Here is a 144179-nt window from a genome sequence, read left to right on the forward strand (position 1 = left end):
AGCTGCTCAAAAGCACTTGCTCAGTCACAAAACATCTAAGTTTTGTCCGGTAGTGTTTTGTCCTGCTTTCAGAAGTGTAGGGACTTTAAATTGTAGCTGCTTCCTTGTAATTAACTAGGCACAAAAGCTGAACCCATGGAAATTGTACAGTAAACACTACTGCTTACTGGCATATGGGAAAGAACAATGAAGGCTCAGACTCCCATGCTACAACCTAAGAGCAGCACAATATGCTGTATTGGGGTGATTGCATTGTACTGGCATGTGATTTAGGGAGAAATAGTTGCTTTTGCCAACACAGAAACAAATTTTCTCCTACCATTATGTTAGGGCCCCTTTTCACCTCTCCTGTGCAGTGTTTGCTGAAGTCTGTCTGGCCAGTTAAGCAGGAGGTTGGCTGTGCTGCAGTAGACTTGTGGAAAGCAATTAAATGATTTATTACTTCTATTGAAAATGGGTTTTGGAAAGCAAACATTGTTCAGTGCAATATCACCACTAGTGACACACAGCAGCTTGCTTCTCTAATGTTTTCCTTTAGGACCTCACGAAACACAGCAGAATACCACTGGAGTAATACTTGGTCCCACAGGGTATGTAGTCCTGAGAAGAAAATGTGACTGAGCTAGGATAAAGGAGGTGCAGTCAACTTTTCTGCAGTATGAACACCAAAGAGAGCCTGAATTTGTGACAGTGAATTTCAAACGTGATTCATAAAATAGAGACAGTCTTAAAAGCCTCCACAAATCCCTGCCAGGCACAGCAAAAACATCCAGGTACTCGATTTAACTTCAGGCTTTGAGATTGTCACATTCATGGTGAAGAAAGAGTCACAGATTCAATAAGGGGACATTCAGCAACATTACTGTAATTATTATAGAGATTATAAAGCTAATGCTAAAAATCCAGTGTGGGAGCTGAGTAAGGAACACCAGTTCAGGACATGAGCTATGTTAAGTGCTCAGTCTGGCAAAGGTCCTGGACATGTCACTACCATCATGATTTATGTCAAATCTTGTACTGAAAGCAAGAGGACGAAGTTTAATTTGGCTCTTTGGACAGAAATACACCAACGGTCAGGAACATGTTGTTCAAACAGGCAATATGAACTTCAGTGTGCACTGAAAGTATCAAGGTGGCCTCTTGACTCATGCCACTAAAACTCATGCATCTGTTTATGCATGAAATTTAGTATGACTCCCCAAGTGGAAGAGAGTTCTGAGATCACCAGATTCCCTTCTGGTATCTAGAAAGAATCATATCAGGTAATCCCTCATTAATTTATTTATCTCTACCTTAAACCAAATAGGTTTTTTACCTTTGCCATTTCCTAAAAAAAAAAAAATGTTGCAGGGTCTTACACAATTGATGGCTTTAAAATATGTCTTATTTCAGATTAAGGAATATAAAGCAAATAGCTCTGTAAAACCTGTTGATTGTTCCACCCTTCTTGTGTTGACTTTCTGGATACAGATGATAGGTGCATAAAAATATGCAAATGGACTCTTTACCTTGCATCTGAGAAAGCTGTCAGCATCAGATCTATTTGGTTCTCTACAAACATTCATTTCTACAAGCACATAATAGAAGGACTATTGTTGTAAGTAGGAATTAGGAGCACTGTAATGCAAAACACATAAAATAACAGGATTGGTATACAATCAAACGGATGTTGTACTTACAAATCTAACACTTTACTATAAACAAAAGAATAACTCCCTTCCCACCATTTCTTTATTGTCTCACTAGAGTTCTGCTGACTTCAGTAAATTTTGATCTGCCTTATACTGGCCTAAGTAAAAGCAGTACCACCTGCAACAACAACACAGGATTGTTTCAAATAGACTGAAAGGGTAACACAGTCAGCAGTGCTTGATGGGTGATACTTTCTCACTATATGTATATGTTATGCTAAAACTGATGTGAAGTTATTATGCTCAATAACTGATAATGTAAATGTATTGACAGAATATCATAGCAACGGGAGGGCAACAGACTGATGCAAGCAAAAAAGGGGAAAATGGTTATTAAAATACATTTAGGAAATCATAAATTCTATCTACAGAAACAAAAGACAATTAAGAAGAGTAAGCATACCCATAACTATTATAAACAAAATTCTCATAATGCTAAATATTCTGATACTTAATGAAATTTAAGAGCATCATGTTATCTTCAGAACTGGCTTAAAAATAATTTTTTCCTAAATCCAAAAAAATTTCCAGTAAATCAAGAAAATATTAACCTATGATTGACATGAGGTCAAACTCTGGTGCTTTTTTTTTTTTTGGAATGCATTTTTTGTGGATGCAGTTTAGTCTAATACTCTATCAAAATATGGGAAAGCATTTCAGTGCTTTTACGTGCAACATAGACTTTTGACTTTTAATTTGTTCTGTTAATAGCTTCATTGTTTTAATTCTGATATTTAGATATTGTAAAGGAAAGATTAAGACCTACCAGAGCAAATGAACTGGCACTGTATAAATTTTCATTTCTGGAATGCCTACTACTGCTATTCTTCAAAAGCCAGAGCCCAAAAAATATTTTGAATACAGGAGCATAGCAATCTAAGTTAAAGAGCTTTAAAAAAAATCACTTTATGTGTTTTTACACCTTGCCGATTTCTCATATTTAAAAATACTGCAAAAATTTCAGACCAAGGTTATTTTCTAACATAAACCTATGCTCAAAGAAAACCAGGATTTATGTAAAAAAAGATGCTATGTTCAGTGTTTGTGTAAGCCCTGTAGGAACAACATCACTGAAGGGGAAAGACAGACTCGCAAAAGGGTTTCTGTTCCAGTGATGTAATTATGCACAAAAATTTATAACAGCAGAAATTACTATAACTTGCAGTTGTTTTGTTAATATTTTGTGGCACAAAAGCCAGGGGTATGGCAAAAAGGTTGAGACCAGCTGCAAGTTAAACATCTAGCAAGTCAGTCAGTGTGCCCTGGCAGGTTAGAACCACAAACCCAGAGAAAAGCAGGAGGGTTTTTTGGCAGTGGCAGAAGGTACTGGAGTAGCTTTCTCTGCCAAAAAGGAGTGCAGAACACTGCCATATTTTTCACTGGCCTTTGCATTCATTAAAAAAACCCAAAAAACCAAAAACAAAACCAAAACCAACCAACCAAACAAACAAAACCCAAAAAAACCCAAAAAAACAAACAAACAAAAAAAAAACCCTAATAAACAAAAAAAGCCCAAACAAACAACAAAAAACAAAAAACAAACAAACAAAAAAAACCACAAAAAACCCAAAGAAACTACTACAGATTTTCAGTTTGGTGCAAGTAACTGCTGTTGCATGTTCTGATAAAGAGTGTGTCTCTGGAGAGGAGAGCCATATAGAATCACACATGCTGGAAGGGGCCTTCAAAGATCATCTAGTCCAATACCTCTGTAAGGGCATCTTTCACTACACCAGGTTGCTCAAAGTGCTGTCTCACCTGACTTCGAACACTGCCAGTGATGGGGCATCCACAACTTCCTCAGGTAACTTGTTTCAATGTCTCACCACCGCTATTAAAACAAAAAAATCTTCTTTATCTACAGTTTAAACCTAACCTCTTTCAATTTATAACTGTTGTCCCTTGTCATGTCACTATAGTCCCTGGTAAAAAGTCTTCCTATACCTTTCATATCAGCCTCCTTTATATATTGAAAGGTTGCTGTAAGGTCTCCATGGTGCCTTCCCCAGGCTGAACAAACTCACCTTCAGCCTCTTTTCATAGGAGAGGTACTCCAGCCCTATGGAATTAACACGTCTGTGTCTTTCTTGTGCTGGGGACTCCAGAGCAGGATGCAGCACTCCAGGTGGGCTCTCACCGGAGGGGATGGAGTAGTGGGGAGAATCACCTCCCTCAGCCTGCTGGTCACAGCTCTTGTGATGCAGCCCAGGATGCAGTTGGCTGTCTGGGCTGCAAGGGCGCATTGCCAGCTCATTTCCAAGTTTACATCCCCCACTATCCTTCAGTCCATCTCTGCAGGATAACTCACCATTAATTAACCACACAGATTGCACAGAGACCAGGAACTGCCCAGTACTGGTTGCAGCCTGAAGTAATCCCTCTTCAGGGAGATGGCTCCTTTCCTGAGAGTAAATGCACAGGTTTATCTGGGGGAAGGTTTGGGAGGGCAAATGAATACAGAGAGGGTATGAAATACAGGAGCTGAGCCTGCAGCAGGAGTGTAGACTGGGAGAGGAGACGCAGGGGCTCCCTGCAGCTGAGGACAGACCCAAAGCCAAATTTGAGAGGTGAAGGACAGAAGAGGGTTTCCCAGGGACCCTGAAGACAGCTGGCAAATCAGAGGTGCTGGCAGGGGCTGGACTGGGGGAAAGCTCCTACTCTTCATAAACAGAGCTTACAGGAGAGCTGTTTAATGATATATTTTCAAACATATTCATTTCAGAGCTCTGCACTCCCTCTCAGGGTCATTCCAAATGCAGATTATTATTCTGCACTCTAATAAATCCAGTTGCAAAATTTCGGGGGGGGGGGGGTGTGATTTTTTTGCCTTTTTTTTTTTTTTTTTTTTTTTTTTTTTTTTTTTTTTTTTTTTTTTTGATAAGGGAGAGCCCTTTTTACTTCAAAAGCATTCCACTTCAGTGAACTGGCTGCCTAGGGATCCTGTCAGACATTTCTGTCACATTCTAATACCACTTTCCATGTCTTCTTGTATCAAATGACAGGTTGGGATTTTCAGAGAAAGCAAAGGCTTTTCTCACTTTTAGATTCTGCTGGTGTAAGCATATATTCCACTCTAAAGGACAGTGCTGACCCATCTCAGGGCATGAGCTGTACTGCAGACTGGATACATAACTAATTTTGTTTTCTTTCAAAGAAAGCTGCGTAGATGAAGCAGGATCTGCTAGTTCACACAGCATTCATTAGCAACAGATAACATGTTTCAATGTTTGCTCCCTTGTTTTGACTGCAGGAACAAGGAGAAACAGTTCTTAATTACTAATAATCCCTTGCATGCATTATTAACAGACTGTTTTGTTCAAATAGCTGAGCCTGCAGCATTTTACAAGCTCCATGTACAGAGTAATTCATCTTTGCTGATGATAATGAAAAACTTTGTTATTATTTTGTTAGAAGACTTTCTCAGGCAAGGCAGCCCACCTTATGAGGAAAATAAAAGCAAAGAATGTAGCTCAGTTTTAAAGCTGCAATAAAATCTGTGCTTGGAAAAATAAATCCTGAATTATCACATATTAATAAAATAGAAAGTACAAGAGAATCAGGCCCAAAGCTATTATAAAATAAGGAATTCAAAGTGATAAAGAAGCATTGAAATGGAACTGTATTATGGAATACCACAGTATCTACAAGCAACGATGATATTACACAATGTTGTAGAACTGTTCATCAGATAAAATAACAACTCATTTTTATAGAACAGACAATTTTGTTATCAGAAGTGCTAAGCCATCCCACAATATGCCCAGGGTGCAAAGAAGCTCCTTTCACTGAGTCATATTCTGCAGTGGAAAATCAACATCAAAAGCAAGTAGCTTAATTAATTAGCTATTAATAAAAACATGTCAGGAAAGTCGAGCACATTTGAGAGCATTGCACTGAAAGCAAAATATGAGACTGCTGGGAAACATTTGTTTGCTTTTTTCAACTTGATTGGGGTTTATTTTTCAGATGTTTTTCAAGTCATTGAGCTTGAGGGAAAGGTGAATTAATAGGCATAGCTTCTCCATCTGGCAGAAACCTTTGCATTGAATAATTATTCCATTAAGAAAGTGTAGATGTAGGATGACAATGTCTTTGAAACCGCTTTTCATTTTATAATGGCTGTAAGGGTCATTATTATGATTAACTGTGAACAGCAAAACATAGACACAAAAATGTCACCCAATCAACTACTCGCTCCTGGAAAGGCACAGGCATCTCTTGGAGGATGTCCAGTCCAATTTATTTGGTGATGGAGAAGATCAAAAATCCACAGGAGCTATGGGAGCTATTCTGGTTCTCAGTAAACAGACACCTACAAGAACTTCCCCATACAGATCAGCATTGCAGGCTGTAAAAATTCAAAGGATTTTCCAAACTACTTATTTAGGAACAGTGTGAATTATATGCTATATGAATTATAGCACTTCCTAAAAATTTTCCTGGAGCAACAGTGAAGAAAGATGGATTTATAGCATATATCTCATACCCAGGAAATTTATTCCATGCCTAACCTGAAGTCTGAAAAAACAGAAAACATCATAAAGAGCAAACGGAAAGTTCAAGTAGCCATGCTAGAACTAAATTGAGGTACTTGGGGATGTTAAATTTTGTGCATCGGTCCTTGAGAGAAATAGCCCTTGGTGAAAGGGTAATTCCAGGCCATAAAGTAGCAGCTGGTATGGCTACAGTGCACTTTAGTAACATTTTGTTTATAGAACAATGTGCACTGCAGGTCAGATTAAACTCTGGTTTTAAGCCAGGTTTTTATGGCATTACAGGAAATACATCAGTCAATATGGAATAATGTTGAGATACGTAAAGAACTGAAGTCAAGATGCTGTAAAGGAGTGGCAATGGACTTGCCTCAAGATTCTCTTTGAGCAGCAGCTTAGGGAGAGATGGTGACATGAAATAAACCATTTCAGAGCTGGAACATGAAAGAGTTTATGCACTTCTTCAGAGACCTTCATACATTGAAGCTGAATACAACTTATAAATAAAACACATAGGCATGGCACTACCTTCACTGCTAATGTAGCCCAATTTTAAGCTTCCTTTGATTTGCTGGAGTCATGCTAAGGGACATTAATGTAGGTCAAAATATGACTTATTCAGTGTCAGGGTTGAGAATGAGATCTGTTTCTAAGGACTACATTTAAAACTCAAAAAAAACCAGTGAAGGGAAAACTCAGAAGATGACTATAAATGTTAAAAGCAAGTGAGATTAAGCCCTTTACAAAGAAGCTATTACAAGCTATGAAACTGTTCTCAGCATTAGTCTTAGTAAAAATCAGGGTGAAAGTGTTTTTCACTGAAAGTGCTGCTGGCTGAGATGTTCAAAGCAGGATATAGGGTTGGCAGAATTTGTGGCGAATATCTGGTGCTTCCTGTCACAAATATATAATATTAGCATTTGGATCAAATCCTTACATTGCTTAAAGGATTTATATGAGGTAGGGCTGTACTTACCTCATACTAGGAAGTCAAATGAAGGAGAGGTAGGAACATTTCCAGAGAAGGGCTGGGCTGAGGTAAGATGCATAGCAATTTTCAGTAACTAAACCAAAAGAGTACAGTGCTTCAAGTCCTGATTAATACAGACTTTCTTTAGCTAAATGGGATGAACCACTGCCTACCTATTAGTATTTCTTGGTTTCTGGACTGGATGCTCTGGAGAATCTGTAGTTAAATAATTTTATTTCCAACAAGAAGAAAGATGGTTTAAAAATAGGCCTTTGGAGAAATCAAGCTCGAGTGAGATAGGGATATGTGTGACCCAAAGTGTCAATCCACAGGCACAGGAAGCCACGGGATAGATTGTATATGAATTTAAAAAAAAATAAAGCAAGGGAGCACCAATTAACTGCTTTACAGACTACTGATGGAAATTGAGCTTTCACCTTTTTTAGAGAAAAGTAAAGGGCTTTAAGAACTTACAACGTGTCTGTGGCTCCATGATCAAACTGTGGCCTACTCCTGACAGAAGGCCGATTAGGCAGGCAGGCCTCCAATGGGGCTGCTTTCCTGAGAGAGGCATTTCGATTGTCAGGGGTTTAAATGGCTGTGAGAATGGCCTTCTACAAGGTAAACTGAGCCTCTATTGTTGCCCTAAAGATACTGAATAACCAGATCCTTTGAAGTGTAAAAACAAGAAAGATTTTCACAACTGATACCTTTGTCTTGGTGTCTCTGGAAAATTGTCACAGTTTTTCTCCTAAAGGATGTTTTGGATGCCAGGTAAGTAGCAAATACCATGTTGTATATCACTGCATGAAGGCTTTATGAACTTAAATGTTACAATCATAGAAAAGAAACAATCCCATAAAAGAAACAAAGGCCTACCTCTGTCCTTATCTTAGATCAGGAGGGAAATATAAACAAGGCCAAGAACCTGTCTTTGAACACACGAATCTATAGAAGCATCAGGCACAGCTCTCAGACCACTCAATCTTTATTCTCCCCCTTACCTAAACGATGATCCATCGAATTTGCCAGATTTTTTTTTTCTGGTTAATTTCTAATCAGATAACTTTTCTTAGTGATATTTAGACAAATTTTTTCATGTTTACTTTGTAACTTTCCAATTGTTAAGCTGGTACACTGAAACAAAGTAGGTGCAGCATTCTTTTAAACAATCCCTTCTGTATCAGAGGGCATTTACAGTTCACAGTCTTTGTTCCTGGCTCGAGATTCTAGATATCAGAATAGATTGATATCGATAAAGCACATCACAGGTAACACTACAGGTCGGATTCCACAGCCAGGGGACCACTCATTAGAGAACTAGGTCAAAGAATAGCGGCTCTCCCCAAATAAAAATTCAGAGTACAACCCGAATTTTCTTCTCCTCCTTGCAAATGCCAATAACTGGTAACAAAAGAAAAAAAAAACCACCTAAACTACATGAAAGTAGTGTTGTGAACTGACCTTTCCAAACCTCAAACCAATAGGCAAGTCAGAGTTCATCTTATAAGAGCAATCCAGACTCAGAGCACACTAGTAAAATGATAAAGTGTCTTCGGAATTGTTCACCTGACATGAGGCAGTATCTCTGACAAATATTTATTTTAGCAATATGTGACAGTACTTCCTGGTGTGTTGGCTCAGAACTGTTCAGTGAGTTGGGAGTACCATCCTTGCATGATAAGGAAAGAATGGCTACAGGCTGAAACCAGCTGAGCCCTGGCCCAGCTGGCTCAGCTGAGCTCTGGTTCTCCTGGGGTTACCCTATTGAAGTTTTGCTGGTGTAAAGAATTCACGCAAAAGGAAGAAACAGTACTTGGAGTCATGCCACCGATTTTTCTTGAGTTACACCAGGGAAATGTTTGACTTGCATAGACCAGTCAGTAACCAGAAGAGATGGCCTTGGGCTACAGATGAAGGCTTGACCCTGCACACCTGAGAAGCAGCCACACAGCAACAGCAGCAGGATCATGGTCAAATCAAGCTCTTTCAGGCAAAGTCACCTGTGTTTAACTGTGCCTGTTCTGGTGGGGAGCTTGTGGCAACAGCCTAAAGAAAGACAGACTTTTGCTGCAGTCCAGCAGCAATGCTGCTGCTGCTGCATGCAGAGGCACAGGCTCTAACCAAGAAGGGCCACCATGTCAGCATCTTGATCAGTCTCCAGGCCAATTTTTGGTTTTGTGGTGGGTAGGGAGATGTTTGACCCATTGACTTGAGTATTGTGTGTAGTTTCAGTCACCACAATATATGATATTAAACTATTAGAGAGGGTCCAAAGGAGAGCAACAAAGATGGTGAAAGGCCTTGAGGGGAAGCTGTATGGGAAGGGGCTGAGGTCACTTGGTCTGTTTAGCCTGGAAAAGAGGAGACTGGGTGGACCTCATTGCATTAACAACCTCCTCGTGAGGGGAAGAGGAAGGGTAGGCACTGAATTTTTCTCTGACCAGTGACAGAACCCAAGGGAATGGCCTGAAGTTGTGTCAGGGAGGTTTAGGTTGGATATTAGCAAAAGGTTCTTCACCCAGAGGGTGGCTGAGCACTGGAACAGGATCCCCAAAGAAGTGGCTACAGCACAAGCCTGACAGAGCTCAAGAAACACTTCGACAATGCTCTCAGGCTCATGGTGTGACTCCATGGGATGTCCTGGACAGGGCCAGGAGCTGGATTCAATGATCCTTGTGGGTCTCTTCCAACTCAACATATTCTGTGATTCTGTAATATTTACTGACTGTCTTTATTTACTGTCTTTTAGCTGAAGAAGATGAAATTCTCATTAAGAAGGCTTTACCTTGCTGCCAGCTAAGTAAGAGCCTGCACCATCAAACAGAGAACCAGAGGGCTCTCTTTAAAACCTGGCCATCAGGCCTCTAAGTAGCATCACATAATCCAGTTAGATCCTGGACTGAGTGAGTAAATGGAGTGCCAGGTGCAACTGGGAACGAAGAAGGAGCATGTGAGATTTAGCATGATCAAAAGCATCCTGGAGATGGAAATATGCCTTTGGTTTGAGCGTTTCACTTGCCTGAAAAGCAAAATGCATGCCAAAAATGAGTAAGAAAGCATGCCTTTAAATCAATGCCATTCTCAGCTTCTGTGTAAAATCTCATCATCACTGAAACAGACAAGAGAATAGAAATCTAAAGACAGCTGGTATGATTAGATTGTGGCTTATTCCCTTCTCCCACCTGAAGATAATGCAGAAATGTGAAAGGTTTCTGATCCTGCTCCTGCTAAGTCATCTTGCTGACAATTATTGATTTGCAGGGTTAGTTGGCTGGTTGATTTGCATGAGTGTGCATATGGCTACTTACAGAGTCTACTTAATATTCTGATGACAAAAGCACTCAAGAATGACCTCCTCCCCCTCGGGAAAGGCAAGGAGGAAAGAAAGGGATGTATTTTTATTTTATTTTTTTTTTTGGTGCTGTTCTTCGCATTGCAAAAGCATTTGTGCTCTTGATTTGTATCACTAAAAACAGTTTTCTAGGCTAATGTGAAATTTGTACATAAGCCTCAGTCAAGCAATTGTGCCTTCCAAGGGAGGTGCATTGCACAGAGAGTTAAGTGAATTATTTGGATGTTCCTATAACTTATAATCAAGCAATGTCAAGGATCCCCATAATTATAAGATCAGTAACATGATGATGAAACGGTACACATCAAAGAAACCTGGCATCTGCTGAAAGGAATTATTATGAAAAATAAGAAAATTAAAGATTCCTTGGGGCATCAAGAGCTGCAACACTTTAAAAATGGAAAGCTAAAGTATAATGAATATCATATCTACTTGGTCAGTTCAAAAGCATTCCCTGCAAAACAATTCTCAAAAAGCCTCCACAGCAGGCTGCAGGACACTAAGAAAGCCACAGTCTTCAGTTCTCTTTTGGGTCACAAAAGACAAATTGCTCAAATAACAGAATCATCTGCCTTCCTTGTGCGCTCTCAAGGTATTGTTGGACCATCTTGATCCTTGTCCACATGAAATACTGTCACCAGTACCACTGGGCATGCTAGCTGGGAATCAATTATTTGTAATACAAATCATAGTCATGTAACCAGTAGTGAGACTGAACCAACAAACAGATCAGAGCTTGATGCTGACAAACAATAAAAACCTCCAGTGAGATAAGGACTCCCAATAAGGGTGCAAATATATTCGTTTTGCAGTGTATATGTAAGATCCATGTTTTTACACTCCTGATATAGGAGGAAGGCTCACTGTGAGGAAGGAAAAAAAACACCTTGACTTCCTCCAGTGACCCAGAGTCACAGCCAAAGTAGATTTGGGACCACTGGAGAGAAGAACAGAAATGTGGCCCTGAGCCAAGTCCTGCCTCTGCCTGAACTGCAGCTGTGGAAGTGATTGTTGTTTCACTTCTAAGGGAAATTAAATACATGTGGTTGTGTTTAAAAATGAGCACTTTCTTCAGGCAGGACTTTTGAAAGGCATCAGTTGTCTCTAGAGTGTCTTGTAATAACCTTGGTTTATACATCAGGGTGAGATTAAAGACATCAGCCACTTTTTCCCATTAGCAGCATCACTGAAACAGGAGAACAAGTCCTCTTTGAAATGCAGTTTATTCTACAAACATTTAGAGTAAAATCTTAGCTAATTTCCATAACTGCATATAATATCAGAAAGAAGAAGCACTACTATGGTCATTTGAAGGTTACTCACAGCTGTTTTCTAAACTACTCACTTGCTAGGGAAGGATTAAATGGGATATGAAATGTTTCCTTTAGTTTATACTCATGTTATCCTCTTTGGGCATTTTGTTTCCACACATCCACATTCATCTATGTACACATATGTGAACTGGACTGTTTTATGGTCCGAGCAAACCAGTTCCACCTTCACTTTGTGACTTCTTTTTTCATGGCAGCAAGTGCATTTGTGTTCCATTTCACTGGCTTCCAAAGAATACCTATAGAAATGAGATTTTTCATATCAGTCTGCTGCCTGTTATCTTCCTAAACTCATCTGTATTTGCTGCTCCAAATATGTGTACTACTAAGGAGCAAAATTTCCTATCTATTTTTCTGCTTATTCATAACAGCCTTTCCTCAGGATGCTATTGGCCATGCAGGGCCAGATCTTTTGACACCAGTGGGGAAAATCCCAGTAACTACAGTGGATTTTGGATTAGACCCATTCTAGCAAGACAGAAAGGAGCAATTCATGCAGAGAACAAAAGGCAGGAAAGTCTCCTAGAGCTGTTCAAAAACCATACAAGGACATGTTTAAGAGCATGTTTAATAAATGTAGCTGACGTCTTTCCCAGGGGATCTATTTTCCTGGCTAAGATAAGGCACTCTATCACACTGATGCCATTGCTAATGACTTGTCTTCTGCACAACCAGTTTCCCAACTGGGTCCTTTCAAACAGCAGGAAGGGGACAAACAGCAGCAGCCCAAGAACCCAGGATGACAAGCCACAGAGGAGGACAGAGAAAGATTCCTACTTACACAGAGTAGGTACTGCACATCCCTTCACAAAAGGGCACTGGGACAGGAGCAGCTGACTTGCAGTTGCCATGGACAATGTACTGCTCCTTCACATTACGTTTGCATTTGTGTGGTAGGTCAATACCTGGGCAGAAGAATACTTCTGTTAAGCTTCTTCAAACTGGGGAACAAATGTTTTGAAAGGTATCTGCTAGTAAACCAAGGACAATTCATCCTAGTAAAATTTCTCACAGTTCAAATGCACAACCAAAACCACAAATGAGAGTGCAAAAAGGCATAAATTCAGCAAAATTACTCCACATGGGTCAATGTCCTTTTCCATTTGTGGACTAGCTTTAGCATGTAAAGATACTGTTGAATCAAGACCTAAAAGAGACATGAAGGGTTTTGGTTTTTCTAATATGGCTATAAATTACACTTGTGGCTCTATAACAACATAGGATTTCTGAGTGGATGCTACAGAAAAAAACCCCAAAACTTTGTGTCTATGCAATTTGCAGATGCAAGAACACAGAGAATTTTTTCTGCAGGTTTTCCTATCAGGAGTATAGTTCAAGCTAACAGTATTTCAGTTACGTAAAAACACAAAAAAGGAGATAAAAAATTTTAGTGTTCTCATTGGAAGAATAAGGCAGATTTTTAGTCTTGTTTGTGAAGTATAAGACAGTTCTGCTGCTAGAAAACTGTCTTTCAGTTTGTGTAATGTGCAGGCTCTCAGTCCATGCAGAAACAGGGCGACAAGCAGGGAAGGACCAAACAGTATTGGAATAGAGAAGCAGTGATTTAATGCACTCACATGTCTTACAACAGCCATCTGAAGACACCTCAACTGTCCCCTGTATTGAAAGTAACCAGAACAGTCAGTTCAGATGCATGCAGTGCTAAGCAGACAGTAGCAATTACAAGAGTTCAGTTACAGTCCCTCATCTCTAATCCATACAAATTCCTCATCAGAACTATTTGTGTACTAATTATATATAAAGCTGCTTAAAAAACCCAAACCAAAACAAATTATCCAGCAAGGAAGTGAGATAATTTTCTTAGAACTTATATATCCCTCTCACAAGCCAGGTAAGATGCCCTGTAATACATGCTGATCTTATTTAGGTCCTATTGAAACCAGCATAAAAACCCCAGCCAGAGACAGAGATTGACAGCTTTCCTGGAATTGAACAGCCTGGCCTGGGCAGAGCCTACCACAGAGTTAATTCAAGTACTTGGCTGTCCTAGTCCCTGCTTTGATCTGCTGTGAAGTCCCAAAATGCTACTGAAAGTTACTGGAAATCACCAATAGCTGAAAGCCTGGGTATGAATATTATTCCTTGCTCATTCATGTTCCATTTCCTCACATAACGGGACACCACGTATCAGAAGACCCTTTGTTCATCAGTCCCCCAAGGATCCATGGTGAGTTACCACCTGTTCAATTGCGTTTTATAACACTGATATTTCTCAAGTGATGAAAAATCCTTCCTTGCTACTGCTCCAATACCATTTTCTTTCAAGTTCTAATGCTTATCCCACAACAATGTAAATGGTGTGGGCTTGTTTGCAAATATTTTTGGCTTATTTCCATGGGACTCAGGACTGGAAAAGCACATTTCCTTCAAACAAGGAAAGATCAGGAAATACTCATTCAAAACAGCAAATATAACTCCCAGGCCAGGATCAGGGATCATTACAGAAGTCTTTTTCTGGCTACAAAATACTTACTGGCACACAGTTTGCTTCTTCAAATGGTAGGCAGACCTTTATTGTACTAGTCAAGGAAAACTGGCCTGCTGATTCAGTGCAAGTGTACTGAGTACAGTTGTCATATGGATCTTTATAACTCTTTCCAACCTGATAAAAACAGAAAAAAAATAAATATAAATATAACAATATTATAAAATATAAATTAAATAGAAATAGAAAATATTTAAAAATTAAATATAAAAAACAAGCAAGCAAACAAAACCAAACAAACAAAAAACCAAGCCAATGGAGTATAGCAATAAATTAGAAAACTGAAACAGTAATAAAGTCAATGAACTGGTAGAGACTGGGTTGCTCATTTTACTTTGAAAGGGCTGACATGTCTGCAACTCACATCTACAAATTATGTACCAAGTTCGCCCACTACCAGTCTATGCAAAATCACTTCTGTGGCCTCCCAGGGGGAAAGAATGAAAAAATGCCAGAGCATAAAGGTATTAACAGAAATGCCAGAAGGTAGGTGTGCTAATGTTTGTGGGCTAAAATATACATAAAAGAAAAATAACTCTTTCAAATTATTTCAACAGTTTTCTTTTTTAATAGATGGAAGAAAATGAAAATAAGTGAAACAGAAAAAAATGTCCTTGCAATAGAGATTAATGGATAACTGCAAAGCCTCCTCATGCAGAGATAAAAACTATATATTGGAACAGAAAAATCTAGCTTGTAAGATAAATTATCAAGGAATAAAAGGATTAAATAGAAAATATGCAGAACACAAGAGCTGTCAGAGAAGCAACTGCATGTAAGACAAGCCACTGGCTGAAACAGCATCATTAACCATACACAGGAGTAGCAGGCTGTAATAAAACCAACAAAAGCTAGAATCATGGAATCACAGCATCATTAAGGGTGGAAAAGACCAAGCCATAGGGTGGGATCATCAAGCCCATCCTTTAAAGGCACAGCTCCTGCCTTCACAACACATTCACAATACATGATGTATTAGCTGGGTGTGTTACCAAGTCACACAACACTACAGCAGCTGTGTCACTTGATTTCTGCCTCAGCAAATTCAGAACCAGTGGCAGCACAGCTGTATCAGCTTGCTCACACTGCATCCCTGTATCTTCACGGCAAGGAAATGAAACTGCTTCAGATGGGAGCTGTGTGATGTGAAGCCAGCACATGTATCTCTGCAAGAGCAGTATTACACCATGTCACCATCCCTTCTAAATTCTTTCTTGCTATTTCATGTCAAGAGAACTGGAGGTAACATGATTTCCATTCCTGCCAGAGAATATAATTGGCAACATGGCAGTGCCTATGAGATGCACACAGCAGGGAACAGCTGTATAAACATCTACATTCACTTTGGAAACACAGACATTTGTACATCTCCTTGAGGTCCTCCCTTGAAATGCATGACACTGGTTGCAAAAATGCTGAGGTCTTTTTGATAGTTCAGCCTTGTGTGCAGAGCAAGGGAGTGCTCACCTCAATGGTCACATTGCCAAATGGAAAATTTGCCACACATGCCACTTGCTGGCACTGGCTGCAGCACTGACCCTTCTCTTCCACATAGCGAAAACCCTGTGGGAATAAAGTTTCCATTTATCCATGTTAATCTGTGTCTTGTTGCTGAAGCATCTTTGGATCAAAGCTACACTGAAGATGGCAGAGGAAATGAGCCAGCCTTCTGGTTTCAATTTTCAAATCTGCTGGAACCACATTAAGCCTGACAATCAAAGCTGGTAATTTTTCTGCCTTACTGAATAATGGCTTCTGGGTACTTCAGTTGCCATGAGGACTCTGTCATTGACTATTCTTCTTTTCAGACTAACACACAAAAGAGATCAAATAAATTAATTTAGCACATGATTACTTGCACAATCTGCCACCACTGCTTGGTCTGGTATTATTATGTACAAGAACTATTGCTGTCAGACATGTGAAGATTTTCTCCTCTTGTTTTAGGTAGGCATTGGTCTTCTGGTGGTTGTGGGTGTGGCTGGCTTCAGGAAAGAGCATTATGAAAGGTTTCATCCATTTTTAACATTGGTGGTGCATCTGTCCTTATCTGGGCATGAATGCAAAAGCAACCACCTTACTTATATTCAGTAACAGATTGAACAACTTGAGTGCTAATTCTCACAAGTATTGAGAAGGAATTGGGTATTCCCCATCCACAAGTGAAAGTGTCTGGAAACATAAACCACTGTGCAGTTTCCTCACAATCTTCATTTATGAGCTGACAATGGACAACATGAGCAGAATGACACAAACATCTTTCAGCAGTCAGACTTTAACAGGTTTGCAATCATTTCCCCTCAGGGCACTTTTTCAAGGGTGACCTCTTAAATTTGTAGGAGTGAAAATAACAGCACCCTAAAAGGGACTTTACAAAACAATAAATAGAAGATTCTATCCTGCAGCGTTGCACAGATAAAGCAGTTACACTGCCCTGTTTCAACTGAACAGCCATTGTGGTCAAGGAGGTGCTGACCTGCTGACAGGTGGTTTGGCATTGCACTGGAAGGCACTGGATGCGGTTGGTCTGTGTCACAGGATCCTGCTCATCCATGCACACACAGTTCTCACAAGAGCTTTTAGGCACCATTGCCCCTGGCTGGAAATATAGGGGAGAGAGAAAACCATGACAAGAATTCAGAGTGTTCTGGAATAAACATCCCCCTGGCCTATAGAAAAAACGAATGCTTATGAGGTTTATTTTTGCAAGTATTTCCCGAAATGAATACACATCCAGATCTCTAAAATTTCACCATTGGTATCACAAAATGAACACAAGGCTGACACTCCCAAGTGTATCAATGATGTTAAATGAGTTCTCATAAATTCCAAGCATCTATTTTTGGTCAGTTTGACCAGGCAATAATCTTACAACATTCAATGAGATTTAAAATGTGTGTTCAATCACAATTCTGACCCATTGACTCTAAAGCACAGGCAAGATCTCTTTTAGTAAGCAAGTTACTGGTCTCTAGCATTACCTATTGAATAACCTATCCCAGAATCACAGATTGCTTAGTGTTGGGAGGGAAACTACTGGCAGGAAGAATTACAAGCCATTCTAATCCTGCTTTCTGTATGAGTGTTGAAAACAAGAACTTCAGATAATTCTGACTCAGGCAACATTAACTTGTAGGAAGAAGTGTCTGGAAGAAGACCTACCTTAAATTCAACTCCTTCAGAAACACATACACCTTTTGGTACTGTAATGAAAAAAAAATGAAAAGGTTGTGCTAAGAATGATGCAGTTTCTGTACTCATCTCTGAATTGTGAGTGATTTAGAGAAGTCAAAAAGTAGAGCTGAACACAAGAGTGGGGGAAAAAAGCAACTATGGTTGCTATTTGGTATTCAGAAGCCCACATGTAGCATCTGCTTAGATGTTATGCATCAAGTGGGGATAATTCTATAGCCTGGTATTCTCCATAAGGTAAAATCTATTTGCCTTGTGTTTTGTTTACCCATACTTGTAATTACTTGACCTTTTCTTTATTGTTAACCACTGTACCGGTAACAAAGCTAATGGGCTTATGTGTGTGAAGCTGGAAATATAATTTGGCAGCAGAGCTTCTGGACAGGTTCAGTTTAGCCATCAGTCAGTATGTGGTCAATTGCTTACACTGCCTGAATACTCAATACAGAGAATCTGAACCAGTTACCAACTCAAAAAAAAAAAAAAGAAGGAAAAAAAAAGGGGGGAAATAAAAAGGAAAAAAAAATAGCCCAATTGTAAAGGCTGAGGGGGAAGGAAAGAGGCTTCTGCCACGATGTTAACTAATTTAGAAAAATCAAATACTTGAAAGAATAAATAAAACATCTTAAGGAAACAAGGTACTTACTACAGGAGAAGATAGGGCAACAACCACCCTCAGATATAGCAAGCACTGGCTGGAAACCTAAGTCGCATCCTGTTTTGTTGATAATGCAGGTTTTTATATCACATTCTGCAATAGACAGCAGAGACAAAGTAAGCCAAAGCATCCCATCCAGCAGTGTTACGTGCGGACAGAGCTTGAAAAAACCATCCTATTACCATTGCCAGGATTCTCTGTCCTGCATCTTGGTATAGATACTGGGAATAGCCACGTTTAGGAGCAGGCTGCTCCTGTGCTGTGGTGGACATTTGGGACTGGGAGGGTGCAAATGCAAAGCTGAGGGCAAACGTATGCCAGGAACCTCCACAGGAAGCCTTAGGGAAGCCTGGAAGATGAATACATTCTCTCTTACTGGATGAATCTCTGTGGAATGATCAAGTTCTCATCTCGGAAGGACAACAGCCAAAGGATCCTGTGGAGCACCTGCTAGTCCCAGTGATCCACAGGAGATTTTCCAGTGTAAATATCTGTCAGCTCATGGCACTAATTTAGAGTATAAGCTGGACTGGAGGAGTTTTTTCTGCTAGCAAGAGCACCTGGCATGTAGATGGAAGAAATGGCCACTCCAGTGTGCTTATTTGAACCTGCTACCTGTAGGGCACCACATCTCACTTTAGGACTACTGATGAAGGCAAATGTTGTCATATAATGGCAAGTGAAGGATCTACCCACCGCAGACTGTCTCTGTGCAGCAGGGGTCTTCCAGACGCGGTTTTATTTTGCGTACAAAGCCTTCTTTTGTGCAGTTGATAGGTGGCGATTTAGCACAAGGGCGGGGGAAGCAAGAGATGTTCAAGGTCGTTTCATCACAAGTACAGTATTGGCAGTCATGCTCCCAAGCCTCTCTAGGCTGTAAAAAGAAGAGGAATAGCAATTCAGAGAGCAAAACCTGGAAGCATTATATCAATGAATGCCTGCTGTAAGCCAGTGTAGGACTGAGTTGGCCTAATTTATTGTGTAGGAAAATTGCAATTCAAATCTCAGAGGGAGAAGAAGGGAAGACTAAGAAAAAATGCCATTATTTGCCACCTTTCTTTGCAGGTTTCTGTGTTTCCAGGAAGAAAGCCTGATAGTTCTACCAGGAAACTGATTTCCACAAACTGCTCTTTCTGTTTCTGTACCTCAAGTGATTAAACAAGTTCTGGAGTTAATAAAATCTTCTGATTTTCTCCCAACATCATTGCAGTTCACTGGTTTTTAAGCTTAGACTTAAAAGAAACAACTTATGCAGTCATTTTTGCAGAAGGTCACAGAACACAGATAAACTATAAAGACAGTATTTTCCTTTCTCTTACCTGTTTCACTGACCCATCTTGTGCAGTGCAACCTATAAAATGAATTAGATGTTACTTTAAAGGTAAGTAACTCCATCAGGGAAAACAACCGAAGCAGAAAAACAGGAACAGAAGGAAGGTATTGAAATTTGAGAAACAGCCACCAAGAGAAAGGAAAATTCAGAGTGCAAAGTCACAGGTTTTAAACACAAAAACATCTTAACCATGCTATTCTTTGCTCTTTTGAAAGTTGCATCTTTTGCATATAAGAGCAGGCAGAAACTCTTAATCTGGAATGCTTCCAGCTCCACCAGAACAGGTCAGTAAGAAGGTCTCCCCCATTTCCTCTGTATCCAAAACAACCCTCTTAATATGCATTTCTAGTCAGGCTCTTACCCCTCCTTCCCATGGTACCATTTATACCGTTTCTTACCACAAACAGACACACAAATGCCATCATGATCATTCAGCAGAATTTTTCCATCAGGACAGTAGCATCCTTCAACAAACACTGATGTGCTATTTTGGGAAGGAAGGGTGTCCATAACAACTCCTCTGCACAATCAGAATATAAATGAGAATGAATGAGAGGTAAAAACGCAGCCCAGGGCCATCAAGACACCTAAATCCCAAGGGCATGTGAATTTCAATTTTCCCCAGCAATCTTCACATTATGGACTTGAAAAAACGCCTTATGGGAAATTACCCACCTGCTGAAGCAAGTGTTTCTTTTTGGTTCCCCGCATGGCTTGTACACCTGATCCCCAGGACAGCTGGCCTCTGTGGAGCATTGCAACACACGAGTTAAAAACCCCAGACCCAGGTGTACCCTCCGATGCAGGGACACGAGGGGACAAAGCGCCCAGCTAGCGCAGCCACCTCCCGGGCAAGGGGCCCTGCAGCTCCAGCAGGAGGGGCCGGTGGGGCTGGCGAGGTGCAAGCGAGGGGAGCAGCGGCGCTCGCCCTGATTCAGCGAGGCCCGAGCGGGCAAAGCCGCAGAGACAAGCGGTGCGTTGCCACCTAGTGCCCGAGCTGCGGGGACACGCACAACTGCTGGGCTGAGCTACGCAGGAGGCACCGTGGGCCTGGTTCCCCCTTGCTTTGCTCCAGGTCTGGGCTGGAACAGCCTCTTTGGTTTGTTCCCGCTTTTTCTCAGGTGCAGAGCGGCAGGGGAGGACAGAGCGGAGCAGCCTTGCTTCCCGGCAGGGGGTGTTTTCCGCCCGAGCTGCCGGCCCGTTCCCAGGCTCACCGCAGCGCCCGCCCGCCAGCCTCCTCCAGTCCGCGCAGAGCCCGTGCAGCCCGCACAGCGCCGCGTACGTCTGCATGCTCTGGCACTCGCTGCTGGGCTGCTCCTCCGAGCACCCGCTGGCCACACACGCCTCGTAGTAGGGCTGGGGGGGCACCACGCCGTGGCACTCCGTCAGGGACCTTCACAAAGCAAGGAGAAAAACCTTGGGCTGCTTCCAAGGAAGAATGCAAATCGGAGCCAAACCATCCCCCCTGCTCCAGGCAAAGCCTCGAGGTACAACTACAAATTGTTCTCATAGGCAATACACCCCCACAGCTTAATAAAGAATGAGATTTACCTGCCATTCTTTACAATGCTTTGAAAGGAAACAATATTATGTTGGACTGCTACCTGCAAAGGCTCCTGCACAGCTCATAGCTATAAGTCTATACTGACGTTTTTATGCTAGCATGTTTGAAAAGCCTGCTTTAAACCACAAAATTATTTTAAAAACAGCCACATATATTTGCTTACTATATTCTGACTGTGTTTCATATCATTCAGAGCTTTCAGATACTGAATTATAGCTAGTTCCCACTTGGCCTCTTCAGAAGTGACAGGCAGAGGGAGTGCCAAGCAGCAGACTATTAAGAGAGGACTGATTTTGCTGATGCAGCTGAAAAATATCTGCCAACCTCAAGAACACACACATCAGTTCACTGCTCAGTTTCACAAGGTATGCAAGACTTTGTATTTTCTTCATATCCTAGAATCAGTTCACCCAAGCCATTTAGTGAAGAACGAAATTACCCTGTGGACTTATTATTCTGATACTTTTGGGAGTTGTCTTACCAGATGATTTTACACAGACTGGAAGGCACACAATGCTGATGATACTCAGCCTTTGATGGTTGTGAGACACCAGGGTTACAGTATCTGTTGGTAGGATATGGAACTTTCCAATCTAATGCCATCTCTTTGAAGGACTTGACAACCTTACCATTCCTCTTCATAGCATCATCAGACTTCTGGTTGGTGCAGGTACCTGGCAGCAATATAAAAATGACAGTTCAAGGACAGTTGATGCTGATGAAGCTGCTTTTAGATAAAATCTGGGGGGAAGTTGCCCTCCTTGTGTGAAGACAGCAGCATGTGGGGTCCTGGATATTTCTCACATTTGTGAGAAATAGTGAAGTTGCAAGCATTTAGAGATTTTACAAGAGAATGAAAGATAGAAGGAGGAAAATTCAGAGCACTAATTTTTTATCAGCTGATGAGGATACTCACCACAAAGTCCCATGGTATTGTTATGAAACTTGCTGAAAGGGAGTTTTATGTAAAATGCAAGTCGACTATAGGAGATGTACACCTCTAATTCGGGTATTTCAATTATGGCATAAAGGCCAGAACTGGTTATCCTGATACCATTCTTAAAAATGTCTGGAACAACTTTCTTATCATCAAACAAAATCTAAAAGAAAAGAAACAAAAGGTTTTTATGAACAGTCCTTCAGTGAGTAAGGAACATGATTAGTGCAGCTGGGAAGCAGAGCAGCACAAATTCAGACTTTAGGTGCACCAAATGATGTCTGTCAAAGGCAGTCATTTAAGCAGTTGTCTAATATTCCTTTTAAATATGTTGCAATTTATATTTGAATACTTGTATCAGGATGAAAACCATTATTTCCAATTATGTGATAATTTCCCAGATTTTTATATAAATATATATAGAATATAAAGATTCTATTGATACAAAGCAAAAAAGAGAGAGAAGCAAAGCAATTGCATTTCTTACCTATTCCATATTTTACAAGCTTAATCCTTTGTCATCACAGGACATTTGGCAGTGCAGTAATATAACTACAGCAAAATATTTTTGAGAATTCATTTAAACCCAATACTTTACCAAGTTTGTTTCTTTTCCATGTTCCATTGCTTGGGTCAGAATAACAACAGAGTTGGAGTAAAAAATGATGAGGGACATTGAACAAATTGCTCCACCAGTGGCAGCACAGTAGTAGTTGTCTATGTGAATCCAGAAGTTGTGAGAGTCAGGGTGAATTGATTTCACAAGGACATAGGTGCAGTTTTCTTTAAAATGGTAATATGCTCCATCAAAAGTCACATAATGCTCATTTCCCCATCCACTGCAAATACCTAGAAGACAGAATGACAGGCTTCAAGTTTGACTTCTGAGCTACCTGTAAGTACAAGCTGGTTTTAACCTTTTTACTCACTTCCAGTCAGAGACAAGATATCCAGTTTAATAAAGAAAAATTACTCTAGCAAGGACATCTGCTTTTAACAGCCAAGATTTCAGATGGGATTTCTGTTCCATTGTATCTTGCTGAATTGATATGAACATAATAAAGATGTTGACCAGACAGACTTTTCTTTTTTGAGGCCCTGCTGAACATAACATGAATTTCAGGAATTCTCCAGGCACTTACACTGGCACTCAGAGACTTCACAGCAACCAGTTTCATCGGAGTGTTTTGTGATCGGGAAACCATTGACACAGAGCTTCTGTTGCTGAGGTGGGCAAGTCATGACAGACAATTTGATATTGTTTCCTTCTCCTAGACAAGTGGCAGTATAGCAATTTCCAAAATTCCATGTTTCATTAAACTATTGATTAATTGAAAAAAAAAAGAAAAAAAAAAGAAGCAAATAACAAAGTAATGTCACAAAATCTTTAAAATCACACACAGCAATTATATTCCATTCAGTTAATTGTCTAGCATGGCAAAATTTGGTGTCTACTCTGGCTCTGGAAACCAGGCAATATGAACCATATAGGAACAAGGAGAGCCTTGATAGCTACTTTTTTGGTATATATGTTAGGGTCCTGATAACTTCTGGTAGTAGGACACTGCCAGATGTATCTTCCTAGTCTTTGTTCAGCTTAGGTAGCTCTGCTCATGTACAATAATTTAGGTGTTTCAGGTTAACAGAAGACTCTTCAAGTTATTCTTTCAGTGAGGGGTTTCTGGCCTGCTTCTAAATCATCTCATTCAGCCACACCTACAGTCCAGCTGTAGTGCTGGATACTAGCATCAGAGGAGAACACCAAACCTTGGCTGCAGGCAATGCATGAATGGTGGAGTGATGAAACGCATCTTCTTCAGAGTCTCTCACCTTTCTGGGAGGAGTGAGTGCAAGACAATCACTCACAGAAGTCTTTGTGGGAGCAGGAACTTGCTTTGTCACACCAGGAGCAGGTGTTGGTGGACAGTTTTCAGAACGTGGATCACAGACCTTAAGGCTCTCAGCATGACCAGTTTTACACTCTGCCCAAATGAATTCCATCTGACATGATTTATTGCAGACAGAGTAAGCACAACGACCTGAGACATTCACTGGCAGAGAAACATTTTCTCCTGCAAGGGCAAAACCCAGATGTTAGCCTGAGGCTGCATTCTCAGCCCTGCCTTTTACTATCTGTACCCAACAACCATGCTCAGGGGACTGTCAGTCTGCAGCTCCTGGGATTTAGTGGCTGAACTGGACAGCAATTCATCCAAATGGCAAAGACTGAGGGAGGGCCACAAGGCCTAATCTGAAATTCTGCTCTTAGGTACATTGGAAGGAATTGAAAATGAGTACAAGAAGAGCCAATACTGAGTGCATCACCAAGTGCAACTGCTCTTCACAAGCACCAGGATGTAAGTGAAGCAGGAGCTACTAACAGATGAAGAGTCTTTCCTCCCCTGCTTTTGGAATATTATTGTCAGTTACAAGCTCATGCTCAGCAGTTTGGGATTCAGGGCTCTGCTGACATCAACAACTGCTATAAGTTTCCTTACACCAGGGGTATTCAAACCAGAACAGAGTTATTGGATATGGGAGAGTTGTACTTCTGAAGGTGTTAGCTTCAGTTCAAAGATGTAACAACTTCTAACTGCGACAGGCAGAATGAGCACTTGCTGAAGTACTTTCATCTGTCAGTACATCTTTCCATGTCAGTGGTGCAAAAAAAAAAATTGCATGGTTTCTCACCCATTTTTATCAATTGTCCATTGTCATTGCAGAAGCAGGGAGTGGCTACCTCTGGTGAGGGAGGTGCAGATGTTACATATTGCATATGTGGTTCTGCAGGAAATCAAATAAATTAGTATTTCAATCCTCTACTACTCTACTTTCAAGTCCTATGACACCTCTTACATTCTTTACAACTACAAAAAAAATTTAAAAAAATCTTTTTTTACCACTACATTCTGTACACATCCACACAGAAACCATCCTCTGTATTTATAAACACTCCCTCTATTACACAGTATGGTGCTGTAATACTACACACACACCGTCCCACATGTAGTTATTTTTTTCCTGTACAGAATACACTAAACACCCCTTTTTCTGTCATTTATTCATTTCAATTTAATGTTTCTAGTCCTGCAGTACTTCACCTGACTTTGGAGTGGTGACTTCCAGTGGCACTCCATTTGGATTTGCAATGCTTTCATTCAAAGAAACTGTTGGTTTAAATAGAGACAGATCATGTAGATATTTTACTATGCTACCTACAGTCTGCTTTCAATAATCCTGCCTTTACTAGGTATTACTCCACTGTACTTATTCCATTTTTTAACATTTTCAATAAATACCAAACACATGGGTTCACCATCAAGTATTTAGCTCTTCCACTCACATGAGTAGAGAATCTAACATTTCATTTTCTTTGTTGCCCTTGTATAACTTGCTATAAGGATTATATATATATATATTGATTTTTATGAATAAAAATAAGTGGCTAAAAAAATGTGGCAAATTCCCCAATTTTCTTTATATCTTTTAAGAAAAAGAGATAAAGAAATTTTCTGATTTTTCACATTCCATTCATGCTGGAAAATGTCTTTTGAACAGGAGTTAACTGCCAGGAAGCTTTATTTTCATATTCCAGTGACCCATATAAGACTCACTTATTCCAATGCAGAACACAGTACAATAAAAACCAGAACGTGTTATGGGTGATAAGAAGGAGAAAAAAAAAGATTTAGAAGTATGATATATTGAGACTAATATATTGATATATTGACACCAGAGTGTCAACTGTGATATGCTCAAGCTTATTGTAAAGGTTGTATGAAAAATTGCTGAATCTTTCTATTCTCTCTTAATCTCACTGACAGTAAGGTCAGCAAGAATCTCTAAGATTGCACTTTTGGTCCTCACCACAAGCTCTGGTCCCTCAGTTTTGAAACTTCAACAGTCTTAAATTATGCTGTTATCCTAGACATGCTGCAGGAATCTTTTTCCAGGATGGATAAATCTTATTACTGTTGTGGATTTCCACAGAATCACCACCAAGCCCCTTATCAATCTAGTACCTTGTGCTGATGTAGGTGGAGTTCTGCAGGGGGTAAGGGTTTTAATGATCTGTCCATTAGGGCCACAGACAGCTTCACCACATGTTGTCCCATACACGTGGCTGTACACAGTTTCATTTAAGGTGTAGGTCTTGCCATTGTAGCAGCACAGGCAAACTGAGGCACCAAAAGAGAAAATGTCATGGCAACAGAGTACACTTGCAATATAAATACAAGTGAAAAGCAAACCAAACTCTGCATTTACCCTTCTGAAGTTCACAACATCAAACATGAATTACCTGGCTAAGAAACTTTCTTAGTTTCTATTTAAGAAGCTGCACTGCAACTCTATCTCATTTATTTAAAGTGTGTTGGATTTTTCTGGTTGCTGGTGTTTCTTGGAGTCAGCTGGCATAGAGGAATTACTGGTTGGTAAAAGCATGAGAACTGGTACTGGCCTAACTCAGCATGGAGCACAGGAGAACTCCCTCTGGGCAGGGAATGTGACTGCGGTTATTGCCTTTCTGAGTGACAAAACACTGGCTCAGGAGGTCTTGCACAGCCATTTCCATCCACAAATGAGGAGCATGCAGTGATACAAAATTTCATTTAAATATATGAGAAGCTCTCCAGATTTTGGAGACTGTACGTGTGAGAACCAAAGGAAGTGTATCTATTACTGTATCAAAATCAGCTAAACTGCAAATGTGTTATTTACTGGGTCACCCTCTGGTTTGGGATGTGCTTTCTCCCAGATATGGGAATGAACTGATACAGTACCTTAACCAAATTCATCCTTTAGGCACACAAGCATTTATCTGATAAAATAGCTATCTTAGATTATTTTATTAATTGAATGGTCAGGAAACAGCACTTCTACAAGATTTGCCCTGTTCTAAAAGTACTTATTAAAAGAGGTACCATGAATGGCCTGCTACAGACTACAATCTGTCTTCACTGGCTACCAAGGAAGTGTAAAAGTGGTATTAACCTGTATAAGATGAATCCTGCATATCACACCAGTCTCCTTCCTCCTCATGATTGTCCTTTACACAGTTCTTGAGGTCAAAGGCTGCATTTTGCTTATCAAAGTATATCTGTGATGCTTTGCACCCACATATTAAACTACCTGTCTGGCCTTCTATTACCAGTATGTTTGCAGTAATGTGTAATGTTGGGTTGTTGCAGTCCTGCCATCACTCAGTGCATGGTGAGAGAGGTGAAAAGTTACCTTTGGAGTCTTCAGCACATAGTTTCTCTTCAGGATCGCTGAGAGTAAAAAAGAGTAAAAAAGTATCGTTTTATTGAAATTAATTTGTATATGGAATAACAGTGTCTGTAACTGTACCTACATTTACAAAATCCTATCCTGGATTTAATGGTAATTTCCACTACCTATAAACATTAACAAAACATCTCCTAGTTTGTCCTTTCCAGTCCTATTCTACCTTTCTCACCATCAACTGACCTACCATGAAGTGCAGTTGGGGAGGGAGACACACTCCCTGCTCTCCTCATCAAAATATGGCTTGTCAGGACTACACTCTGGGTAACAGCCTGGAAAATTAAAGTATTCTTAGTCTGAGTTACATAGGCATAGGAAAGCACATAAATACCTCTACCAAATATAGATTTGATCCCCAATTGTATGTGATTCCAGTATGAATGTTCTTTTTACTACCAATTATTTTTCCAAGTCCTCTTTTTACCTCTCTCCCCAAAGTTTTAATTTACTACATTTGTCAACAGATAATTATTGCACACAATTTTATATTGAATGGTGTTTTATCACTTCATATATTTAAAGGCAGCAGGCAAATGATGCTATGAATGGCACCATCACACAGGGAATTAGCAAGGCATGGTCAATGAGCTTTTGGGACAGATGGGATAACCTTTCAGTCACCTTGATGCTTCAGACATTTGAAACCACACTAATAGCTGTGAATCCCATAAACTGCATTAAAGTCAAGGAAGAATTACCTTCTAAACTGTACAGCAAGTTCCCACATTTCCCTTGTGGGTTCCTGCAGGTCCTTAGACAAGGGGCTCCACAGGGTTTATAGAACCACTCATGTTTGTCAGGTGGATTGTAATAATCACAGAATACAGCTGGAACAGAAGAATAAAAACATTTAGGTCTCAGAAACTGGGCAGGGACTATTTTTAAATCTTGTTTAAAAGATTTTGATAAGATAAACTTGATGAAAAGGGCTTGTTCAGGCACACATGCATAGCAATGTAGGTGTTCTGCTCTTCTGTATCCCGTGTGCCTGAGCACAAGGGGCACTGCTTGCTGTGTCATTTCCCTGCAGTACTTACGGCAAATGGCAGGGGTTCTCCAGTTGATGCAGACACCAGCTCTGCTGCAGCTCCTCGAGTAAGCAGCCACTGAGGTACAAAAGCACTCACAGTCTCCCACACTGTCGCAGCCACAGAAGTCAGACACACAAGATTCATAATATGGAATTGGGTTCACCTGTCAAAACACCAACAGAGCTGTCACCACAGCTGTGTCTGCTGCACTGTGTTTTAATGAGGGAAAGGGCTCTGAATTTCTGTCATGCACATGGTTTGTGACAGTCTGGGATTGTCATGAAGGAGCCATGATATTTTACAACATGTAGTTTTCTATTTTCACCTGCCTGATAGAATTGGACTCTAAATCTTCCTATTCTCATATGTGTAATGCTGCCACTTACACTTAAAATGCCTTTCCAGGGTGATTTCTGCAGGACTGAACTACCCTGTTCTGTCTTAGCACAACTACACAGTGTGTGCGCTCTTCAACTGAGAGACAGTGATTGAGTATGGAAGGAAATCCTATTTCCACTAAACTTCATGACTTTTGTTTTTTAACCATTGCCAACATAAACTAAGAAAGGAAATTAAGCCAAGTTTGTTTTTAAAATTTTTATTAAAGTGCATTGAAGCTTTGTGTAGACATTCTAATAAAGAAGAGTAGCCTTGTTTCTGTTTAAATTAATCCAATTTGTGACTGAACTAAACTAAACAATTAGTCTCTTTAGATAACTTGAATGAAATTCCCAAGGATCACCATACAAACAGTCCTAGACTAACTTATATCTACATTCTACAGATACCTAACTTTCTACTTCTGGTGGCCAACTATTATTCTCTTTATCTTTAGTTGTTGAAAACAGGCCCTGCTTCTTCGTCAACACTGTGCAACAGATTTTAATTGCATAGCTGTGAAATGAGATTTTGAGAGAGGTAGCTGAGTACTACTGTGTAGTAGCTTCAATACTAAAAATATACCGCAAAAGTGCTGCAAACCGGCAACAAATATCTAGTGTGAAACTACTGAGGATGAGAGAACAGGATTACCTTGCTGTGACAGGCTTCAAAGATGTTACTCTTAATGATGCTGCAATGCTTCTGTCCCAGGGCAGACTTGAAAGGCTGATCTGCACACAGGTCTGTCATGTTTATATTTGAGCAGGTGCTTGTTATTTTCCAGCTGTTTCCAAACTCCTGGATGCTCATCTCCATGGACTGCCCTCTGGTTGTGAAGTCATTCCTTGAGCGGCCATCAAAGTCCCCACAAAGACCACAGACTTTTCCCTGTGTAATGTGTGTAGGCACAGTTAATGCTTTCGTTATTTTGAGTGCAGCCCACTCTTTGACAGAAATAAACTACAGAACCTGTAAAGGCAAAATAGGTGCAAGTTTCTAAACAGAAAGCAAAAAATGGCTTAGAAAAAGTTGGACTTCAAGTGACCTAAGCACTCCCAATGTGTTACCAGTACTTCTAGCCCCAAATATATACTGACTGAACAGTGTAATAAAACACAAGATATGGCCTGCTTGCTGTTTCTTCTTGTCCACTAAACCAAACTTTTTCCAAGCCTTTTTTTCCAAGCCCTGGAAAAACTGGGGCTCCAGTTCTGGATGCATAATTCTGACTTTGAAATCATAACTCCCATTCCACCCCCTACTTACCTGGAAAGATGGTGCCACATGAACAACAACAGTAGTCTTTTGGTCCCACATGAAGTTCATCCCTTGATTTGTTTCAATTACAATATAACCTCCTCTGAGGTCCACTTTGTAGTTTTTCTCAGCTCCTGGATCAGTGGCTATCTCCTGAATTCTTCCTTCCAAGAGCCTTATTTCACTGTTCTACAAAGGAACAGATACATTGAATGGAAGGAAAACAAATAGAAAACTTAGTGCAACAGCACTGGCACTCTGTCTCTCATTCTTTGTCTTATTTTTCTGTCATCTCCACACTCTATCTTGGTAGATAGAGTGAGCCATAGTCACAAATGCACAGAACCTACTGTCACAAATGCAAACACACACACAAACACACATTCATAGAATGTTGTTGACTCCTTGCATCTTTCCTCTTGTCCACAGAAGTGTTCAGTGCCTGTTAACATCAAATACCTAAGCCTTTCCCAACTTCCCTGCCTTAGCTTGCTGGCTGTTTGACTTCCATAGGTACTTTTAGCAGCAACTGAGATGGCATATAAGGGAATGATACAGTAATTACTACAAAATCAACACTACAGCTCCTTGGTTATAACTAGTTCTAGACAAACCTCAAAAATCAATGTGATCTTTAGAGAGCAGATGGAGCGTGACTTCCCACAGGCGTTGTTCTGAATCACAATCCGGAAGGTGCCAGCATCCATGTTATTAGGGCAAAAATCCTTAGAAAAACAGATAACATTCTGTTAGATCTTGTCAGGGAACTGGATCAGTGATAAGCATTTTCAGGAGCTCTAAATGAATGATACTCTGATCTGACTTCTTTATTCACTAAAACTACAGAATTTTGGAAGAATCTGATGGAAGATGACCTGGTGGCAGATGCATCTTTGACCAGGATTTTCAAAAATAAAAACTAAGGAGGGAAATGAACTTGTCATAGCAACAGTCCAAAAAGGTAAAACTATATTTTTCTTAAAATTAGCAAAACTAACTGTAATTTGGGGATGACAAAATGTCTCACTGAGTGCTGTCTCATTACCTGCAATTATTCCATATGAGGCTCGCACATTAATCTCTGCGTGCTTCCATCACAACAAAAATAATGTCAGTCTTGTATGGCCGGGGGAAATGCTTTTCAACACCACATTTTCCTTCCTTTTGAAAATGCTAGAATGCCTTCAGGAAAGGGCAGTCCAACCAAGGAGTTAATCATTTGGGATCACACAGTGCCCTCTTGTGTCACGTCTGAGAGTCAATTTGCTTTGTTTGGAAAATCTCGGTCTATCAGCTCTAGGTGTAAGAGGAGGGGAGTAGGCTCTGCTCATTAGTTTGGCTATTTTGTATGGGAATGCCTTTTAATTACCCAGACTGAAGCCTACACTGTGGGCTATGAAAAGCATATGGATGGGAAATTGAAAATAAATTGATACCTGAGCTAGGATATAGTCACAGTCTCCCAGGAAATCAAACTTCTCCCCATCAAAGCTCATATAATGCCCATTTCCATACACCGTGCAGGTTCCCTTGCAGGGATTGTCTGTGCAGTTCCACTGTCTTTTGTTGCAGGTGCTGGGAGGCAAAATGCAAAGAATAACAATGTTTGCATGAAACATGGGCTTTCCTTAACCCCAAACAGGGGCAGAATAATTAAAAGGTTTGTTGTTTGCAGTGCCCTCTCAACTGGTTTAAGATCATGCCATGAGATGCCATATCAATCAGAAAGTTCACGTTTACTACCCTGAAACATTTATTCTATTATTTCCTTCATATATATTTTAAATAATTGAGTCCTGGCAGCAGACTGTGGAGGTTTTGAAGACAAATTCAAGGAATTTGAACGGAATATTTCTACCATTTCTGAATTTTAACCTGTGAGGGATCATGCTGCAGTTCTGTTACAGTGGTGTGAACAAATATTATCTCTGGCTTTCCTTGGGTCTGGCTGAGATGGAGAGAATTTTTTTCCCTCAGCAGCCCTCACAGAACTGTGCTTTGCATTGGCAGCTGCAAAGGTGTTGGTAACACCTCAGTGTATTGGCTACTGCTGAGCAGCACTCCCACAGCATCAGTGCTGTCTCCTCAGCATTCTCCCCCTCACCAGTAAGCTGGGGCATGGATAAGGTTTTGGGAGGGGACAGAGACAGAACAGCTGTCCCAAGCTGGCCAAATGGATATTCCAAACCATGTGATGTCTGGTCAGCCATAAAAGCTAAGAGAATGGGAGATTGGGGTGGGAATAGAGTGCTATATGTTATGATGTTTGTTTTCTGAAGCCCTACACCTTTGAAACTGGGCTGGATATCACCTGCTGGTGGGAACTAGAGGATAAATATTTTGTTTGCTTTTTCTTCTGCACACAGCCTTTGCTTCTGCTTTATTTTGACCCATGACCATTTTATTTTGTCCCCAGCCCTGTCCTCTGAGGAGGGTAGTGACAGAGCAGCTAGGTGGCACCTAATGTCCAGCCAAAGCCAACCCACCACACCTTGACAAACCTCACTTCTAGTTCAGGAGGACTGTAGACAGAAAATTTAGTTGTTATAGCCATGACACAGAGACTGCATTTTCTTTCCCATGTGTGTCCTCTTCTCATAAGAAAACTAAGCCCTCACTGCAATAAAACTTCTTAATGAATCTGTGATAGCAACAACAGCTTATCAGGCTTTGACTTCACAGGTTAAACTTGACTGTACCAACGGTGATTAGACCAAAGTGTTTATAGCTCTTATTTTCTCTACATCTATTTGGCAGAACTATACAGTCTCATCCTTGCTAAATAATGAATAGGATTGAAAGCATTTTTCCCACCATGATCAGTAATAACAGTGAAATCTATGGCACTAGAAATTTGAGCAACTAGAGCACTAGTTTATCTTGAGAGCTATGCATCTGGAAGCACTGCATGTCTCAAGGGAGGACCATTGCAATTCCTCTTTGACTAAATTCAATAATTTTCCAGGGTTCAGCTGTGCCCAACACACACAGACTCAATTCCCCCTTATTGAATGAGCAACCACACACCAGCCAGGGTAAGGCTGATGTTTCTGAGGCTGGTAGGGAAACAGAAAAGGATGAAAATTGTTTAACAGAAGATATTGGTGCTCGTTCTCCCCAAGTGCAGGCTCATGCAGCATGATGCAGAGCAATACTTCCCATTTTATTTTTACTAGCAGCCCAATGGCTCTCATGATGAAGAGGAAGGCTTGAAACCACATCCTGTCCCATGGGTGCACTATGGACTGACAGTTCTAACAAACTCTGCTATAAAAAAAGGCTCTCTGGGATAACGTACCATGTGTTGCAGTCCACTTTGATGGTTTCCCCAGGTTTATAGAAATGTCCTCCATGAACACATGGACATTGATCTTTGGGAATACATCCTCCACTGCCATCCAATACCAGTCCATCGGGACACATGCAGCCAGAAACACATTCTGTGACATACTGCACATTAGAAGATATAGAAGAAGACAACTTGTTAGTGTACAGAAAGAACAGGGAACCAGCAGAAGTGTGCTAGCTCTGGATGCCAAAGTTTTGAATATTTAAAAAAACTCCTTAATTGCAAGCTAGTGGAAGTCATGCCACAAACATCACAGGTTGTTAGCTACAGCTGCTGTGTTATCTATCAGAGAAGCAGTTGGTGTGTGCCCAGCATGGCATGTTCCCATCAGTGCTTGATAAGGACAATGCTCCATGCAGAGCCCTGCTGTGCTGAGCCCCTGCTGGGAGGTGAACTCCTTACACAGTGCATGTCCTGCGTCTTGCAGCTTTTCTGGCACTCTGATCCAGTTGCTCCAGGACCTGCAGAGCTGCAGTTGAAGTAATACATAGGAGCTGGGCAATCTGCAGTAGGAGAAAACATTTCAGGAAGGTAATTTGGAGAGAGCAGTAAGGATGCCATCAGCAATTGCAAAACCAGCCAAAGGATTTCAGAGGGCTGCAGGTGTCTATAATTTAAAGTTTCTAATAGTTTTGCTTCTGCCCAATAACAGTGAAGGGAGAAGAAGGCAGATAACTTCTAAGCTTTGGGAAATATCCTCATCATCTAAAGAGTCTAGTAAGTCTGGTGACATTTTACAAAGACAAATGTTATCAATAACTAACACATTTCAGAGAGAATGGAAAATGTGCAGAATACTAAAATGTTACAGAAAGTGAGAGATAACACATAAAAACATTATAAATACGGCTGACACTATAATGCCATTATTTAACAAAATCTCACCTTTCACCAAGACAGTTTCTCCAATGCAGTCTAATCTTCCTTGAATGCATTTGCTAAAGAGATTGCATAAAACAAAACACATCAGCTCTTTGCACTTTTCTCCCTCACCAGGGAGAAAGGCACTGCAAAGCTTCACTTGTCACATGAATAACAAATTCCTATCAAAATGAATATTTGTTACAGCTATCAGTTTCACAGACATGCATTACCATCCCCAGAAGGAAGATTAAAAGACCCAGCTCTTAAAATACTCTTCCTTCATCTGGCACTGGTTTATTGTGTGTTTTCCCTAAATCAAGTTTTTCCTAAGCATCCATTTTCCACCCCATGAGATAAGACTAATACTTTCTTAAATAAGAGATCTCTTAAATTACTAAATGAATATGTGATTACGAAATAGTCTAGAAACCTCAATTGGAAGACAGCTAGAGAGAGAACATGTAAATATCTAAAGATGATAAAGAAGCCTTCCCCTGGTGGTTGTTTCCATTGATGCCCTAAGGTAATTGAAAATGAGAATAATGACAACTGTTTTTCAATGCAGATGCAAGTTAATTACACTATTTTTATTATTCCCCCCCAGTTTCTCTCTCTCTTTTCTAAAAAAAAAAAACAGTTTAAAAACTGAGAATTGGGTGGCTTTTTTCATGGACCATTTTTATTTTTTAAATAGTCTGCAGGATGGTGTGACGGTTTTCACTTTGCTTTTTCATTTCAAAGCCTGAAACTCCTCCAAGCCTTCTGTCTTCTAGAAAACTTGCTCCCACTGTTTGTGGACATTTTTTACACAACAATGAACTCTGCAAGAGATAGATTACAAATATTGTTCTACTTAACATATTTTCAGGTTCTTGTTTGCTAGCAGGAATATGGGATCTTAACATTTGCTGTGGCTGCACTTCCTGCCAGGGGAAGATACAAACTAGGAAAAATTTGCCATTATTCCTAACTGTAAAATGATGCTATTCATGGATTGGAGCAGAGACTTCCCCCATAAGCCCTGATGTCCCCAGGCACAGAGCAGCCTTTGCGTCATCAGAGCAACTCACCACATGAGTTTATCCTCTTGGAAGGAGTTGCCAGGCTGAACAATTTTGCCTTTGTAGTAGCAGGGGCAGTCATCTGGAGGCACACATTCCTCCTCATCGTTAAGGTAGGTGCCTTCAGGGCAAGCACAGCCCTCCATGGGTGCAATCTGGACCTTGCACAGTGGGTCAGGTTCATCCAGCGAGCGGCAAGACTGGTTACAGTACTTCACACTATAGTTATAAACCATAGTCTCAGGACACTCCTCTGAGGGATCTTTGCAAGAGAAATAAAAGGGATGTATGGCCTTCATTGTGCAATCATCTCTCATTACTTTAGCATGCTTTTCTGCACACTGGTAGCCATAAAAATGCTTTTATCCAACTACCAGATCTTGTCCCCCAGGACTCTGGGAGAATTTACTTGCATAGCCTAAACTGTATGACACTGAACACTGAAATACTCATCAGGGTGTATATTTTTCTAATTTCCACAATTTACATTTCTATCTTATGCTGGGAAATAAAACCAGTAACTTCTGACTTGTTAAAATTTTATTTTCTGACTTTTACTAATTATTTCTTTGGCTGGGGATAACTTAAGAAATTACCATATTTTGTAAGAGAGAAATTTTGACATTAAATGGCAGTGACAAGGAACTCTGCCAATCGACTGATGCTAACAAGAAAAGGGTGTTTCAGTTCTCACAGATATCTTGAGGAAAACTCTTGTTGTCATCCCCTGGGGAAATGAGAAACAACAATTTGTAAGATTTCTGGGTGAACCAAACAGGTAAATACCGAAATCTGAAGAGCTCAACTAACCCTGTAAGACAGTAAAAAGCTGGTCAATTTTCAGAGGCTGACAGTATACACCACCATCAAAGGTCTGCCATAGAATCTGCAGTACTGACCCATAGGGATGACACTAAATTTTGACAGGAGACATCACCCATATTAAGGCTGCAAGAAAGTCTGGCAGATTTCTTTGAAATTAAGTGAGAACTGGAGAGCTAGTCATCTTGGGCCCTTTCTAATTCTGCAGGTTAACTCTGCAGCAGTTTTTCAGATACACATGGGTGCACTAGGTACAGGGGTGTTGATCATGGGCACCTGTGCTAATCAGCTTTGCAGCAATGCTAAGAACTTATCAGCAATAGGTTCCATGCTTAAATAAAGCTCTGTATGTTTTTCCAGTCCATGACCATGGCACACTTTTTTTTAGATTAATTAGTGTGCTAGGCTTGTGTACACATTCAAAACCAGCACCTCTACCACCATAAACTATTTGGTTTTCTGGTCCTAGCTGGAGCAAACACAATATCCCCTCTGTAAGTCAGGCAAAGCATATTCTCCTACATTTTATTCTTTGAAGATACAGCAAGTGGTATTTGTAAGTCAAAATATGTCAAATAAAAAATATTAATAAAGATGTTGAATATTAATTTATATCTGTCTCAATTGTTAGCTATTAATACAATAAAATAACTTTCTTAAAATTTTCATAGAGGAATAAGATCACTTTTGATAGAGTGAGACTGGTAAGAGAAAGGTTATTTGATTGTAGTGCTCATGGTCACAGGAGTGACACACATCTAAGATGACAAATCACAACTGGAGGCATGGCTGCAGAGAGCATGAACATCCCAAAGATACCTTTAAGCTAGCTTGCACAGGGAACACTCCAGTAATGGCTCATGCTTCTGCTAAAGAGTGTGCAACAGGCATGCACATGGTTTAACTAGCAGGATTTGCTTGTTTCACACAGTCTGCTGACTGCAGTGCAGACATCTTCTTGGGATACCACCTGCCTTGGATGCTGCCTGCAGCTTGGCAGAGTGGATGCAGCTTCAGGAGCTGGAAGAGTTTTTCCAACCCCCACAATGGGACAGAACACAGAGTGAAGGTTGTGGCCCATTTAGTCTTTCACTCATGAACAGTGAGTCATAAACAACCATACTCTTATCACAGCTGTGTTCCCAAAAGATTATTTCTTCTTAAATAAGGCCTAAAATTATTGTTCTGATTAAAACATTAGTATTTTTTCTCAAGGTTACTGCACTGTTTGAGGCACTATTACCTACTATGCCTTAAGAACACAGATTTCAGCCAAACCCATGCTGCGAACCAGTCTTGATTTGCCATTAAAAATGTCAGTAATTCTATGCTGGGAACAAAGCTTTCAATAAACAGTGTCTGAGTCTAGTGCATAACTCTGCAGGATTCTAGGACAATTTACTGTGGACTACACTGTGTTCCTTTTAATTATTTCAGCACAGGTTTGTGAAATTGTTCTTATCACAGTCTTAAATGCCTCTGGCAATGCGTCACACCAGTCACACTGTTTGCCTTTGTTAAGTATCCCAGCTGGCCCCTAAGTCAGGCAATTAAATAGATCATAGCTGAATCAAGCTCCAAAAACATAATCATTGCTATGTTGTCTATTCAGATGTGCAATTAGTCAAAAAACCCATACATCTATTTTCATGTCAACAGAGGCAAATTTCACTTGAACTATCTGACCATCAGTGATAACCTGGGAATGTTGAAGCAAAACTCAGAATCCAAGATAGTGAGTTTTATTCTCAGAGTTTGTGCCATCTTGTAATAAATTCTGGCAATGCCAAAGGAAAATACATACATATGTGAACTCTAAACCTAGGATTTGATGACAATGTGTACGTCCAAGAAACTTTTGTTCATTTCTAGGTGAGCTGAAAATGCCCTTAAAGATTTTCACATTATCCAAGAAACTTTTGTTCATTTCTTGGACATGTTCATGTTCAGGTGAGCTGAAAATGCCCTTAAAGATTTTCACATTCTCAAATATGACCAATATATATTTATTTTAAAAACATTACTATTTTACTGTAACATGGAAAAATGTGGTTAATGAGTGATGTCATTTGTATTGTCTGGGACAAGAGGACTGAATGTAATGCAAAAAAGGTATTGGAATTAAAATACATGGGGAAGCCCATGTGTTCAAAAGTAACCTAATTGCTAACTAAACCTAAAGTAAAACTAATTCTGTTTCTGTTTTGATTTGAGTAATATGCCTTGTACTATTTTGCTTCTCTGAGTACTGAATTCACCTAAGACTTTACACAAGGAACATGCATTGTAAGATCATGAAGTAGTCAGAAACTGAATTTTACAGAATAAATGCTTATTCTGTTTTTCAAAGGCTTTCTAACTTGATGACTAAAGATGAAAGATACTGACTGCCACAAATGGGGCTGTCCTGAAGCTGTTCCCCCATATCCCTGCCAAGGAATTTCAGTTCACATACCACAAACACCCTGCCTCCAGCCCTGCAGGGACACGCCTGCTGAAGCACAGTCTCTGGAGTAAGTAGAGAGCACGCTGCACAGTGCAACTTCACTCTTCTCAGCGTTACAGGTGTCATACATGCATTTCTAAAGGACAGAAAAGGACATGGGCATTATTATGTCTAGCTCATAGAAAAAACAGCAAAACATGTAGCAGTTAAAAAAGCAGTCAACCAATATATTTTTTAAAAGTATTATTACCAATGAAACTTAATATCTCTAAGAGAAAATGTATGCTAATGAATTGCTATGCAAACCTGAGAAATCAGTTACAGAAACTGCAATGACATTATGCCTAACTCTCATTAACAGATGAATATTAAAAAAGATAGAGGCACCTATAGTTCATTAAAGCACTAAGAAATGTCTTTACCAGCCTCCTATGAGGATGTACAATCTAGGACCTGTCAAAATATATAATCTGAAAATATTGCACGTGATGACTGGCACGTTGTGTACCTGTCTGGTAAGCAGATGAGATGCACCCAATGACATGATAGGTGCATGACAAAAGATGGTTTATAGAGAGTCAGTCATGTGTAATGACATTTTAAGAACTATTTATGTACGTACAGCTGGAATTTAAAGCTTGGGCTCTTTTAACTGTGTGGGCTATACAAGAGAACACAAATACAACTAGTCACTCTAGAACAGTAGGATCATACTGGATAGACAGTGACTTAGCCTGCCATTACTGATGTTGTGGAAAAGGCTTTCATGAATCATGGTTTAAAATCTGATGAGATCAGCAGGAGTAACAGACATATCTGTAAGAAACCGGTTATTACTTCTTCTTAACTGAAAAATGCAAAATCCTATTTTATTTATAGCTTACATTAATTCTGAAATATATATATTTTCTTCTGGGAGAGGTAAAACATAAGCCATATTTGTAAAGCTACTTGAAGACATATTACATTCTAGGCAAAATTTCAGGCTCAGATATTTTCTCAGGAAGTTGTATCACACACACACCTGCACAAACTTTCTGTGTGTTTGCAAGAACTTCTTTGCCATCCACATAAATGTGACAAATCTCTAGCTCAGACAAATTTCTCAGCAACATTATAGAGCTTTAAACCAAGAGAACATATGGGCAGCTTCATGCCTTCAAAACACAAGAAGACTAACAAGATTCAGGTAGTAAAAGAGATTTAAACAATGTAAATTCATATTCTCTCCCTCAACATGAATTTTGAACCAAGTCAGAGGTAATCCATGGGGCTGGTAAAACTGTCAATTCAATTCCACACAGAAACACTGATTCTGCTAGTCAAAGAGTGAACAGTTTTCACTCTTTGAAACTTTGAAATCTTGAACTGATTTTTTTCATTTTGCTTTTGGTCATGCAACAGAAGCCAGTGATGCCAATCAAGTATTTATGGGGTTATAGCCAAAAAGGCCCATCTTGCACAAACTCTTATTTTATAATTTTTCTAATCAGCATCAGTGAACTTTGTGACCAGTCATTACTGTAACTTATTTCACTCCCTTAGGCCAGACAACCTTCATGTGGGATCAGTCTCTGGACTAGATTAAACCACCCATTTGGAGCAGTGCCTTACCTTGATGTACACAGAAGGGTCTACAACAGAATGGCAGGCAGCAAACACGCTGCTTGTATTGGACAGAAGAGCACACCAGTGCTGGGCAAATTTTTCTGAAGTGGGAAAAAATATTGTCCATAGTCACTTAAACCACATTACTGTCTGAATCAATATTCTTATCAAATATCACATTGAACTAGAGTGTCCTGAAATGTTTAGATAACGCTGGATGGAAATACAGGTCATTAACTTATCAAAGGAATAAGCACAGTTGGATGGATGACCAGCCATTTTCCTAAAAGAAAGGTTTCACCTTCTAAGTATTAACATTATTACTGCAGCCAGATTTGCATAACATATACAGAACCTCCCCATTTTCACTGTTTTTCATCAAATTTTCTTAATTATTTACAGCCAGATAATTCCTTATAGTCAAGCAATAATATCAAGCATGTAATAATCAGTGAGCTGTGTGGCTATGAGCTGCAGCTTTAATTATATGTGGCAGTACCTAGGAGAGGTCAGTCCAAATAATATATATATATATCCAAATCCAGTCAGAGTGAAAAATCAGACAGGACACCTAGTACAGTGCAATGCTTGCTTAACTCAGCACTGTTGATGGCTTCCTCCTCTGAACTTCAGCACTGCTGTAACAACCTAGACTGGATGAAGAACTTGCCCAAATATTGGCAACCAATGGTGCTCTGCCTTAAGCCTAAATTGCTGTCATTGATGCTGTGTGTGCTTTTCAAGTCAACAGTGAATGTGTTGGCTCTTTCACCAGTAGTGCTGTCTTTTTGTTTTGAAAGCAAAGCTATCCTCTTGAAGACCTTCAAAACACAATATTTTTTCTCTAGTTATAGCCTCAAAGGCAGAGGGTTTTGATGTTTATGAGATTTCTAAAGCTTTTTTGATTATCCATCATGTGAAAATTATTTCACACCGATAAGCCAGGGATGAAAAGCCTGGTACCTTTATCCACACTGTTTGAACAAGGATCTTCAAAGCTGTCCTCAACATCAAAACAGCTGGCTCTAGTTTTCCATGAGTTACCAAAAGCAGAAGCTGAATCTTCTACAGCTCCAGTGACTGTTCTGAAGTCATCAGTCTGGATGTTATTGAAATTGCCACAAAGACCTTGTGTGGGAGGCAAAAAAAAAAAAAGGCAAAAGAAAATAAGAAATTGCTAGATGCAGGAAAAAAGGAATGGCTTCTAGATGAACACTCTTAGCTCTGTAATGGATGTCGCCTGAGATAAATCCATTTTCCTTGAGAGACTTCCTGATTTTCCCACAAATCTGATAGGGCCCTGTGTTTAGAGTGTATTTATTATTTTTCTGCATTACAGTAGCACTTAGTGATAGCACAAGGATTGGAACTGCCTAAATGTGCTTCAGTAAACACTGCCAGACAGCAAGTATCTTCCCCAAAGGCTTATAAATAAAGGAAATGGCAAAAGAAAAACAAAATGGGTCAGAGAGAGAGGGTGTAATCCCATTGCAGAGACAGGAAACAGAAGCACAAACATCTTAAATGGTGTAAAACAGGAGATTAGTGCAAAACCAAGAATATAGTCTGCACTTCACAAGTCTATGATGAAGGACTGTTTAAACGGAAGGAGTCTAAAAGATTTGCACACTCTGAACATCACAGAGATTTTCTTCAGCACATTGAAGGGTTTAGCCTTATGTGTCCTACCGGATGTGCGATTCTGAAAAGAATGATCGACGGTTATGGAGAGCTGCATTACAGGTTTCATTTGCACTCGGATCTGCACTCCAGCTGAGCTCAAGATTTTGATGAAAAATGTGGATTGTCTGAAGATGGTGATGCCATCTAAAAAAGAAAGAGAAAAAGAAAAAATGTTGTATGCACTTGCAAATCTTTACAAAACTGAGTAAACAGGAACTTCCATTTGCCAGCGCATGCAGTAACACAGAGATTCCCAGGGAATCCCAGGCATAGTATCCACCTAACAGTGAGTAGGATCATGTTCTTTTCAGAGAAAGGAGCAGGAATTCCTCTGCAAAAGATATAGGTTCTTCTGTGGAGGACATGAAGAAGGGGATTTACCTTTTCTTACAGGCAGCTTCACAATGAAATTGTTCATGTAGATATTTCCACAGGAACATATTTTTATAGTCTGCAGGAAAAGGAAAAAAGCCCACAGTAATGAAAGCTTATGAGGTGAGACAGACAAGAGCAACCGACAAGTTTCACTAAGCACTGTGTCTTCAAAACCCCATCACCTTTGGGGTCAGTGTAACTCAGTGTCCAAACACCATACAAAGAATGTAAGGAAAATAGAAGTGACCTCCTATGTATTGCTAATTAAAGACAGTTACTCACAGTTCTTCCTAGTGTTACCAATACATTCTTTAGGCAAGTCATTGTCCTTGAAGTCCCACACTGAATGATCTCCCCAATCACCACAACTGTGTCATCAGTGTTCTGAGAAGACATGAGAAAGGTATGGGCAGACATTGTTAGCATGTTACAGGCTGGGAGCTTGAAGAGAAGAATGTGTCACTGAAAGGCTAAGAAGGAGTGATGAAAGAACTGGGGTATTTGATATCTAATGCAAACTGTTTATTTCATTGCCAAAATCAATAATTTCACTAACTCTCCTTTGCACTCTTTTTCCGTGCTATCAGCTTGTGTGGATCTCATTTAGAGGCATTCACAGATAATTCAATCTTTTTGCAGAAGTTTTGGTTCATCCACTTCCTTCTGACAGTCACACATGAAGAAAGCTTCAAAAGAAATGCTTGAATCAACACTAATACATCCATTAAGAAAATTATTTAATTTTTTTGAAAGTACAAGTATGTTGAAGCTGCAAAACTTTGAAGTTGAGCATCAGCAATTGATTTGCAATCCATTGCAAATTCAAAAATTTATGGGGTTTAAGACTGAGCATGTGTTGAAGTGGTTTGCTGGATTTGTGCCATTTAATTAAATTAAGTCATATAAAGCTCCAGTACAGTTTAAAGCCTCATGCTGCTTGGGAGATTTAGGAGTGAAAAGAGAAATTGATCATACCTTAGCTAAGACATAATGACAGTTGCCATGAAAATTGAACCTCTTATTATCGAATGTTGTTATATGGAATCCTCCATCTATGTGACAAGTTCCAGAGCAGGGCAGAGAGATACAGCTCCAGTGGCCTCCTTTGCAAGTACTGTGCAAAACCCAAAAATCAGCTGTTAGAATAAACACAGCTTCAAGGGAGCAAAGGTGATACACCATTTCAATCTGAACAGATGTGGCCTCTTTGTATTTTTAGCTCATTATCTTGGCTTCTTATTCAAACCTTGTGGGTGAAAGCCTTTATATTAGGTCATTAAAGTGTGAGGACTCAATTCCTATCAGTGAGAGAGTTAACTGCACTGGGCTTTGAGCTGGCTCCCTCAGAGACACACTGAGATGGGAAAGCAAGAGATGGTTTTCTGGGCCTAATTGTTTACTTGACTTTTTAAAGGATGAAAGAACCCCTTCAAGCAGGATTTTGCAATATCTTGTGCTACTGGTGCAACTGTTCAGCAAGTCACTGATGGGATATTTCAGCAGCTAATTGTGGAGGGCCAGAGATAATGAGAAATTCTCACATCTGTGAACACAGGAAGAAAACAGTCCAGCCACACAGGCTTGGGCTTTGAGGGGAGTAAGTGAGGATATGGCAAGATGGGAGCCACACAAAGTCCATTAAGTTCAATTACTCAAAAGTTCTGGGATTTGAGGAGCATTTTCTCAAAATGCAGGATAATCCAAAGGGGCTTGTAGAATGTTTGCCCACATTTCATTCCTCCCTATAGCAAAGCTATAACTGATGGTCAAAAAATGACATTGTGTTACACAAGCACAGATAACACACACAGAGTAAGAAATAAAACTGTTTTGAGGCTAATATACCTGAGATGTTATCACCTTTCACCAGTGGAGAATGGAGATGGGTTCAAGCGGACAGGTTTTTTAATCAAATAATTCTCAAGGATCAGGACTTCTGAGATCTGGCCTTTTAATAGCCTTGTGGAGATCCAGATGTTGTTGGAAGTGCCACTTATTAACATGGTATGACTTCTCACCTCACTCTAGGAAGTGAGAAGTCTCTGAATTAATCACTAAAGAGTCTCATTTTTCTACATTCTGAAATCTTGAGCTCAGTTTTCACAAGCAGATTCAAGTGAAGGTGGGTAATAACTATGTGTGGTTGAGGAATACCTCTAAGTTTTCCTACACTGTTGAAAGTCAGAGCAAAGTTTTGAATTGTTATTTAAGACAAATGACAGGAAAAGATTAAAAAAAAAAAAAGGAAACTACAGAATGAAACTCATCAATGTTTTGAAATAAGTACTTCTGCCTTGTCAGTGCAATCAAGACTGCAACAGTACCAGTTCTGGCAGGGAGTGGAGTAAGTTCCTCCAGATGAGTAGACTTTGCCTTGAAATGTACAGGGGCAGCTGTCTCTGGGGATGCACTTCTTGCTGCTGAGGTCATCAAGGATAGTTCCTGTTCAGACACAGTGGCTAGTTATTCCTTTGGTGAGTCTGGGAAACACCATTAAGGAAGATTAAATATGGGGAAAACTCTGGAGTATTCAGCATTTCTTAAAATGAATGGAATACTTGTAAAGGAAAACACCACACCAGGCCCTTTCAGATGTTAATGGATGGGTAATATTTCTAACTAGAACTCAAATGAAAGCACTGCAAAACTCAAAGAATATTTCCTGTTACAAAATCTTTCACTGTGAGCAGGATTATCAAGCACCAGATTGCAAGGGTGTGAGCCAGTTTCCATCCTTTTCTCACAGTGAATCTAACAGAAGTCAGAGCCTCATCTTAGACTATTTCATGTGCAAATTTACACATAGACATACCTGGAAATGCATGTATGTTTTGTGTCACTTAAGCTACAGCTAGATTTAGTGTCATAGCAGGGAGGCATCTCATAGACATCTTCACCTGCATTCTTACTGTCTAGAGAGCACCTCTTGTCTTTCCATATCTGCACCATTTTTTCCCTGTCTAGTCCTTAGAAGTATTTGCCTCCCTTCTCCAGTGTCAGGATCTCATACCTTTCGAAATCTGGCTCTTCCAAGAAGAAAGTTGGTAAATTATTCTAGAAGAAACAGTGTATTTGTTGTGTGAAATGGTAAAGAAAGGGAGCAACCTCCCTTTTTGTCCATTGATGTGTGTGATCGTTGGCAGAAGTGAGCTGCCTTACCAGGAGGACAGAAACAGCCATCCGTACATGGGGCTTTACAAATCTTGCTCCTTTCTGGATCTGCACATGTGTCAGCACAGGAATTTCCACATTCCATGTACTCCATGTTGTTTGGGCATTCCTGATCTGCAAGACCAAACCAAAATGGAGTATCATAATGTTGTATTTACAATATCTCTCAAATTGTTGTGTCACTACCCAACCCCTTCTTCCTCCTTTTCTCCATATTTTGTTTGCAAGACCTTCTATGCAGATATGTTGTGTTTGTTTAATGTCTTAAAGGAATGTTTTATGGCCACTTTTACTTTATCTTTTGGACAAAACTGTGCTGCTGGGAAATGTGAGCTATTTCATATTACTTTACTAGCTCAAGGCTGGCTGAAGTCACAATACAAGCAAGGAACACCAGAATCATTTAGGTAGTGATAACCGTTCATTTTTGCCTGAAGCATCAGTACTTCTGGCATTAATTTGCTATCCCAATCCACACCAGCAGTTTAGGTGAACTACCTGTAGCCTTCCCCCTGGGTTTAAAGAGACTTCCTGCTCAGTAACTAAGATAAGTAGGAACATATTGCTCTTCTCAGTAACTACTTCTGTCTAGTTGTCACCATGTTGAAATAAGGCTCTTTATGAGTTAACTGCACAGAGTAAAATTTAAAAAACAACAACAACAACAAAACCCAAACAAACAAAAAAAACCCCAAAAAAACCGAGAAAACTTAGTTGTAAGAAGGAGGTGGGCAACATAGAACAACAAGGTATAGTTCTACAAAATCAAGTTAAATTTGTAGAAGTTTTTCCATTAACAATGTTTGTATCACAGTATTTTCACAGATTGATTCAAGGCAGTTACCAGAGCTCCTACCTTTGCTCTACTGGGATCACAATACTTGTGTCAATGTCTAAGCTGAAATAAATCTCCAGAGCAGTAGCTACTTACAGCAGAGTTCTTTGGTCCTCCATTCCCCAGGGTCTCCCTTCCTCAGGACACAATCTCGAGAGTACTGGTTTAAAGTGCTGCATATGCAGCTGGGAACCAAGTCAGAGTGAGAAGAATTAACTGCACAGTGGCACATATCCTGAGCACAGGTTTCTATGTAGTTGTCAAAGGCAACCACTCTGGGGCAGTTTCCAAAACGGGACATAAGTTTCTTGCATCCTTTTTTCTATTAAAAAAAAAAGGAGGGGGCAGAGGGAAAGAAAAGCAGTACTTGATATTTTACCACCTTTTAGGTTTTTGAATATACACCCCAAGTTTTGATGATTCCAGGATTACAGAATAATTCAAGTTGGAAGTGATCTCAGAAGATTATCCAGTGTAACTTTCTGCCACAATGTCCTTTGCCTTGGACTGGAAGCTGTCATTCAACTGGGCGTTTTCCCAATAGCTATTTCTTTAATACCATAATAGGATATTCTTTGAGCTATAAATCATATTTTTTTTCAAATTCATGTGTAGAGTTCTGAAATATTCAGTTTAGTGCATGCTCTGTAATTAAGATTTGTTTCAACAGTCTCTTCAACACTGTAGGTTGGGAGGGTTTGTACTTCTTGGTCCCACACACTTACATATGTACTGCATCTATTGTCCTTCCTCCTGGGATATCTTCCAGTGTGGTCATCTGGGCTCACATCAGCACACTTTTGTGATGGATCCTCTACTTTGTGGAAGTTCCCAAACTGTCTTGGATGCATTTTATACCCTGCAAAAAAACCCAGATGCATTTCAGTAACTTCCCACAATTCCTTAGGTCAATTAATGGGCTATAAAAATGCACTTACTCTTTGGGCTCAAAGGCAGTATGCATTTCATGAGATGCCCAAATTAACCAGCATCCATATCTTATGGAGGATGACAGCCTGATATAACCTTCTGTTGGGATAGACTCAGGAATCTGGCACACTCATATCAAGGCCTGATGTCAGCCTGGGCATTTGAAATAATGTAAGACTCTTGAAATTTCTGTTACTTCTGATCATTTCCAAAGACTTCTCTTTGTTTGGGTTGTGTTTGATCTTACAGAGTTTTCTGTTCACACGTATAACAGTCATACAGGTATTACATAAAGGGATGTTGCTATAACTTTGGATTCAGTCCTGCAGCTGATATCCCAGGATCAAGATTTCTTTCCATCTATACAACCTGCTGCAGGATTAGAGGCTAAGCTATTTGCAATATCTAAAGGTGTCAGTGGATGGCACCACAGTTTCTTCAAAGATATTTTGTATTTTCCCTGATGTTTTCATTTCATTATAGAGGTAAAAATAATCACAAATAGAATGATTACAATAGAAGAACAGAAAATGCACTCTTGCATTTCCTGATGTTATTGTGCCTGTTGTGTATATATTGATGTTATATCCTGACAATGTATGTTATTGTCAGTGGGGAATCTGGCAATGTTGCTGCATGATAGCCAAGTAATTAATTTTGGTCAAAGACGTTGGAGACTCTTACAAATATGAAAAGAGAAAAAAATCCCAAATATCTCAGAACCTCTTAAAATACATTTCCTGTATATGCAAATTTTCATGTGCCTGTCAGGAAATCTGAAAGCCTGCTCAGTGGAAACAGATATCATGTTTCATGTCATGTATAAGGAGGTCTGTTCTGGGTAGAATATGCTGTATTTATGACCTACCATCCAAAATCAAATCATTCTTCTCATTGCCATCATAGTTCCCACATAGACCACATATTTTCTCTTTATATGTTTCTTCCAGGTCCAGCTACAAAAGAGGAAACACAGAGTTGAAAGGCTTTTCCCCATATCAGCAGCACTTGTTGCAAAGTGATTCACAGCAGAAAAGTGCAGTGGTAGAAATGCTAATTCCTAGTTTGTAGCAATCTCCTTTTCTGGTACAAATCTCTCATAAAACTTTTCTGCAGACAGACTGAATTCAAATGGGAAGAGAATGTTCCAGCAATTGTCATTTCTACCCACTAAAGATGTAACTGAAGCATGTTGAATACTGGATTAATCCCTGGACAAGTGTCTCCCAGTATAGAGACACTGATATACAGACATTTGGTACATCTTTCAGGGTACCGCAGCTCCTCTCTGGGCAAGTCAGAGAACTGTGCTCTAATGCTGGATGCTGTAAAGAAGCAGCCTCTGGTTAACTTTTAGCCATGTATAGTGGGTTTTCTAGTCCATAGGGTGATGGAAAATTTTATAGCACTTCTAGGTGTGGGTCTGCCAAGCATTACTTGTTTTCCCATACTTTGTGGAAATAAACAGTCAGGTTAGCACACCTTATCCAGCACATTGCCTTGCTGGATAAAACTATTGCACCTTATCACTCCTACATGCTTGGAGAACAGTACTGGTTCCACTCAGGTTCACTCAAAAAAGGCAATGCTTTTCCTACTGTTGTGTCCACTCTACAGTGATGTACAAATACTGCTTTTAACACTTTAGGTATTAATTAGTACACGGGAAGGGGAAAAGTAAATACTTCACTAAATCAGAATTTCAATTATCACTTGGTTATTTCCTGATATTTTTTCTCTCTATTCCCCTTTTACCCTCTCTCTGTCTCTCTGAATGGCAAAACATGACACACAACTTCTCTTTCAGTTAATCTCAGTCCTGATTGTAAAGGATAAGTGTTCACACACAAAAGTGTAAATGCACTGGTACAGAAGAGAATGTTCTAAGGCAGATTTTTAGAGGAGAATTCCCACACAACATCGCTTTGGAATGAAAGAGGCCAAGGTCTGAACTGGTCACACATATCAGTTTCCCACACAACGTGGGCATGAGACAGAGTAGCAAGGCAGGGCTGGAGGGCTGTTGCTGCAGTGCCCCATGGAGCAAGGAACTAACTGCAGATGTGCTATATCCAGCATTAACTCTTTTGTCACATAAGATTAGCTGGAAATACCATGGGGTTGTGCCCCCATGCCCCTGCCCTGTGAAACTATTGCCCACTTTGGTATTTTTGTATCATTTTATGGACAGAGTGATACCTCCCACCCGTAATTTCATATCAGCACAGTGCCTGCATCCAGCCCTGCTTTTCATTACTGACGAGGTTCACCAGGAGGAAAACAACTAACTGACTGTTCATACTAGGAGAGTGTCAGCCCAGTTCCACTTGAGTGTCAGGCCCAGCTTGGAAGTGACTTGGAAGTAAGTACAGGTGTCCTCAATCAGAATGCTCTTCAAGCTGAAAGGCATGGCAATCCTGGAAATTTGAGGGGACAAAACAGATTGCAGTGAAAAAAAGACTGATTAAATGCTTACAGATATATAGGAAGGAAAACTAGAGTTAAAGGAACTAAATAAGACATGAGAATACTCTTTGCAAGGTCAGACTTCGTCCACATAATGCATTACATTGTCCACTGTGTCATTTTACCAACCTTAATCCATAACACAATGCATTTTGGTATTGTGTCAGTAGTACATGAGTCACTCAACTGAGAGAATGCAGCCAAACCCAAGGACCTAGCCCAAAAGTTTATAAAGAGCAAGATGACAATATTGGGAGAATGGCCCTCAACATGAGAACACTGCAGGTTATCATCATCCTTTCAGGACCTCCTTGATATTTGGGGTTCGTAAACAACTCAGTTCTGTTACACATGCACTCATGCAACTCAGACCTACATTACTTTTCCATCTCACCAACACAATAATAATTCAGTTTGCAACAGTCTAAAAACTTAGAAATTCAGAAAATGGCTAGAAGATAGGAGATTTCTTGCCCCTTTGATTTAGGAGACACATATGGCTTCGGTGCTATAATTACAACAGAGTGGTGCTATTCTATATTTGGTTGTTTCTAGAAGGCTGTCAAGACAGCCCATATGCTTGCAATTTTCTCTTCAACAAAATGTGAGGGGTTTTCCCAGAGTCAAAGGTTGCCTAGGCCCTTCATTATTCTTTGCTAGGAGCAGGACTCTGCATTTCTCATGAGGACTGCCCTTAATATTGTGCCCAACTTTCAGCTATTGTTGCATATGATTTTTACTTAGGGAATATTTTTACCCTTCTCTTTGCAGTTTTCTTTGTGGTTCACTTTGAATTGGAATTAAAAGTGTGAGTTTTGACTTCTAAAAATTCTGCCTTTTCTTATAAGAAGATCCCTGGGCAAGTTGTGATCTGCAAAGCAGAGCAATTTTCTAGACTAATCTATCTGGAAATGGAAAACTATCCCTAAAAGAACCACCTGTTACTGAACAGCAACATAAAACAGTAGGGTTAGTACCACAGAAATAATGTTTTGAGAAAAAAGAAAAACCACCAAGCTTCTACAGATCTAACCTTATATAAATAAAGTGTTGGGGTTTATGTACTTTCCTCTATCCTCCCTCTCAAATCAAAGCAATATTAAGAAAACCTTAAAACACTTTCTGTTTTTATAATATACACATTGGTCTCTACTTAACTTGACAGTGTTGGTCCCTGGGACGTGTAGTTTAGTTTAAATGCCTCCATTAAGAAAACCTTAAAACATCTTCTGTTTTTATAATAGACACATTGGTCTCAACTTGACAGTGTTGGTCCCTGGGACGTGTAGTTTAGTTTAAATGCCTCTTGCCTTCTCAAGCACTATGGGGGGGACTCTTCACAATACCCTGTTCAACAAGCTGTGAACATCTCATACACAGCCACTGCTTTCCAGTCACACCACCTAATATGTAGCAATAAAAATGCAGCTCAAAACAACATTTCAGTCTTTACTCACTTCTTCCCATTCACTGTGATTCCCGTCTCCTTCACCTCCAGGACCACTCCATCAATGGTGACAGTGAAGTAGATCAGGAAGCTGTTCTTGGCACTGCGCCTGATCTGAATGTTAAAGTCCTGGTAGCTGTCATTGCAGTGCGAAGCGAAGACATATGTGCAGGTTCCAGGAAAAGTAAACTTTACATGGTCAAATGTATGGAAGTGGAAGTTGCCCCAGGTGACACATTCACTCCTACTGACAGTAGATACCTGGACTAAAGAAAAATCATAGTAGGGGAGCTTAGAAATTCACCCATATGAGGTGCTTGTCTTTTTTTTTTTTTTTGCTGAAAAACATTAAAGGGGCAGATTTTCAAAGGCAAAAAATAATAAATCCTGCAAGATACTAGCATTTGGGAAGCAGTTTCATCTCACTGAACTTTTGAAGTCCATGACTTTTGAAGAACAGAGACACCTGCAATGTGAGCAGATTAGCTCAGTCTCCTTTGAAGTTAACAGTGAAAAGCAGAAGTTAACAATGAAAAGCAGAAGAGGTTCAGCTTTCTCATCTTACATATGTGCCTAGCAAGAAGATGCCGTAAACCACATTCATCTCTCCATTGTCTAGAAAGGCTGTGTCTATATTCATGCTGTAGACATATGTGCACTGTAGATAAAGTGCACTAAAGTGAAGCGATGAGAATTCCATTCTGGATGTCTAAATCTCATTTAACTCAGGCAAGACTTTGTGTTGAGTGCTTTCCAGGAGATATCACAGGTGGCATGAATTTACAGCAATGTGGCAGATGCTGATCTCAGTGGTTGAAGCTGCTACCAGCTTCAGCTGTTGGCTAAGAGATATTTGGTTTTCCTTCTCAACCAAAACTCATGTTTTGGACCTCTTGAATTAAATTATATATGCCCACTACAAAATACTTTCAACATTTCTTCTGAAAAAATGACAAATGAAACAGGCAAATTTCTTTGTGTTGTACAGGTAGCATGTTTAGGACTATCAACACAGCAACATCCACCACAGATCAAATCAAAAACAGTTACTCATTTACTCAATGAAAGCTAAAATCTTATTAAATATTCCTGCCTAAGAATCAGCAGAGAAGAACTGAGAAATTCAGATCCTTATGTTATAAATGTTATGCAGCCCAAACTCAAGTGCCCCATAAGTCCTTGCAGAAACAGCTTTTTAAAGGGACTGCTACTGTCATAGGTGGTTGCAGCACTGAAGTGGAGTAGGGAAATTTAGCACTTTTCTACCCAGTAGTGAGGGCAAGTGAGAAAGTTTGGCTATCCTGGAAGTGAAACTGCTGTAATTACTAAGGCAGCAATAACTGGTACATCAATTGTATTAAGCTGCTGGGGAAAGTGTAAGACATTAAAAATCAGACCGTGAGGTAGCAGTGCACCAGACCACAAAAAATGTGATTCCTGCTAATGCACATTTCATACTGGTCAATCAAGCATAGCTGGTGATATGGTAAGTACTTCTTTTAGGAAGAATATGTGTGAAATGTGTTTAAAAGGTTGTCATCATTTTGTTTTGTTTGGTTGTTTTTGTTTGTTTGTTTGTTTTTTGTGCAAACTGCATTCAGAGGGTCTCCTCTTTAAGATTAGGCACTTAAAGCATAAAACATAAAACACTACCTAGTGATGAAAGAAAAAAAGACATACTTAAATGGTTGACAATCAGGATAAAAATGTACCATGTTTAACAGTATCTGGCATGTGTATATCTCTTATATGCATATATTACAAATTTTCATTTGTCAACTCTATTTCTCACCTATGGAGAGCCATATGAGAGCAAGTAATGCAAGAATTAGATTCTTTTCTTACCTATCTGAACGGGTTCTTTGCCCTTGCAAAAACTCCAAATTAGGCAGAAGATCCAAAATGATCTCCCGTTTTTTAATTCCATCTTGCCATGAAGTCGTAACTTGAAAATCCTTTCAGGGAAGTGTTTTTTCTTGGCTTATAGGCAGATTTTTTATAGTCCAGGAGTTTGGCATGAGAACAAAACACTGATGGCAGGGTCTCTGAAAGGTGGAGCTTCATTAAATTTTCTTTCAGTCGTTCATTATTCACACCCAGAAACCTCCTCTCTTCACACCCAGAAACAGGACAGGTATCTAGTTCTTTATTGCTTTACGGGGACAGAGAGCTGTCTGTTTCAAATTTCCCCCTTTGAATATAGGTCCCCTCACCCTCCTCCTACAGCTGTTATTTCTTTGGCAGCAATAGTTTTTATTTTTTATAACATCTGATTAATTACAAGCAATCACTGACCTCTTTCAGAGTTTTTCTCTGTCTTGAACATCAGCAGAAACCTCCAGCCCAAGCAAATGTGTTTGTTGCATTTACCAGCTTTAATGGCAACTTCTAAACAGACCAAAAAGTATTATCAGGTCAAGCATAATGTATAGTTTATTTAGAGCAAAATCTTTTGGCAGGAGGGCATTGTCCCTTAAGAAGTGTACTCAAAATATTAAAAAAAAAAAAAAAAGGCCAGAATTACTGCTTCAATAGACCAGAAACAAACCCAAAAGTGTAAAAGTTCTCACCTCAACTGCTCAACTGCACAAATGGGATTTCATTTATTCTTTATGCACACAGAAGTGGTGGATTCTCCAAACATCATAAGGGAGCAGTGCCCAAGTCCTGTCATAATGTAGAGCACAGTTCATTCCTTCACCACCTAAATTGCGCTGCTGTAAAAGAGTCCCTTGGTGCTCTCAAAGTACTTTAATATCCTACCACATACCCATAAAAACTCCAGTGAGCTCAGTCATGAGCTCTACAGCCCCTTGTAGGACACCCTACAAGGATATTTTGATATCAGTAATTTTAGAGTCCCTTCTGGAGATTTACTTGCTTTGTTGACACAAACTGACCTTGCATTTCTTTTCCTCATCTGTGCCATGAGGGAACTGCTCCTGACAAGAGAGGAAGCCTCTCACTTATTCCCAGAAAATCAAACACAGATAACAGACATTCCCATGCTTCCAGCTGCTCCATCCACTTTGGGAAAACAGCAAAGTCAGAGTGATTGCTAGTAGTTAAGTGGGCACAGATACAGTGTAAGGTCGACATCATTTTGCAAGGCCTCAAGCCAAGTCTGTCCATGCCCCCATTGGGGAATATGAATGACTTTTATTTGGTTGGCAGGAAGCAAGCTGGGCCTTGGGAACAGGGTCTTGCTCACTGCTTTCCAGAGTTTGTGCTATTGCCAAAGTGGAGTGTCCCAAAGCTGACCCATTGCTGCTGCCCTATACAGGCACAAGGTGCTTTGCAGAATTGCAGGTGACAGCGTCTGTCAGATGAAGATTTGCTGCTGCCCTTGCTCTAAAGAAAAGTCTGTACCAGCGTGCCTGAGCATTGTGCAGGACATGAAACATGAGTTCATGTTACCCCTTTGCCACTGCCCATGTCCCATTAATTCCATTGTCAGTCGTACTTGAGGCAGGGCACTACTGGAAGGTAGTTCTTGAAGCCCTGCCATTTTGGCTTGAATACAGAACCAACAGAATTTATGGCACTGCTGATGGAAGTCATGGACTGCTGCTACTTTTCCTTTTAATCACAACACATCTTCCCTCCTGATCACTGTCGAAATAGGTACAAAGTAAGTTAGGAGAATATCTAGTAGATAAACTTAACCATGAGAATATGACATTGGAGATATGAGGATGATCTGAAATTGAATACAGTGAAATTTCAACACTCAGATACAACAGATTCTCCTGGTAATGTTTATACTGAGTTCCTGTTCAGGCCACAGAACAGGGCTAATGGCAAGTGTGGGGAAGGGCTGGGATGCCCAGGAGGAAAAGCATATAGGTCAGTAGACCACAGATACAGACTAAGACAGCTTAGTTGAGGGTAAAGGTGGATAGCTGAAATACACTAATTTTCCAAAACCAATGCTAGTGCCAAAATCCAAATGCAGAACTCTGCTGAGATAAAGTCCATGTTTCGTTAGTCACTGTCCTCTTCCTTTCCCATTCCCATCCAAGAAATCAAAGTACCTATTTCATTCATTTTGGTATGAGAGTAGAAGGAAGAATCAGACTCTAGGAGTTCCTGACTCTGGAAAAAAAGCCCTTTATTCCCACTGAGCTGCACAAAAGCAGCAGGAGCCATATAATGACTACTTGCCAAAGATACCCTTCAGGTTGGAGTAGTTCTCTGATGACAAAGACATAGTGAGGTTGACCTCTGCAACTTCCAGCCCTTTGTGTTCTACATGTGGGATGATTCAAAGTAATGCAAGGATGGGCAGGAGGAATGAGCTAAGGCATGATTTCACCCTGTAAGCCCCACTTAGCACTTAGGGGCCTGGGAAGAACATGAACAGCACATGTTAAAACTTTTCAAGGAAAAGACAGAATAAAACAAATGATTCATTGAACCAATATTCACTTATGCTCTACTCAGAAGACATAGTAGTATCAGTAATTTGGGATCCTCCCCTGAGAAAAGCAAGAGCAAAACTCTACCCAGAGAAATGGGAAACCCAGTCCTCTTGCTCTGTACCTAGCCATTTTCTTACCTCTGCTTGTCTGCTCTGTCATTTGTGCCATTCCTTTGCCATTTCTTGGGGAGCAGAGTTTCTGTCAATAACCAGAGCTGCTGCTTCTGGCTTCTCCACAGATACTGCGGGCTACACTCCTTAGAAATCACTGGTTGCTTCAATCCTCTGCAATGATTTTGGGGCTACTGACAGGGGAAGGATATTGAATTCAAATGAAGTTTTTATATTCAAGCGTGGAAACACTGAGGTTTTCAGGAGAAACACATGGAAGCTTTTCAGAAGGAAATGCAGACTGACAGGGAGCTTACAGGCTGTGTTGATCACTTACCACTGAATCATTGCTATTGGCACACAAGTTATAACTATTCCCCCCGCAGTGACAAACTGGAATTAATAACTCTTCCCTTTATTGGACCCTGCAGGAAAAGAGGCCTTCCCTCTTCTGCAGCTGTATTAGCAAAAAGAACAATTCCTCTTGGCCCCTTTACAGCCCATTTCATGGATCATTTGCCATTAAAGGGTATGTGATTTTAGTAAATACAACAGGTAAATATTAACTCAGTTTCTTTATCACCACTGACTCACTGAAGATAAGCCATCATGAAGCTAATGTAATAGACCGGTGACTCACAAAAATATATTTTTGCTACAAACTTGGTAAAAGACACACTCAAGTAGGAGGTATCTGGTGGATCAGTGCCCTTCATAGCTAGCTACTCTACTAAAGTTTGGCAGCTGTGTTTGTATCATATCTTTCTGTCAAAAGGGTATGATGATCCCATAAGTGCTGTAAAGAGTTATGGCCATCCTGAGTCAGCTCAACACTGGGAGGCTGAGCTTGGAAATCCTCTAACTACCCAGTTCATTTCAGGCAAAACTGGTACTGCTTCTTGAAATGAGTATCCACTCAAAGGTGTTTTTTTACAAGCACTGCCTAGAAAATAACCCTAGAGAAATTATATGTACTCCATTAACAAAGTCATATTAGCTAGGAAAACATTTCATTTGTCAGGCCGTTTGTGCCAATAATCCGCATGATAAAAAATATCCAAAGTGATTTTGGCAAAATATATTACATAACTGGTAGTTATAACAATCAGTATTTGCCAGTAGAATTCAAGCACAACATGAATTATCCTTTTTAATCCTTTGCACAGTATCACAGAATTTAGGAAAGATACATTAAAGACTTATTGATCTATCAGATTTGTGTCTACCACACAGTTTGAAACAGATGCCATTAATATAAGGTGATCTGTAGCAGGCAGTGGGAAAGGAGGGAATGGATATCTGCCATTAATTGTCCATTAAAATACATGACGAATGCCTTCAGTATTTCAATTTTGGTAGGAGGTGGTTAAATGTTTTCTTACATTTTGCCTTAGAATGGACACAAATCTCCTTAACCTCTCATCTTGCCATAGGGCTCCTTGACTTTTTGTGAACAAATCAAGGGCATTAGTTATTCCTGTTTGCAAGGAATGAGTCCAGCTGCTCTTTTCTGTTTTTCTTTAAGAAGATGTAGATCTTTCAAAATCCATGTACAAGGAGTAATAACACGGCTGATTGGTGTTCGTGCACACAGGTCTCTTTGACCTATTGGCACTTCCTCACGTAAGAGAGACTCCCTGCATAGAAAGTCATCTCCTCAGGAGGTTGGGCCCTAGAGATTTTCTACTTGAAAGGTTTTATTTTAAACAACTTTCCTGGTGGAAAAATATGGGGTAGCAGAACAAAGGGAAGCATATGAATTTTCTGCTTTAATATTTAGAACTTTTATGGGGTTTAGGCTAGAGCAGATTCTACCTGGGTGAATCTACCCACTTCCTGGGTGCCAAGATAATTCAGAAGAAGCCATTGCATGCTTAATACTGAAGCCTCTATAACCTTGAAATTACATGAAATACATACCCAGTAACCATGCCCACCATGACTGAAAATTACTGCAAGCCAAAAGAAAGGCTAAGAGATGGGGCAGAAAACAAGTTAAGGAGGCGATCTAGGCAACCTTAGCCTAGGGTTTTTTGTGTGCAAGGTAGAATTAGCCACCTAAGAACTATCTGCCCTTATGTTTTGCTCAGACTCCCTGTACTTTTAAGGAGCATAATGATCATATAGATCCCATAGATTCTGAAAAAAAAAAAAAAAAGGGCAAGAAATGCTCAGCTACACTAGTCCAAATGGACAGGCTATTGAAATTTAACTACTGTGTCAGGTCACAGGCACTGTGTAAAGCCACATTCCTTGATCACTGTTCCTGTTGCCTTTTGTTATGGCTTAAAGGAAAGCTGCATGGAGCACATGTGCTCCTTCTCAAGTGCCAGCTCTGCCATACTTTCTCTCTGCTTGAGTTTTTTCAAAGTCTTAAGGTAATGAAAACATCATAGTGGTGACTTTTACTGTTCTAGAGACTAGTTTGTGAAAAGAATTCAAGCCTTTTATGTAAGGGTGCTGAAAAACTGGAACATTAAAGGGAATAAAGTTTGTACAGACTAGATTTTAGAAGCATGATGCTGAAAAATAACATGGGATTTTCCATATTAGGGATGGAAAAGTGGCTTAGGTAACCTGCCTGGACGTGTTTGGACCTTAGTCTGGGAGGTTGCCAGTTAAGAACACGGGTGTTTGTGGTAGCCTGAAGAAAGTGAGTTAATTTTGTAAATTTGGCCCTGGAAGAGGGCTGCTCAACTTTAAGAACTTGTTCTGCCTTAAACTACTGCCCTACCCCTCAAAGCTTCCACTGGGAGGTGAAATTCCAGAAATTGTGTATCAATGTTGCAGTTATTTAAATGTACTTCATTTTTTGTCAGACCTAAAACTACAAAAATGTTCTTTCTTATCATCTCAAAATTTGTAAATCTATTCTGTCTTTTCCTGGTATCTGAGCTTGCTTTTCCAGACAAGTGCAACAGTATATAACAAGCATAGTAACTACAGGATTATTTACTTAGGGCTTTGCCTTTGCTAAAGTCCTCTCACTGAGGCTTATGTGCAGAGTTGCATGTGCTTAGTTCAGTGAAGTGCAGTTTAAGTACACTTAAATGGTAAACACACTGAAAATTTTATCTTACCCTTCCCACAGAACAAAATAATGCTATTAAAGAACATAGTTATATCAGCAGACAAGGTAGTTGTTAGATCAGAAGCCCCTACCTTGTATTATTTTGGGAAGAATTCTTCTTGGTTTGCATGCGGTTTTTCCTCTCTTTCTGAATCCCATCTGCCTCACCTCAGATAGCAGCAGTGATTCTTCCATATTGCTAACAAGTATTTTCCTTTCTGTCTCTGGTGTTCTCAAAACACATACCCAATAATGCTTCGTAAAACAACTGTGCTCTCTTTATGAGGAAATCTTCTGTGAACTCCTTTTTAACTGCAGATGGACATTCTCATTGTGTTGCTGAAGAGTCCTATGAGCAACATTGAGTTTCCAGTGCATCTCTAGGTAGTTACAACAAAATTGAGATTCCAACCATCTCGGATGAGAAGACTACAAGTGGGAATGAAACCCATGTGATCTTGGACAGCAGGAGCTGGGACACTGGGTTTTGGTGCCTTCAAAGGTTGTGTGACTGGAAGTCCTACTTGCCTCCCAAGAAGGCTTCCCCATTTTCCAAGACAAAACTGAAACTGTTAAGTACTGGGAGAGGAAGAAAAAGAAACAACAAAGAGAAACCCCTCACCACCAATGAAAGTGGGAGGCTAGATAGAAAGTCTGGAGGAGATGAACACAGAACTCAGGCAAAGAGACAAGACATGGGCTCTTGCTACTGCTTTCTTTTTGCTAGACTCCAGAAGACAAGGCAGTTCCTGGAGAATGGTGTCATTCTTTGAGGACAGAGAGAGTCAAGCCCATTCCCTTCCAGCACTAATGCTTTGTATGAAGCTGCTAGGGTCCTTTGTCGTAGGTCCTGCCTGGAACACAATGGGATCAGAAGACTCCACAATCTCCTGAGTCTCTAATGTGGTGATATCACCCTTTCAGAGGGGGTGATGAGAGACATTTCCTCAGGTTTCTTTCTGGGTTTTCCAGAAGAATCTCTTCTTGTGACCTGCAGAGCAAACAGCTCTTGCTTAAGAAACAAAATGTTTCCTGGGATCAGATAATACAGATCTCAATTTACTTCCACGAGGGGTGTGGAAGGAAGCAAAAGTGCTGCTCACTGTCACTACTACTCTTTGTAGGGATACACAGTTGAAAGTTTCTTTCCTTCCTTTCTGTCCCAGGTACTATCAGTGGATTTCTCCACTGGAGAAAGTTTAATCTGTTCAACTCTGTCATCCAGTTCCACTGGATCTGCACTGCAGGTGCAAACTGAACCACAAAGGTCTAAGGTGACTAAGAGTGCAGAAGGGGGTGGAAGTTTGACATGTGCAGTGTGACCTGGAACTGCCAAGAACTTGTAAGTAAGAATTCTCTGACAGCGTGTGCTTGTGAGCCTGCTTATGGGCAGCACTGACCCAGCACCAAAACTGAGAGGGCTGCCATAATCAGAGCACTGTGACAAACAACACCTTGCGTGTAAATTCCTGTCAGAATAATTGTCTTTCCAGTGCTTACTAAGAGCATATAAATATCTGTAGGGAGAGATGAGCATTCATTCTTCTCAGAAATAAAACCCTCTGTGTGATGAAATAAAAACTCCCTTTCGAGGCAGCTTCCTTTTTTTGGTATGAAGTGACTTTACATTCTCAGCCATAGACTGCCCTGCAGTGGTGAAGCCGAAATCTGCAGCCTTACTGACTTATCCAGGATCTTTAGAATTCCTCATTAAGAAGTAGTTTGCCCATCACTAGAAGGGACAGAAAGACCCTGTGCAAACTACAGACCAAATGAAAAATAAATGAAACAAGGAAGATTTTATATTTCAATGTAAATACAGTGTGCAGCAAAACACCACTACTGACTAGTAATATTTTATCTCTTTTTCATAGGAAACAAGGCAGATTTGATCACACCTTGTACCTGTCTCCAGAAGTTATTCGCTGACTTCAGTCAAATTTAACTGCAAAAATAAAGACAGCTAAATGTCAGCAGATTTTGAGAAAAGCAATTTGTGCAAAAAACTCAAGGAAATGTATAGTTTTAGTGTTAGCGTGGAAATTGTTGGATAACAAAGAATCTACAGAGGAGAATGGCTTTGTATGTGCCCTGGGAAAAAATCCTCAGTCACATCTTACAACGAACGGAGAGATAGAAATCCTTAGAAATCTGTACTAAAGCAGAAACTGGGCTTCATTTAATCTGCAGCTTGCTCTGTAAACTGACAAAACTTCCTTCTTGTTAGATCAGTTACCTCCCCAACTCCAGAGAAGTCTGCTTTCCAATCAGAGTTTTGTAATGCTGAAAAAAATATGGGCTTTCATTTTCTTCACATCCTTATCAGTCTTATAAAAACTCAGTAATCTTATCTGCCTTTTAAGCTGAACTACATTTGATAGTAGCAAAAAATAGTGCCACCAATCCTTTAGGTAGCAAAGATGCCAGTATTGAGGTTGGCTATTGCCAATAAAGATTTCATTAATGGAGATAAAATAAACCAAAGCTTTTTTTTCACTACAACAGGTATGGTTTATCCTCATTGTACTCTAAGATGATTCAAGAGATATTAATATCTTCCAGTTATCTGTTTCAGCTCCCCTTACAATAAGATAAACAGGCACTCCTTTAGATTTGTCCTTTGTTGAGAGACAAATTAATATCAAAAATGGTTATTGCTTTCCATTTTCTGCAGAGGAAACCTAGGATTTCTAGCTTAGTGATGGGCATCTGTTCTGCAAATGTTGGAATTTGGAGAGCTGTTACTATGGTAGTAACTATGCATCCTGAAAGCACTGTGAGTGATCTTCATATAGCTGAGGGACTACTTTTTTAGTGAAAATACATAATTGCATAGAACTGAGACAGTTCTAACATACAGAACCCTGATAAAGTAAGTTCTGATGCTGAACTAGAAGTTTCTCCAAGTCATCTGAATAATTTCATGATCATTATTCATCTTTGCCTTTGTTCTGGCAGACAACATCATCTTTCTTCCCTCCTTAGAGATTGGGTCTTCTGAACAGCATAATCTGATCAGATTTTAAGGAGCCAGGAGTAGATACTCCAAATATTTAGGAAACCACATGACTTCCTATAACTTGAAAAAGAACTTTTCTTCTCTCTTCAAACTCAAACTCATCAAGACTGTATAAGAAAAAGTACAAAAGCCGTGCTTTTTGAGATGTGCTTTTAATCATTCAGAGAAAAATAAGAAAGTACTCAAGAGGTTGTGCACTTGTAAGAATACAAATTTGTGTTCTTATTTTGTGCACAAATAAATAGGACATAGTTAATTAATTAGAGAACAAACAGGATGCAGTTACTGGGAAAAGTAAACTGCAAAAGTAGTCAAGGAAGCTAAGAATGGTTCACAGTCCTTTTAGTTAATAATGCCAGGGGGCGGTTTTGCCTTCATTTTGATGTTAAGCTGATGGCTCTCTTGATCCGGTTCAGAGTGGTTGCCTTGTCATTTTCTTAATTCTTCTGCAATTCCTTGGACTCGGGCCTCTTGCATTCAGTATCTTGACAGCTGCAGCTCTCCACGTAGATGTACTTGTGTGACACTGCATGCCCACCAGGGCATTTCAGAACCACTTGCTTCTCAGTGGTGCTTGTTTCTCTGCAGCAGGAGCAGCTGTGGTCCATAGAATTGGCCTCAGCAGAGTATCTGTGAACATGCGAAATGGCAACGTTACTCAGTGCCAGGAGAGGGTGAAATCAGGCACAGAACTCCTGTGAGAAGAGCCACAGTTGTGGCTAATGGAAGTGCTAAGCTCATCTGACAGAACAGTGATTATAAAATGCCTAACTCAATCAGGGCAGTGTTAACACGAAGGGGAAGCAGCAGGTTTCTATTCCCATCTCACTTCAAAGTATTTTTTGCAGTCTTGTGTTAATCAGCTTCCTAAGCATCATTCCTAACCTGAAGAATCTGTCAATATCAGGCTATAAGGTGTAAAAAGATCCATCTTTTTCTTGTATTTGGTAGAAGCAACCACAGCAAGACCCTAAGATGATCAGGAATTTCAAAATACTAATAAACGCCATGGCTTCTCAGAGTTCCAGGTGATACTAAAGATCAGTTTTCATCCATGTAAGGTGCACTGTGACCAACTCAGTGGTAGGCAATAAGTGACAGTTTCTTTGGAGAGTTAGAGTTGTTTTCCCAGTGTTTTGGTAGCTCACTACCAGGTGTCCTACTAACCACTTCCTTATATCCAATTTTTAGTATATTCTCTCATTTCAGAGAAAAATGTACAGTCATGTTACTCTACTAACACCACACCTAAAGCATTAATTTTTTTCACTTCTTCACTGTATGAAAATTGTGCATATTTGAATCTTCCTTTGAAAGATGTATGTGTATTTCATTTTAGCTGTTAACTATTGAGAAGCAGCTTTTCCACTTCTAGTTGTCAGGTCTGGCTGCTCTCTGGACTCATTCTCATTACAGGAAATAATCCATGTTCTTTTGTGACAATTTCTAGCCTAGGTGGTCTGACACAAAGCCAGCTCTTAATGGATGAATAGGCCTTATCAGAGCTGTCTGAATCCCAAGACAATTTAATACACTTTTCTGATTTGTATTATGACAAATCAGCTCATTAGTCACAGATTCCATGATTTTATGTCCATGATTCATGAAGCAGATAGTTCCAGATCTTCTACCATTGTGTAGCCTACTATTTATTGTTCCTTTTATATAAACAAGCTCAATGCCACCAGGACTTAAATCTCATTGTCTGGTGAGTTTACTTACAGTGAGAAGGTTCCACATGTTCCTTCACATTCAGTCATGTCAACTCTGTCCACGGAGCGGCAGCCATTGTAGACGATAAAGTCTTTTCTGTGGCGCACAGTGCATGGTGTGTTGCTGTCCAGAGGGGCACCTACAGGGAAAGAGCAGAAAATACTTTCGGTGAAATAGCTCCAGAAGTCCCTCGCACTTCAGCATTCCCTGGGCTTCACTAGTGCACTCAGAGAATTGCCTCAAGTGGTCTTTATTCTTCTGCTTAAACTTCTCCAGAGAGATGGGAGAGTGAAGGCTTGGAATGACAATTATAAATATAGAAGTATCTATTTAAATACAAATTTATCTGGAAAATGGGTTGATTTAAGAAGACCATTCTCTGTATTGTTGATTCAGATATACTGGCATACTTACATGTTTTGCAACAACCATTAGGTAAGAACGAAATAGTTCCCTAAAATAAAAAAGAAACAAAAACTTTATATTATTTTTCTATATTAAAAAGCCATCAAGGCCAAAAACTGGGGAGAGCAATTCTTCAGTTGGCTAGAAATAACCAGTGAAAACTGGTTATTGTACTGTAACATTGATCTAAATAAGCAAAGATAACAGCCTCTTCCCAACCTGAAATTTATCAACTTACAAAGGATTGTGAAAATACAAACAATTATTTGAAGGAAGTCTGCAGTTACCATCATTAATTTTTTGCTCAGAAGAAATTCCAATAAGTGGTTTCTCAGAGTCCTCTGTATTTGAATGGGGACTGCGCACAGTGTTACTTGCAGCCTACTTACTGACTGAACAGCTTGTGTTTTAACATTCAAGGAAACCTGGTTCTTGTTGAGACAGAACCCCAAACAAAGCAGTCAGCCAAGATTCAGTATATTGGTGCTGACCAGTATTTTGGCTACTGAGAGACAGCTACCAATTATAAACCTTGAATTCTCACCCAGGTATCTTATTTTATATACTCTATAGGGCTCTGCATGGATGCATCTAGAACTTCTGCCCTTAGGACTGAGAAATTATGATGAAAGGCCATCAGAGCTAAATTTTATTTTTGTTGTTAGTTAGATGGCTGAAATAAAATTAAGTAATCTATGTAAGGAGTAGAGGGTAAATTTTCCATTTTTACTTACAGGTTTGCAGCTGTCCTCATTGAATGCTGGACAGGTAATCTCAGATGTGGAAGCAATAAGCTGGTCGTGGATATCTACACAGCTATAAATGGTGCAGTTGTTGTGAGGATCATTTTTAAAGTCTCCAGGCTGCAAGTGAAATGCAAAATGTAATAAGGAAAACTGAAGGGAGCACAGACAGAAATTTTCTTGCCCTCTGATAATAACTTTCATCTTGTTTCCCAGTCAATTTTTTTTTAGGTTAACAGCCATTTGGGATACAGATCATTGCAATATGTATTGCAATATGCTATACATGGAGAGAATTTCAGTTTTATATAGTATTTTCCTTGAGAAAGAAAGAAAAATGTCTCTAAAGTACACGGAGTACTTTAACAAAATCATCCATGCCAATGGATTTTGCCTTCAAAAAGCTACACTGTTTTACATTAATTAAGAAACACTCTAAACCTTCATCCTACTAGGGAAATAGAATTGTTTCAGATGCAGGCTTTAGTAGTGTTTTTCAGCACACAGAAATCAAATAACATAGAAAAGCCCAAGCTTCCAGACACTGGAAGAAAAATCTCTTCCAATGGTATTGGATTTCTCATTCCAGGAAGGGCCTTACAGATAATTTTATTTCATGAGACCTACCTTCAGGTCAAAAACTTGTAGCTAGGTTTTGCATTAAATGAGATTTTGATCTTTCAGGTGCAAACTTATACTAAAGCCTTGTCTCTGGCAAGGAGATGTTTTCTTTCTGGAACGGGGAACTTTACAGATTTGGTGGAGAACTAAGACAAAGGGCATACTTACACTCAAGATGAGTTCAGAATTGTCTGCTGTATGTATAATACACTTGGTCTGCACACATTTTCCACAGCATTCACCTTTCACTGGTTTAAGTTCATATCCCTAGAAATTAAAAGTAATTAAAAACAACAGCACTATAATTTTTGAGAAATAAATGAAAATATATGAATCCATTAATTGATTAGGCTTTGAAGTGCACTCAAGATTTGTGCCTTTTGTGTTCCAAACCAACAGGAGACAAGTAATAGAAGCAGGTTATAAATTGGATAAATTAAAGCACTAGAATAAATATGCATAATAATTAAATATTACTCCACAATGTGGTCTACAGAAATTTCCCAGCTAATTCTGCCAGTGTGAACTGAATGCTGACAGTTACACAGACAATCTCAGGCAGCAGATTGCTGAAAGAACAGTTGATATCCATGCTGGAGTTGGTCTCTGGGTTTCAACTCCCTGTCCTTTGCTTAAAACCACTCATTGACCAAACTGAAGTTCACAAATATGGGTATTTTGGGGTCTTTGTTTTCTTTAAGTTTGTCACTTACTGGTTGACAGTATGTGTTGCAGGGGACATGTTCACAGGAGATAATATTCAGCTGAGTGCTGACGTTAACATCATTTGTGCAGATGCAATTCTGACACTTGTCAACAAAGACTGAGGAGTTGGGCTACACATTTTAAGGAAAGAAATCACATATTAACGAGTTATGATATGTTTAAACAGGCATTTATTAATTTTTTAAAAATCTGTAAATGAAGCAATGGAAAAGGAAAAAAAATCATAAAGACAACTGGATAGCTATTTGGCTAGCCATTTAAGAAGACAACATTTTAAATACTGAATATAATTTAACGTGTCTTTATTGAAGACCTCTATAGCAATAACAAACTCTGACATTAAAAGAAAAGGTACAATTACTAGACCCAAGACAATTAGAAATCTAAATTTGGTTAGAATAATACTTAGTTATATGTCTTTTAATATTTGAAAACAGAGTCTTAAAACTGCAATAATGTGCTGACAGTAAATGTGGACTGACTTTTTAAAATGCCAGTCCACTTAACCCAAATTCCTCTATGATACTGACATACATGCAGCTCTTCAATTTCTTTCCTACACAGGAAACTTTTCAGAAAATATTTAGGCTTTGTGAAACTGATAAACTTCTGGTAGAAATCTGAAAATTTCTAAAATACTTGTTGTACTGGATAAACTATACTAAATGGTCTTTTAAGCATTTTTAAAGACTGTTGAAACAGGAACTTACCAAGAACTCAGCATTCTCGTGTACACAAACCCCCTTGGGAACTGTTAATAAGCAAAGAGTCGGAAGTTTAGATAGGAAAAATTAATAAAAAAATGTCTTCAACCCACTCTTATCCAACTCATTTCTTCCACAATGAATCACAATTCATATGGTTATTCCCCAGTTCTGAAGATAGGAGATGTATAAAGTATAAAAACTAATACTGCATGTGCAAGAAGGGAAAAATATTCGTCCCAAAATACACAGTCCAGTTCATATCCAAGAATATCCACTTAACAGATACAAGTACTTGTTTCAGTTAGCAAGAACTATACATTTGCTAGATTAAGCTGAGACCATCAACCCAGTTAATTCTGTAGCTGTCCTTACGTGTATTTATAAGCAGGAAATTGAACTTGAGTCACCAGAGCTGTATCTGATTTCCTAGTTTCATAATTACAGCACTAATAACCAATTTTAATAAAAGTGAATTAGTAGAGTCTGGCTGTGTTTAACACCTCTTTCAAAAGACTACTGCATACAGTCTTATTAAGTGTAATGCTAAATTATGGAATAAATAAAACTATAAGGCTAATCATTGTAATATATTTCCAAGGGACTTACCACATTGGTATACAGGACAGCACTGACCACTGGGAATATAAGAATGAACTTCAAATCCCAGTGAACACTTGGGGGCTTTAGCTGTGCACAAGCTTGTATTGCATTCTGAGGGAAAAAAAAATAAAAAGAATAAGCCAGAAAATACACTAAATCACAGCTACTAGAAATAAGCACCTATCAAAGCACTTAGGATGAACTTTCCATTGCTAGGAAACAGTCCAGATCCTCTTCAAAAAAACCCAAATTGTAGATAGGGAACACATTTTTCCTCATAAATCCAGGCACTGGATATGGGATACTGTATTAGTTTATGAATTTTTTTCTACTATGCAATTATGCTGTGTTAATAAAGTATCACCATTCTATGCAAAGAAGTAGGGAACAACTCCTACTCTCTCCATGATTTTAGGCAGTTACTGGAAAATGAAAATCCACAGAGAATTCCATAATCTCTCTGCATTTGGCTTAAATAAAATGTGGCCCTGAACACAATAACTATAGCTTTAGTTATGTTGAGTCCCATAACTGTAAATTCAGTTGTACTGAAACATTGCAATATTAAAATGTATTTTCCCTAGCACTGGGCAAGTTGATTTTAAAAAGCATGAGAGAAGATGCTATTTTGTGACTCCCTGCTGTAGATCTCTGGTACTAAGGTAGTTCAGTCCCTTTTCCTTCTATTTCCAAGAGGTATAGAAAGACTAGAAACAAGAGTATAAACTCACTGCAAGTGAAAAGAGGGCAGCAGGAGTCTTTAGGATTGACTTCAGTGACCTCATAGAAGCCTTCTCCATCACAAGTGACCTTCTTTTGATCACATACATGAGGCTCACATACAATGCCATGTTCACCTTCCAGGCAAATACAGTCCTGACAGTCCACTGTGAACTTTTCTCCAAACTGCCATTGAAAAACAATAAAATGAGTGATTGCATAGTAACCAGTTAAAAGGAACAGAAGTAAAACTAGGAGTACAAAGTACAGAGATGACAAAATAAGATTGTACCAGTGGAAACCACTCTCCTCTCCCCACCCAAACTTCTATTTGAAATCCAAAAGCAACAGCAACATACCTCTCTTGGTATCATATCCACTCCAACACAGCCTGGAAAATACCAAAATAAATTTCCATTACCAGTCATATAACAGGAGGCAACTCTATTATACATTGTATGAGCACTGCATACAGTCAAATCTTTGTTGTATACATGGAAGGAAACAAAGAGGAAACAAACATGCATCCAAGTGAAGAAGTAAAACTCACCGCAGGTTTTCACGCAGACGTCCACACCAGAGTCATACAGCATGGTTCCATTAGGACAGAAACAGCCTTCCACTTGTTTAGTTGATGTCTCATTCTGTCCTCTGTGAGAAAAAATGTTCAGAAGAAGACCATTAATGTCATAGCTACATACAGGAGGATTATGCCAAATAACCTTTCACAGAAAATACAGTGGCAAATGATCTGCATATTTGTGATTGGGGTTTGCAGTGTCTGTGTTTGATACAGCCAAACAACAGAAACAGAAACAGTTCAGGCACCCAGATTTAGGGTCAATAGAATAGTGCCAATAAATTAGACGTCAGTTTAAGACATGAGAGGAGGTTGATTTTGCTCATTCACCTGTGCATTAGGTACGACTGAATAATTGTACAAGCTATAACTAACTGTGAAGGATTTTTTTACCTTGATTTGCAGGTCATCTCTTTAATAGGACCACATGCTCTGTATTCTTTACCTGAAGGACATTCATGAGCTGGAATGGAAGAACAAAAAGGAGGAACAGCTCAGTAACAATATCGTATAAAAGCCCCATGACCTTATGCCAAAAACTTAAACACTGTTTACTCATTTTCCTATGCACCTATGACAATCTTGAGAAGCAAAGAGGAAAAATCCCAGATAGACTTATGTCTCTTGTGTAATTTAGCCATATAATATTGTACTTTACACTAAGTTGATAAAGCCAAGAGTCTACACCTTGACTACAATTTTTTTCATAATTTTAGTCTCTTTTGCAAAAGTTCTCAAAGGGTAGTGTCATCCTTCTCTTTGTGTTCTTACTACAGATGAAAACTAATATACATGTCACCAAACAGAGAGTGATCTGCTGATGCCTGCAAAGCTTATAACTTATGCAGTAGCATATAAAAAAAGTATGTACTGATACAGATGTTTCTGGCACAGTCAATACATGTATATTTTTGCACGCTGATTTATCATTTCCGTTGTTAAAAATGTTACCAGCAAAATTACTTAGAGAGAGCAGCTGCTGTGATTTATTGGTGTCTTCATTACTGTGAAAGCAGTATGACATTACTGCTGAAACAGTTCCACATAATCTTCCTTAATAATTCAAGATGAATTATTATGGCCAGATACTTACAGCATACTCCATTGGTGTGTTTTCTCCAGTCAATGCATGCGCCTTGATCAGCACACGTTGCAGCATAGATCTGCAGACTTGAGCATTCCAGGTCTAGGTTGGGTAGTACACAGCTATCAAAAACACAGGCTGCATAGTACTTCTCAGGCTGGACAAATGCATGGCATGGCTTGAACACACTAGAAACAGAAATTTTTATCATTATTTGTTACTGATGATTCATATCTTTTTCAACATGCTTAACATGTTATGATGTGGCAACAGTGGGCACGGGAGATTAAGGAGATGTGGATGTGGACTATTGATGAGATTTGTGCTAAGAGCACTTATCCAGATAGCAACCTTCCAACATACCTTAAAATATTCTTCCCTCACCTACAAAACACTTTGACACCAACATTTTGAGTCCAGGAGTTGTATATTATTGGGTGTAACCATATGCTATCTCTTTAAAGCGATTTTGATTTTTTTTCTTTTTCAGTTCTGACATAGTGTTCTAAAAATTAAGATCTCTGTTTTCACTTGGACTCTGTTTTCTGCTAAGTAAATGTGGGAAAAGGCAAGAACATGGGACAGGGGAGGGCAGAGAGTGTAGAAGAACGTGGGAACATTAGCAATGGTTAATGTGGCAGCCAGAGGGTTGAAAGAAACTGTCAGCAAAAAATAACCAAGAAAGAGAAAGGAGTAGTAGCAAATCATAAAGATACAAGAAATGGAGAAATAGTTAGAAACACTTTCCACTGATAAATTAATCCTAAAATTTCCATTTAAATGAAAGACCAAAGGCTTCTAAAACCAAGAAGATTGTTACCTTCCCAAAAGAAGCTCGCAGATGGAAGATTCTTTGCAAGGCTGTGTTGGTGTTGTGCTAGGTGAACTTGTAGGAACTAGGCCTGGAGAGCACTGTGGTTTGGAAGGATCAACAACTTGCCAATGATCTGCCATGGTTTCACAGTTTTCTGCAATGTTTCCATTTGGCAGCATGCAGTCATCTGCTGTGTTGTTATTGCAAGTACCTAAGGGTGGTACAGGGAGAAATAATTCACTCACAGATTTGTTAGGAAATACCATTCATCTTTGCAGCAGGGCTGTCACTGTGGTTTTCTGAGAGTGTAAAAATTGGAAGAGTAAGCCTTACCACACTGTCCCTGGGTATTGTTGCCAAACAGGCTGTAGGGCATTCTGATAGAAAAGGACAAGCCATTGTAGGTCACATTCATTTTCAGCTCAGGAATTTCCACAACACGATTTATGCCTGACTCGTAGATGCTCACACCAAACTTCTTATAAGGCAAAGCCACAAGCTGGTTGTTTACTGTCACCTAATAAATAAAGGAAAACAGAAAAGAGGCATAAATTTAGTTTGACTTCTCAAAACATTCAACTGTTCCTTTGTTTTGCAGAGAGAATGTAAAGGTAAATAATATCCTTTTAATTTGTAACAAATGTTCCTGTGTTTCCTTTGTTATTGAAAAGTCAAACTTTTCTTCTCTGAGCCACAAAAAGCCCATTAACCTCTGACAAATGAGGTTATTCAAATTTAAACCAGATAAATCATAACACTCAACAGACCTATTAGAGTGACTATGGCATCAAGGACTCCTCATGAAAGTGGAATATAAATTTCTCCTGAATTCATATGATATCAAGTTTTAGGTTTCTTGGCATAAAGGGAATGCACTTATAGAAAAATTAAATAATATAAGTGCCCTATTCTGAAAAATTAAAAAGGTGACACAAGTCAAAGCTACTAATGGTACTTTTAAAAATGCTTCAGGCCAGCACTTTATTGTTATGTCTACCTTACATTATGTTCTCCTATTCCATGTTGTTTTCCTTTTTTACATTATTGTTAATTATAAATGAACTTATTTTATATCCTAAACTCTTAGCAATTTGTCCACATTTGTGTATTTAGGAGAGATCTGCAAAGATTTGAAATTAAAAAGACAAGAAGTTGTAGAATTTTTTCTCCCCCACATTCAGAGTAAAAAAATGCTTTGAAGTAGTCCTTTGAAGCCCTTTGAAGCAGTCTAATTTTATAAACTAAACTGTTACTGAATCTAAAGCACAGATAAACCTTGTAAATATAATTATCCTGTTAATGTAGTATTAACATCTGAATCAAGAAATCAATGGTAACATTCTTCAGTACCTCTACTTGTAGAGTATTTGGCTGTGCTGTTCTTAGCCTCACTTCCTGAGTCTCATGTCTCACAACGAGCGTTCGAGGACAGGACACTACATCCCGTACATCACAGTGGTAGTTATCAATGTAGACACCAAAGTTGTCAACTTTCTTATTGATCTCTTCCACAAGGACATATGTACAATTCCCTTGATAGCTGTAGTACAGTCCATCAAAAGTCATGTAATGTGGATCTCCCCAGCCAGTGCAGTAGCCTAAAAAAACATACAGTTAAGTTAGGCTCTTATGGCAACATACAAAATCCTATCATACTACAAGCAATATCTATAGATGTGGGAGACACCTCAGTGAACTTTGGGCATTTTACTTTTAATGAAGTGTATATGTCAATGCATGAGCTCATTAGCTAGAAGTCATCAATAAAAAACAGGCACTTTCCATGCACAGTTCATCTGACATTAATGACAGACAACTGAGAATAGGATTAACTGTACCATAGATTTATCTTTACCAATAGTCTGAACAAGTAACAAGATATATATATATATGCTTCTAGCCTATAAATGTCTGCATCTGGACATTTAAATCCTTCTTTGGGAGACCAATTTACTCTACTAACACAACAGTTATATAGGGATAATGGCAACTTAAGCCAATAATTCAATTAGCTAAAAAGAATCAACAGAGCATTCTAACCAACACTAGAAGACTGAGTCACAGCTTTGCACAATACTTGTTCCCTGATAAATATTGTTGGTCTTGACAATAGTATTGTTTCCTCAGGAGATTAAATATTCAATAAAATATATACTTACAATCACACTCCCAGTGCCAACAGCATCCATCCTCATCCATGACTGGCACAGGAGACAGTCCATTGGCACAGGTGGGTTTTGGAGGTGGATTGCAGATTATTGGAATCACCTGGACAATGTTGTCTTCTATACATATAACCTTAGTGCAGTTACACAGCATCCATGAGTCACCTTGCTGTTTTTGAAGAGAGGGGGAGGGGGGAGACAGAAACAAACCTTTAGGAAGCAGTGAGACTGACAATAGTTATGCCTGAATATCTTCTGCAGGTTTCTAAAAAAACATATGTTTATTGACAAGTTTTCCCCTATCAGAAATCTGAAAATAGGATGGAAGTGCATCAGTCAGCACTATCTAGGTCTGCAATATGAACAGAACAACTGAGAGCTGCTAAATGGAAAGCATTACTCACAAAGATCAAGACAGTAAACTGAAATGCGAATCACCTTTTCTAGTTTCAGCTATCTCAAAGTGAGATGTCTCACCTAATCTTATCACCTTAACACTCTCTAAAGAACAGTGAAAGACACTGATCAATATGAATGACCAATATATGATCAATTCCTTTCCAGGAATGCCTAGAACAGATTAATAGCTAAAGCTACAGTGAACACCAACTGTTCAGGGAAAAATGTCCAAGGTGATTATGCTCATGCATTGCAATTGTATGAGTTTTCTTCTCTCTTCTACCAGTTTTGCAGACATGTATAATTTTTATTCCTGCAGATCTACTGAGCAAGTTGGTAGGCATCTAAACTATGATGAGGTTTTAGAAATGTACAAGACACAAACTTGTCTATGTCAAAGGCAGAAGATTCAAAAGAAAAACAAAACCAAAAAAGTCTTGAGTCAAATTTCACAAGCAGTGAATGCAGTGATCTGTTTCACAGTCCTCCCCTAAAACCAGTCTGCGAACAAGCATGATTCATTCCAAATTCAGCCCTGTGGATTTTTGTTGGGCTGCAATGTAAACACACAAACAACTTTTACCCACTCTGGACTTATTCAAAAGCAGAAATAGAAAAGATAGCTTAGGACCACTTAGCTCTTGGTTTCCTCTTCATCAGAGCTATCCTACAACAAAGACAAACACTGAACTGAGATCTAGCACCTTGCAGAAAGCTTTTTAAAAATTACCCTTGCTAATTGCAATATGTAAGCTAGCAATCCAAGTATTGCTGGAAGTCCTGCTGATGCCCAAGAAAACTAAAGAAATAGAACAGACTGATACTTCCTTTCCTATCCAGATTAATGCCTACTCTTTATGTTACTAATATTGAAGTTATATGTCTAGTCTCCATCCAAAACACAATGAAATCATGAAATCTACTCACCTCATAAGATTCATTAGGGAAAATAGTACAAGTTTTTTTGGGAGTGGTTGGTGTTAGACCTGTAGTTGAACCATTAACTGGAGGAGTTGTGCTGTGTGTAGAACTTCCTGTAATGGTGACTGCAGTTGATGTTGCAGTAGGCCCAGATGTAGTAGTTGAGACAGGGGGAAGAGTTTTGAAGGTCGTGGAGATGCTGGTTGTTGCATTGACTGTGATAAAACTACTAGAGGTGGTTCCTGAAGTGGTTGTAAAGCTTTCTGTTGGAGTAGTACCAGAAGTGGTGGTTGACACAGGGCTCGTTGATGTAGGTGATGTTGTTGGAGTAGTAACAGTTGCAGAGGTTGTCCTTGGGGTACTTGTTTCTGTTCCTACTGTGGTGGTGGGGGGAGTGGACACTGAGGGTGTGGGGCTTGAAGTGGTGGTCTTGGGGGTTGATGTTGTTCCAGTGAATGGGGTTGTTGATACTGTAGGGCTGCTGGGTCCCGAGGTGGTGGTGGTGCTAGGGGTGGAAGTGGGGGTAGGGAATCCTGTTGGAGGGGTTGGGATCCTGGTGGTAGTGGTCTCATGGATAGTTGTTTCTGTTACTGGTGTGGTGCTGGTGGATCTTGAGGGTGTGGGGCCTGAAGTGGTGGTCTTAGGGGTTGATGTTCCAGTGAATGGGGTTGTTGATACTGGTGGTTGTGTTCCTGTACTGCTGCTTGTTCCCGACGTTGTGGTGGTACCAGGGGTGGAAGTGGGGGTAGGGAATCCTGTTGGAGGGGTTGGGATCCTGGTGGTAGTGGTCTCATGGATAGTTGTTTCTGTTACTGGTGTGGTGCTGGTGGATCTTGAGGGTGTGGGGCCTGAAGTAGTGGTCTGGGGGGTTGATGTTGTTTCAGTGACTTCAGATGTGGTAGTTGTCACTGGGCTTGTTGACACTGGTGATGTTGACTTTTGACTAGTGGTGCTTGCAGTAGACACTGTACTTATTTCTGTCGTTCTTGTTGTTGGCAGTGGGGTAACTGAAGGAGTAACTGGAGTGCTTGCTGTTGTCGGCACCTCTGGTTCAGGTGTCTCTTTAAGATAGGAAGAAAACAGAGTATTTTAAGTAGGGAAATTGCATGTTGTTCCTAATGTCATCTCATTTTCCACTAAGCATACATAGTTCAACAAGCCTAAGCATAGGATCTTTAGATAGAAATAAAGCAGAAATTGTTTTATTAATGGTTTTGCTAATCACTGAGGGATTATTAACAAAATATCCTGCCTCTTGCATAGTAGACATTGATATAAACACTTTATCAACAATCAGTGTCAGAGGGGGACATCTTCCACAGTATTAAAACTTTATATTGCATGGAAGAGTCCAGCAGTCCAAGATCCATGCGGAATACATTGAGTAGCTCAATGAACTCTGGTTAATACTGTATTGCTATCATACTATATTCTATGGAAAGACCATTATTCCCTGTGCTGCTTCATGTGGCACGTTCATACCACCACTGGCATGATTATAGTCAGAGTCATTTGACTCTACAGAAACAGCTGTTTGTGGAGCAGTCTGTGTTCCATTTCTAATGCCAAGGCCTTTAAGACTACTCACACACAAGCTATTTTGGAATGCTACGGACCCAAAATACTCTTTTCTACTTTTTCACATGGCCAGTTTTCATTATGATTGTTAATGGAGACTCCTTTAACATAGTTTTTGATTAGGATGTTAAAAAATGTTCATGACTCTCACAGGCCAGCATCAGAGCTATCTATTTGTGCTTTTATAGCATAATATAAGTGACACATGGTAGAGAGAGAAGCACTGTGTACATAATAAGAGTGCAGTAATAATGCTAGAAGAATTAAGATGCACTGCTTTTGCCCAGGCAACCCACAAGGACAGTCCTTCAATGAAAACTAATTTACATTTGGGTGGGAACAGGCAAACTCCTTCGTGTACTTCATGCCCTTTAACAGAGGCAGATGAACTGGGACAGTAGGGGATATAACATTGCTGCTGAAAGGTCAGATGGGATGTTTTTGAAATACAATCAACTACATTAGTGCACAGTTTAGAAACTAAAACACGTGTTAAGCTGCCAATAAATCCTGCTTTCTAAAATCAGCAAAGAACATGAAACCCTGGGAATTACTTTGTGCTTCAGTGGGTGGAACCGACGGGGTTATGGTGTTAATATTTTCAGGAGTTGTGGGGGTAATTGGAACAGTGGTTGTGGTGCTTGGAGGGCTGGTGGTGGTGGTGAGAGTCTCCAGTGACGTGGAAGTGGTTGTCGATTTTGGCGTGCTCAGTGTGGATGAAGTCGGGCCTGTTAGAAACAGCAGGGACAGAGAAAAGAAAGGCACAAAGGCATCAGTGGGACTCAATGCAAACTCAACAGAAGCTGCACATGAGGCAGCAGCCACAGAGCTAGAGAGGCCAGACTAGCCTAGCACCAGCCCTTCCTTTCTAGTCCCAAAAAGCACAATATTTGAAACCCATGCACACACAGGGTCAGGTCCCTTCCCTCTTAGCAAAGAGATGGTGCTGGAAAGTACTTCTTACAAAATCAGAAAGACCTACCAATAGGTAAGAGATAGAAGGAGCAATGCTTTTGATCTTGCTGGGGCTTTCTGTCTCCATGTCATTATCTAGAACACCACACTAAATCCTCAGGAAAGAGCTGAGATGGGAAGCTGTGATCAGGCAAGGAAGCATGCCCAGCAGTATCTTCCTGCCTGACTGGCATGTGGTTTTCTCAATGTCATCCTGGTAAGTGGCTTCTCAGAGTACTAGTGGATCTGATCAGCTAAAGACTACAGTTCACAGAAAGTCACAGTCTGCAGAATGAAACTCTTTCCAAAAGCATATCCTATCCTACATCTATAACAGCTGTCAAGCATTAGCACTGACAGGGCAAAGGAACAGGAGAGTGGGAAGAAGACCTACACAGTTATGTCCAATCAGTGCCTAAAATGCCAGTACTGAAAAACCAAAGCCATGCCACAATTGCACATATGTCCAGTGAATATGTTCTGGCCAGCTGAGGGACGAGGTCCAGCAGCAAAAAAAGGCAAGATTTCCCATCACTTCAAGATCTGTGTAAGCTGAGCATCAGTATGAAACACCTCCTCTGAGCTTTTTGAATGAGGGATGACCAGATCTTTTGCCCGGAACCACAAAACATTTTTCCTTCTTCAATAGCCAGATGAAAGACAAGTTTTAAGCAATGGCTCTTCCAGGGATGCTCTGCAGTTACACCCATCCCAGATCCATCGGAGACACAAAATTTGAGGTGCTCATGTACCTTCAGGGCAACCGCAGGAAGGGAGCAAGCAACAGCACAGGACAGAGAAGTACCTGGAGTTGGTGTGGTGGTGGTGTATGTTGGTGTTGGTGAGGATGCACTTGAAGTAGTTGAGGTGGGTGTTGGTGGTCCAGTAACAGTGGTTGTTGTGCTTGGAGGGCTGGTGGTGGAGGTGGGAGTCTCCGTCAGTGGAGTCGTTGATTTTGGTGTGCTTGGTGTGGATGAAGTTGGGACTGTTAGAAAAAGCAGGGACAGAGAAAACAGACAAAGGCACAAAGGCATCAGTAGGACTCAATGTGAACTGAAAAGTAGCTGCACGTGAGGCAGCTGGCAGAGAGCTAGAGAGCTCAGCTTAGCACAGCAATGGTCCCTAGCACCAGCCCTGGCTTTCTGTCTGTAGAAAGCAGAATATTTGTAATCAAAGCACAGAAAGTATCATGGCTCTCCTCTCCTAGCAGAGACTGCCCATAGTGGTGGAAGGTGATTCTCACAAAATCAGAGAGACCTACCAATAGGTAAGAGATGAGGAGCAGTAATGCTGTGGATCTGGCCAGGGCTTTCTATCTCTGCCTCATTACCTGACTACTAACTCAGGGAGTAAGAGCTGAGATGGGAATCTGTGATCAGGGAAGGAAGTATGTACAGCATATGTTCCTGCCTGATTGGCATGTGGTTTTCTCAATGTTGCCTTGAGTAGTGGATTCTCAGAGTACTAGTGGATCTGATCAGCCAAAGAAGCAGGTCAAAGAATGTCACAGTCTGCAGAATGAAACTGTTCTGAAAGGATGGCAGAAGAATCCTTCTTCCTACATCTATAACCACTAAAACATTTTTGCACTAACAGGGCAAAGGAACAGGAGAGAGGGAAGAATGTCTACACAGTTATGCACAAATAGTGCCTAAAATGCCAGTGCCAAAAAACCCAAAGCAGTGACTAAATTCTGGCCAGCTGAAGGACAAGGTCCAGCAGCAAAAAAGGCAAGATTTCCCATCAGTTCAGCATCTGTGCAACCAAGGTCCAGCAGGAGCACAAAATTTTTCATAGCAGGCTCTCTGTCAGGGAAGCCAAGACCTTTTCCCCAGAACGACAAAACATTTTTCCTTCTTCAATAGCCAGATGAAAGGCAAGTTTTAAACAAAGGCTGTTCCAGTGTTGCCCTGAAGTTATACCCATCCTGGATCTATCTGAGATGCAAAATTTGAGGTGCTCATGTACCTTCAGGGCAACAGGACGGGAGCAAGCAACAGCACAGGACAGAGAAATACCTGGAGTTGGTGTGGTGGTGGTGTATGTTGGTGTTGGTGAGGATGCACTTGAAGTAGTTGAGGTGGGTGTTGGTGGTCCAGTAACAGTGGTTGTTGTGCTTGGAGGGCTGGTGGTGGTCGTGGGAGTCTCTGGTGACGTAGAAGTGGTTGTCGATTTTGGTGTGCTTGGTGTGGGTGGAGTTGGGGCTGTTAGAAAAAGTAGGGACAGAGAAAACAGACAAAGGCACAAAGGCATCAGTGGGACTCAATGCAAACTCAACAGAAGCTGTGCATCAGGAAGTGGCCACAGAACTAAACAGGTCAGCCCACCCTTAGCACAACAACAGTCCCCAGAACCAGCCCTTCCTTTCTGGCCATAGAATGCACAGAGAGGGTCATGGCCTTCCTCTCCTAGTGAAGAGATTAAAGATGGTGCCAGAAGGTGCTTCTCACAAAATCAGACAGACCAACCAATAGGTAAGAGATGAGGAGGAGCAATGCTTTGTATCCAGCTAGGCCTTTCTGTCTCTGCCTCATTATCTGAACACTTTGCTAAATCCTGGTGTAAGAGCTGAAATGGGAAGCTGCAATCAAGGACGGAAGCATGCACATGATTGGCATGTGATTCCTTCTGTGTTCCAACGTCAGTCTGATGCTGGGCTTCCCTGGGCACTAGTGGATCTCATCAGAGATAGCATCACCCAAAAATTACAGTTCACAACAAAAGGCAGTCTGCAAAGTTCCCAAAAAGGCTGGCAGGACAATCATTCCTTCTTACATGTTTAACAACTGACAACACAACTAGCACATACAGTGGGCACAGAAGGAGGAGAAAAGGAGGAAAGTCTACAAAACTGAACCCAAACAGAGCCTGAAATGCACTTCCACAAGACCAAGTCCCACTGCAATTGCACTACACAAATACATGAGTGGGACTCAATAGGAGCTGAACAGAAGGTGTGCAGGAGGCAGTTGCCACAGAACTAGAGAGGCCAGTCCACCCTTAGTACAGCAAAGATCCCTAGGATGAGCCCTTCCTTTCTGGCCCCAGAAAGCAAACTCCTTGAAATTTGTGCACACACTCATAGCCCTCCTCTCCTAATAAGAGACTAAGGGGGGAAGAGAATAAGGGGATGGTGCTGGAAGGTGCTTTGCAAAAAATCAGAAAGACCTACCAACAGGTAAGAGATGAGAAGGAGCAATGCTTTTGATCATGCTGGAATTTTATATCTCTGCCTCATTATCTAGAACACCACACTAAATCCTCAGGAAAGAGCTGAGATGGGAAGCTGTGATCAGGCAAGGAAGCATGCACAGGAATATGTTCCTGGCTGATTGGCATGTGGTTTTCTGATGTCAGGAGTTCTCAGAGTAATAGTGAATTTTGTCAGGCAAAGACCATAGTTCACAGAAAGTCACAGTCTGCTGAGTGAAACTGTTTCCAAAAGCATGGCAGAGGAATGCCTTCTTCCTGCATCTATAATAGTTGAGAAGCATTGGTATTGACATGGGAAAGGAGCAAGAGAGAAGGAAGAAAGACCATACATCTGTGCCTAAAGAGAGCTTGAAATGCAAATGTTACAATATCAAGCCCCACTTCATTACACGCCAGGGACACCACTCTGGTCAGCTGGAAGGCAAGGTCTAACAGCAGCAAAAGCTACTAAGTCCTGGTTCCTTCTGAAACAGAGATGAAGAGCCAGCTACGGGGAAAGGCTGTTTCAGGGACTGTCCCGAAGTTAATTCATTCTTGATGCAATACAGAGGCAAAAAAATAGGTGTTCACAGACACCCAGCACTCCCAAAGGCAAAGAACATATGAGACTACAAAATTTAAAAGTACCTGGAGTTGATAAGGTGGTGGTGTACGTTGGCGTGGGAGAGGATGTGCTTGAAGTAGTTGAGGTGGGTGTTGGTGGACCAGTAACAGTGGTTGTTGTGCTCGGAGGGCTGGTGGTGGTCGTGGGAGTCTCCGGTGACGTAGAAGTAGTTGTCGATTTTGGCGTGCTTGGTGTGGGTGGAGTTGGGGCTGTTAGAAACAGCAGGGACAGAGAAAACAGACAAAGGCACAAAGGCATCAGTGGGACTCAATGTGAACTCAACGGAAGCTGCCCATCAGGCAGTGGCCACAGACCTAGACAGGTCAGCCCCCCTTAGGAAAACTAAGGTCCCCAGAACCACTCCTCCCTTTCCATCTAGCACCACCCCCTCTATTTCTTGCCCAAGAAAGCAGAATCCTTGACATTCATGCACAGAGTCCTTCCTTTCTTTCTGAAGAGACTGGGGATGGTTCTGGAAGGTGCTTCTCACAAAATCAGAGAGACCAAGCAAGAGATGAGGAGAAGTAATGCATTGGATCTGGCTGTGGCCTTCTATCTCTGCCTCATTACCTGAACACCTCAACAAATCCTAGGGCACGAGCTGAGAGGGGATTGTGTGGTTTAAGAACAAAGCACACACAGGAATATGTTCCTGCCTCGTTGTCATAAGATATACCAGTGATTGGATGTCAGCCCTCTCAAGGGCTTCCCAGAGGATTAGTGAATCTCATCAGCCAAAGACCACACTTCAGAGGAAGTGACAGTCTGCAGAGTGAAACTGTTCCCAAAAGCCTGTCACAGAAATCCTTGCTTTCTACATCTATAAACAATGGCATCCACTAGTGCTGACATTGCAATGGCAGAGAAGATAGTGAATAAAGTCTACAAAATTTTTCCCAGAAAGCACCTGAAATTGCAGTACCACAAGAGTAATCCCCACTGCAATTTCACACCTTAAGTCCACTGACTACATTCTTGACAGATGAAGGACAAGGTCTAACAAGAACTCAAGATTCCCCATCAAGTTAGCATCTAAGCCCAGCAGGAGTGCCAGCATGAAATACCTTCTTAGATACTTGTTGAGTAATGGAAGCCAAGAGCTTCTCACAAGGAACCCTGAATTCTCATCACTTCTGAAACAGCCAACACAAGTTCCAGCTTCAACCAAGGACATTTCATGGCATGCACAGAAGTTACAGCCATCCCCAATTCCATACTGAGGCACAAATGGAGGTGCTAACAGATCTTCATTACTCCCAAAGCAAGGGGATACAAGATCAGGCAAGGCAGAACTACCTGGAGTTGATACGGTGGTTGTATGTTCCCATATGGGTGGGGATGTGCTTGAAGTAGTTGAGAATGTTGTTGATGAGCCAGTAACAGTTGTTGTTGTTGTCTTGGGGGTGCTGATGCTGGTGGTGCTGCTGGGGGGCATCGTGGTGCTGGAAGTGATGATGGGAGTTTCTGGTGTGCTCGGTGTCTTCGTAGGTGGGGCTGTTAGAAACAGCAGGGACAGAGAAAACAGAAAAAGGCACAAAGGCATCAGTGGGACTCAACAGAAACTCAACAGAAACTGCACATGAGGCAGCTGCCACAGAACTAAACAGGTCAGCCCACCATTAGCACAACAATCGTCCCCAAAACCAGCCCTTCCTTTCTGGCCATAGAAAGCAGAATCCTTGAAATCCATCCACAGAGAGGGTCATGGCCTTCCTCTTCTAGTGAAAAGATTAAAGACGGTGCTGGAAGGTGCTTCTCACAAAATCAGACAGACCAACCAATAGGTAAGAGATGAGGAGGAGCAATGCTTTGGATCTGGCTGGAGCTTCCTATCTCTGCCTCATTACTGGAACACCTCACTAATTCATGAAATTGGAGATAAGAGTGGAAGCTGGGAAGGAAAGCATGCCCAGGAGTATGTTCATGTCAGATTGGCATGTGATTCCCCCTGTATTTCAATGTCAGCCTCATGCAGGGCTTCCCTGGGCACTAGTGGATCTCACCAGGTGAGGTGTCAGCCAAAGACCAAAAGTTCACAGCAGTAGGCAGTCTGCAGAGGGAAACTATTCCCTCAAGGGCTGGCAGGAAAATCATCCCTTCTTGCATGTCTGTCAGCTGACAAGCACTAACACTGAGAGGGCACAGGAGGAGGAGAAAGGGCTGAGCCCAAACAAAGCCTGAAATGCACTTCCACAAGACCAAGTCCCACTGCAATTGCACTCCATGGGTCCAGTGACTACATTCTGGACAGCTGAAGGACACGGTCCAACAGCTGCAAAAGCAATGTTGCCCATTTGTTCAGCATCTGTCTAAGCTGGGTACCAACATGAAATACCTCCTTGAAGCACTGTTGAGTCAGGAAAGACAAGACCTTCCCCCAAGAACCCCTAAATCCTTGTTCCTTATGAAACAGCCAGCCCAAGGGTCAGATTTGGCCACAGAACTTTTCCTGGGACTCCCAGAAGTTACACCCATCCCTGATCCCACCTAGAGACACATATAGAGGTGTTTCATGGACCTTCACTACTCCCAAAGCAAGGCCAGACATGACAACAGAACCAGAAATTATTTGTTGATTCTGTTCCTGGGGGCAGAGGGGTTTTGGTGAGAATTATTGCTTTTGGGAACATACTTTGAGGAGTTGACATGGTTGTTGTTGATCCAGTAACAGTGGTTGTTGTTGTTGTTGTGCTTGGAGGGCTGGTGGTGGTGGTGGGAGTCTCCGGTGACGTGGAAGTGGTTGTCGATTTTGGTGTGCTCAGTGTGGATGAAGTTGGGCCTGTTAGAAACAGCAGGGACAGAGAAATCAGACAAAGGCACAAAGGCATCAGTGGGATTCAGTGTGAACTCAACAGAAGCTGTGCATAAGGCAGTTATGCTGCGGGAGGTTTAAGTTGGATGTTAGGAGGAATATCTCCAGAGAACAAATGATTAGACACTGCAATTGACTGCCCAAGGAGGTGGCAGAGCCACAGTGTCCGGCGGCTTTTAAGACAAAAGTGGATGTGGCACTTAGCACATCATCTAGGTGACATTGTGGTGTTCAGGCAAAGGCTGGACATGATGATCTCAGAGATTTTTTTCTGACCTAACTTATTCTGTGAATATATTCCTGTCTGATCGTCATGTGATATCCCTGTAGTGCAATGAAGGCATGATGAATGACTTCCCTGGGCACTAGTAAATCTCATGAAAGGCTACAGTTCACAGCAAGGGGCAGTCTGCAGAGAGAAATTGTTCCCAAAAGTCTGGCAGGGGAATCTTTCATTACTACAGCTATTACAACTGACAACTGTTATCACTGAGAAGGCGGAGGGGAAAAAACTTAGCACAGCTGTGCCCAAACAGAACCTGATATGCCACTGCCAGTAGACCAAGCCCTACTCCCATTGAACTCCATGGATCCAGTGGTTCCATTCTGACCAGCAGAAAGATGGCCCAAAACCAGCAAAAGCAACATTTCTCATCAGTTTAACATCTCTCTAAGCTGGACACCAGCATGCTCTACCTCCTTAGAGCCCTATTGAGTCAGGGAAGCCAAGACCTTCTCCCATGACCCCTGAATTCTTGTTCCTTATGAAGCAGCCAGCCCAAAACACCAGGGTAGGACCAGCCCATTTCCTGGAATACCTGAAAATTATACCCATCCTGATTCCATACAGGGGCAGAAAGAGGTGCTGACGGACCTTCAATACTCCAACAGCAGGGGAACATGTGAGAGCACAAAATGTAGACGCACCTGGAGTTGGTGTGGTGGTGGTGTATGTTGGTGTGGGCGTGGATGTGCTTGGAGCAGTTGAGGTGGGTGTTGGCGGTCTAGTAACTGTTGTCGTGCTCGGGGTGCTGATGCTGGTGGAGCTGCTGGGGGGCATCGAGGTGCTGGCAGTGGTGGTGGGACGGGTTGGCGGCCCTGTTGTAGAGGACACTGTGCTTGGTGTGGATGGAGTTGTGCCTGTTAGAAACAGCAGGGACAGAGAAAACAGACAAAGGCACAAAGACATCAGCTGTTGGTAGTTAGATACAGAGGAATTTGGTGGAAATTACTTCTGTTGGGAACATACTTTCAGGAGTTGAGATGGTGGTGGTTGATCCAATAACCGTTGTTGTTGTTGTTGTTGTTGTGCTTGGAGGGCTGGTGGTGGTCGTGGGAGTCTCCGGTGACGTGGAAGTGGTTGTCGATTTTGGTGTGCTGGGTGTGGGTGGAGTTGGGGAGGTTAGAAACAGCAGGGACAGAGAAAACAGACAAAGGCACAAAGGCATCAGTGGGACTCAATGTGAATGCAACAGAAGCTGTGCATCAGGCAGTGGCCACAGACCTAGACAGGTCAGCCCACCCTTAGAACAACAAAGGCCCCCAGAATCAATCATCCTGCTCTGGCCCCAGAAAGCAGAATCCTTGACATGCATGCACAGAGAGCGTCATGGCCCTCCTCTCCTAAGTAGGACACTGGGAATGGTGCTGGAAGGTGCTTCTTACAAAGTCAGAATGACCTACCAATAGGTAAGAAATGAGGAGCAGTAATGCTTCCAAACTTGCTGGAGCTTTCTAGCTCTGCCTCATTACCTGAGCACCTCACTACACACTGGAGTAAGACCTGAGATGGGAATGTGTGGTAAGGGAAGGAAGCATGCACAGGGATATCTTGCTGCCTGTTTGTCATGTGATTTTCCAGTGTCAGCCTGATAAAGGGCTCCCCAGTGCACTAGTGGATCTGATCAGCCAAAGACGACAGTTCACAGCAAAGGGTAGTATGCAGACTGAAACTACTGAAACTGTTCCCAAAATCCTGCCAAAAAATCCTTCCTTCTTACACCTAGAGTAGCTGAACACCATCAACGGTACAAGGGTAAAGGAGGAATAGAAAGGTGGGAAACTATACAGAACTGTCCCCAAACAGAGCCTGAAATGCAAGTGTCACAAGACCAAGTCCCACTCCAATTGCACTCCATGGGTCTGTGACTACATTCTGGCCAGCTGAAGGATTAACAAACAACAGGGGTAAAAGGAAGGATTCCATTGCTTCAGAATCTCTACAAGATGAGGCACCTGGATGGAATGCCTTCCGGAAGCACTGCTGAGTCAAGGAAGTCAAAACATTCTCGCCAAGACCCCTAAATAATTGTTCCCTCTGAAACAGCCAGACCAAAATGATGGCTTTGGGCACATGACATTTCCTAAGACATCCAGAAGTTACATGCATTCCCAATCCCATCCAGAGCCACAAATGGAGGTACTGTCAGACCTTCAGTACTCCCAGTGCAAGGTGAGAAATGACAGATGAATCAGATAATTATTTGTTGGCTGTGTAGTTAGATACACTGGAATTTGGCGGGAATTACTTCTGCTGGGAACATACTTTCAGGAGTTGAGATGGTGGTTGTTGATCCAGTAACGGGGTCAGCCCACCGTTAGCTGAGCAGAGATCCCTAGCACCAACCCTTCCATTCTGGCCCCAGAGAGAAAAATCCTTGAAATCCATGCACATAAAGAATGATGGTCCTCCTTTCCTAGCTAGGAGACTGGGGATGGTTCTGGAAGGTGCTTCTCACCAAATAAGAGAGACCTACCAATAGCTAAGTGATGAGGACGTGTAATGCTTTTTAAGCCGCTGGCACTTTCTATCTCTGCCTCACTACCTGAACAATTCATAAATCCTTTCAGTAAGAGCTGTGTGGTGAATTCATTGTCAGAGATGAAAGTGGGAAGAGGAGTAAGTTCATGCCTGACTCTCATGAAATTTCCCTCTGGTGGTATTTCAGCCTGATGAAGGGCTTCCCAGAGTTCTAGAGACATCAGTCATCTGCAACTTCCCAGAGTTGCAGATGTCATCAGCAAAAGGGTATAGTTCACAAGAAGTGGCATTTTTTATTATAAAACTGTTTCCAAAAGTCTCCCAGTGTAATTCCTGCTTCTAAGATCTAGAACCATTTTTATGCACTTGTACTGACATGCCAAACGAGGAGAAAAAAGGGAAGAAATTCTGCCCAGCTGTTCCTAGAATGAGAGTATCGCAGAATAAAGCCTCACTCCAATACCCCTCCATCTGTGGGTCCAGTGACTACATTCTGGCCAGGACAAGGTCCAACAGCAGGAAAATCAAGAATTTCCATCAGTTCAGCACCTCTCTAAGCTGGGCACCAGCATGAAATTTTACCTGGGAGTCTTTTGAATCAGGGAAGCCAAGACCTTCACCCTAGGATCCCTAAATCCCTGTTCTTTTTAACCAGCTGGCCAAAAGGCCAACTTTGACCACAGGGCACTTGAGGGGATGAACAGTAATTCCTCCAATCTGCAATCCCATGGAGACACACTAAAGGAGGGGCCAAGGCAGCTTAATTTCTCCCACAGCAAAGGAACTCATCAGAGAACAGTCCAGAGAAGTACCTGGAGTTGGTGTGGTGGTGGTGTATGTTGGTGTTGGTGAGGATGTGCTTGAAGTAGTTGAGGTGGGCGTTGGTGGTCCAGTGGTGGTTGTTGTCGGGGTGCTGGTGGTGGTGGGAGTCTCCGGCGTGGAGGGAGTGGTTGTCGATTTTGGTGTGCTTGGTGTGGGTGGAGTTGGGGCTGTTAGAAACAGCAGGGACAGAGAAAAGAGACAAAGGCACAGAGGCATGAGTGGGACTGAAGAGGAACTGAACAGAAGCTATGCATGAGGCAGTGGCCACACAGCTAGAGAGCACTGCAAAGGTCCCTAGCACCATCCCTGGCTTTCTGTCTGTAGAAAGCAGAATCCTTGACATCCATGCACAGAGAGGGTCATGAACCTCTTTTCCTAGTGAAGAGATTAGGCATAATGCTGGAAAGTGCTTCTCATAAAATCAGCAAGACAATGTCAGCCTGAAGAAGGAAGCCTGTGCAGTCCCACCCAGACAATGCCTCTAGCAACAGCAGTTTGAAGCATGGCCTACTGTTTTCTCACACAGCAGGTCCTTTTGGGAATACTCCAGCAGAAACTTAAAAGTCAAAACTCTCCTAAGTAAGGCTTCCTTGCAGACCAACATTTTCTATGATTGTGACCTGCCTTCAGTAGCCATGAGCCCTATATTTCTCCAAAGGCAAAGATCATGGACTATTTTTCAGTTAAATACCTGGAGATGTTGAAGTTAACAGGGTGAGGACTGATGGTGTATACTCACATGTTGTGGAATGGATGTGTATGGGCATGGTGGTAATTTCTGTTGTAGTCCTGGTTGTAGTGGTGCTGCTTATAGTTGTCTGGGTGGTGGTTGCAGTTGAAGGTATAGTAGGTGTAACTGTAGGCCCACAAGGAACTTCCTGCCACTCACAACAGTTTACTCTGATTTCATAATTATAGCAGAGTGGCCACATAGTTACATCTTGCTCATCATTTTTACAGATTAGCCCATATTTAACGTTACACTCTACTTTCTGACCAAGTTCTTCTAAGCTCACATCAGGTTTATCCTTAGCCCTGCATTCAATTTTTTCAGGAGCTGTACATATTTTGTTTCCATGTTTTCTTATTTCATCATATGTTTCATAGTCACCACCACCTTCTTCAGGTTTACTAACATCAAACCACTCAGTCCAATCACAGATTAGTTCTGTGAGTATGCATGGAGCTGCAAGAAAAGACAGAGGTTTCAGTCTTTACAGAGAACATCCTGAAAAGATGCATTTTTTATTTTCTTCCATTAAGGACTAGGGGACTGCATTGCAATTTGTAATCTTTCCAAAGAAAAGAGTTCTAAAATCAGTTCTCTATTACTAGGTTTTTAAACTGGAAGTTGTGCATCAAAATAAAATCACCAAGCTGAAGCCTTTAAAGGTCATTTTTCTCTCTATACTAATGACACTTTTGAAATTATTTAAAAAAAAATTATTCGTTTTTGTTTAAAATATATTTTTTCTGTGTTGATTGTCTTTAATTTACTCTTCCTTTAAATATCCCTTTGACATTTTTAACAACATTGTTTTGTATTTATAACTTACTTGTAGTGACTGGGTGGCTTGTAGTGGAAACTGAAATACAAGAAAAAGAGATTATCATTTCAAAAGAAATATAATAGTATTTTTTTTTTCTGACACTCCTAACATTATTTCTACTATCCCATTAGGATATTGAAAAGCTAACTTTTTTTCAAAAATAGGAAGGCACCCTACACATTTATACTTACAATTTTTTTCCTGAGAAATAAATCAACTCAAAATGCTAAAAGTCTTTCTTAGTGTGGTGTGATAAAACAATCCATAAATATTGCTCTATCTGTGTCAACTATAATCCCATATAATTGTACATTCTATATTTAAAGTATTTTCCTTAAAAAAACCAATTTTTTAGATCTCATCTGTATTGATGATTTACCTGTGGTGGTGGTGGTAAGAGTACTGTGAGGGGAGGAGGTTGAGATGGTTGTAGGTGAAGATGTTGGACAAGGATAGACTTCACCAGGAACTACAGAGCCATTTGCTGCACAAATGTATGTTATACATATCTCGCCGTCCTGTACGTGTCCCACAGTAGCACCCTCTTCATAACTTGTTCCATTGATGATACAAGGACACCCTGCAAGAAAGAGCTTTACTGTGCAATTTTCCTACTACCATGTAAGAGGCAGAGGCAAAATACTTATGGACAAGAGAGCATTTACATGAGTCATGCATGTTTTTCAGACCTGTACCTGGAGCTTAGATCTACTATATTGTGCTAATTTATCTTTACCTTTAAAGCAATGTAAGAACATATTTAATAAAGTCCTGAATAAAATGCCTGGTAGTACAACTTAGAAAGTAAGTTTTAAAATGTTCTAAGAGAAATAATAATTGCAATTTACTACCTGAACGCTTTTATACTAATAACTACATGTTCAGGAAGTGTAAATTCATAATGAAATCCATTAGTTTGTATATGGGACATGGGGAGAAAGACTGAAAGGGCATGAGAAAAAAGTTTAACCAGGAGTACTAACAGCAAGGTTCAACAAAAGTGCTGCCAAATTTTCTTCAGTCACAACTTTAACTAGCACTGGAAAGAATTATTCTAAATCAATACTAAGCCTCTGTAAAGTCAGACAGAGCAGTTCTGTGCATTTTCTTTTCTTTTTGTTTCCAGAAAAAAACCAAACATTATTTACCTGGGAGTGGTTTGCACTGTATGGATCCTGACGGATCACAGACACTAAAATAAAAATTTTCAAAAATTAAAATGTTGATATGTTTTATGACATCTGTTAGCAGATTCAAGAGCATAGAAACATAGATATTTGTAACTTGATCTTCATTCACTAGTAGATATTTTTCTGGGTATATTTTCTAGTATTGCCTACCATTTTTCTTTCAAACTAAGTCACCACTTTCAGTTTAATTGCAAGTTGCAATACTGTAATAACAACTGTTTTGCAGAGTGAACTTTCAGCTAGATCAGATTATTCTCTTGCCACCATGTAGAGCCAGAGGTGTAAGTGCTGTCATTGCTAACACTCTAAGCATGAACAGTTAGGACTCCACTATCTCTTTCAGGGCAAGAGTATTTCAGACTAGAGTGATTTTGAAGTCCAGTTTTAAGTAAGAATGCAAGGCAGAGCAGCACCTCTCTTCCCAAAGAGCAGTGAGAATTGAAAGGTTGTTTTAGAAGTTCATTGAGGTTTCATTATATAATTGATGACAGTTGACAAGTATAATTAATTAATTTGCTGATACACTTATTATAATAACACTACCAACCTGAAATCTGGATTATTATGGGTTTGGAAAATTAAGAAATGCAAGAATATACCAGCTCTTCAGCTGAAGCTGCATCTCTGTTTGAGGCCCAGTAAAGTAAATTAAGGACTCTGCATACACTAATTACTTCCTGAATTACTGCAAATAATTTTTATATACCATATTGTACAGTTTTCTTTTGTGGGTACTTCTTGATCAGGGAGTATATGGGTTCCATCCTCCAGGTAACATCCACATTGATCTTCGGTCACACATTGCTTTGTCTCTTCATTATAAATAGGCTTGTCCTTAGGGCATCTGGGGTAGCAACCTATTGATGACAGGTAGAACAGAATAAAGATGGAGAAAAAGTACAAAAAGTTAACTCGGTGATATGTTACCTTCTGAAGGTAAACTATTCTCACTGAATCAAGCATAGTGAAAAAAAAAAATCTAAAACTTCCCATTCAAATGAAACTGCGGACAATTAGCCCTTCCAAAAGGCTTCAACAGTTCTCACTGATAATACTGGTGTGAGGAGGATTAAATAAGTTTTTTTATGAACACTAGTGAAGTTTCTTTTTTTTAGTTCAATACCTTGGGAAAACCCCTGATTCATACTCATTTCTATGGGCAACTAGTAATTTTAAGACAAAGAAACACCCCAATTTTTGTATAGATCACTATATCAATAATAATTTTGTGCGGAGTATGGAAGTGGATTCACTAACAAACAGGTTTTTCATAGAAGATATAGGAATATTTCATCAAGTTGACAGACTAGTCCATAATTATTAAAAGATATCTGAAAAAAGTTATACAAAACACAATGTCAAATGGTAAGGAATTTATTACCTTCCAGTAGTGGTACTGTAAAGTTGGTGCTGACATTATTGATCATCCTGCAGGTTGTGATATTACTGCCACAAGGCTCGTAGTGCCAGTCACACTCATTGCGAGGGTTGTAGTAGTCACAGAATATCGCTGATGAGAAAAGAGAGAAGCTGATTAAAAACTCAGGATGCGCTTCTGAGCAGGCATTTAAAGATACAAGCTACATCAATTTTCAAGTTAACCTGGCCAAATTTCTCTTGAGGTACAAGATTTTCTGCCACTCTTCTTAAATTTAAGATACATCAAAATACTAGTGCTCAAGACTGAAATTTTAAATATTCAGGCCACTGGGTAACAATGCTTCAAATCATAAAGTAGAACTATTTAAAATAAATTATTTTAGTTTAAAATTAAAGGTATATTTCTGAGAGTATTTTTCTTCAATAGCTACAAGCAAACTCCTAAATATTTTTCAGTTTCATACAAAATAGTTCCATCTTGCTGTATCACACAGGCTGAAAGTCCAAGAGGAAGCATATGAGCCATTATGAATACAACTTAAATTCAGCTTAGATGACTACAGACAGAGGAAGGAGCTTCTATTAACTTATATATCAGAGCTGAATTAAACTTACAATTTTTTGTTTCAGTGGCTTCTTACACTTAAAAGCTCCAATTAGTCCAATTTCTGAATCTAAATGAATTTTTAAATTAAAAAAATATATATTTCTGCTACTTAGAATCTCAAAATTTTGATTTCAGCACTTTTTGGGTAATATTAATTTAAATACTATTTTACATTAATTTATGATGTACTGGTATGAGTACTAGCACCACTAATGGACACTGCTTAATATATATAACACTGATTAGGTTCAGTGCTAAAGCATGGGAGTGCTATGTATTTTTTGCTAAAATCAAATTCTGAGTAATTTTAACAACTGAAAGAGAGAGAAGAGAAGAGAAGAGAAGAGAAGAGAAGAGAAGAGAAGAGAAGAGAAGAGAAGAGAAGAGAAGAGAAGAGAAGAGAAGAGGAGCCAGGCTGAACAGAAGACAGTTGAAATACACAAATTTACTAGCCTGTTTGTTCCCTGATATGCTGAGAAAAGGTTTCACCAAGTATCCAGCATGACCTTGCAGTGACAGTACTAATGATTTATTTGACTGGCTTTCTGACAGCAGCTAGAAAGATACAGCTGTGTTTATCTGTTACTCACGGCAGATATCAGGAGTTCTCCAGAAAACACAGGCCTCAGCCTTGATGCACTCCTGGGCATACGCTGCAACTGCAGAGCAGAAGCACTCGCAGTCCCCACCGCTGTCACAGGAACAGGCATCATGAACACAAGCCTCATAGTAAGGAAGGGGGTCCACCTGTCAGGGGAAAAAATGATGCTCCAGTTCATCTCCAAATTAGTCTTCAAACAAATATGTTTGAGAGCTGTTGATATATGGGAGTTGAACTAGGAAGGAATGAGACTGTGTCAAGAGTTAGTTACCAAATCACAAACACTTACAGGCATGAAGCTGCTCTATATGTTTTGGGGAATAATAGACTTAAAAGAATATAGTTCCTTCATGAGTTGCTATGACTGAAAAAAACAAAGTAAGAGTCCCTGGCAGTGCTCATATTTTCTAAAAGAGTTCCATTTTAGTGCTCCCAAAACCAAGCTGAATTGATGCCAGTGAAGTCTTATCTTCCAGCAAGCTTTGCCAATCAAATGGTGAACAATGTCAGAAAGGCTGCATTCACAGCAAATATGAAGCATGCAATTTTGTGCCTATCAGTTTTTGGAGTTAATCCAATGACACATTAAAAAAAAAGCTTTTTTAATTTTTTTTTTTATTTGAGACTGCAAGAGGAGAAATTTAGACTGGATTTTTGCTGCTGAAGTAAACCACATGGAAATTATAACTAATTAATTAAATTAATAATTGTTTGTGACTTTTCCACTGTGACTTAAGAACAAATTGTTGTTCATATTACCATGCATCAGGACAGAGATGAGAAATAAAGAGGAGTGCTCTCTGTGCATTGTACTCTGGAAGCTGTGGGCTGTCAGTGTTTGCTGTGACAATTTGGAGGCACAGTACTAGCAGCTGTCTGTCTAAACTATGTGATGTCAGTGGTGTGTAAAAAGATCCTTTTGTGGATTAAATACTACAAGAAGTAGTAGCCTCTTCAATAGCCACCTTTCATGTTTAATATGAATTTTCATCAGGAGATGGATCTGATGATTGTAAGGTCCTTCAGTACTAGTAATACTGACTGTCTCTCAACAAGAGATGGTGCAACTGCAGCAAACATAGACCTGTTCAGGACACATTTCTGAAGCTAACTTGCAGAGTAGTAGCAGTGAAACTGTGGTGATGAATATGGGTTTGTACAGCTGGGGCTGCCACCACCACTGACACAGTCCCATTGCCACAGAGACTCAGACTACTTTGACTAAGGCCACATGAAAGTTCTGACACCTGTAGCTGTACTCAAGACTTAATTGAAGATCAATCTATTTAACCACCTCTTCATTCATTTCTGATGGTCTTTTTGGTTCTGCATTATCAGAAATGCACTGTGCTGTCCCATCACCCACTGTCTTCTACAAACCTTGGAGTGACAAATTTTGAAGACTTCACTCTGGATGATGCTGCATTCTTTCTCTGCCCAAGACTTCCGGTGTGGTTTCAGATCACAGGGCTTAATCTCTTCTGTGACATCCGGGCACATGGGAGATTGCTTCCAGGAATTTCCAAAATTCAGAGGATTATTGTCCTGCAGTCCACTCCTTGTTGTAAAGTCATTGTTTGCTTTGTCATCAAAGTTGCCACACAGACCACACACTTTGCCCTGGAAAAGAAAATTGAGTTTTTAAATACACCATGGAAATGAGAAACAGGCTCTGGCAAAGTAAGAGCAAAACATTGACATGAAAAACGACAAATGACTGTCTGTGTAAATGATGACTTTCTTCTTTACTGTGAAATCATTTGTACAGAAAATAAATTTTTATTTGTCTGTCCTCAGCAAATTATTCAGCTGCCATGTCTTCCCTCCTTGAAATCATTTATTTCTAATGTATTTTCATATCTCTGTCTCCATATCCAACTTAAAACATTAAAGGGTACCCCAGCTTCTTACACCTGAGAAGAATGATTTATTCTCTATTCTCAATTTATCATAACTAACCTGTTAATATAAGCCAGAGATAATTAATTTCTGCTCAAGATGTTTTTATTAAAAGTTTTTAACATAATGATCACCATTTCTTCATTCATGGAAAAGAAATTACAAGGAACCATTTTTCTTGAAAGAAAATGTATCAATCTGCCTTCAGTGGTGAATTTTTGGTAGTGTTATTTAAGGCCCACCAATCCCCTCAAGTAACAGTATGTCACTGTTTGTACAATGCCTCAGTATTCTTCAATTCAGCATGCTGAATTTCAGGAACCAGAACCATCACCATACATTGCACAGGGAGTTTGGTTTTAACACAGGGCTGAGTCTGCATGTAGGTTTCCAAGCACATGTGCAGTCAGTCCACATCCCCTAAATTATTTTGGATGATTGGCTATCAATACTCACAAACTCAAGAGTATTGCCTGAGGTGTTTATCTCTATGGAATAACATCCTCTGCATTCTGTGCAATGCATTGTGATATACTGTAAGAAACCCCAGAAGAATTTCTGCAAGCTGTGACTGTAATAACGCAAGCTGAGAATTAGTGCACAGAGGATATAGGAATTAGACATGGAGTCAGAATAAAAGAACATTTTTGTTCTTTTATGTTTCCTTGTCTATTCACAATACTACTTCAGAAGACAGACAGGCACTAACCTTGTAATCAGGGCTCAGCTTGATGAAAACAGTAGTCTTCTTGTCCCAGATCAGCATCACACCATTACTAGCCTCAATAACCAGGTACAGGCCGACTGTCCTGTTCCAATACTGCACATCATCACCAACATCTCGCTGAATTTCTTTGTACTCTTTGTTCTCCAATTTCAGTTCCGTTTTCTGAAAGACAAAAGAGAAGTATTGTAATACTAACTTCTATGATGGGACAAAATAATAGACACTTGTAACAATGCAATTAATTCTGAAATAAGTAGCTCAGACTCTGGGATGACTTCCAAGATATCAGGGAGTGGTGCAGCACTTCTGTTTGAGAGAGTTTTCATCACCTGAGAACCTACACCTTTACAGAATAACTTGATAGGGCCTCTAATGCTTGTTACAGCTGCTTTTAGGGGCATGACTTTAAAGCATCACATTTTTGGTAATAATGATATGTACTGACTGTCATCACTCACCCCTAGGAACATTTTAATAGCCTTTGAGCAGGTGACTCCTGTAGTTCCACAAGGGACATTCTCTGTGATGATACTGAATGAGCCGCTGGAATTTTTGTCACCGCAGAAGTCCTATTGAAAAAGAAAAAAAAAAGAGCATAAGAAAATTAGGTAGAATATTTCATTGTAGTTCAATCTCATAAGAATTGCAATCATTTAAGTCTTCACAATGTATAAATAGTTACTGCTCCGTCAAATGTGAGATTCTACACACACATATTTTTACAGATGCATAGCCATATATGCATACTTCCATGCATACATATAAACAGTTAACACAGCCTGGGAAAAAGAATGGGACAATAAAACAAAGAGAGGAATATATCTTTAAATAAAAGTTTTAAGTTTCTGAGCTTGGAATGTGGATTTATTTCACAAATTATAATTAGCTCTCACTGTAACATAGTTCTGTTATATGTAATTTATTATATATATATCAGAAAAAAAAAAAAAAAAAAAAAAAAAAAAAAAAAAAAAAAAAAAGAGCCACATTCACACAGTTTGCCTGCACTGAAAATACACAATTTATCCTGGCAGAATGTGTGAACCCCTTGGAAACAATGATGACAGGCAATAAGGAATGACAAAACCAAAGAGGAAAGTAGATTTTCAAGGCAATCAAATTCCTTTTCAGCTCTCCTGATGAGCATTACCTGAGTAGCCACATATTCACAGCTCCCATCAAAGTCATAGAATTTCCCATCAAAAGTGTTATAATGGCCACTTCCATATATCATACAAGTCCCATAGCACACGTCATCAGTGCATTTCCAAACCCCTTTCTGGCAGGTGCTAGAAGAGAGCAGAGAAGCTGAATTTTCAGATCTCACCAAGAGTGTGTGGTTTGAAAAACTGCAGAACAAACCAAGCAACTGCCTGATATAATGTGATAATATGCAAAATTTCCAAGCCTCAACTTCAATTGATAAGCTCATTTTTAAGCCTATAACATGATTTTTACTTTGTTGAGTTATAATCTTTAGATCTGATAGCAGTTATTTTTAAAAAATAAGTGAGTTTTCCTAATAAGAGATGCCTACTGAAAACAGAGGTAACTACCACCCCCATACTTCCAGCAGAATCTGTATTTTCTGAGATAGCAATAAGTATTCCTGAAAATTAAGGATGATACTTCCAGCTTTTGCAGCTACTAGTACATAAACCTAGATATGACTATGAATATACTGCATAGAATATATCCTAGAAGAGAGTATTCACTTATAACCCACCAGGTGTTGCAGTCCACTTTTATCTTGTCTCCAGAAGAATACCACTCATTGTTGTGAATGCACGGGCAATCTTTTTGCTCAACACAGCCACCTCTGCCATCATCATATAGACCTTCAGGGCACACACAGCCTGAGACACACTCTGTCTGGAACTAAGGAATATAAGGAGAAATGGTTACCTTATGACAAAGTGCTGCATCTTAATTCCACTTTTTCACACTTTAAAATCTGCATTTAAAACCACACAGTCTAATATTGATTAGTTTTATAAGGTTCTTTTTTCTAGGTTTCTAATGTTTTTCATTTCTTTTTGGATTGTCTAAGAACTCAAATTCTTTTTTGCTTGGAAATTATGACTCTACTGAAGACATAGGAAAGAGGAGAGGGAAACCTTTGTGAAAATGGCAACAGATTCTTATCATGGGGAGCAAAAAGGGGGTAGATTAAACCAAAGAGAAATAAACTGCTAGTTACAACTGTATTTGCTGTGTAGCACCATGTCATGTAAAGAATACAGAATAAAGAAAGCAAGACACAAAGAAAAGGTGAATACATACATGATCAGTTTGAGGAGTATGGCAGCTAAGTTGCAGAGGTGTTTGTGAAGTCCACTTTGAGAATGCATTGCAGTCAAAGTATCTCTTGCTAGAAGAACATTCATTTTCACCTGGAAGGTACATTGTTGGTTTAGATCAATCAAGGCAAAAGAAATGTTAGCGAAAGGTGGTAGCTTCTCAGACAGAAATCTCAGTCTATCCTTATGAAAAAATAGGCTTAGTAAAGAGACAACAAAGTGAAAATCTGTTACTGTATTACATAAGGAGAAAAAAAAACATGCAAAACAAGTAAATAGAGAATTCAAGAGGGAAGTAGGTTTGGGATGGGAGGTTGGCTATGGATTTTATTCCAGTTTAGTTTATAGAATGTCACTTACTTTTCATTCTTATTTTCACTGAAGTGCACTGGATCTTTGCATTTCGGCAAACACTAGAAAAGTGAAGTAAGTAGAAATTTAAAAAAAAAGAAAAGCAAGCTCAATATCTTCAATTTATGTCTAAGGACTTGTTTATATAAATTTGAGAATATTTATTAAAGATATCCTGCATAATTTCTACTGAAATTTCAAGGCAAATTCTATTAAATTACACTCATTTTTTTGAATTGAATTACTCAAATATTTTCATTGGAGAAAATGTGTAGCAAGATTTTAGGCATAATACACAGAAAGGTTGTGTTTTAAGGAATGACAGCTATTTTATTAATCTTTAATACTATATTTTATGATAACTCAGGAATTAGATAGTAATGACATAGATAATAATTATAATTTAATTCAAAGCCTCCATCTGGATACACAGTGTATTTTCACAAGTATTGAATTTATATGCTGCAAATTTGTTGACCTATATGCTTCTGCTGGATGAGAGAAGGCATTTCCCAGTTTGTACCAATGACTCTGGCAGCAAACTGCTGCTAGAGACCATGGGAAAATACAGAAGAATCATAAATGTTGTTTTCAAAAGCCTGTGTTACAGTGAATACATATCAAATGGACCTTCCTCCAGTGAAAAACACAACCAATATGTGTCTGCTAGAAAGTAAACATATCGCATAGTTGACCTTTTATCTTTCTTTTACCATTCTGCTTAACAAAGCCTTATTAACACTGCAGCTTCAAAATAACATTTATCTGTGAAGGCCAATACTCACACCTACAAAGCAAGCTGCACTTCTCAATTATTGATAAATTGCATTGCAACAGAATAATGCTTTGCTCAGCACAAAGATGTTGTGAAACGCATTACGAATACTCACTAAAGTACCAAAAAACCTAAGCACCTTACACCTAACAAGCAATTTTTAAAGGGCTTTTTCCCCCCAAACAAGAAGCCAAAATAGAACATACCAGCGTTCTCCATCTTTTGTGAAATACTGCCCAGGTTCCAGGTATGATCCCTTGTAATAACATGGGCACTGGGAGATGGCAACACAGTTATCCTGGTTATCCAAGTATGTATTGGGTGGGCAGCCACAGCCATCTACAGGAGCAAAGTCTTGCAAGCAATACTTTTCACCATCAGCAAGGGAGCGACAGGTTTGCTGGCACATTGTAAGGTTGTAAAGGAAGACTTGATTTCCTGGGCAAGAAGATGCTTCGCTGCCTGGAGGGAAAAAACCCAGACTGATAAATAAGGGATGCAGGATGGACAATTTGGCCTTGACATTTCTATTTTGGTTTCTTTGGCTGTGCCGAATGTAGTGATAAAAACATTCCCTTAGATCTTATTAAAGTACAAAAATATCAGAAGTAACAAGTAACACTAACCTATCTTCACCAGTTGAAGACTTATTTTAACTGCTACTAATAGTTTCTACTTTCATAGCCCCATTAGTTTCACATACTGATAATCAGATAGTGAGCACAATATAATAAATTGCTAGTCTCAAACATATTGAACTGTTGATGTAGAGTAAGCAAGATCAGAAACAATGACATTGATAAACAAATGCACAGTAAAAGCCCTGATGGCTGGGATTCCATTAGCAAATGCAATTATATTAGCTAGACTGGAGAAAGATGAAAGTTAGAAATATTGCTTTCTACTTTTAAGTATAAAAATTTCAAATTACATCTGAAGAATATAATATGAATTAGTAAACATTATCAGCATTGCCTCTTTTTGGTCCATTACACATTTCTAAGATACTTCAAATCCCTTAACAGCAGGATAGATTACTGACACCCAAATTCAGAGACAGCCTGCTTATTTCTCATGGTTAATCATTTCCACAGGGATTACTGTTCCATTACTTACTGCAGACACTGTTTCTCCAGTCTCCCAGTATGATCCCTTTGAAAGCACAGGCTCTTGAATAAGAGGACAGGGCAGCACACAAACATTCTTCGTTGTCTTCACAGAGGCAGGTGTCATATTTACATTTCTGAAAAAAAAAAGAACAAAAGGGTCAATAAGTCCACAAGGAATCAATCGGCAATTGCATCTTGATTGCTACAAAATGTCCTGTCTGCTTTTCCTGATGTTGTTTGTATTAATTCCCATGCCAATGAAAGAGAACAATGAAAGGAATGGACAAAGATCAGAGAGTTAAAGTGCTGTGTCATTTAATCCACAATGAAAATATTTGGATGCTTATTCTAACCTAAGCCAAGCCTCTTGAACCTTTAAAAAGTAGTCAGCCTCCTAAGAACACATTTTTCAAAGGATATTGATACCATTCATTCTCAGTTACTAATTAGAAATGCAGAGATCCACAAAAACTAGGATAATAAAGGCAAAATATTAACCAGGTCTACAAAGACCTTTACAACATTTGAGCTCACTCTGACTTCCAAGTAAAAGCAATGATTTTAGAATTCCTTTTCCTCAGGTGAGCCTCCGCTGCTGCTCAATAGAGATGAGCATGGGGGAAAAGAATTCATGGAGACTCCAGCATGAAAATTATTTGGTGTTACTTTCCAACCAATATACTGTTGGAATTTTTCCCCCCACTTTATAGAAACTAATGTTTCTGAATTTAAGCTGTGCACATCTGCAACTCTTGAGTCTCCTTTTCAGTCCAAATATCCAAGCCAATAAACATGCCACAAAAAGTAAAAAAGCAAAATAAAAAATGTACATTTTTATTCAGCAGCAGCCCATAAGGATCTCATCATATGAGATACTTTGGATGGTATGTTGCCAGAATCAGTCACAGCAGAAACTTCAGCATCTCTTATGGACAAGTTATTCACTGATGTCTCAAATGTACAAACAATGATAAATGTCTAAAGTTAACCATCTGAAATAATGCAGTACTAAAAGAGTGCAAAATTACAATACCTTGTAGTATTCTGAAGGATCGATGGCTATGTGACATCTTGCAAAAGGACCCTTTGGGTTTCTCAGCAATGAGCACCAATGCTCAGCATAATTTGCTGCAAAAAAAAGAGAGAAATTCATCACATTTCTTTATCTTCCTTGTGCCATGCCTAGTTATGTTGGTGCATAAATGCAGTGCAGAAATACAAATGAGAGAACTTGTGCATTTTGGGAAGTGGAGAAACTACATGCAATCACCACACATGTATTTCTAATCCTTGATTCAGAGACATGCAATCATAAAATCAAAAACTGCACCATACTTTTGCAGTTTGTACACATGGAATTGTGACAGCTCTTTCTATTTGGGGACCATAAAGTTAAGTTAAACATAAGGATAGATAATGCTAGGAGATACAAGCTGTCTTTACAGATAGTACAAATTAATGACTGTTTTTCCCATTCTACCACCTTAGGATTCTTTTACAATCACTCTCTAAATTTTCACTTCAGTTTGATGAAGTGCTTGTATGTATACATACGTGCAGATATTAATTATAATATTACAGTCCTGTAAAAAATCTTCAATGCCCCACTACAACTCTTACAGGCCTGTTGCAGTAATGCACAGCAGACACTGCTCATCCTGGCAGAAGCCAACCCCATGACTTATTAATGTGCTTACCACTTTCAATGCTGAGACTGCAGGGGTCTTCCAGCTTTTCTGCCTGGTCTGTGCAGGTGGACTGAGCTTTCCACGTGTTAGCAAAGGCAGATCCTGTAGCCTCAATCAGCCCGCTGGTTGTTCTAAAGTCATCACCTTCCATTCCATTGAAGTTTCCACAAAGACCTATTTGAGAACAAGGTAAGAGTTTCACATAAGCATTACTTATTCTCATACTGAAAGGTCTGATCACAAACTGACAACTGATCACAAACATTATAAACAGCTGATTATTCCACATCAATTTAATGCATACTATAAGTACTGAAGTTTTAGAATCTGGATGATTACTATTCTTGGATGTTGGTTTAAATCTCCAACATCCAAGAATAGTAATCATGAAGATACCTGTGTTTCAAGAGATTACTACTCTAACTCATATTTTTATGCTTTCTGATGATATTGAAACCACAAAATACACTGAAAACCCGATTTTGTAGATAGTTTAAAATTAAACTAAATGCAAAAGTAAGGAATATTCTAACACCTGTGTACTGGCAACAGAATGATAGGTAATTTCAATATCACAAAATAAAAACACACTTCTAGTTTGCTTGAGTGGATTTTCTTTCAATTTTCTTCCCTTGAATCAACAAGTAGCATGAGTTATCACTCATATAAAGAATACATGATTATTCAGCTGTGAAACAGCATGACTTTGCTTCCCATTTGCATAGACACTTGCCTTGAAGTTTTCCTTTAACTGATTCATCCACAGTCACAAACAGCTGCATGACTTTAAACAGCTGGATCTGCATCTGAAGCCCAAAAGGAGTTTGTACAACAAAGTAGTTGGAAGATGGCTTGAATACTGAGAAGCTGGCTGAAAAACAAAACATGAATTGTTGTAATGAACCAATACACACAGGCTGCCAAAATAAACACTTCTTATTAGATTCTCATGTATCACCCAGCATGAAATGTCTGAGACCAGGATTGAATTAATATCTTTTTTCCTTCAAAAATCACTGGCCAACTAAATACGATGCTGGTGCTTACAAACTTAACAAGTTGATTACTTATAAAGGTGGGTCTCTGGGATCAGAACCAAATGGGCATGCCCACACCATTTAGCCAGATTTGGAAAATGCTAAATACCCCTCCTCCAGTTTTGCCTCTATAAAAATACACCCCTACATGAGAAGCCAGGTGTGTGACACTTGACATAAAAGGCTGTGTCCCTTACTTGACACATGAGGCACATTCACTGTCATCTCATTCAGGAGCACGCTGCCATCTGATCTGAAAACCACCACCTGTGTAACGGCAAATGGAATCAATGAGGTTCCAGGAACTGAGGACAATGAACTAATACAAAGAGGATTAACAGCAAGGACACTTTACACATTTAGGCTCTGTCTAGAACTCCAAATTTTTGAAAGGAAAAATCTGTCTGAAAACTGAACATGGCAGCAGCCCTATAGGTTGCGCCTACGGTTTTGTCTTGCTATTCAGTGTTTCTCTTACATCTGCCTACAATAATTCACACCAATAAAGAAAGGCAAAACTCATTTATATTGGGAATTTTGGTTTCAGCAAGTAGAAGAAAATATTAGGTCTACAGGATCTGTAGGAAGTTCTCATTCCTTATTAAAGCATGTGCTACAGATTCTGTGAGATGGTTAATATGATTCTGACATGCTAAGAAAGCAGTTTATTAAACTTCCTCAAAAAATGCTACTCTACATAGACAAACATAGAACGATTGGATTTTGATTTGGTTTTCTTACATTCTAGTAATGCTGGCAAGGACATGGAAGCCCATAAATAAATATGTGAGGAATATCATATGTATATGTATGTAAATTATGTATAGAGACAGTCCATACATTCTCATAAACAAAGAGAATACTGAAGTGAATATTTGAGAAGGTTGGATTGTATCATCATTCAAAGACAGGATTTATTCTCAAAAAGACTCAATTAGAACTATAAAATTATATCTGAATGAAGAAAAAATCGATGACGTGGAGAAGAATAGGTACCCTTCCTTCCAGACACCTGGAATCCTGTGAGAAAAATCATATCACACAGAGCAGAGGAAAGAAGAGGGGGAAATGAAAGTTGTTTTGAATCTCATATTCTCTTAAGTTTAGGTTTACTTTGAATTCTCAAGGCAGACACCTGAGCTGTTTGTCAGCCTGGCTGAGGTTCCTTATCTATCCACAATAATGACTCCAGAAGAAAAAAGTATTCACCCACATTAAGGGAAATATGTTAATTTTCAATATATTTAGCAGAATCCACAGAACAGCGCTTACATTCTTTTTGTTATCCACTAACAGCACAACAGTCTTCAAGCAGGTCTGTTTGTCTGTGGAGCCACAGGGAGCCAGCTCTGCCAGGAGAGCATAACTCTCATTTGCAGTACCCTACAATCACAAGGAAAGAAATGTCCATTAGTCATATTAAAACTCTCATGAGAGTATTTCCACAACAAAGACTAAATTCATCAATTACAATTACTTTCCTAGCTCAACAAGATTTTCCTCATTCTCTAGAAGAATGGACACCAGATATTTTATGTTAGCACAGATGCCTATCTCTTTTCCCTACCTGACTTTGACACTCAGAAATAGCTATCACAGAAGTGGCCAAGAACTTCTAATCCTGAGACCTTTCGATTTCTTACATACAGAGGACTCCACTGGGTATTGACAGCATAGGCAGTCTTGTCTCTCACTGAGTTAATCATCCATTGCAATAAGTCCTCAGCTTCCCCTTAGGGCTATTACAGTTAAATTCTGAATTTTCTAGTACAACTTCCAGCATTTCAGCTACCCTCACCCTATGGAAGTGGACTAGAACAATAACGCCCAGCTGATACACATCAGCCCACAGACACTGTTTTACTCTACAAGAGAAACAGCCCCACTGTGCACAGTACCTTGGCCAAGACATAGTAGCAGTCTCCATGGAAGGTGTATTTCTTCCCATCAAAGGTGGTAAAATGGGAACCTCCTTCCACTGAGCATGTGCCTGGACAGGGTAGATCTTTGCAGGTCCATCTGCCTGAATTACAGGTGCTATAAACAGACAAATAATACAGAAAATACTTGTAGTTATTACAGGAGCTCAGAGCACTGAAAGTATCTGCATACCTGGCAAGCAGCAAGCTATCCCCAGGTGTTTTAAACTGTATCCTTGACCATTTCCTTGAGATTTTCCCTCTGACATATGCCATAGAATCTGACATATGCCACAGAAACTTACTTTATTGTTTAATTCAATAAACAATAAATTCAGAGAGTTTTCAGAACATCTCCTGTGACCAAGTGGAAATTTGAAAAATGCAGGCCCATTAACAATAATTCAAAGAAAGGTGTACAACCACCAGGATCCTTACCATTCTTCACATTCTTTGGAAATGCTTTCTCCAGGTGCATATGCCTTTCCACCAAGTTTGCAGTGGCACTGGCTAACAGGGATGCAGCCTTTTTCACTGATATCATCATACATAGTTCCTATAAAACACAACATTAACTATTACAGCTCTTTTTTCAAATAAGAAATTTCCACAGAGGAAAAACTCTAATTTTCCACACAGGCTGAGATTATCTAAACTTTGAAGAATACTAGCTCTAATTTTTTTGTAATATAAGACAGATGGAAAGCACTTTTATTCAGCTTTGAAAATCCAAGTCTGTTCATTTATATAACTATACACAGATAAAAAGGTTATTGCAAGCATATAAGAACAATCTGAGAATGTCACATGTTTAGATTCTTAGTCTTTTTGGCTGTGAAGACTATCACTGTAATCTTCTTTCCTAAGATTGACATCAAGCCTGAGAATTTCACTCACTGTCCCTCACTGCCACTCTCTGGGCAAGTGATGTCCATTGTCTCAGAACAATTCATTCACTAAAAAGAGTGATTTACTATAGAGTATCAAAACCCCACTTGTTGAGAATTAAAAAGCAGGTCTATTACCTGTCACTGTGTTAGTATGTTTGAACTATAAAATAATTTATTAATTAATTAATTACTACCTCCTTAGAAAATTTTACTGTTATTTTCCTCTAGGGGGGGAAATAATGAGTAGCACTACTCTTTCCTAAGAAATAACTTGACTAGATGTAGTATTTTCATATGACCTCCTTAGCCAGGGCTCTTGCTTTTGTCCCAGATGCAACACCTAGAAAAACACTTGCCTTCAGGGCAGAAACAGCCATCCATGTAGTGCTCCTCACAAAGGCTGCTGATCTGCAAGTGCGAGCAGGTGTCCACACAGGGGGAACTGCTTTCTTTATAAACCATGGTAGCAGGACAGGTCTTGGCTGAAAGAATAAGAAAGACAGCAGGAGTTATTTGAGTGTTAAGTACATCATTCCTGAGAAACCACAGATCATACACCCTACTCCCTCAAGTCAGTGGTGTCTCAAGCCAGGCTCCACATGGCAAAGCATGTTTATCTAAATCTGAAGTGCTTTCCTGGTTTTTATATTTACTTCTTAGCAGGAGTTATTTGAGTGTTAAGTCCATCATTCCTGAGAAACCACAGATCATACACCCTACTCCCTCAAGTCAGTGGTGTCTCAAGCCAGGCTCCACATGGCAAAGCATGTTTATCTAAATCTGAAGTGCTTTCCTGGTTTTTATATTTACTTCTTTTGGTTTCAAATAGATGAAATTATTCCCATCTCCTGCAGCATCAAATCTCAGGTTTTTTAATGGGAACAGAATTTGCTGAAAAATATTTCTTAATAGTAAAAGTAACAGAAGAAGAAAGCAGAGAGACCATAATATTTTTAGCACTACCAGTATGAAATTTGTAATACATGCCAACACCTTTGAAAAGAAATAATAAATTTAAATTTCATGGTGCTACATGCATGAAACCTTTGGATATTTGTAAAATGTGTGTAGCTGCTTACGGCAGAAGCTCTGTGTCCTCCATTCTCCCGGGCGGCCGCCTGCGTGTGAGCACTGGCGGGAATACTCTGAGATGGTGCTGCAGAGGCAGAAGGAGTCGTCCTTCCCATTGCAGGCACACTTGTCCTGCATGCAGGCTTGGATGTACATTTCCAGATTAAGACGCAGCCGACAATCAGCAAATGCAGCGGAAGTCAGCAGCCTCTGGCACTCGTCACGCTGAGGAGGAAGGGGAATAAAGTTTAAGAGATTTACAGGTATCTGAGCTTCTGGACATTTCTTATCTTACAATAAAAACAGTTGTCTTTTGAATAGCTAGGAAAAAGTAACCACATATCCTTGAAGGGACAGTCCTCCCAGCTCCTTGCAACCTACTCCCTGTTGCACAAGGATGTCTCCATGTGTCCATGTCAAGGAAGTTTGCCACAGGAAGTACTTACATGCTCATTACAGCTTGCAAGAGCCTGAGTTTCATCTGGATCTTCACATTTGGAATTGGGTTTGCTGATCTTCTGCATATTCCCATATGTAATTGAGTTGTAGCTTGCATCTATGAGAAAAAATAGAAAGAGAACTTGCTGAGCCCCAAAAATTGACAACAAGGAGCATCTGATTCCTGGAACTCTACTGATCAAGGGAAACAGTTACTATGGTATCAAACATGCCTGTTAGACACAGGTACCTGCTCTGAATGATGTCTAACTGTGCTTTAAAATGTAAAGGAGAAACAGGAAAAGAAGGCAAGTAAAGAACAAAAAGAATAATCTAGAACAGAATAAATTTAGAATGCAGGAATTCCAGGAATACAGCACTGGAACTTAATGTTTAGTCTGTGGCAATCACAGAAACCTCTCAAGTAAAATTTGCTCTCCTGTGAAGTTTCTGTGCACAGGGCTTGTCAGTCTATCTCTGGGGACAACTGTCAGTATGGTGGGGTGACGCACCTCCCTTGATGAACTCATTGTAGATTTGAATGCCATTGTAATCCCCACAGAGACCACAGGTATGGTTATTAAATTTGCTGTCCAGCTCCACCTAAATTATGAAAAGAAGAAGGAAAAACATAAAGGAATTATATTTTTCTTCTTCCTTTTTCCCCCCTCCCTTTTTTTCCCTACTGACATAGAGAAATATCCCAGGAAAGCCAGTAAATACCAATTAAAAATACTTTGATCATACATACCATCAGGGCATCCTGCTGGTTCCACATGAGAACCATGCCTAATTTGGCATAAATCTTGGTGTAAATGTCATTGCTCTCAATGAGGACACCAGAGGTGTAGTAAGGTGTCTTCACACTAGGAAGAAAATCACAGACTTTGCATTAGTTTGGAAACATAAGGGCTGACATGAATGTCTGTAATAAACCAAATACCCCAAGGAATAGAGAAACTAGTCTGACTACCTCATTCTAACTGCACAGGATGCCTTGTTTTAATGAGGCATAAAGTCTTCTCTATCTGACACTCAGGACAATAATTCATTGCAAAAATTTATTTAAAAGGCAACGTAATTTCAGGGGAAAAGCCTACCCAACACTTCGGGCTCTTTAATTTCAAAAATACCAAAATGTCAGATGTCTTCAAATTAATCAAAGCAAAACCATCATCATTGTGGTATTAACAGAGGATATTTAAACACTTACTAATAATTTATGTCAATGAAAGGAGCTACAACATAATTTACAGTGTTTCTTTACCAAAATATCTCATAACCATTTCAGAGAGAATTTATGTTCCATTGCAAGGAACTGCCTCCTTAAGAGAGAGTTCAGAATGCACAGGCAGTTATAGGGACTGCCAACAAAATTTGTAAAAGAAAGGAGCATGTTAAAAGGAATTCAGTAGCTCTTACTGTAGTTATTTACTTAGTTTTCAGTGGACAGGACTGAGCTTGTTAATGGTGACAGAAGACACTTTGCTGAGGGCTGAGCATAGATATTTTTGTGTGATAACAATTCATGTCTGTCTTACAAATAAACTGAAATGCTGAATTTCATTCAACAATAAAAGAATTGTGGCAGGCACTCTTATCCTATAAAATCCAGAGAACTAGAGTCTGCTCAAACAGGAGTAATGTAAACTGGGGCCCAGTCAAAATAACTGGTTCATTTTCTACAGATTTATCAATGTAATTGTTATCCATCAAGATTCATGCATGTGTATGTACATCTGTTAACTAGTCTCTTGACTGGGAGAACTTTATCTCCTGATTTTCTGTCACTGGGGTTTTTACAACTATTTACCTCAGGCATTTTTTAACATGCACAAATGACTTACATATCTAGGTGCAAACTCAAGAGATCATTTTTTCTGCTTTTGACTGCATTGCTCATCAATAAACAATGAAATCTTGAGGGATTATGTTTCTTGAGGGGAAGCATAAAATGTTGGACATCTTCTTAGCTTTTAGCTTTCACTGCATGGAATATTTATCTTTTTTTTTCTAATAGTAGGACATTCAATCAAGCAGTGAATCAGGTACTTGAAGGCTAATCCATAAACTTTTTTACTTTACAGTTTTCACTTCAGCACTGTGAAATGCTATTTTACATGACAATAGATAATTTATCATTTCAGGAGCAATATGGAAAATTAAGTTCTACCAAAAAAAAAATTCTACAAGCTGCAAAAACTAGTTTGGCAGGGATCTGTTGTTTCATGACAATAAAGTCTATCTAAGAAAAATGGCTCCATTTAAGAGAAACAGATTTAAAAGTACTTCTAACTTGTTTTGCATGTAGTTCTTTTCAAGACTTGAGTACACAATAAAGAGCTTTTTCAATTTGAGGCAATAATGCATTTTTTGTAAATTTCTGTCATTTTCTTATGCATTCTAGTATGATCTTTAGAAAACTGAATGTTACTTTCAATCCTTGAACATATTTTCATTGCAGTGGCTTCCAAACTTTAGAGCAAAAGCAGAATTCTGGGCAAAACCAAGTTCTTCAATGATAATTAAAAAGCTTTTTCAATTATGCTAAAACATACTAATTAACTCATTAGTTACTTCACTTGCTTCAGAGTGTAAAGGCACACACTACAAGGATAAGCTAATGATAGGAAAGACGAGGTTAAGACACTACTTAGCATCACTAATGGTGTCAGACGAGTTTCTTGTGTAATCATGTTATAAGAGGAAAAAAATAACACTGCTTAGTATGCAAAAGTACATAGTGCTACAGATAAATTAGTGTGAATTTTGACCTGTGTTATATCTTTTAAACTCCCTTGAGGAATGGCCATCAGATCTTTAAGAATTATTTATGAAGATCAGAAAAAACTACCTCTCTTCTGTCAGAAAACATGATGAGAACGCCCCAGAGAAATGCATTCCCTTTTCAAGGATTTGCTAGACCATCTGCTAAGGTAAACTCAAGATGATGCCATCAAACAAACGAAGCTACGTCACTTTAAGCCAGTGAAAAATCTTGCTCATGAGCTGCACTATTTTCTGCACAACTGGAAGAACAATTCACTCAAACCTATTCCTGACTTGTATTTAAATAATCCCTTATGCCAGTGTAGAAATGACAATTAGTACTAAAGCCCCTCCCCAAAGCAATTTTAATGCTGAATTTCAAAAGGCTTTTTTGTTTGTTTATTTGTTTGTTTGTCCTGTGGAAATGCTTTGCAGCAGTTTCTGTAATGGTACATGGACAGTTGTGTAAAGAATCAATCCTGCTTTTATCTTCCCAGCACATTTCTCTGAATACCATTATAATAAAGGAACTTACATCCGCCCATCCACCACAACCAGGTTGGGTTTGAGGTAGACCATTATATCCTTGACTTTCAGCAGAATATACTGGATCTCAGGATGGCCATTGCTGTCGAGACCACGCTGGATGTGGACAGAGAATTCCTTGTAAGCCTCTCGGCAGTCAGAAACAAAATTATACTCGCAAGTGCCAGGGAATTGGTAGACGTCTCCATCAAAAGTCTTGAAATGGTTGTTTCCCCAAGTGCTGCAGACATAGTGGCCATGGCTTCTTGTCCTTCCTGTTAAATGATGAAAAAGAAAGAGAGTTGAAAAGAAGTGCAAGAAACGATCTACTGTGAAAAATGGTAAATGTTCAATTTTACAGCAGAAACCACCTGCAATTTTGTTCACACTGATTCCATGGATTTAAAGCTGGATCAAGTATCTGCCAGGTCAGCAGAAAACATGGAAAGTCTCAAAAGCAGACTGAGATGTTAATAAATAATTCTGAGACCAGGGTATATCCTATAATCTTCACTGAGGTGAATGAACTTACCTGCATGAGGTGGGGAAACTTAATACTGACCACTAACTTGGCTTCTGTGCCAAGCATATGATTTTATTCTGAATCACAGTATGATTTTTGTCAATATTAAATTTTTCCAAGAACTATCTTCTTTCCTGGTGCAACATGTACTAGAAACAAAACAGATAGGAAATCAAGAAAGTACTACCTACTCTGGAAGGCCAACAGTTTAAAGGTTATGAAAGGGCTTATGCATAACAGGAGATTTCAGTGAAATATTTATTTTCCTAAAAGCAGTAGTAGTGATTTCTATTACTGCAAGACAGAAATTTTTCAGAAGATAGGTCAGAAAATAGTCATAGTAGGAGGGAAAAAAGGGTTTTTGCAATAGCAAAATATGAAGATGATTTGTTCCTTCCTCTGCATTCTATACCAACAAAAAACATAAATTAACAACAATATCTGATCAATCTCCAGATACTGTAGATTAGAGGAGAATCATAAAAGCTGAGCATCCTTGGGAATCTTAAAATTTCACAAGATTTTCTTGCAGCATTTAACATGAGAAAGCAAAACTGCTAAGAAAATCCCTAGGCCACAGTATTTTGATGGTATCAGTCATACCAGATACATCCAGCCAAGCTGGAACACATCCCGCTCCAGAAGGAAGGCTGCACAGAGGTCCTCCCAGAGCTCACAGATGGAAGACCAAATGCAAGGTAAAGCTTTCCTCCCACTCCTGAATTCAAGACACAGTAGACCAAGCCCAATAGCCCAAACCTGATCACTGGATATAATTAATCACCTATTCCTCCAAAAAGCAGTTTTCAGTAAGAGTGCTCCATTCCATCACTTCAAATTTGATAGCAAATACAGTAAGTCAGAGCTTTTGCAAAAGGGCTAAAAATGTCCTAAATGACAAAATAAGTTGGGGGTTTTTTTTAATGTTATTACATTCATTTTTGAGGAACAATTTATGTTGTTCCAAAGTAACAGAAGACACAATCATCCACTTCCTTCATTACTTTAACAATGAACCTCTCAAAGTCCTACAGTTCCTTTCTTGCCTTACAGTTCTTTTCTTGCCATATCTAGTAAAGACTCAACGCATGGAAAGAAAAGCAACACTGGAAATGTTTTCCAAGCACATCAAACTAGAAATCAATGCAGTAGAGATAGGCACTAATCTCTCCAAAGAAAGTAGGCTCTATCAATTTTGTCCAAGCAATGCAGCCTCAGTATTTGAAAGCTCAAGCGATTTAAGCATCCTGAAACTCCAGAGCATTATTTAAATGCACAGCCTCCTTCTAGCTCTGCAGCTATATTTTAACTCTCTCCCTCTTTTCCAGGAGGCAATCTGCTACCATTTCATCTCTAGATCTTACCTTTTTTTATTTCATTAGCAGAGGAGAGAGCCAGCCAGAGGAGGAAGAGGCTGGCCGCTCTTAGCCCCATGGTGGCTAAGGTGGGTGAATGGAAGATCCACTGGAAACTCAGCTTTTTATAATACCCACTGAGGCAATTGATTCTGTCACAGGGGAGGAGATTCAAAGGGAGGAGGCAAGAGGAGGGGTGAAAAAACAGGTGTGATATTTGCAGAAGATAAGAAGTAAACAGACAATCATTTTTCACCATAAATGAAGGAATTCAGCATACAGGAAACTATAATATTGATTCAGTAATAATGTAATTTTTTATTGCTCTATTTCATCTACAGGATGCTGTGCTTTTAAATCCTTCAAATGCTCACACCAAGTTTAATCTTCAGCAACTCCCATAACAAATAATGGATTTTGGGGTGGCTGAACAAAGAAATCCCTGGAAGAAATTTTAAGGTGAGACTCTAAATAAAGACTTCAAAACCAAAGATATTTTCATTTTTCATCATCACATAGAATGATTTCTGTAAAAATTAAGTGATGTTTATGAAGTACTTTGTAATTAACATTAACCCTTACAAATAAAATGGCACATCATGTGTTGTAAAATTATTTTGCAGGTAATTATTGGATTTCTTTAATTTTTACAGCTCTTGGGAACATCTAAACCAAGTACTTCCCATACTGCATATTTTGCCAAAAATATATTTGAGACTGGCTGACACAGTAGGTTCAAGGATTTTACCACAAAAGAGGTGCTCTTTTGAAGCTCATCATGGTGTAAGAGAATGTCCATCAAAGTTGTAGAGATTCTCACATAATATTAAGCTTTAGAGAAAAAGTAAAAAGAAGAAGGGTAAATGGAAAAACATTACTGTTTTTAATCACCCTAAACATTCTTGCCCATTCTAGCTTACTTTCTACATAAATGATAAAATTACAGTCCACTGTCCCACATCAGATCCTACAAAAGCTATAGGGTCAGCTTTGCTTTGTGCAGAGAAAGAGGTTTCTTGGGAGAAGAAGAAAGAAAGCAGAAAACAGAATCAGGAACCACTTCAGAATGCTGCTTCAGAAATACAGGATTTCCACAGGCACATTATATTGTGCTGAAAAGCTCCTTTTAGAAGGTCTTTCTGCAACTCTCTGCAGAAGACAAAACACACTTCCTTCAAGACATCTTGTAACACATCTGCTTCCAATCTCTACATTTCCTCATCAAAAAATTTTCATTGCAGTGACCAGAAATCTGTAATCCTCTTAATCGTTTAAAGTATTTCTTACTTTCATTGATCATATTACAAGTAGGACCTTTATGTTTTTCAAAACATCAAGGAAACTTTTCACTTAGCCCTTTTGACTGCTCTAGTCAACTAGAAACATCCTCTTATCATAAAGGCATATTCTTTAGCTGATATTTTTTATTTAATAATTTTATCTCAACTATAGCCTAGACTCTATCTGAACATCTTCCTCTTTTTCCTCAATACATCTGAAGAGGTTTTAGATTTTTCTCCTTTCTCTAGTTGAGAATACAAATTTGCACTTCTCTTACCTGTACATAGTATATCACTCAACAATCCTGACTGAAATTAAGTGGGATGCCTTTTCTCCCTCCTGAAGCTATCACTGGAAGAATATAACTTTATTTTCCTTCTTGGAAAATAAAAATAAACCCAGTAATAACTAGTTAGAACCATTCAAAGAAAACAAAGCAAAAACACAGTCTATAGAGATTTGGCTCAGTGGTTACTTTACCATCTTACTTTACTTAACTTCTTATGATACCTCAGAGACACCTCCCCACTTGGCATTTTATGTCTTTTATGCCACCAAAACTCTTAGTTGGGAAGTGTTTTCTAAAATTACTTGGGAGATGCCCAAAGGACTGATTTTTGAGGTTTTCTTTTCCCCGCTGTGTTTTTCTAGGTAGTCTCCTGGCTAGAACTATCACCTTGGAAGGAAAAAGGTTTCCATGACTTAAATCCTATAACAGTCTTTGCAAACTCCAACAGCAACTCCGTGTACACAGCAAACCTGACCCCTTTTTAGATTAAACTGGATGTGTATGCTGACAGGTGTAAGTTGGAAACTTGCATATTTTCCATTCACCTTTCTTTGCCATAAAACTTCCAGATCTCAATGGAATCAGTCTTATTCATTTCTTGTGACTGGGAAAGATAATCATCCCTCAATTACAGTTGCACCATGTAGAAGAGCTATTTCTATCTAAGCATCTTAGAATTTTAGAGACTGATTTACTGTGCTCCAACTTTGTGCTAATTGTACAAGGAGCATGATTCCTTCTCGAGCTATGAAGTTACACAGGACAATTTTCCTTTTGCAGTCTTTGCTTGCCAGAGTGACCAACAACTTTCCATTGTCCCTTCTTCTGACATATATGGGGCTTGCTGTGACATCCCTAACTAGAGAATAAGGGCATCAGCATGTCTTTAAGCACTGAGACCACTCTTACAGAATTCACACTTGAATGGTTGTGACGATCTGAAGAGAAATAAATACAGATCCTTATCTCCAAAAGCTTTAGGCATTTGTACTTTTGCCAGCATTAGAAGGTGTCCTAAACAATACTGTCTCTGTTTCCTTATTGACAGAAGGGTAATGATCCTGTCTACCATCTGTTTTATATGTTTTTCAGAAATAATCAATCTTTGAGTTAGACATCAGAGCCTGGTTTATTTCTTGCTCAGCTACCTTAAAGAATTTTTGACTATATATTTTAACCCAAAAGAACCTTATTGGTAATGTGCAGATAACATCTCTACGTAGGTATTAATTTATTTACCATAAATTGTTTGACAACCTGAACTAACCAATCACTTTGTAACAAAGTTAACTCCACTTTATCATGACCATCTTTCCCCTAAGCTTACATAAGTTATCTATACCTGAGTTGACCTTTCTGTGGAACTTTGTGCCATTCCTGCTTCTAGTCACCTTAATCAGAAGTCACCTTCCTCTTTCCAATATTGGCCAGGTGTTCAGGTGCTTTTACTACCAAAGATATTACTTATGATTCTGGATGCTGCCACTATGCAAGTGGCAGCAGAACTAGTGACAAGAAGAATTTTAATGTTTATGTTCCACAGTTGACTATTAACGGAGATTTTTTTAAACAGAACTTTTTTAAAGTTTCTGAAGCTGTACTGAGTAGCCATACAGCTTCCCATAAGCTTTCACTATATGCCTGACCTAGGAGCCCCAACACCAGTGCTACAAAAATCACTGCTAAAATCCAAAGCATAAAAAAGAAAAGTTGGTTGCATGGCAAGTGTGTTTGTTGTAGCAGCAGATGCAGAAGCAGAGATAAAAAATGTGTTTTGAGTCATGGTTATGTCATTGCATTGTTTCCCTACCCTTAAACTTTTATGAGACTATTTCCAATCGTTCCATCAGCACAGCTAACTTTTAATGTTCATTTAGTTACAGGGTAAATTTATTTTGCAATATACTTGTTGTTAAAAAGAGAATCTACATGGAAGATTATCTTCATTCTGAATCACACTGCAGAATAAAAGATCCTATATGTATCATTTACATAACTTTAAGATAAAATTCAGCTGAGACCTGACTGGGTTTATTGTTTTAGGAAGAATAAACAATTTTTCAAGAATGCGGGGTCTGTTTCTATCAGTTAACATAACAAGAAGAAATCCAACTGCAGTCTTGCCACAGGATGACCACTGTACAAATACCTCAAAAAGTACAATTACACTTGGTGACTTAGGTCTTTTCCTTATCTGCTTTTGTAGTCCTCACTTGCTGATCACAGGCTGCCAGACCAAGCAGCAATGTTCTATCACTAATGCTGTTCTGCAGAAGTGGCCATAGGATTTTTTTCTACTCTTCCACCTGCCAGAATTTCACCACAGCACACACAGCCTTGCACATGACCATACAAGTGCACATCACCCCTTTTATTTCAAGCACAAATATCATCTGAATTGGGTTTCTGGAACTCCCTTGGCAGCCATTCTAAAATAGCTCTGGTAAAATCTAGTCAAATTATTAATTCAGAGATGTAGCATACACAATAACTGTATTTCCTTGACTGAGGCATTTAAGCCCCCTGCAGCACATCTTGACAAAAACTTAACAAGCAAGAGAAGGCTGAACAGTACAAGTTGAATGAAAAGTGTTAAAAGCAATGACATAGAAGTAATGAAAGTGTTAAAGCAATGGCATAGAACTAATGGGGCTAAATTTCAATTTGACATGCATGCTGCCAACAGCTTAATCCAAAATTATCAACACAAAAGGAGCCAGCATTTAGATGGATGTAAAACTGATATAGAGTCAATTTCATCACCGTAACCTTGAGCAGCCTTTGGGTTATGTGCATTACTTTTCATTCCAACAAATACAATATTGTAAGGTATCTGCTGATGCTGGCTGCAGTATAATATTCATACATGCCCTTCCTTAACTGGTTTGGCACAGAAATTTCAAGAATAGCATCCATTTTCCATTCATAGTACTTCCTTCTTTAGAAGTCAGCAGCTCATCCTCTGAGACTAAAGTTGCAAAACATTTCCTTCTCTTCCAGTTAGGTACAAGTGGGGATAAACATGTGACACACAATTACTGAAGATTAGGAAGGGATGTAGGAAATAACTTCAATTAGTAAGCTTTCCTATTAACATTCAGCTTCTGGAAAATTTTTGTCTGCAAAAAGCCTCTGCACAGCAGCTTCTACATCAATACACCAGGAAAAAATACTTGACAATTTAAAATAATATTAGAGCAGTTCTCCTTTTCTCCAGCATCTGTGGGATTTACTAAAGGGAAATGGACTGAGTCAAGAAGGGATAGCATGGAAAAGGCACCAAGGCAACGACATTTAACATACCTTACTCTGGTAATACACATACCATACTCTGGCAATTTTACCCCAGGGGAGTGGGATTTACCGAAGTTTTTATTTTTTGTGTAGGAAAAGGTGGGAAAAAAATATTGGCAAAATGTGCTTTTTTTTCTCTGTCCTCTGGAGAGGATTTTTTCTGAAAATACAGTTCACTTAGATGCTAGAAAATATTCCAGACAAAAGCTGAGTACCTAAACCTCTGCTCTCTCAATGGAGCTCACATATCAAGAATCTGAACAAGAAATGAAGTGAGCATATTTGTTTTTACTGCAGATTTCCTCTAGTAATATTTTCTACCACCTCCTTGTCCCAAAATTCCTATTGACACTGAAGGTGGAACGGAAGTAAATTTGCATTTACCTAATATTTTTATATGAGAAATCAGACTCACTGTCACAAAAAATTGGAGAGCAAACCCTTCACTCTCCTTTTTGCAGCAGAGTATTAATATTGCCTCTAAATCAACATTTGCTATGAGTTCTTTTTTAGCTTTCAATCAAGAATTTATGAAAGACGCTTCAAATATTATGGCTCAACACAGTATATTCTTGCATTTTTCAACACGGCCAGCCTAGTCACTTGGCTGATAGATTAAACTTTACCAATTTTTTCCCCAACTGTTAATGGATTGGCTTAGTTTATGGCCTGTTGTTAACAGCTCTACTGAAGGAACAGATTTTCCCAAGTTTAAGACTTAATATCAAGTAGCTGAGAAAAAAAATATTCTGAGTCATTGTAAAGGTAGGGTGATGGCTCCACAGGACATTAGGAAAAGTTGAGTTCATTTGAAGTAAAAATTGCTAAGAATCTTCAGTCTTCCTCTTCTTACCACCTGGTATAATTTGCTGTGCTTGCAAAACTTGCCAGAATTATGGTAAAGTTTAACTTTTTTCCGTTATGCAAGTCAGCAGTTACGCAGTTAATAGTGCCTTCTGTCTTGTAGGATGGGGAATAACTGCGTCAAACTTGAGAATACGTCTGACTCGTATCCAAGTCTTCCAGCTGCCATGCACAGTTCCTAACAACATTACTTTATAACTAACACTTGAGTCATCAAAAAGACAATATTGTCAATACAGCACATTATCAGGGCAACATTGTGAATATAACAATGTATATAGAAGAACACTTTGTGAGCTGATGAATTAGACAACCTGAGAAAACTTTTCCTTTACACACTTCCATGATATTTTGCACTGTATGTTTATTTTCCATGCACTTTCAAAATTTGAATCAGAATACTGTCAAGGTGTCTTCTGAAAGGGGACAAAAGGAAAGCAAAACTAAAAAATACTTTTGAGCATTCCTTCCTCCTTCTCCTTTTCAGTTGCTGCTTTTTCAAATGTCAATTCTCAGAAGTAAATTCTGCACTACAAAATGCCAGTAGTGAGACTGACAGTCCATGCCATTCAGCCCATTACATCTATCAGGTCTACCTACATTCAAATTTTCTAAGGGCTGGATAAAAAATGTTTGGAATAAAAAATCTGATTATAACTTCAAACTGTGAATAATTAATGTTCAAAAGAACTGTTACCCAGAGCATCAGAATATTTCAGAGTTTTGATATATGCATCTCCACTAAACTCCTGTCCCAATATGTATTACACATCCAGCATTCTAAACAAGGAGATGCCAGCACCAGGTAAGAAAACTCTGGAGAGACCTTAAAGCACCTTCTTGAAAAGGGACCTGCAAGAATGCTGGAGAGTGACTTTTTACAAGAGCATGTAGTGATAGGATAAAAGGGAATGACTTAAAGCTGAAAGAGGGCAGATTTAGATTAGATATTAGAAAGAAATTAATTACTTTAAGGGGTATGAAAAACTAGGTGAGAAACTGGGGCAGGTTGCCCAGATAATTTGCGGATGCCCCATCTCTGCATGTGTTCAAAGCCAGGTTAAATGGCAACCTTTGAGCAACCTGGTCTAGTAGGAGTTGTCCCTGCCCATGGTAAGTGGGTTGTAAGCAAATATCTCCAAGGTTCCTTCCTACCCAAACCATTCTATGATTCTATAATTTCCTGTAAGAATACAGTTGGACCAGATGTTTGTTTTGGGTCCCTTATAACTGATCAATTCTATTTTAATACCTGAATCTCTGGGCTATAAGGCCCTCACCTAATTTTGAAACACTTCAGTTTTGCACAGAATACTTTCTTTTTTCACTTTTCCAAAGACCAGGTAAGCAGGAATGATCATGATTCTACAATGCAGAAATTAGAGGGAAAAGGGAGAAGAAATGTGACCGCATTTAAACATTTGACATGGGAATAAAAACTTCAGTATGGATATAAGCCCAAATTTTTTAAGGCTATCTACCTTTAAAGAGCTTTCTCAGTTTATGGAAAGGAAAATATTATCAAAAATGAAGCTGAATTCTTAACTTGACATGGAAAGTAAGACTTAGGAGAACATAATACAACAGAATATTGCTGATGTGAACTAGCATGAAGAACAGGGACAACGGAGTACAATCCCCTTTCTCTGCCCAGTCTGAAGAACAGTTATTTTTCTGGCAATGCTTACGTAGGTTAGAAACATTATAGAGGAAAAGTATTTCATAAAACTCTGTAAGAGATGTTTGCTGAAGGCAAATAGCTTAATAAAAATGTTAAATCAAAAGCAAGTCCGTGAGATAAGTGATAATATCTTATCTGTACTTTCCCAAGACAGAGACAGGAGAAAAGTTTCCAGTTCAGAACAGTGCTTCACCAATGTTGCATTAAGTGTTGCTGTAGTCTGGCAAATCTGTAATTAGACACAAAGAATCTTCATTTTTTCAGCTGTGATGGGTTCAGCTTGGCTGACTGCAAACCCTCAGCCAGCAGTTCTCTCACTCCCTCTCCTCAACAGAACATTTCTCCCTCCTCTCTCTAGTTGCTACACAGCATTTCAGCCTTTCTTAAATATATTTACAACCTTTCTTAAATGTATTTCCCAACAGATAAATGTATTCCCAAGTCTCCAGTGTGGCTGATGGGCTCAGCTGCATGCTGTGCTAGGTCTGGAGCCAGCTGTCCAGTCTCTGTGTCTGGCACAGGGCTGTCCAAGTCTCTTCCTACAGAGGCCCCCCGGCAGCTCCCCTGATACCAAAATCTTACCATCTACCACACACCTGTACATAAAATATTACAGAAACATCTCTTCACCATCTCAGAGGGCCATATGATTAATAAAAGATCTTTTTCTGGTATTTTAGGCTAGACTGAACATGCAGACTGAACATAACAATGCAATTAGGCGTTTACTCTGAAGGTATTGAGTCCAAGCACTCTCTGACAGAAGCGGAACATTCTTCTGTAAATCATCCATCATTCAGAAAAGGCATTTAAAACAAAAAAGTCATCAAACAATGGTCATATTTTAATGTAGATTTATCAAAAAAGCACTCAACATATCTTAGGATATTACAGACATCGAAAGACTGAGACAGGCACATGAGTTCCTGAAGAAGTGTATTATAATAAAATAAAATGTAAACTGTACTTCTAGGCTTCACCTGAAAAGTTAATGTTTTCTGTTAATGTTACATGTATTTGGGAGTGGATTTTACCCTTTCTTTGCAAGAAATTTATGGTGATACAGATATGACAAAGAAAAGCCTGTTTTTCAACTCTTTTGTTTAATTTCCTGTATTTGGGATTTTTTTGTTTTGTTTTGTCATCACAGGAATGTTTCATATAGAGTCATCCAAAACAAAGCAAAAAATACTTCTGAATTGATTGATGTTGTACTAGATTTTATTTTGCTACTACTTATACAAATGACAGTATTTATTATAAACAGACCTGTGTCAAACACACAGAATATGAATGGAAATACAGATTACAAAACATGGATTATCTGAGTTTTAATTGGAGCTACTTTGTAGCTGTCCAAGAAAAAACTCCCTCTTTAGTTGGAAATGCCATTTTCATGTCGTGACCCTGGACTTGTTAGGTCTTTCTCATGTAAGCTAGTATGTGGAACCGAGCCAAAATAAACTGCAGGCACAAAAAGAATAATTTTTAACTGAACCACTGTACTTGAAAAGAGCAATTCACCTAATCTTATATTGGGGTGACTAGATGACATTTTCATGAAAGGTGCAGGCAACAATTCAGTAATTTTGAACTAAAAGAATTTGATTTTATGAAGCTAAACAGTATTTATATAATCCTGTATGTTATCTTGACTCCGATTATATAAATAACATTAAAGTAGGCCAGCAAACAAAGCACACCTGGATGAACCTGGAAGAGATTGATGCTTAACTTACAGCATTTACCTTCATAATAAATTCTCAAATTGACTAAGGAGGTGTATCCTCTTTGTGTGACTCCTGAGAAACTCCCATACAATCTGGCAACTCCCATTTCACAAAGTAAATGTTAAAAATATAAAAGGAGTCTGATGGCACAGCAGATTAGTGTATACTACTGAGTCATAAGCATGAGTTAGGTAAGACTACATGCACACAGTCTACATGAGACTTAAGAAAAAGATTTCTAATCTGATTAGCTGTAAGAGCAAAATAGAGACAAGGATACATACTTAAAAGAAGACTGCAGTTTCTGACTGTCTACATAATCCATGTCAGATATTTGCATTCAATCCAAGACTTGTATGTCAGAAAAAGAATTGCCTAAATACTGTCATTTGGATTTAAAAAAAGAAAAAATAAACGCACTTGATATCTGTCATTGTCACCATTCATATTCTCATTTATTATTATGCCATGCAGTAATCAGATGCATCTCACAAAAAACTGCTTCCTGTCTGGAAGCGTCAACACAAAAATCACTGAATATCATGAGTAAAATTTGCAAAAGGACAGTAAAAAAACAAAAGCTATTAAAAAAAATAAAAAAAGAAGAAAAGGAAAGTTCAGTACTGTAAAATGCCGTGAACCAACAGGAAAGCAGGACAACATTACAGGCAATGGTCACATGGCAAGACTAAATGCCTGCACTTTAAATGTGTCATTCCATTTCTTCTTCTTCCTCCAACTTCACACTGCTGAGCATTAAGCCATATAGTCTGGAATATCCCTTTGGTCACCTGGGGTCAGCTGTCCTGGCTGTTGCCCTCACAACTCCTTGTGCACCCCAGCCTCCACACTCATGGGACGAGGAGCAGAAAAGACCTGGACTCTGCGTAACCCCTGCTCAGGGGTAACTAAAACATCCCTGTGCTATCGGCTGTTTTCAGCACAGATCATAAACACAGCCCCAGACCAGATACTACAAAGACAATTCAGTCTATCCCAGCCAAAACCAGCAGAGTTTCTTGGGAATCTTGATTCTGTGAAAAACCTAGTAAAAAGATTCACAAGATCATGAGCATTGCTAGTCACAAACATGTTTCTGTGAGACAGAGCCTGATCTCTCCATGCCTCCCCAGTTCTATGACTGAGTTTGTAATACCTCTGAAACAGCTCACAGAGACACAGTGTTAGAAAGGACAATTAGACCTAGAGTACCTCTATCCATATGTTACACACCAACATCAGGAAGTTGACACAGCTTTCTCTTCCACGAAAGGCTTATCCTTGTGGGGTGTAAATTGTTCAGCTACGGAAACAGCATGGTCAAGGAGGCATTATTAGCTACATTATCAACATTTTTTAGAAATTACTTTTCTTGATGGGTAGATTCTCAAATTCTACACCAATACATTTATAGACACGACAATTTATTTTTCTTTAATTGCTAAGGTTTGGGGTTGTTTGGGGCAATGTCTTTTATTTTGTTTTACTTGCCCATGGACATTAGGTAAGAATAAAATTTTCAATAAGGCAGAGACTACCAGAACTACAGTGTTGGAAATCTGAGTATCAAGCACGGAGAACTGGGTCTGCAATGTGTTTTTGTGGAGACTTGCCTGCTATATGTAGGAATGGAGATATGAGATGCTTTATTAATGCTTTAATGTACATAATTCCACATCTGTGGGAGTAATAAAGCCATTAATAGCAGATTAATATTTAACTTTAAAAATTGGAAATGCCCATGAATGAATCAATCAGAATAAGGAGTGATCCCGTAGCTGTTTACAGGCACCATAATAAAGGCTCAAGTAGGTGAGTAGTACAAACCAAAACAAACCTAAAAGGACTAGGAATGAAAACAAAAACCAGCATGGTAGGAGCAGTAATAGAGACAAAATAACATATTAGTCCAAAATAAACAAAAACAAGATTTTAGAATAAACTGATAAACTGAACAGTAAGCAAACTTCCAAGACTGGATGTCATTCCTTAAATGTTCTAAAGAAGCTCAAGTAGGAAAATGCTACACTTCAACAGTAGTTGGAGGGCAAGCTCCCATGGGTAGTCACCTCCTGGATCATCAAGTTTTCTAGATATTTAAACAAGCTGTAGGAAAGTCAGTTGTCACAACAGACAGAAGTAACTGATGGGGTCTCTCAAGGTTTAAGAGCGGTGAACTGCGAAGCCACACCATTTGTTAAGATCCAAGACTATCCAGGAGAGCCAAAACAAAATTGAAAGACAACTGCAGAACTAGCCTAGAATGCTGAGAGGGTTAAAAACAGTAGATAAAATTCAGTAACTACCTATATGAAGTGTGAATTCTAAGAAGAATTCCACTGTGTCCACACTGTTTTCCAGTCCTTCTTTCTTATAGACTGCCTTCTTTCCTACAGACACATAAAGAGCACAATGATATTTACCAGCCATCAGGAAAAATATCTTGAAACCAACATGACAAATACCAAATAATACCATCTAAGCGACCAGTGACATTCAAAATGTTCATATAGTGGTATTAAAGGTATACAGAACAAAGCACAAAATAACATTGTAATATTTCATATTGCATTCATGGGATTGCATTTTAAAATAATGGGACCACATTTTAAAATAAACCCCAGAGTTCTTATTCTGGTCATTCCATTCCAAGAAGCATATTTTCTTACTATAAAGGTCAGAATGCTCATCTATAAAGTTCTAGTTCTGTTAACCACTTATAAGGACTTTCAAATGCCTCTCATTGAATATGAACAGCTATGGACACTATGGATGACTGTATTTTCCTACACCACTTTGTCCATTGCTAAGTGCATAACTTCTATATGAAGTGCCACTGAGTGTGGGTTACACCATTAAAAATCAGTGATTTTCACAATTAGATCCAGAAGTACATGATGGTGGTAGGAATGTGTATGTATATGAAAAAGAATGTGTATGTGTGTAAGCATTGGAAGAAGTGGCAGAACCAGGATTGAAAGAACAGCCCAAAATTATGATTAAGATCACTGTTTCCAAGACGCCACTACCAGGGATAAAGGGGAATTTTGTTGTTTGCATCCAGAAAAAAAAAAGGCCTGCACTCTGCTAAGACCACAGCACAGATGACTTCTCAGTGGAAGACCTGCATCTCAAGATCAGGATGGAAATAAGTAGCACCATGTCACATATTATATTCCTCTTCCATTAGTTCACCAAGAAAACTAAGATTTCAGAAAGCTGAAATAAGCCATATTCTGTGGCAAATGGTCATGTCTTAACAGCCAGAGACTACAAAAGGATATACAGATCTGTACAAAGTAGTCTGTCACCACCAGCCAAGGAAAAATAATAAATGCAATGGGCATTGACAGCAATGTCTCTTGTCCTCTACTTTGCACACCAACAATTCTGACTAAAACTGGTAAAACCTGGCAACCCAAGCTTGCAAAATGTGGCTGTGAAAGGGCAACTGAGTGAAATTCAGGAGAGAAGGAATGCAGATGATAAAATAAACTCATTTAGAAGTTTTCTAAATAAGAATCTCCTTTTCCAGAATATTCCACACATAGTTTTATTACAAATAGTTTCTTGCAGGGGATATGCCACTAAATTACTAAATGACTGGGCAGGGTGGGGAAGGGCATGAGTTATGAAGATCATTTTTATATTTGATACAGAGGCAGAAAGAGAAGCACAATTGTGCACATCCTTAATATTATTTATTCACTACCTAAAGCTAAACTACACCTTCAGATTCAGTTTTGAGTTTCTTGTGCTTCCTGCGTTTTTTCTCATACTTGGAATATGTTTCCTAGAATAAACATTTAAACCCCTACCTGAAGTACTAAAGAGGAAGCTATGTAAGGCACTACCGAAGGGGATATGGCCATAGTTCCTTTCAGACATTATTATCTTTCACTTCTGATTAGGAGTTTATAAATATGGTGCAATTTACCTTAATGACTGTCATCTCTGACTTACAGGAGAAACAAACATACAGTTAGTGACTGACTATCAACAGAAGGAGGAAATCAAGCAGTTTTATGCCTGGTAAATATCCCTAATCACATGCTACTATCCTCTATATACATCTGAATATACAACCAGCAACATGTACACAGAAAGGTTCCTTGTTATTACAAGTATTTATACATTCCCCTTGTCCTTGCTATACCCCCAACCTTTGCCCTGGCCGTGGTGCTGAACACAAACACGTGCTTGGGCAAATCATGGACTCATAGAATGGGTGGGTTGGAAGGGACTTCAAAGACCACGTACTTCTACCCCCCTGCCATGGATAAGAATACCTGTCAATAAACAAGGTTATTTAGAGCCCCATCCAGCCTGGCCTTCAGCACCTCCAGGGATGGAAGTTCACAATGTGTCTGGGGAACCTGTTCTAGTGCCTCACTATTCTCACAGTAAAAAATTCTTTCCTATTATCTAATTTAAACCTACCGTCCTTCAGCTTAAGGCCATTCCACCTTGCTCTATCACTACATGCCCTTATGAAAAGTTCCATTCCAGTCTTCTTCTAAGGCCCCTTTACCTACTGGAAGGCTGCTACCAGGTGAGTGCAGTCCAGCTCCACAGTTGTCTGACTGGCTTGAGAACTCACAGACAAGGTGAATATGTTCCAGAAAGAATGTCTTGTCAGCAAATCATTTTTTCAAAAGGCCTTAAAAAGTTTTTGTATTTTGGGGGTGGGGGTGGTTTTTCTTCCGAGGTTTGTGCTTTCAAGAGTCCATTTCAGCTTCTTTGAAAAAAAATTGTGAGAAAATAAAGAACCAGTTCTTTTGAAAATTGAACTGCTGTGCATCGATGCTGCTAAGCAGACACATACTCTGTTCTCACAGCCGTGTCTTCTTTCTCTCCTTTTCCTGAACTACTTCCTCCACTTCCTACTTTTCCTATGAATAATCAAAAGTGCACTGAGACCTCCTCTTCACATGCAAACAACATTTCCCCTAAAGTAGGATGGAATTTTGAGTCTATAGTTAATATAGTGATTTCTGTTAGCATAGTGATTTCTGCTCAGTTGTAAACACTGCTCAGTGAAGAGAAAAATACAATCTGAATTGTTCTTTTGGATTTAAAGAAAAACAATGAACTTGTAGGAAAGGAAAAACACATCAATATTCAGCACTTTCTCCCAGGATTTGACTTGTGAAATAAAGGTCCCAGTTAGCTTCACAATCTGAACACTAACTAATCCTCTCAGTCTGAAAGCTTGACTGCTTATTCCTATCTCTTCCACCTTTGCAGAGAGATGTTATGTAAGACATGGGTACTTGGTAGCCTTCTTTTACAGGCTTCATGTCTTAGACAAGACTTGTCCTCTCACCTCTATTTACCTACTTTATTTAAATGTGTCCTTTTTACAAACTAGACTGCTTATGTACACAATCATTTTATAGACACTGCTGCAAGATCCTTCTTACATAAGAGTTGCTTCAAACGGTTAGAAAAAAAGACTCTCTGACAAATAAAAGCCACATAAAGACTGACTATAAAACTGTATTTGACCAATTAAGCACATATTGGTGATTCCTGTCCAAGAATACAGACAAATGTGATTGAAAGGTATTCTGTAATTTATCTGAATGTGGAAGCACACAGCTCTTTTTATCATCTCTGCTTTTTGCTAACATGATTACTTTCTGAAGTATACTTCTTATTTTCTTAAACCTAGATGTGAGTTACTCAAATGATGGCATTTCCAGGAGCTTCCACTGCATAGTCACCTCCTCTTATTTTTGCACTCTAGAGAAAATTTGTATTCCATTTAGTGACATCTATAGGCTTTGGGAAAGTGTTAAATTTCCATTAGTAAAAATCTACAGCTCTAATTTTTCTTTATTCATAAGTTACTCACAGTGATACAATGAATAGTTATGCCTTTCTTAAATGCATGCCATCTTTAGGGTGTAATAAACACACACATTTTGGCAGTAGCAAATAACATATATTGTTAATACCTGGAGTGCAACAGATTTCCAGGGACAATCCCTATCAAAGGGAAGAGGAAATGTGATAACGAATAAACTACAACAGGCTAATTATTATCAGAAAAAACCCCAAACATATATGACATAGAGACTGACTCATTTGGTACCATTAATACCAGGTGTCTTCTAGCACTTTGTACTGACCTCAATTTTTAAAGCAATAATTGAGTGGGAGGCAGAGTTTAAAAGGTAATAAATAAGAGCTTGTCATTACAGCTTAGTCTTTCCCTTTTTCATGCCATCCTAAAGTCACAGTTAATTCATCACACACAGAGTTTGAAAAGAAACCTTCACAAAGAACTGCAGCTTTCCTAGTGATCATACAAAGTAAGAATGATTGGTAAAAGGATAAAACTCTAATACTGAGAAGGGAAAAAGGGTAAAATATAAATACATAAGAAGCAAAAGCATGAAGACTGAAAGAGGTGTCATGATTTGCATAGTACCATACACTTCAGACCATTAATTTTCTTAGTTGTTAATGGTACTTGTATCTTTTTTTTATATCATGGCCAGAAATTGAAAAAAACAACCAAGATACTGGTACTGAGGTTAAATCACTACAGCTTTAGCAGAATGTATATTCTGTTGCAGAAATTAAATAGAAATTACTGTGTTCTTTCTAGTGTCTATAGGCAGGCATTCATCTGACACAAATCATCATCAAATACATCAATAATTCATATATTTTTTCATTAGTGCCAGTGGTCATTCTGCAACAGCAAAGCTGAGATGAGACGGAGTGTTGAAGCACAAACAGGCACTGACTGCCTTGTATCAGCTATGTGGTTATATCAAATGCTTTATACCCCCAAGCATCAACATTGATCCCACTCTTTAAGTACTGAAGTAATTTTTCAAATAAAAAATGCATACGTCACACCATGTTTCAGTGCATACACTTATGTTCAGAACAGTGAAAACTAGAAAATAATTACCAACTCTGTTCACTGAGTGTTCTTTTAATCTCACAAATACAGCCTGTTGCTTGTGAAACTACCTCACCAAACACTGTAACTCTATCCTAAACAAAGGATTTCTGCCTTTTAGAACTGCATTGTAACTAGGTGCTTGAGCATGCAGCTCAAAGGAATGATATTTTATTCATCACAGCATAGATACGTACTTTCAGTTTATTAGACATGCTTATTTTTCATTTACTGGATCTGTGGAGTAAAGCATCTCTAAATTGGATCACTTTGGTACAGAAAACTCAGACTAGCTTTTGGGAACAAGAGTGAGGAGAAGCTGAATGTTCTGAAATAGTTTTAAATTCTACAGATGCTGCAGATGCTGTAATCCTGAGATTCTGAAAATGAAAACTCTTTTTACAACACAGAAAAAGCAGCAGTCATTAAAGAGCTGCCTGGCCCAAGATAAACAGCCAGTAAAGACACTCATTATTTAATCTCCGCCCAGTTTCCAAAAGGAACAAACAATACAAGTTCCAGGAGGAGCTGAAGAATTAACAACAGCTGCATGCCACAGCTGATAAAATAATAACAATTATGAGAGTGCCTATATGTGGAGTTTGCACCCATCTTTACGTTTGTGACTTGACTTATGGCAAGTTCCTGGTTCAAGGAAAGGAAGTTCCGGTTTTCTAAAGAAATGCTCTTCTTAAAACTCTGACTATATGACTCTATTAAGAATTCCCTAAGAAAAGCAGCCTCTTCCTGTAACTTAAATAAAGACAGTCCTCATACATGCTAATATGTCATGTATGTATGCAGCAGAGGAGGTCAATGAATTTTGACTGTGACTGTAAGTAAAATGCCACTTACTCTGTTGCACAGGGTATTTTGTTATGACTATCACACTGAAATGAAGTGTCTGTTAAAGCATCTGGATTGAATGCAGGGCTACAAACAGAATTTTAAAATGTGTAGGGAAAAAAAAGCCCAAACAGTATTGTTTAGCTTCTGTTCAATAATATAATACATTGACCACTTAAATGTATGTCACTTTAATGCCTAGGTAGATTTATTTTCCTTCAAAGAACATTAGAAGATTCAGTTCTCCCATTCTGTAGCAGTAGCATAGAAGAGTTCACCCACACATGAACCTGTTGTGCTAAGCAATGAAGAACCTCTCCTTCAATTATATTCTTCAACTCAAATATTTTTTAACTTGATGTTGAAGTCAATGACATTCATGCAGGGGTTATAAATGTGAATTATTTAACCTTAAGGCAACTATCACCACTGTTAAAAAAATTATTTCATACATTCCAAATAATGGAGCAAAAATCTTATCTTTTTAGAACAAACTAACTTACCCAAATTGGAGTGAATTCTGTATTTTGGTTAGATCTAGCTAGTGGCATTATATTATAATGTATCTCACTTTAATGCCTAAGTATATTTATTTTCCTTCAAAGAACATTCGAAGATTCAGTTCTCCCATTCTGTAGCAGTAGCATAGAAGAGTTCACCCACACATGAACCTGTTGTGCTAAGCAATGAAGAACCTCTCCTTCAATTATATTCTTCAACTCAAATATTTTTTAACTTGATGTTGAAGTCAATGACATTCATGCAGGGGTTATAAATGTGAATTATTTAACCTTAAGGCAACTATCACCACTGTCAAAAAAATTATTTCATACATTCCAAATAATGGAGCAAAAATCTTATCTTTTTAGAACAAACTAACTTACCCAAATTGGAGTGAATTCTGTATTTTGGTTAGATCTAGCTAGTGCAGTTCAGCTGCTGCAGCCAAGACTGACAGCTGAGAAATTCCACAGAAGATTAAAGATGAATACAGCAAGAGAAGAAAACTGGAAATCTAAGGCCATGTAAGATAGTGTGGTAGAAATCTCCATAACAAAAATATAGCGTGTTTTGAAACTTCTCACATTTTATACAAAAAGAGGATTTGGCATTTGGGATAGTAACTTTTTTGGCAACAACAGATTTTCTTGACAAGCCTTACACTGATTCCATTCCACTGATGCCATTTTGTTTCATCACATTCAAAAAAATCAAAACTGTTTGTGTCCATTTCAAATCATTATTCAGTAGAACTTGGCTTGAGATAGCATAACAGAGAATTCAAATCCTGAGTGTTTGCATGCAATATAATTAAATACCCATCAAAAAGAGCCAGCGTAAAATAAAATTTACTGTTCCACAGCTATGGTTCTGTTGAAGTTCCACTCAGGTGGAACACAATTGTTTTTAATCGTCTGAAAATTTAATGGTAAACACAGAGATTTAATATGATTAAGAAATGCATTCAAAGTTATTTGCATAGGAACTGTTTGCATAGAAACTCAGAGAGTTATTTTAGATTAGTTTTCATCAATCACAATGTTGATGGGTTCACAGGCACAGTAATCAGAAGGCATTTGATACAGTAAACAATATAAGCCTTGTGGTCAGCGTTTCTCACTTCCAAGCTAACTGGGATCCCTCTTTCCTATCAGAGCTCCCTCTGGGGTTAACTTGCTGACTTTCTCAGTTATTTAGCCTCAGCAGGAGTAGAAGGATTTACACCACCACATTCCCACAATTTTGGTGGTGAGGACACTCTCAGGTTTATGTTTAAATCTTCTTGGGCTGCCGCAGAAAATAGGAGTATTGGCTATGTAAGGATCTTATTTTCAGTTCACAGAACTACAGGGTATTGTCAGCTGACCTACTGAAAACCTAAATCACAGAACATTCATGGATAGAGTTTTTAGTATCTCTTTTGATCTATCTTTAATGTGCCCAAGTTGCAAGTACTCAAACATGACATGGCAGAACAAAAGACTCTCTAAAATACAGAGAAATAAGGGGATTTGTAATTTAATAAAAGAGCAAATAAAATTAAGTGAAAGGAAGTACCCTAGGTTACAGAGAAGTCTGCCCTAGAATTCAGGGCAGCCAAGCTCCCATTAGTCTCCTACTCTGTCACCTCCCAGTTCCCTTCCTCTCAAATCCCAGTTCTTTACTTTTCTGTTCACTTTACCCCACTCCTTCTTCCCCCCCAAATTAACTATATATGCTGTAGCTTCCTGCTGCAACTCCAATGCATGCTCCTGTTATGGTTCTCAAACTTCAAAGACCATCCTGCAGGGCCTATGGATGAAGTGGTGGGAGACAGCTTTGTCCCTCAACTACATCCAAGGAACTTCCTCTTCCTCTTTCCCTTCCTGATATTACAAAACTGAGCATATGAAGAAGCAATGGAAATTCTGATTCAGTTTCAACCATGTGGGGCAGGAGGATTATCTTTCGTTTTCTGCATTAATCCTCTTTTCTTCTGCAGGAGGTTTGACAAATACTTTCTCTGCAGCATACACCTGCCTAAAAACACAGCATCATCACTGCCATCAGTTATACCCATCAGAATAACAGCTCACTGTGGCTGTACAGTCATCTCATAGCCACAGCAAGGCACAACAATACAAGGAAATCTGTTTCAGCTGAGAGATTTCTATAAAGGAAATCAGGGCCAATGACAGGTTATGGCCTGATGCTAAATTTCACCACACCAGTCTCTTTGAATTCAAACAGGCCTTAAAAAGTATTTCTTCCCAAAACTCTTTGCATGGAGTGAAGGTCTGTGCATTCCTTCAAACAGGACAATGGTATGGATCTACACATCTACAGGATCTACAGCAGTGGCGTAATCTATACATCAAAGTGATCACCCAAAAGTCCAAGAGTGGGATTTAAGTTTTCTCCCCAAATCCTCCATTTACAAACTAAGATTCCATGCAAACTGGGATGGCTAGAGATTTCTGTCCTAGAACATCAGCGGATCAGTTGTGAAATGAGATGACCAATGCTTTAGCCAATGCCCCCTGGCATTGGCAGGTCTTTAGGCAGGTCATTAGAAGCATGTCAGATATGCTCTGCCACGTGCAGCCCCAGCCAGGTGCTTCTCTCAGGAGACAAGGAAGGAGGAAAGCTTTCAATTCAAACAATGTCACGCAGCAGCTGCAATCTGAGATCTCTCAAGATCTGTCCACGCTATCATCAGCATAGGCCTAAACTAGGGAGGGTCCTTTGCAAATTACTAACATGTTTCCTGTCTCAGCCTTTCTTGAACTTAAGCAGAATTTACTACAACTTGACCTGTAATTGCCAAAACCCCAGGAAGTCAGAATGATTTCTCTCTAGACACTGGAGCTATTTACATTCACCACCTTATCATATGGATGAGATTTGTACGTTAATGAAAAGCTACAGCTTCCTCTAATCCACAGCATTTGAGATCCAACACTTAACCAATGTCTAGGCATCAGACATAGCATTTTTTTGAGCAGAGAAGCAATTTATAATATTCCATTTCCAACCAAAACACACCATTTTTCATCCAGCAGTTAGTGAAGGTGATCAGCATCAGAAATACTGTTCTCTTTTTCTGAGTGAATGGTGTAGTATCACACACCCTTCAGAGCCCCTCTGTGGTTACTCATGAAAAAGCATTCCCATCGCCTTCAAAAGGCCTGGCTTTTAACCATCAGCCTCCTGCAACATACAGAAGTTTGCAAAATTAAGCAAGGTCAAACGAGGAAATTTTCTCCATCTGTCTCCTCAGCATCAGCAGTTTTATGAAAAGAGGAAGAAGAGTATCATTATTTTGTGTTCAGAAGACAAAAAGCAACAAAGCCAAATGGTGCTATATTAAAGCAAAATATATTTCAAATAAGGAAAAAAGGCTGTTTGGTCAAATTTATCCCTTTCTTTTGAATACAGATATTATACATTTTCCTTTCAATGTTTCTCAACATCTGCTAGTCATCTGTGAACAGAATTTCAGATGTTCTCAGGTGAAATAGTTCTCTGCTGCATTCACAGTTGGGTCATGGAAGTTTGGGGACTAGTTGGGTTTTCTGTTTTGTTTTTGTTGGGTGGTTTTTTTTGTTTGGAGTTTTGAGGGGTTTTTTGGTTTTTTTGTTTGGGTTTTTTTTTTGGTGGTTTTTTTGTTTTTTTTTTTTTACTTTTCCTACATTTCCAGGACTTGCACTGAGTTAACACTTAATATTTGGGGAAATAAGCAAAATGGGGTTATAAAATTTATCCCATAAAGGAGTTAAAATTATTTTACATAGGGGCAGTGGCTTGAGAGGAAAGATTTAAAAACTGAGTATTGTGACTAAAGTGAAGCCAGTCTCAAGAAGTTTCTGTCAAACTAAGAAGAGGAATATTAATTGCTCTTCCAAGCTAAACGAAGAGAAGTGCTGGGAATAACCTGCCAGATATGGCATCAGAGCATTAAAAGTGGCAGAGAGACATTAGTGTTTTTTCTATATCTTTCTAGACAATGGCCCAGGTCAGGGGTATCTAAGGAGTTCACATTTCAAGAGCAAAGAAGAATGTGTCAACTGGCACTGAATCAGGATCTTGTTCTGGTATCCCCACCCTTGTGAAGCAGAAACATAGTCCTAACATTCCTAGACAATATTTTAAGGCATTCATTCATGAACTAAGCATTAAAAAACAGATGAGCTGGGTCTGAGGTAACTACTGTCTCTTCCTTTTGGCTCTATTGTTTAGACCTCTGACTGAGATTAGAAGACGTGAACATTTTTTTTTTTTGTGAAGGTGACAATGAAAAAGACCTCCTGGTTTACAGAAAAGGCATAAATTAGTTTCCTGCTTCATAGGAAAAAGATGTTTACTGATTTATTAAATTACAATGAGGATCACATCATTAATGTTTATTAAACTCCTTTATTAAGACAAGGCAAATGGATACTTGAAAAGAAAACTTTCTGTGTAGACGGTTTTCTGATTCAAGCCTTCATAAATAACTCATGGACCTCACACAGAAATAATTGCCTCGATGTCTCAAAGATATGGCCAAGATCAATGAATCAAGCACGGCGGGGAAGAAAGGATTTGTAACTCATCAAGGGAACACATCAGCTTCATGAAGAAAGCACCAGAAGCAGCCTGTCCTCGTCCTCTGCCAGCAGATGGCAATATTACTTCTTATTAGGGAAAGGGATCAAGGGAAAAGATCTGTGTCATCAACAAAAGCTGTGGTCACTGTGTAGATATTTTTGCTCTTTTATTTTCGCATAAAAATAGAATGCTTTGTCTAAGGTGCCATGTTGCTGTTCCAGTGGACAGCGGCGGATAAAAGTAACCCTCTGACCACACCAGGAGGCTGAGAAAAAGAGACAGAAAATATTGAAACTCACTGTAATAGCACACTACAGATTTGGTAGCTTATGCCTGGGGAAAAGATTCATAGACAGAATGCACAGAAAGAGATCTGCATCTAATTCAGACCCTATATAAATTGATAGATACTAAATAATTATTAATAATGCTTTGGCATACGGAAACCACCTTGATTACTTCTTTCTTTAAATTCCCCTGTGCAGATGGAGTCAGGCCCTGAATCACAATACTTGTAAAGAATTCTTCTATTTCTGCAAATAGATGGCAAGTGATGAAAAAATTTATGAATAATCCTATTAGACATAACTACAACCCCTGATAATAAATAATGGTATGAAGCTGTGTCAAGGGACATTCAGATTGGATGGAAAAGGTTCTTCACCCAGAGAGGGTAGTGGGGCACTGGAACAGATTCCCCTTAATGACAGGGAAAGATTAAGAAATATACCATTATCTTTGTAACCAATGGTTAGGGAAAAACAAATTATCTGTGAGTTAGCATCCATTGAAAAAAAATTAAGGCCCCTTTTCTTTTCTGCTCATATCTCCACAGATTTTGCATCCAGATTTTAAAATCCAGTCCCTCAGCTGCTTTATTTATTTTCAGCAACTACCACATTTGCAGAGCATCAGCTGACATTTATTCCTTAGATCCTTAAGAGTTTCAATGCTTTATCCTATATCCCAGTAATGACAACATAACTTTACCAACCCAAACACTGGGAATAACTGATGCCTTACTAGGGCTGTAGCCTCACAATATTGCTGCAATACCCAGGAGTTGTTCCACAGCATTGCTTAAATACCAAACATATATTTCTGCTTCTTAGTCCCCTCTATTTCCAAGAACAGAACCCAGTGGAGATTAACACCCCTTTTACTACCTTATGTTTAATTTCTCTCTATCATAGACTGAAGAGAGAAATTACTGCAACCGAGCCTGCAAAAATACCGAAACCCATCCTGAAATGACTGATTACCAACACTGTTCTGAATTTTTTCAAATGCTTGGTGAAGAGGTGCTAAGGTCTCAGCCTTAAAAATTCTCTGCAAGACAGAATAAAAGCAAACTAGTAAGCCAACAAAAAGGATGTGGGAGAACTATGATTTTATGTTACACTCTTCAGAAAAGCATTTTATAATAATGCTTGTATCAGATCAAATTAGGTCTGATACAAACTAACAGAGAGCTCTGTTTTTCAGCACTGAAATAACTTTCCAACTGTACAACACAGAAAAAGTCACATTCATGCACTGCAGCTGATGTACTGTGCTTCCACAGCTGGATGCACACAGCTGCAATGGAGCTTTTTGTTTACTGTGTCTCAACATCGGGTGGGGCCAATAAATTAGGCTAATACCAGGGAAATCATACTTTTTTTAAGATTAGCTTCTAAATTACCTTTTTTTTTTCCTTTGAAAATGTGTATGTATATGTATATGCACACATATTCCTGCAGAGGTGTTCAACAAAACCCATTTACATACTTTAATGCAAAGTATGATTTTGTCCAATACTACATCCACTACTTTCACTTTGGCATATCAGGTAACTATCAGGAATAACTCTTGCACTCTAAAGTTATTATTTACCCTCCACTGAAGCACAGTTAGACCTGGTATGAAGCGTAGAAGCTACTTAAGCAACAATACAAAACATTTCTGGCAATAACAGGAAAATGTATAGCCATATGTAGAAAATTATGATTGAAGAACATAATGCCCCAGAAGATGGAATCCAATCAGGCTTTTTTTTTTTTTCTTCACTACACTGGGACATGAATTTACTACTCAGAGAGAAAATATGTTGTTTGTGAAGTTTAACGATCATGGCAGGCCAAAGGTGCTTGAGCAATCAGTTCCGTCTGTCTCCGCATACCAGATGGGGAGATCTGCGGTTCCTCAGGCTCCCGGCTGCAGAGACCCTCCCAGACTCCCAGCCCGAGCCCTCCCGCACCCAACCCCGATTTCTCTCGGCAAACGGAGAGGACCCGCTGTGCAGGTGGCGACGGGAGCCGGGGCTTCCAGTTGTGCTGGACAGGAACCCGAGACCGCTGAGCGGCGGCGCCGAGCGCAGCGCTCCGCAGGCGCAGCCCGGCCCCGCGGTGATTCAGCGGGCCGGGCCGCGCTCGGCTCCCTGGCTCACTGCGGCACCGCTCTGCTGCGGCAGCCGCTTCCAGCTCCCTCTGCCGCAGGGAGCGCTCCACGCGCAGCTCCTCAGTCACGACTTCTCCATCGCGCTCTCGCACTTGTCCCCCCCACGCCTTTGGCAAAGTACAGATGCTAGATGGCAGGATAAATTGAATTGGTGAAGCTGTGGTAGCTGAATGATGGAAAGGGCAGGTAAAACACAGTAATTTATACAGTATTGTAACTGATACAGCAAATCCTACAATTTGTCTGTTGTTTTATGCTAATCTCTTTTATATTGCATTGCCTAGGAACATGATTTTCAAAGATCAGCTGATGTTGGCAAATGCACTGTTGCTAAAATTATAATCTTATTTCTGAACTGTAAAATTCAGAAGAAGGAAGTTGTCCTTCTCAGCTTGGCACGCAGTCTCCAAGAACACAGGTCAAGCAGCACTCACCTAATGCACTTCAGGACTCAGAGTGCTGGCAGCTACCTACTACTTTGCTTTGTACATTTCTGTCTCAATAGGTATGAAGAAAGTGAGCACATGAAGCAAATGAAGATGGATAAAAAGGCTGACTAGAAGAAGACAAATATCAAAAGCATCACCATAGGCAGAAGTCACACAGCAGAGGATTGGCTATGTCAGCCATCTGGGGATAAAGCTGGGTAGTCAGAAGAGGAGGAGCTTGAAAAGATTATTCTAAGTGACTCTGACCGAGTACCTCCATTTTTCTGGAGAAAGGGGAAATTGCTTTGCTAGGAACCATTTCTAGAGACAGTTTAGTACAGAGCTCTCTCTCTTTTTAGCAGTTATGCCAACGAACTTTGCAATCATGGATGACTCACTTCTCCATTTTCTGCTGCAGCAAAACTAACAACATTTGCCGTCCCAGCCTTGTGAGAATTTGCAAGCAGCAGACAACCTTTATACTGTGTTCCAAAGATGAAACTATTTGAATAAACATCAAGCAGTAGTATTCTGTCAAAATTCACTGGCAAGATATGGTGGGGCTGAAAAAATAAAGACATTGCACAGGAAATGGAAAATAGTAAGAAGGACCTTTCCCTGGTAGGAATTCATTGACCAAAGAAAGGGGCAAAGGACACAAAGCCTGCAAACAGTGATACCAGTCACTCTTCATTATCGTGTTTGCTCCCTCTATTCCCGGGCAAGCCCAAAGAATACAGACCCAAACTTGTTCCCGCAGGAGGGTGACAGTTGCCAGTCTCATGCCCTTTGTGACCTCTAATTAGATCCTCTGTCAGCCAACTGTGCTGTCCAAATTCCAGAATACAGTGGGGAGGCAGGAAAAAAAAAGCAATAGACCAGTCTGTGACCTCTGAAATTTTGCTATTTACTTTCCTACAGTAATGTGCTCTTCTACATGAGCTGCTGGTTTCCCATTGGCTTTTGACTGCATATATTCTAGCACACTTCAAAGTGGGCTCTCCAAACAAGACACTGGAACTACTTCATTGTAAAGCACGCACCGTGATCCAGGTCACTCACAATAAACCAGCCTGAGGGCACTGTAACTTATTAACCAACTTTCTCTCCTGGCATTGTTCGCAGTCCTTATAGCCGCAGACAGAACTGCCCAGAGCCTGTTGCAATCCCCAGCAACCAGCCTATCTCAGGAAGTTACTCATGGGTAAAGGGAAAGCTGATTTATGCAGAGTTCCTTGAAATTACTAATAACAGAATGGGTTCAAATACGGCCTATTACTGATCCAAAATTAAGCTTTGCAGACACTTCCCCATATAATGATTTATCCTTCATATTCAGCATCATGAGATACCTCATTGGTGTTCACTGAGAATTCACAATCTAATTTGTTTTCTCAATTTGTTTCCTTTAAACTGCAGTATTTAAGTCAATCCAGTGCATTTTTGCTCTAGAATTATGGAAGGAGAATGACGACTAGAACACTTTAAATTTCTCCTTCTACCTGACACAGCAGGCAGAAATACAGAATAACTGTTTCCCTGGAGAGGCAATACATCTCAGGGAAAAAAAAAATAAAAGAGCCATCAGACTTTAAAAGCTAATAAGCTAATAAATCCTGGTTGCAAAAATCTTGTGATGCTACCATAGTGGTTAAAGGTGAGACTGATTTTGCTCCAAAACAGGAAAGAACTGCTACTCCCAGAGGGAAGCAAGCACAGTGTTTGCTCTCTGGAATCACGACAACAACACAATGCCAATTCCAAAAGGGCAGGAACTCTACTTCCAGCCAATGAAGTTATAATTAATACCCATGAGAAAATCAGAAGCAATGTGAGCACACAAAACTGACTCAGAGAGTCAGTGTAGCAGGCAGCCAGACAGCTGATCTTGAATGAAGATGGAAAGAAAATGACATAAAGACAATTTTCTACCACGCTTTAGCACGTGCTGCTTTCCCTGGTATGTAACAGGTGGAAGTCACAGATACCAGGACTATTTAAATAACACAGAACAAGATAATATATTACACACAACTAGCTGGAATCAGTTTTCCCTTTCTTTTTGTCAGCCAGTAAAATCTGCCGTGACACAGAACTGCTCTGATTTCATTACACAAGCCACTTCTTAAAACGTAACCTGACATTTCAGTTTTCTGAGGTTCAGATTTGGGGGGGAAATGCACATAGAAGTAAACATTGCCTCCATTTAGATCAGTCATTGTATTAAAAAAAAAGTGTGTAAGCATATTTTTCAAGTGATTGGCTTCAGGATTTTAGCATTGAGATCTGTAAACATTTAGTACTTCTGTTTTTGCAAACATCTGTAATGAACACAGCATTACAGCCAAGAACCTCTTTGGAACCCTGTTAAAGAATCTCCCTACTTTGGTGCTAAGCTAAGTCCACTAGGACAGACAATTTAACCCTTTTTAAACTGCACCCAAGTATGTGTGAAATTATAATAATGCTGGTGACAGTGTAACACAGCTAATTCCAGAATTACTCCTGGGTTTAAATGACAGCATAACATAAAATTACTGAGCTAGAGTTTTTGCAGGGCCTAACAAAGATGTATTTCAACCTCCCAGACGAATGCCCTATCCCAGAAGCTAGAGGGCTGTGATCCTTCTCATTTGCTTTATTTCTTCTCCATGAATCTTGTTGCACTGTGTCACAGCATCAATAAGACTGTAAAAAGGAGCATTTTTGCACAGACTAGGAGGCAGTTTAATGGTGATCCGTGCACCCTGCTGAACCATAAGAGACATGGGTTTGTACTCCCACAGACTGAGGAGGGAACAGAACTGTCTGATTAGCTTATTAGAGAAGACAGGAGTTCCTCAGATTTGTTTTCTGCCACAAATCATTTGCTAGGCAGAAAATATTCAAGAAGCATACTGAGAATTTATCTAATGCCAACATATGTACAGTCTGGCAATTGCAAATGACAAATGTTCCCATCAGTAAAAAAAACAACCAACACAGTTATTCCATGGCCCAGAACAGATTGCCTGGTATTGCTTGACACTATGAATAGTCATTCTTCTCATCTATTGGGGTAGTTAAAGTGACTAGAGAAAATTAGCTTTTCTCTCTGTTCCTCCATTCTTTTCATTATTCCTAAATTTCCATCACATAGAAAATAAGACAAGATGTGGATTACTGACCCTATAAAGCAACAAACAGGCATAGCAGAATATTGTTCCTTCTATGATTTGCAGTTAAAATCTTGTTCAGCTGAGCTGAAGTTAGCATCAAAATGGTTTCTAGTCAATAGGCAATAGCACAGTTCTTAGCTACAGTCTACATTTTCCAGATGCTGTAAACTACCTTTTCAAAACATGCTAAAAATGCAGAATATCTTGCTTGATTCAAACTAAAAGTCCCCCATTTATTTCATGCACATGCAACAGACTGAGAAAAGTGTTAAGACCCATCTGTGATGTATCTTCTAGGTGCAGTAAGACTGCCCCTTAACCTGAGTTTGGGAGTTCCTTGCTTTGAATGCCTTCCCCTGCATTGCCAGCTCTGATAAATGAGCAGGTTATTTGTTGATCTGCTGTACTGCTCGGCAGGGGAGAGCCCATTCCTTTTTCCCACAAAATGTGCCACACAGAGTGTGCTCACTCCAACTCTACACACAGCAAGAGTTTGTCCATAAAACTTTATCACTATGAAAACAAATCCAGTTCTTTTATTTTCCTGGGTGTTTTTTGGTTTTGGGTTTTTTTTTTTCCCTGTATATTAAATCAGACTTTGTGGGCTAGATGGTCTGGCTGGTGAGGGAAAATTAAAGACTCTTATCACATTGGATTTCAAGATTACTGAATGTTTACTCCCTGTTAAAGCAACAGAAATAAACACATGAGGAAAAGGTTAAAACCCTGTCTCAATATCAGTTCCAGATACCTAGTGTTGTTCTTAAGCTCTTGAAATGTCAAATAGAAATTACTCACTCATGAGACTATTAGCATATTTAAAACAAAAACCCCAAGCAGTATTTGTAGATGACATGCTTCATGCATTCATGCAGAAAAACCTTTAATATAGGAACAAGCAGGTCCTCAATAAATATAACACTATTATTTTTATGGTAAAAATATACAAATATATTTATTTTAATTTCAACCAGATTTTGGTAGTGAAATAGACATCCCACTCCTGTGTACCTTTTTTTAGCATTACTAGATATAAAAATACACAATTTATATTCTGAAGTATTTTCTTATTGTTTATTGGCATTCTAACCTCAGCATCTTGTATTTGTGGTGGCATATAATTTTGGATTGTTATTTACTGGGTTTTTCTGTATGACTGGAAGATTTTTCATTACTTTTAAAGTTACCTGTCTCATTCATGACAGCATTTTAAAGATGTTTGCTAAACATTTCAAAAATAAAAATATCCAAGATATGAATGGAGGAAAACATTTTTGAAGTAAGGTCATTCTCTTGGAAGTGAAATTTGGCAAATTTGGATTCTTTATTTTTTATACTTGCTACTTCCTCATTTATGACAACCATTGTCTCATCTTTGCTATAAACTTAGTTCTCCTTCTACAGCAGTAGGAAATCACACTGGATTATATTCAGTTTGAGAAGGTATTGGATTTGTAAGAGAAAATTATGCATCAACAGCTGAAAAATTGTGCATCAACAGCTGGGATCTTGTCTTGGTGGTTCCCTCCTCTGGTGCTCTCCAGCCATGTGAGCTATCCCCCCACGCCTTCATGACCCCAGTGAGGTGACAGCTCTGGAAACTACTCTAAACCTTTTAACTTGTGCTTGTTCCCCACACTGCATTCATCAGCGTCCAGGCCTTCCAGAGCAGCACCCAGGAATGCTGATTCCTCAGAAAAGGCAACAACCTGAGGGATCAGAGTCATCCTCAGACCCTTCCTTCAGTGACGGCACCAAGCTGAACACCAGCTCCATCCCCAAAGACTTCATCACTGCCCCAGTGCCCTTCAGCCACACCTGATACTCCTCAGGTCGCCCTTGCCCTGGCAGTATTGTGGCTGGGGTCTCAGAGAATTGCCATTTGATGGCTTCCTCATCCTTTCAGATTCCCCGTAGCTCATGGACCTCCTCTCACAGCTGTTTCACTTGGAGGCACAGCTCACCAATGATTTCACAGCTTGGGCAGGCCAGAAGACAAAGTGCCCCAGCCCAGGCACTCCAGGCTGCCTCAGACTTCAGAAGCTGCATCCTCCTTTGGCAGTTGTGCCCTGGTCCAAAAGTCCAATAGCAAAGAGACAGTGACTACAAAACTTGAATTTGGATGTAAACCAAATCTTGATTTATTGCTTTTAATCTTTCTTTAAAAACACCAGATAAAGAAACATGAGGATATTAAGAAGGCTTTCAGTAAAAACATAATTAAAGGTCACACAAAATATAAGAAAGATCTTACAAAAAAAAAAAAGTATTTCACTGAAATTCTGTATTCGCTTTTCTTAAAAGTAATTAAAGCAAAAAGAAAAAAGAATTTATTTGCTCTCCCTCACAGCTATTTATTTCCTTTTCCACATGATTAACAATGGATACTTTTACATTAAATGAGGCAAACTCAATTATTTCATGCTGAGATTTCTGCAACTTCTTTGCTCATGTATAAGCAAGCATTCAGAAAAATCCAAGCACCTATCACTAGACACACCTGCTCCTGCCAATAGCACACAAAAAACCTCTTGCTTACTACTTATCGGGGCTGTACCAGTCATGTTTGTGCAGTTCTTACGTCAACAAATATAAATATCAACATGAATAGACATGTTTTTAGAAATAGATAAATGTTATTGTGTGGCACCTGTGTAAATCCAGGAAAGGATTCCTATAGAGCAGTAGATTTTGCCTATGTATGTCAGGTCCAATTTTTTTCTGTTCTGTGTAAAGCCAAAAGGGAAAACCTGTGAAGGTGTTTTGCTAAATAATTAATTTGTGTGCAGATCAAAGAAGAATTTTTCGGCTTTCAAACTCAGAAATGCCCAAATCACTTTGCACAATTGCATATAAAATATGGGCTGTGCTGTTACTGTGCTGTCAAATCTGACAGCCATTCTGTACTCAGCAATATATCAAACACCATCCAAATGCAACCATACAAATGTCACCTCATGCCAGTGGAACTTTATAAATGAAGCAATATTAATCAATTAAGGGACAGTGGAGTGCATGCAGAAGCAGCCAAGTCTCCCTGAGGATTACAATAGGGAGTTCTGGGTGGGCAATCAAGTTTAAAGCACAGAACTGCCAAGGCACACGGATTCTCTGTATGATATAGCGGATTTCCGGTCACACGCTGACGGAAGCCCAGAGGCTTTTGCCCATGGACAGACAAGAGTCACTTTTGCTGTTACACCACGTATCTATTACATGCTGTTATACCATTTACCAAATCTTTTTACTTCTGTTCAAATAGATTTCTGTGATTAGGTATTAGGGAGATCATCCACACATCCAGTATGAATTTCTGAAGGTAGCATTTTCATATGAAATATCATGACATGGAGTGATATCCCTTTCATAAGCTGCTTGGGAAGGGAGAGTCCTGTCCAAGTCTCTCAAGCAGAAATGGAGACCCCCAAACACACAACCTAAAGAGAATCTGAGAAGTCCCTAGTATCATTTTAATTACCTATTTATCTAGTAGCAAATAGAGCAGAAGAGTCTTGCCCTTTTATATTTTATGTATTTGCTATGCGTAATGCAAGAATTTTCTTTCTAAATTACCTCCTTGTTCATCATATCAGACTTTCTACACCTGCACTTTTAGGAGATTCCATTTTCAGAGAACAGAAGCAAGTCCATATTATTGCATTCTGCTCATAGGAGATACTTTTCACACAGGGCAGTGCACACTAAATCAGTTTCTTTCCACCCTTGCCTTCATATACCGTAGGGGTTTATAAATTGTGTACTGCTCTAATGATGCCAACCTTTTGTTACAAACCAGCCCCAAAGAAACACAATAAACACTCCTAAATTTTGTTGTTCAGAATGGCTGAACTCCTTAACTTCAAAGGGTCCAAAGCTCAACATGGCCAGCACTTCCTCAAAGTTGTTGCCACAGAGGAAGATGTAACAATTACCTTCCAGGAGCACAAAGTTGTTCTCAGGAGAAATGGCTGCCGTTCTGTGGTACTTACTCAGCCTGCACAAAGGCCTACACAGCTGAGACCTGCAAAACTACATGGAGTAGGTGACAGAAGCAGACCACTCAGAGATGTCGGAGTTTGAAGAAGATCAAGGTTTGTCTTTGGCATTGATAAAGCAGCCAGTCTCTCAGACTGACAGATTCTGGAGGTGAACAAAACAACCATAAACCCATATCTAATTTTCTGTAGCACAGACTGATACAAAGGATGTGTCAGTTTGTGCTGGTGAATGGTTGTTAAGGGTACCCTGAGAGACACAGATCCTGCTATAAACCCTTGTCAGCCAAACAATCAGTAAAGGCAGATCCATTTCCAATGCTATCTCTATCTCTCACAGTATCCTCATCTTTGCAGTGGCACAAATAATTTTCTTCCTGCCTGGCAGAACAGTGTTTACCACACCCTTTTTAGGAAGTATAAAGGATCAGTACCAGTGGAAGTAGGCGTTAATGGAAATGGGGAATAGTAGAGATTGAACTACAGCTCCCTACCCTAAAGCAGAAGTCACCTTGCTCTGCAACCCAGGGAAGGGTAGAGAATTCAGATCTTGCAAATTAGTGATTGCATTTTACGCCTTGTGGGAATAGCTCACCTTAAAAGATAAACAGCCTCTGCATCCCGTGATTTCAGTCATGGAATCCACACAGGGTCTGTAGGAGACTATTAGGTCTGAACCTTCTACAGAATGCTGTTTACCATTTCAGAGTGCCTTGAAAGATTCTCTATCTTGGGCTTGAGACACCAACATTTCTCCACATTGCCCCCCTGTGATTCGTCTTTCTGCCTGGAATTACACAGCAGGCAGTAGCAGAGAGCATGGTCCAGAACTAAGGGAGGCCCTGGCACAGGAAAGCAATGAGGAGAGGAGACATCT

General features: G+C 39.4%; 2 protein-coding genes across 9 annotated transcripts; both read right to left on the bottom strand.

Annotated features, from left to right (window-relative positions):
• Positions 1-11713: 11713 nt before the first annotated feature.
• On the bottom strand, positions 11714-56010 carry LOC120511424 (mucin-5B). 5 transcript variants are annotated; one of them, XM_039728436.1, is made up of 52 exons: positions 55911-56010; positions 55601-55767; positions 53613-53709; positions 53338-53430; positions 52888-53087; positions 51053-51308; positions 49432-49546; positions 47998-48085; positions 46925-47058; positions 46296-46521; positions 45353-45478; positions 44518-44635; positions 43169-43307; positions 42476-42577; positions 42200-42269; positions 41825-41962; positions 41099-41263; positions 40142-40236; positions 38537-38663; positions 35269-35521; positions 34220-34272; positions 33737-33837; positions 33284-33435; positions 31422-31560; positions 30600-30710; positions 29995-30174; positions 29380-29616; positions 28354-28510; positions 28015-28143; positions 27504-27588; positions 27263-27300; positions 26053-26208; positions 25132-25197; positions 24722-24814; positions 23861-24102; positions 23173-23350; positions 22629-22879; positions 22010-22193; positions 21575-21767; positions 20744-20922; positions 20205-20274; positions 19928-20049; positions 19516-19547; positions 18893-19070; positions 18185-18289; positions 17509-17549; positions 16823-16945; positions 15814-15909; positions 14335-14463; positions 13418-13457; positions 12622-12745; positions 11714-12079 (listed from the first exon to the last, which is right to left on the bottom strand). In XM_039728436.1, exons 5-52 carry the CDS (start codon positions 52967-52969, stop codon positions 11905-11907), a joined length of 6393 nt encoding a protein of 2130 aa, XP_039584370.1. In that variant the 5' UTR covers positions 52970-53087; positions 53338-53430; positions 53613-53709; positions 55601-55767; positions 55911-56010; the 3' UTR covers positions 11714-11904. The 5 variants fall into 5 exon arrangements, with proteins under 5 accessions (XP_039584370.1, XP_039584373.1, XP_039584371.1 ...); XM_039728439.1 differs by lacking the exon at positions 55911-56010 and having other exon boundaries at positions 23173-23254; positions 55601-55886; XM_039728437.1 differs by lacking the exons at positions 53613-53709; positions 55911-56010 and having other exon boundaries at positions 55601-55886.
• A 5785-nt stretch (positions 56011-61795) lies between these two features.
• On the bottom strand, positions 61796-111396 carry MUC2 (mucin 2, oligomeric mucus/gel-forming). 4 transcript variants are annotated; one of them, XM_039728434.1, is made up of 54 exons: positions 111318-111396; positions 109441-109705; positions 106888-107002; positions 106649-106739; positions 106145-106254; positions 105707-105923; positions 104984-105109; positions 104176-104293; positions 103717-103855; positions 103091-103201; positions 102016-102085; positions 101515-101652; positions 100791-100955; positions 100127-100221; positions 99101-99227; positions 98191-98446; positions 97219-97271; positions 96842-96951; positions 96285-96436; positions 95709-95847; positions 95017-95127; positions 94541-94720; positions 93313-93552; positions 91922-92078; positions 90726-90854; positions 90051-90201; positions 89303-89346; positions 88534-88734; positions 88161-88190; positions 87344-87790; positions 86595-86771; positions 82842-82988; positions 78411-78596; positions 77198-77377; positions 75993-76166; positions 74709-74921; positions 73867-74486; positions 72535-72709; positions 71726-71973; positions 70709-70892; positions 70382-70586; positions 69571-69749; positions 68871-68940; positions 68448-68548; positions 68257-68288; positions 67909-68083; positions 67184-67288; positions 66581-66621; positions 65858-65980; positions 65313-65411; positions 64515-64643; positions 63790-63829; positions 63385-63514; positions 61796-62292 (listed from the first exon to the last, which is right to left on the bottom strand). In XM_039728434.1, exons 1-54 carry the CDS (start codon positions 111385-111387, stop codon positions 62100-62102), a joined length of 8283 nt encoding a protein of 2760 aa, XP_039584368.1. In that variant the 5' UTR covers positions 111388-111396; the 3' UTR covers positions 61796-62099. The 4 variants fall into 4 exon arrangements, with proteins under 4 accessions (XP_039584368.1, XP_039584366.1, XP_039584367.1 ...); XM_039728432.1 differs by having other exon boundaries at positions 73867-74921; XM_039728433.1 differs by lacking the exon at positions 77198-77377 and having other exon boundaries at positions 73867-74921.
• Positions 111397-144179: the final 32783 nt, after the last annotated feature.

Source organism: Passer montanus, unplaced genomic scaffold, assembly GCF_014805655.1.
Source record: "Passer montanus isolate IOZ18808 unplaced genomic scaffold, ASM1480565v1 scaffold65, whole genome shotgun sequence".
Lineage (NCBI taxonomy): Eukaryota > Metazoa > Chordata > Aves > Passeriformes > Passeridae > Passer > Passer montanus.

What these genes read in the sequence shown, in the direction of transcription:
- MUC2 (XM_039728432.1), bottom strand. Translation starts at nt 111,387, where the DNA reads ATGGGGCTAAGAGCGGCCAGCCTCTTCCTCCTCTGGCTGGCTCTCTCC. An exon ending in CTGGAGAAACAGTGTCTGCA is followed by an intron (nt 98,447 to 99,100) that starts GTAAGTAATGGA and finishes TTTTCCCTCCAG; the next exon opens with GCAGCGAAGCATCTTCTTGC. An exon ending in GTGAATATGTGGCTACTCAG is followed by an intron (nt 95,128 to 95,708) that starts GTAATGCTCATC and finishes CTTTTTCAATAG; the next exon opens with GACTTCTGCGGTGACAAAAA.
- LOC120511424 (XM_039728436.1), bottom strand. Translation starts at nt 52,969, where the DNA reads ATGGAATTAAAAAACGGGAGATCATTTTGGATCTTCTGCCTAATTTGG. An exon ending in AGAAACTGTCTTGGTGAAAG is followed by an intron (nt 33,838 to 34,219) that starts GTGAGATTTTGT and finishes CTCCTACTGCAG; the next exon opens with ATTGCCCAGCTCCTATGTAT. An exon ending in ATGTGCAGTACCTACTCTGT is followed by an intron (nt 12,080 to 12,621) that starts GTAAGTAGGAAT and finishes TCATTTCTATAG; the next exon opens with GTATTCTTTGGAAGCCAGTG.